The sequence below is a fragment of the Manis pentadactyla genome, chromosome 2, assembly GCF_030020395.1.
Source record: "Manis pentadactyla isolate mManPen7 chromosome 2, mManPen7.hap1, whole genome shotgun sequence".
NCBI lineage: Eukaryota > Metazoa > Chordata > Mammalia > Pholidota > Manidae > Manis > Manis pentadactyla.
In genome coordinates, this window is record NC_080020.1 from 511,332 (window position 1) to 654,685 (window position 143,354).

Genomic DNA, 143,354 nt, shown 5'->3' on the forward strand with positions numbered 1-143,354 from the left:
AGAACTTCCAACATCAACACTCTCTGGAAGAGTCATACCAGAAGAAGATCATCAAAAAACCTCAACAAAGATCCAGGCGATGCTGCAGTTGTAGCTGCATTCATCCCACCAGTTCCTGGACTTGCCATTGGAATGAAGAAGGAGATATCTAAACTGGCCTGTGCATACAGTAAAACAACAAATTTGACTGGATCTACACTGTTGGAACTCAACCAAGAATTAGGAGAAGTGCAAATTGTAGCACTCCAAAATCTTGTAACTACAGACTATCTACTGTTAAAAGAACATATGGGAGGTGAACAGTTCCCAGGAATGGGCTGTTTTAATTTGTCTGATTTCTCTCAGACTGTTCAAGTACAGTTGGACAATATCCATCATATCATAGACAAATTTTCACAAATGCCTAGGGTGCCTAACTGGTTTTCTTGGCCTCACTGGAGATGGCTGGTAATTATAGATCTGCTTTGGTTATGTAACTGTATTCCTATTATGTTAATGTGTGTGTGCAATTTAATTAGTAGTTTAAAACCTATACATGCTTAAATTACTCTACAAGAAGATATGTCAAAGAAATAATCAATCTTCCCATGTTTTCTTCCATCTGCTACCTCTATAGCTTTTCTTCTTCCTTCCTAATTACAACCCTTAAATAGAATTCGTGCCTCATATCAAATTTACCGAGTATCATAATTCCTCCAAGTGGTAAAGACACCTCAAGACAAATGCTGGGCATAGAAGCCACAGGGCATAAATCTGCAAAGAAGTAAAAAGCTAACCTTTTCAAACAATAAGGCTTCCCTCTCACTTACCAACTTTACATTTCCCTGTATGGCCCCGGAAGATGACTGGTTAGCCAGAGACGGGTAAGATTCCTCAAGGGAGGAACAACCTAAGACAGGCACAGTCGCAGGGGGGTCATCAGGTGAGAAATTGGGGATCAACAGAGGTGAGGCTTAGGACCTCACCCCCCCTGTTCTGAGAGAAATCTTCTGCATATGTGGATGTTTTATTGCCCTGGTCTAGCTTGGATTAACACATAGTCTACAGGCACACACCTGATCATCTACATTTGCTCTCTTACAACACGAAACTATGTTTTCTACCTTTATCTTGCATCTACCTACCACTTCAGCATTTTATTAAAAATAATAATAATAAAGAGAGAAATGTGGTATCCACATTTAAATCAAGTATAAAAATCAAACGAATATTCGTATTTGAACTGATTGTTTATAGTTCATAATGCATGAGCAAAACCGAAAGCTTCTGTGATGACTGCCCTTGTACTGTTCACCATGTAACTTATTCACTATGTAAGAATTTGTTCACCATGTAAGAACTTGTTCATTATGCTTCAGAAGATTGGAGACTGATGAAAATTAGGCTTGGGGTGGATTAATGATTGTGCATTGAGCACTGACTCCCCTATACAGAATTTTATTGTTGTTAACAACCATTTGATCAATAAATATATGAGAGATGCCCTCTCAAAAAAAAAAAAAAGAAATGTGCAAAAAATACAGGACATTTGCATGTTGATGTGGGAAATTTTAAATGCATGAGTACATTCAAATTTTTGAAATCAAGTTCAGACGTATATGTAGAACTTGAATAAAATCTCCATAAAACTGAAAAAAATAAATAATAATAATAATAATAATAATAAAGGGAGAAATGTGGGATCCACATATAAATCAAGTATAAAAATCAAACGAATATTCATATTTGACCTGATTGTTTATAGTTCATAATGCGTGATCAAAACCGAAAGTTTCTGTCATGACTGCCCTTGTACTATTCACCATGTAAGAACTTATTCACTATGTAAGAATTTGTTCACCATGTAAGAACTTGCTCATTATGCTTCAGAAGATTGGAGACTGACGAGAATTAGGCTTGGGGTGGATTAATGATTGTGCATTGAGCATTGACTCCCCTATACAGAATTCTATTGTTGTTAACAACCATTTGATCAATAAATATGAGAGATGCCCTCTCAAAAAAAAAAAGAAAAATGTTTCTAAGTCAACTGAGTGTGCTTGACTCTGAGAATGGGTCATTTTCCCAGGAGAATCCTATCCTCATGCAATGGGACTCTCCTACCCATCTGCCAGGTATGTGTGTAACTTACCCAGTTAAGCCCTAAAATAAGCCAGGCTAGGCTGAGGCTGGAACCTCTGGTCCATAAATAAATGCACTTTTATATGCAGTTAAGCTGAAAGTGTTTATTTAGTCTATCCAGCTTAATCTCTGTCAATCTGGGATGAAGCCTAGTCTGGGAAGTCGTTTGACTAAGGAAAATGACGGAATAGACACAGAGATGGGACAGAGCCCCGTCTGCCTCTCCGACAAGCCGAGCCCCCCGACCCCCCGAGCACCCTGTCCCAGTAACAGGCAGGCCTCGTGGAAGACCTGTCGGCTCTCTGAGATAAAGCTCCTGGGAAGGAGGCCTGGATTTGTTCGGCTTGCCGGGCCAGCCGTGGACGCGGTGCTGTTCTCTGAGAAGCAGAGCTGAGGCGCCGAGGAGAGATGACAAGGAACGATCGCTGGGGAAACGATCTTAAGCTCCCCGTTCAGGCTCAGCGTGAGTTGCCCGAGTACAAGGTGGCCGGCTGTACCTGGGCGCTTCCCTTAAGTGTGCTCCGAGGGAATGAAGAGTGGTCACTTAACAACAAAAATCCTATACTTCAATATGAATAAGAAGCAGAAAAGGCATGCAGACTTTTTATTTCATACCTCACCGATACGAAATACTTAACCGTGAGGAATCCTGCCACGCAAACCTTGGAAACGTGGTTTTCTACATGCCCCAGACCCTCCTCGTGGGCCCACTGGCTTCCTCCCAGTGTCCTGAAGCCACGACATCCCAGCGGCTGTTAGAGCATTCTGTGACCACACGCCACTAGCGACTATTTCATGCCATCATCTCCTGTGCTTTCCAAATCATCTGCGCTAGAGCCAGGACCTAACATGTGACATTCCCAGATACTCACAGATACAGATCCCTCAGGCCTGAGCTCAAATTTAGCCAATATCTGAAGTGCCCTCAACTCTTCAGACTGTTGAAGCTCCACTCACCCTCAGGGCTCCTCATATGACACGAGACCAGCCCCTGACCTTCCCTGACATCCAGGAGTGACAGCCCTCGATTACTAACTGCTGTGGGATGTTTTTCTAATCATGTCAAAACCGTGGTTCTCCTCAAGACCTGTACACTTTTTAAGAATGATGGTATTCTTTCTAAAACTGGCTGTGCGGAGCACCTTGCACAGTACAGAATTCCAAGGCTGCTCCCCCGTGCTGTTGACGGATGCATAGAATCACCCAGAATACAGCTTGGCCCCCACAGCCCTGCCTGCCGCTGGTCCCACATGAGGACAGGCGCCGATGATGACTCAGGACCGAGCTCCATGTCCTTTCTACCTGCTGCAGATTCTGAGCAGATTGCTTCAGATCTTCTTACCGACAGAGCTGGTGGACAGAATCTCCAACTTCAGAGGACATCTGTGACAGTGAAACCCCCCCCTAGTCCTAAGCAGGTTAGGAGCTAAGCTCCCTCAGCAAAGCTCTCGCCCTCAAAACCCCTAGGCAGCCTTGAACGCTTTGCAGAGACTTGAAGTTAATTCTAATGTCTAATCGAAATCTCTTTGGCTGCAACTCTAGTCTGTTCCCTGTATCATAATCCCAAGTGGAAACAGGGACTGGAACTTTCTTTGCTGAAAACCATGTCCACACCATATAACTGATTTTTTCAAGTCTGTTTACCAGCCTCTCTTCTTTACCAGTTAAGGATGTGGTGTTGGGTTTTATATCTGGCCCCCGTTTTAAAGTAAATGACCATCTACAGTGCTAATAATAAATAAGGCAAGTCCTTCAAATTTCCAAACATTCAGAAAGTACAGAGAAATTTTGTCACATTTGCTCTACATATTTTATTTAAAAAACTAAGGTACCATGGGTATAGCTGATCCCCCTTTGTACCATTGTCCTTCCAGAAAGGTGAGGACTACCCTGAAGCTAAGTGTGTATTCTTCCTGTCCAGCTTTTAATCACATATATGTAGACATCACAGACACACGTCACAGACATGTGTACACATACCCCATATACAATATGCACCATTTCAGCTTGTAGTTTATGTATCACTCTGGAATTTGCTTACATATAAGGGTGTGTTTCTAATATTTCTCCAAGTTGACAATGTAGATCTATTTCACTCACTGGTTTTTTGTTGTATGACAATGATATAATTTATTTACTTTTTCTTTTGATGGACATTGAAGTAGGGTCCCATTTTCCTCCATGACAAGCTGTATAGTGGATATACATGTACTGATCTAAGCAAGCACATACTTGAGAGCTTTTCAAGGATGTACTTGAAGTGGGACTGCTGTGTTATAGGCTATGTGCACCTGGAATTGTACCAGATAATAAAAATGCTCTCTAAAATGGCCTATGAAAGTCACACATCCACTGTATGTTTCTGAGAGTCTTTTGCCAACTTCATGCTCTTTGGATTTTAAAATTTTGCTGGTTGGATGGCTGTAAACTTGGTATCTCAACTCCTTACTTGTCATTTCCCTGATTGTTTATGAGGCTAAATGAATTTTCATACTTACTGAATAATCATATTTCCTCCTCTGTTGACTATTTGCGAGGTCTACCCATATGTCCATTTTGCAGGCCTTAAAAATATATACACTCTATTTTCTAATCTTTTGTCATTGGCAAATATTACAAACATCTTCTCCCAGTCTGGATAGTATTTTAACTTTAAGGGTCATATTTTATAGCATTAAAAAGCTATTTAATGTCATCAAATTCATCAGTCTTTTCTTGTGTATAGTTTTTACTTTTTCTGTCTTATTTTAAGTTCATAGAAGTTTCTTCCTACTGATGAGAAGTGAGAGCATTTATTGCACCTCAAAGCCAGGTGGTGTGAGCGAGAAGCCCCTGGGGGCTCCCAGGAGAGCACAGCCCTTGCGGGGTCAGCTTCGCCTTACAGCGAGACCCCCGGGGCAGAGGCCGAGGGTGGGTGGAGGGTCGCAGTGGGCCCGCTGGGAGACGCAGGAACTGGGGAGGTGGGGGTGCAGACAGACTCTAGGGGCTGCCCGATGGGGACTCAGGGCCTTGATGATGCTGGACAAGCTTGGCCTTCCTCTCTCCAAACCTGGCTGCTCAGCCCTCGCCCGTGCGCTGGCCGTTCCGGGGCCCCGGAGTCCTCAGCCTGCCGCCACGTTTGCAGTCAGCGCCCTCACATTTCTGCCTCCTTCTCTATCTGACTGGTCAGACTACAGCTTCGTCTCCCTATGCATTTACTCCATGACTACTTTCCACTTTGAGAACTTTAAATGCATTTGTTCTTTAACCCACCCGTGCTCTCACTTAATTTCCATCCATTTCTATTTTATAATTTCTTGTCATTTTGGGGTGGGAATTCCTTCGTCCCTTTGGGGCTCTGAAACATTAATTTTAACACCAGCGTCAGATTGCTCTGTTTATTCTCACAGCATCTTGAGAAAATCATGTTCCCCCTGTAGGTTCTGGGGCCATGCTTCCCACAGGAATCGTTCTGGTCCTTGTGTTTTGGGGTTCCAGGTCGCAGGCTTGTCTTGAAGGGCGCCCTTCTGTTGCCGTCCTCACCCCAACCTCCAGCTCTGCTTGCTCCCCCTCGTCTGGCAATTTTGTGGTTGCCTCCACCCAGCTGCCAACTCAGAGCCGAGTTTCACCCCTGCAACCCGGGGCTCCCACCCTCATCGTGTTGGAGAGACCCAAGGTCTCGTCACCTAGACACAGACGGTCCTGCAGAGGCCCTGGCGCAGCGCGGTCTGCCCACCCACGTCCCATTATCCCTCCTTTGGCTTGTCCCACACAGGGTGACTTTAATCCTGGACCCACCTCAGGGGAGCCCCAGCCGCCTCTGAGCCCAGAGCCGGCGGCCCTGCAGCACCAGCCCGTTTGCTGTGTGTTTCCTCTCTGCGAATAATCCGGGGAGGCTCTTGTCCACCTTGACAACGTGACCAACACCTTTTCAATTTTTATAGCTTATCAATAAATGTTATTTGGGCAAGTGTAGATAGAGTGGCTTGAAGCATGAATGAACAGCAATCTTGAGCTGACATGTTCTTTATTTGAACAGCCAAGAGGGGACTGGAGCAGGAATAGTGAGAATGGCCTCAGCTAGGCTTGATTCAGTAATAAATTCAGGCATTGAGATGCGAATCAAGAATAGGTGCTTCAATAAGACATACTGAGAATTCGTGGAATATCAACAAATTCTTGATTCTTGAGAAATTATTATTTGTACTTTATAAGTTATACTTCACAGGTTCAAAACCTTTGGATAAAATTACCTTTATGAGCCAAAGTAAACCATAGTTAATCATCACTAATAGATTTTCCTTTTATAATTAGTCTACAGCAGCTGGTCTGTTTTTAAGACTTCAACAAATTTACTTATTCATCCACTAACAAGAATTTGCTGAGCGGTGCTTACATGCCAGGCTTTATGTTATGAGAAAATGAGACAAGATAGAGTCCCTGCCTTCACAGAGCTTACAGATGCTAAATGAACACACAACCCCAGGGCCGGGCTTTAACCACTGCTGTGTAAGTGCCCCCGTGCCCCTCACCTACCCTTCACACATGTGGCGCCTTCCTTCCCATCAGGGTCTCATTGAAGATGCCATATCCTCTGAGAGTCCTCTCCCCACCTGCCATTATTCTCTGGGTCAGCTCAGAGCCCTGATTTAAGGTGCCATCACAATGTACTATTATTTTCTTTACTTGTTTTTAAAAGTCTTTCATCCTAACCAGACGGTCAGCTCCACAAAGACAGAGAGCCTGTCTATCTCATTCTACTGTCCTTGCTGTCTCTCTCCAGCCCCTAGCACAAGGCCTGGCTCAGAGTGGGAGCTCAGCCAGTATTTGCTGGATGAATGAATGAGTGCGTGAGTGAATCAATAAGAGAAGGAGCCCTAAGAAATGAGTAGGCTTGGCCAGGGGAAAGGAGGATGTGAGAGCGCTGTTGAGTGGACAGAGTGGGCAGCCTGCATCAGGTCCTTGGGGCCAGGAGAGGCACGTGTACCGCAGCAAGTGAAGGAGGCCCTGGGGGCTGGAGCCGCAGCACCCAAGGGGCTGGCAGGGATCGGCTCTCCTTGACTTTGCACACCAGACTGATTTAAAATTTTATTTGGAAGGTGGTTGGAGGCCTTTGGAGGGGTTTGAGCAGGGAAGTGACTTGCTCAGCTTTTCTTCTGAAACTGCTCTGTCCAATATGGCAGCCATTAGCCTCACATGCTATTTAAATTTAAAGTAAGTATAAACAAAATTCAGTCTTTCAGTCACACAGTCTACATTTCAAGTGCTCAAAAGCCCTGTGTGGCTAGTGGCCATCCTAACAGAGAGTACAAACCTAGAGCATTTCCATTGCTGCAGGAAGTTCCATTGTATTGCACTGCTGGAAAAACTGGCTGCTCTGCCATGCGGTGAGTGGGTCGGAGGGGACCGTTCCAGGGTGCTGTCAAACTTGAGTCAGTCCAATGGCAAGCTGGAGAACATTTTGCAGTGAAAAAAAAAATTATTTTAAACTATAGTTGAAAATGACCTGACTTCTGATAGGACAATTTAATAGCTCAGAAAGTACCAGTGCTAATATACTCATAAAATCAACCTGCTTCCACATATCTGGAGGAACTCTCAAAGCATTCAGAGGTACAGTTCTAAAATTTGCACTGTTTTCTAAAAACAAATGTATCTAAAGATTGGTCTGGAGATAATGAACAAAAATCTATTAGCAAATTTACTAATTAGGGTCATGCTTCTGGCCGCGGCCCCTCTCGGTTGCTCTCCAGCTGTGCCTTGGCCATCTGTGGATCAGAGCTCTCCTCTTAGGCATTATTACGCTCTCTTCACACCCCTTGCCAGGCCTCTGTGGGGTCCCATGCTTCCCCCTCCAGGGGCGGGCAAGGTCCTCGCTTCTCCAACCTCCTCTCCCACCACCTCCCACCTTGCTCGCAGCCCCCTCCGGTGTCCTTGAGGGCTGCAGCTCAGAATGTGAATGAACATTGTGAAATTCAGGTAGATTGACCCACATCCCTGCCTCTCTCCCTATGGGACCAAGCACCATACAGAAACTTACCAGTACACTGCTATTGCATCCTTAGGCTATTTCCCACCTCTTACCAAAAACCTCTAACTTTGCATAGAAGCAGTCCTTCTATTTTGCATTTTCGCTGATGGGGCCTTCTTCTAGTCCAGGTCTGCAAGACATTAGAGCAAGAGCCCCCACTAACTTCCAGGAATCCATCCCCGAGGAGCGTAGCCCAAGTTTAAAAATGAGCCTCTGGTTACAATTTACAGACTTAAGACAGCTAATCCAGGCAAAACCATCGCAGCATGTGCCTCTGTGGAACTTATGTACTTACCCAACGTGGAAAATGAAATAGGAAAGGAGGTCAGAAAATAAGTGATGGAGTTGGTTGGTTTACACCATAAAATTTAGGGAGAAAAGTAATCGGCTCGGCGTGATGGGGACCTGAACTTGTGCTCCTGGATCCACTAAGATTAGGGAATGGAGGTCCCCAGAGTTGGCTCTGGGGGTTAGCACAGTGCTTGTCAGAGTCAGTGAAAGCCATCCTTGTGTGTGGAGGATAAAGTGTTGAATCACCGATGCTGCCCGAGGTTCCTCAAGGAACTGACTGAGAACCGGCCCCACCACCCAGCACGGTCCTGGGAGGACTGGAGGCATCTCATTCATTCCCAGGGAGGGTGTTGGGAGGCAGGCATTGTCTAAATAGGACCTGGAGGATGAGAAAAAGTTGTCCAGGCAAAGGCCGTGGGTGTGACAGAAGGTGGAAGCCCAGGGCTAGTGGGGGGCCAGAAGGCCCCAGCGTGGAAACAGTGTCAAGGGCTGGACATGACAAAGGCAGTTCCTGTGACCAGACTGTGCTTGGGGTGGGGAGGGAGGGAGGTGGAGGAACTGTGGCCGGAGGGCTAAGTAAGGAACACATCTCATCTCAAAGGGCCAGGTGTTCAAAGCTTAGTACCTTGGACTTCACCCTAAGGACAATAGGGACCTGGGCCTGGGGCCAGCCTGTACCACTGCTGGTCCTCCTTCCAAGAAAGTACTTAAAAAAATTTTTTAAGTGGATAAAGAAATTGTTTAGAGATGTTCACTGCAGCACATTTAAAAAAACCGTTTTTGTCTGTGGACCTGAAGGTCAGAGAGTTCATTATACTCATTCATAGGTCGTAGTGACACTTGGCCATCCCTTGCCATCTGATTTTTCTCGCCCCCTCACTCCTCATCCATCCCTATCCCTTTCCCCTCCATTTGAAAGACACTCATTTATCTGTTTGATACATGGCCTTAAACATGCATGTCCTTGCGAAATACATCATGTTGTTCCATGTGTGTTTCTAATTTACCTGCGACATATTCTTTTATAAATCTCTTCCTAAGTCTTTTTTTTTCTTGGTAGAAGGCATCCATGTTGCTCTGTGTACATCTAGTTCATAGTGTGGTGCTGCTGCATAGTCCGTATGCGTGTACATGGAGCATTATTTATAAGTTTGCTGTCACCTAAATACTGCACACTAGGGGATGGTGCATCAGCAGCGTGGAATAACATGCCTGCATTAACGACAGTAGTTCTGGATGCCATAGTTAACGTGTTGGTGACAATGTTAAGGAAGAAAAGTGACAAAACTGTCTTTACACTGTGCAAAAAACCACATAAAAATACATTTTCATACAGCCGGAAAGGATCAAAGAAAAATGAAAACAGGAAGGCAACTGTGGTAAGCTTCTTCTGCAGCTGTTAGTGCGGACTGCAGGGGGCTGGGGACCCGCCTGCACCCTGCAGCCTGATCTTGGGGGCAGGAAGAGGTCCGAACAGTGCCCCAGGGTTGGCATCTGGGCGCCCCTCCTGGGCCGGAAGGGATTCCTCTCCTCCAGGCAGGCCCTGCAGTCAGCATCAGCGGCCTGTCTCCCCTCACGGAAACAGGAATGAAGGTAAAAATCGTTGAGAGGGCTGAGAGAGGTGCAGGGCTGCCGATTTAACTGGGTTCAAATCAAACAAGAAAAGGTGTGCCTTAAGAGTCATGCATATTATTCGTGCAACTGTGCAAAAAGAGAAGACACACGGGCTTTGCCCGCGCGCCGCCCTGGGGAAGGCCTGGCACAGGCGGACGCGCACTCTGTGAAGTATGAGATATCATGTTTTTAAAAAGTTATACCAACATCAATTTTTCAAAGGTTTATTTTTAAAAGTTTAAATCCCAAATTTCATGACCCTCAGTTTTTAAAGATCGCTTTTTCAATGTCTTAATTTCTAACTTATCACAAAGAATCTTCAAAATCAGCAAGTCAATACTTTGGGCGTCAGGCTCCGTGAGCACCAGGGCCGCGCGCCAGCTCGCGGTCGCCTCGGCCCGGTGCGAAACCTAAACGCGCAGCCCGAGCCGCGGGCGGGCTCCGGGAGCCACGGGAAGCTCGCGGCGCAGGCGGCCGCCGGGCCCCGCGCGCCCCCGCCCTGCGCGCCCCCGATCGTCCCCACCCCGCGCGCCCCCGATCGTCCCCGCCCCCTGCGCGCCCCCGCATGTCCCCGCCCCGCGGCCCGCGGCCCGCGTTGCGCTCCCGGGATGGGCCCCGCCCCCGGCCCCAGCCCTCCCCTCCCGGGTGAGGCTGCGCGCGGCTCCGGAGCGGCAGCCGCATGGCGGGCGGCGGGGGCGGCCGGGGCGTCGTGGCCGCGGCTGGAGCCCCGCAGCACGTGCTCCTGCTCCCAGGTAAGCGCGCCCGCCCGGCCCCGCGTCCGCGCCGGGAGCCGGAGGCCCAGGGGCCGCTGCCGCGGACGGGCCGGGGGAGACGCCGGGGGCGGCGGGGCGGGGCCTCCGGGCCCACGGGCGGGAGCTGGGGCCGCGGAGTGCGGGTCGTAAAGGTCCAGCCCGCCTGGAGGACCAGCCCCTGGCCGGTGGCATGGCGTCGGCAGTAAGGGAAATCCGTTGTTTGCCGTCTTTGATTCTGAGACCCAGTTCAGTCAACGCACTATAACTGCAGAAAGTAATACTGGCGGCGGGGTAGTTGCTCGGTCGTCTGGTTTTTGGGGCGGACGTCGGAAGTCGTCCCAGGACAGCCCGCTGAGAACACTGTGCGCGGCTGACTTTGGCCCCTTGTCAGGTGCGCCGCGCGCTCAGCGAGGGACGCACACCCTGTCCCTCCGCTGCTTCGCTCCCCCTCCCTCCAGACTCGTCCGATCTGATCTGTGCGTAGCGGTGGTTTGGCTTGTTGGTCGGTGTGTGTTTTCATTGCTGTGTGTTTATTGTGTGCATATCCACGGCGTTTACCTCCTCTGCTGTGCGCGGACGTTTGGATTGTTTCCAGGTTGTCGTTTGTGAATTACACTTCTAAGAACATTCTCCTCCAAGGCCCTGGGTGGGCAGAGGTACTTGTTTCTCTGGGGTGGACCCCCAGGAGCGGACGGCCGGTCCTAGTGGACCCCCAGGAGCGGACGGCCGGTCCTAGGCCCCTCGTGTGCTCAGCCCTAGATGCTGCACAGCTGTTTTCAAAGCTGGTTGTCCCGATTTGCACTCCCAGCAGCAGTGTGTGGGCGTCCCCATGGAAACGCACCCTCACTGGAGATGTGTGTGTAGTGAGACAGTTAATGCAAAGTTCAGAGCTTTAGCAGAGCCGTCAAAGGACTATCTGTATACATGCTTTACCCTAAATAACCCTCTTCTGGCTTTTGTCACATTCAGTGAGATTTTAAGGGCAGGAACTCTAATCATTCTTTCAGAACCTAGTGTATTATCATTATTCAGATACTCAGCTGGGGATAATTTTGGTGTCTTATTTTATTCTGTTTGATCAGTATTGACATTTTGATTCTTAAGCGTGTATCCTCATCGTATTAAACACAGAAACCTTTAGCAGAGTGAAATATTGATTGCATCCCTGAAAAGTGTGGGTAATGTGGCTCCTCCTGGGCTGTGGGAACTCCTCTCCGGTCCCTTTCAAAGCTACGATGTCCTGTGACCTTTGACCTGGTCCGGAGGCTGAGCCCCTGTTAGGACTGGAACTGTGGGCTGGCAGGCCTGCTGGTTCCTAAGGCAGGCGGAGCTTCCCGCCCTGTAATTCCTCTCTCGGGCCTTTAGTGCCACCTGCAGGTGAGCAGGGCACAAACAATGGGGGTTGATAGTTGCCGCGTGTACGGGGCTGCCCACACTTAAGGGCCTCCATCCCGTGGAGAGCTGGACCCCTGCCCCAGACTTTCCGATTCAGTAGGGGTGGATGGGGCCCGGGAATGTGCATCTCCAGCACATTCCCGGCGGTGCCCCCGTCCAGGGACCCCACTCGGAACCACGGCAGTGGGACGAACCCCTCGAAGGCGAGTGGGAGGCAGGAACGGCCCGCCGCAGGTCGTGCCGTCTGGTGGGCTGGGGAGCCCCCGTCAGCACAGAGTCCGAGGCCAGTCCTCGCAGGTGTGTGTGTGTCGTAAGCCATGCACTTAGGAGGAGACCTGCCTGTCTGGGTGGCACAGAGCTGGTGAAGCTGGGCCCTCGATACAGCAGGCAAGTATTGCGTAGGGTTTTTCTGAGGTGTTTTCTAAGGTAGAGGCAGTGTGTCCTCAGTGTGAGAAAGGCCCTGGGACCTAAAGAGTTTGCTCTGGGCACCAAAAAGTGAGCACATTCACCCACAGGCCTTCACACACGTGTCCGCGAAGTGGACGCAAAGCTACCAACCCTCCAGGACACTGGCTTCCAGAGTTTAATTCAAGTTACCTACCGAGTGGCCTGCATTGTGCACCTCCTGAAGGATATATTCAGATGGACTATTTCAGGTCTTGTTGCCTCTCATTTTCAAATATCTCGGAAAACTAAAGCTGGAAATGGGAAGGGGGACCGGGCAGTGGTCCGACTCGAGGACCAGGTTTTCAGGCTGCCGGCCGGCCTCGTGATTCGGGGGCACAAGGTCTTGTAGTGCGGGACCGTCTGAAGTGTCTCCCCGAGGTGGCCTGGAGTGCTGGCCGAATCGCAGTTTCAGTTACTGTAAGAGACTATTGACATCTCTACTTTTTGGAATATGGTAGAAGTTTCTGTCTCTCTTTGATGCCCTGAAAGTAAATGTTTAAGTCTTACTTTTCATATTTTTCTCTAGTCCAAGTGTTGTGTGCTTATCGGTTCTACTGGTGTGCAGGCCGGCTGGGAACAGGGCCGTCGCTGCCATGACGGATCCCGTTGCTTAGCCATCTCCGCGGAGGCTAGAACCTTGGGAAACCCTGATGTTGTTTGAGGAAGAAAAGGAAGGACAGGAATGATCCCCAGACCACTGGAGCTCATTTGGGCCCTCAGGCTGAAAACACCCCTCAGTCAGACCTCTGGTTAAAAAGCCCTCATTTCAAACTGGACTTAAGATTACATCTTCAGCTATAAAGTTTGGCAATAAATCTATTCCCTTTATTTCATGAGAATATGTGTTAAAGGTGTTTTAGGAAGAGTTGTATTTGTTATTTTCCCCATAGCCAGCCTTAGTAATGCCAGGTTTTGTGGGCAGGGTGCTTTTTGGGAGATAAGAATGCCAGGCCTTCTTATACCTTAGACATTAGACTTTCCCAAGAGAACAATAAAGCTTTTATGTGAGGTGCTGTAATTATCGCAAACAGTGTCAGATTTGTCTCTCCAAATGGAATGCAAAAATGGCATTGACAGCATTTATGAATGCAAGCTGCAGAACTGTGTTCTAATTAAAGGATCAAAAAATCAGATTTAAAAGGAAAAACTGATTATCTTATTCAATGATGGAGAAAATGTATAGTAATATTGTTTCTGATTGGAGTCTTGTAGCTTTGTAATAAGCCCACAAGAAACACCTCTTTGGAAAAAAGGTAAAAGTTTAAAGTATGGGGCAAAGGAAGAACTACATTACTTTACCTCAATGACTTTTCAATGACCCTGAAAAACAGTATATATGTGTGTGTGTGTGTGTGTGTGTGTGTGTGTGTATCTTTTTCCTCCTTTACCTAAGGGCACATGGTTAGTCTCAGAAGAATACGTGAGCAGGTTTTGTCTTTTGTCAACACTGCCTTGAGTGCGTGTTTATGTTTGGAAATACCCCCTGTGGGTCCAAAGCCTCCTTCCACACTGATGGGTTTGTTCACGTGGGAGGAAGTGGCACTTAGCCAGTGATAGGGAACCCGGCCTTCCAGGCACTGATCTTAGACAACCTCTGAATTATTAAGCTCAGCTTCTTGGAAGGTTTGTTGTTTATTCTCCTGCAGGAGGCCAGTTTGAATGGACCACGAGTCTGCCTTAGTGTGGAAATTACTATTTCTTTAATGTGGGGTCAGTGCATCCTAACTGTGTGTTACCAACCTGACTTCCACCCCTCCGGGGGTTCCCTAGTGGCACCCATACTCCTAGCAGGAGCCAGCATGTCGGGCAGGGGCAGGGGTGGGGGGCAGCGCGTGCAAGGACACGTGGAGCTGGGCTCTTGCAGCACCGGGAGGCCCAGGGTTCCTGCGTCTCAGTGAACTTCCTCTTCTCAAACGAACTTCCTCCCAACTGTGGAAAACGGGCTGCACGGTGTCCCCCTCAAACCTCCTGTGTCTGCTGGCAGACGCCGCCCGTCGCCTAGTTCTCACCTTTAACAGGACAGCCTGCTGACTGGCCCCCTTGTGATCACATGTACCCCCAGTGCTGGTTAGCTGCAGCAAGTGGGGAAGGCTGGTGGGTGACTTGTGGGGAGGGAGTGCTTTTCCGGAAGCAGAGGGCGAGAATGGACGGCTTGAAAGCCAGCCACTGCCAGGGCTCAGCGTGCGAGATGGGGCCAGGAGCCCAAGCCACGTGTCTCCTGGCCAGCCCAGCGTTCTGAGTTTCTCAGTTACTGGTCTCTGACAGGCATGCAGGTGTGGCCGAAGTTCACTGTGTGCACGACTGGATTTGGGCTGTAACTATGCCTCCATGACCCACAGCTTATGTCAGTTTTAGGGCGCCATCCCTGAGGGCCCGTGGCCTCTAGCTCTTACACCTGTGCAGTACACAGATGTACAGAATTGTATTTGACCCTCACAGTGACCTTGAAGAGTAATCTAGGCAAACTTCATTATCACCATTTTGCAAGACTCCGAGAAGTCACATAGTCTGTCCAGCACACAAAATAAATTAAGTGGCAAAGACTGTTGCTTCCCCAGGCCTCCAGGACCCTGCTTGTGCCAGAAGCCATCCTGCTGAATGGCCCCTCCTTGCAACTCCAGCCCCAGGCCCTCCCACTCCCACTGTGTTGTGCACAGTGCACTTGTGTTCCGACACTCCACTCAGCTGCAAACACTCCACTCTCCACCTTCAGGTGAGATAGACTTCAACAGGACAAAAATTGTTCCTGGACACAAAGAGGGATATTTTATAATGATGACAAGGTTAGTCTGTTAGAATGATACAACAATTATAAATATACATACATCAATGACAGAGCTCAACATACATGAACCAAAAACAGACAGAATTAAAGGGAGTAATGGACAATTGAACAATAAGAGTGGGTGATTTCAATAACCCATTTTCAATATGGATAAAACAACGAGGAAGAAGATTGTCAAGGGAGCAGAAGGCTTGGCCAGTCCTGTAAACCAGCTCGGCCTAGCGGCCACGTGCAACATATACTTACTTTTATCCCGCCGACAGTTTCTGCCTCCGGCTGGGCACAGACATCGCTGCCTGTGGTGTGGTGCCTGGTTAGTCGGCCACCTTCCTGTGTGTGGTCTGGGGTCTCATCCACTCCGGAACCTTTTTTACCGCCTTCCTATCTTCTTTTGGATTGAGAATTATTTTCATGAGTCTGTTCCTGCCCCTTTGTTCTCTTATTAGTGACAGCGCTCTTTGTTTATTTTTCACGGCCGCTTTGGGGTTTATTCCACAGGTTGATCCATCACGTCCACCCCAAGCAATCCACAACCCTCCCGGACAGCATAAAAACTGCGGTCTGCGCTCAGTCCTCCCCTCCTGGCCTCCGTGCTGTCGTTCCCTTTATTCAGGCATGTTGTAAACCCTGCACTAAAATGTTCTTTTTGTTTAGCCAATGGTCTTTAAAGAGATTTAAATAATAAAAAAACATCCTCGTTTATGTACCACGAAGTCCCCATTACCATCATATCTTCACCTAGTGTCCCAGTCCACCTGCCAGGACTGGCTTTAGCTCCTTGAGCTGAGGGTCCGCTGGTGATTGTTCCTTTCAGCCCTTGTATGTCTGAAAAAGTCTATATTTATCACATTCATATTTCAAAGGTATTTTCTTTGGATTCGTCAAGTTTTCTTTTAATAGTTGAAAGGTGTTCCTTCATTACCTCTGGCCCTCATTGTTTCTGACAAGAAATCCACTGCCATTTTTAGCTTCCATCTTCGATCTTCTATACTTCAGGTGTTTTTCTCTGACTGCTTTTAAGATTTTCTCTTTTTTTCCTAGTTTTGAGCTGTTGATTCTGGCGTAGAGTTTATTCCTGTTTCTTGTGCCCTGGCTTCGTGGAACTTCTTGGGTTTGTGGTCTTCATCAAATTTGAGGACATCCAGCTGCGCTTCCCCCAGGACGCTGTCGGTGCCCTACAGCCTCATTTCAGGAGCCGCAGCTTTGCACACTTTCCTAGGATGTGTGAATCATCCCCAGTTCATGGATACTCTCCGTTTATTTTTAATTCTTTTTTCTCTGTGTTTCTATTTTAGGTAATTTCTGCTGCTGTCCTCAAGCTCATTAATCTTCTGCCACTAATTTCATCTCATGTGTTTTTCCTCAATTTGGGTCTTTTAAAAAAGTCCTTACTTAACTTTTTGTGCATGAGAAATACCATTTTTAATACCCTTGTCTGCTCGTTCTAACATCTGTGTCTAATAGCAAAACCCACTCTCAGTAATTGGATTCCTTATTTTTCTCATTATTGGCCATATTTTTCTGCTTGTTTGAATGCCTAGTAATATTCGATTAGGTGCCAGACATTGTGAATTTCACCCTTTTGGCTGGCGAATATTTTGGTATTCCTACAAACAGTCTTGAGCCTCCTTCTGGGACACAGTGAAAGTGCCTGAAAGCAGTTTCATCCCTTTGGGTCTTGCTTTTAAAATGAGTGTGGCAGGATCAGAGCAGCATTTAGGCTGGGCTGGCAGCTCCCTCCCTCTGAGGAAGACCCTCCTGAATCCTGCCCTGTGCCCTCTGAACCATGAGCCTTCCCAGCCGCCTGGGAGCAGGCCTGGCTCCGGCTCTAAGTGAGCAGGGGTCTCTTTTCAGAGGGACTGCTCCTGCCCTCAGGTGGCTCCAGTGCTCGTGGAATACAAAGCCGTTCCCTCGGCAGATACAAGATTTCTTTCTTTGTAGCGCTCTGCTTTCAGTTTGCCGACCTGTGAGCTGTAGCCCTGGTGCCTCCAGACCTCTGGGCTCCGTCCCTTCAGCTCAGGGAGCCCACCGGGCCTCTCCCGGGCTCCACAGTCCTGTGCTCTGGGAGTTCACGGGGCTCAGCGCAACTGGTTCCCACCTCTCCCCGTCCTGCGTGCTCCATGTCCAGTGTCATGTAAATAGTTGTGTTGTGTATTTTGGGGTTTTATTTTGGTTGCTTTGGATGAGGGGGTAAATTGGTTTCCTGTTACTTCACTTGGTTGCAAGTGGGAATTTCAAAATCAGGGTGTTTTTTCTTTATGTATTTAATACCATGGGTATTTTAAGAAGAAAGTTGTATTTTAACCATTGGTGAGCAAGCCCGTCTCTAGTTTTGCTTGCTCTGTTTAAGTTTATGAAGCTCTGAAATGGTGGGGAGGGCGTGGGGGCCGCAGAAACCAAGTCCAGGGTGCACTGCCTTCCCTTCCCAGCTCCACCGCCCCCCTTGCCTTTTGCAGAGTCTCTGAATTAGCTCTGATGGTGTACGTGCAGTTGTCGGGGGGCTTCATGCTTTGACTTGCGTGATTCAAACTTCGGCAGTGAAATGTTGCAGAGGAAACATAATGAGGGATTCCCCTCACTGGATATTAAAGTGCCTTTTAGGGCTGCAGTCATTAAAATATTGAAGTAGGGTGCAACACAGACACAGATTGGTGGACCAAAATAGACTGTCCATGGCGGACTTTAAATGTCTGAACACAGCATAAAGGAATCTCTGTGATGACGGTCATTCAATAGGTGGTGTTGGCACAACTGGACAATTTCTGGAAAAATGTCTTGGGCGGATCTCCTCATTTCTTAGACCCGGGTGCATCCAGATAGGTTAGCGGTGCGAGCTAAAGACATGAGTAGAACATGTAGGCGATTCATGCAATTTGAGCAAGAGAGGTATGACATGGAAGGAGCAGCCATACAGACAATACTGACATGAGTGCACAAAGAATTTGTCTTCCACTCAGCAAAAAAAGCCCAGTAGATACAGAGTTGATGTCCTTCCTGAGCAAAGACACCTCACAGAGCAGTAGAAGGAAGGCGAATGCCTCCCTGAAGGTGGGCCAAGGACGTGGTCAGGTGGCCACATTTAGGGGCAAGAAAGATACACGTCCAGCAAACAAACAAACATTTATTTTAGGGATGTTCTACTTACGATAATCATAGCAGTAAAAAATAGTACAACTATCGGTTGTTATGTGTCTAAATATGTTCAGAACTTTCAACAGATTAGTTGATCTCATGTTCATGTTCTCATCATCCCTTTGTCAGGGTGACAACTGAGGACCCACAGGGCCTGTGCAGGTGGATGAATCCCAGTTATAACCCAGGCCATCTGACTACAGTCCTGCCCCGTAGCACATCCCACAAACTAAAACTACCTAAAATTCCACTGCAGCTTTCAGAGAAATTCGTGATTTGCTCAAGGTCACACAGTTTGCAAGCAGGAAAATTGAGTTAGCGAGTTTTAGAAAGAAAAATCATGTAAGCAGAGAAAAAGGGTGAAATAAAGAAGGCGAGCAATAAATGCCCTAATTTACAAACTCGTCATCTCTCCCCAGAACATTTAAAAGAGGCTTCAAAGAGGACGAGAAGTGGGCTCTTCTTTGCGAAGCTGCCTAACCCAGGTTCGGGTAAGCTGCCCTACCCCCTCCTTCTTCCCTGGGAGCTCTTAGCGGTACGGCGGCATCGCAGACATGCGCTGGCGACCTGACCGGTCCTCTCGGGGGGTTCACCACACGACATGTTCCTTTTCCTTGTTTTCATCCACAGAACCGTTCATGCATCAGAAATGCTGGCAAACAAAAGTAGCATTTTGACTTCTCTCTGAGAACAGATGAATTTTCTTTGGCTTTATTAGACCAGTCACCCAACATTAGTCTCCATTTATGTTTGTCCTGTGTCATAACGTAAAATAAACAGAGGAAAGAAGAACCCTTTTACTTGACATGCCAAGATTTTGCGTAGTTTTTATTTTTAGCTCCACATTTCTTATTTTATTCTGACCAAGAGGTAGTTTTTCCACTGCCAAAGGGTGTTTTTTTTTGGTGGAGAGCATTGCATAGTGGAGAGACACATAGTTTACTGGAAGTGATTTTATTTTAACTGTATATCCAGAGCATTTTGTTTCCTAATTTTTAGGCAAAAATATTAGAATACTATAAATATGTAGTAATATTGGCGATACCATTTACGAGGAACTGTTTTTCCATCAATTTGTTTTACAAGATTTATGTTATAAGGTTATTATTAATTTTATAAGGTGTTGAGTAGTTAGCAAATTTGACACTTGATGACGGACACATCCCCGTGGGTGGAACACAGGGCCAGAGGCAAGGGGGAGCCGATGCTTGGTGCCTCATTGATGGTTAGAAGCAACGAGGGAGACGACAGTGCCTGCATTTCTCCAGTTTTCTTTCCTCAAAATGGAATTGAGTGCACCTGGTCAGCTGTATTATTTAGAACTGTGAATGATGCATAAGACTGTGTTGGGGTGAGAATTACTGTTCAGAGAACTTTCAGGGAGCAGTAAAGGTTCTAAAGTATTCAACAAAAGTAAAGGTACAGACAAAGTCAGCCTCTTGTAAAATTTCCATTTTATCTAAATGTCCACAGACAACAAAGGAGCAAATGTTTTATTTGCTACATCGACTGGGGAAAAATACATGTTAACATTTGCTGAACACTTACTGTGGGCCAAATATACATTGTCTGAGGACCTTTATTTGTATTCTGTTTTTTTAATCCTTATAAAGGTTGGGAGGTAGGGTCAGTGTTATTCCCATTTTGCAGATACGGACACGGACATAGAAAAGCTTACTTAGCTTTTCCAAGAGCAAGCACCCAGTGCACAGCAGAGATAGGTTCCAACTCAGAGAGCTAGGCTGTTTAGGGAAAACCCACTCATCAGCGAGCCCTGGCCCTTCCCACTGAGAGCAGGCCTGTGGGGTCTGCGGGCTGCCCTGCCCAGGCCCTGCATGTGGGGAGCCCCATGGAGCCTGGTGCACCTGGCTGGACCACTAGGCTTGGGTAGTTCAAGAGCGGGTTTTCCCTCCTGATCTGATGGAGGATTCAGTGAGAGCTTTGTGCCAGTTAAGATAAGTGATTTGCACTTTTATTTATTGGTTTAAGTTCAGTGAGGATTGCAGAGCTGGAAAACAGGCATCTGTGTGTAATAGCTGTCAGTGTTCCTCAGAGGCAGTGTGTATAGAATATATCTGTGTATGTTTATGTTCAAATTAGGAACATTCCTCAGACCCATTGGATAGGCTTGATGTGTGTGTGTGTGTGTGTATGAGAAAACTAACAAATAAAAAACAGATTTGTCTTAACAGGAGAAGGAGCCATTTACTTGTTCAATATGTGCCTGCAGCAGTTGTTTGAAATAAAAGTTTTCAAGGAAAAGCACCACTCCTGGTTCATAAATCAGTCCGTCCAATCAGGTAAGTGACTGGGGTGTGTATTTTCATTAACTAAACACGTATTCTAGCCTCTTCATCCTTCACACATGGGGGACGGGTCTCTCTGCCTGGCTTGGAGTCTGGCCCGTGGTTCAGCCGCCTTGACATCAGAGCAGGTTTTAATCAGGAGAAAGGAAAGGACATTTGAGTGTTTAAATCAGTGCCTGTGTGCCTTAGGTAGCAGTAGATCTGAAACTGAGGCCTCTGTGCCCTGAACCCTGGCACGTCCTCTGTCAGGATCGAAGGGCCTCTGTCTGCACAGTGTCCATTGTGCTCGGTGGGGACTCTGCTCTGTTAGCCACGTCTAGGATGTTCCTTTGCAAATGGACACGATACAGATTCTAAAATGGGACAGAATGGAACAGACTTTTTCATGGTTTGTCACATGAATTACTGCTGCCCCCCGCAGCCCCCTAACACACACACCCCTCCCTGCCCAGGCCCAGAATCCCATTTCTGTAATGTTCCCCCAGTGTGGGGAAAGGCCCCCAAGTGCTGCTCGGATGGCGCTGGGAGGGGCTGGCCATCCTGGGGCAGCCAGGCCCACTCACTGCAGCTCGTCCCACTGTTCCTAGAGTGCTTCCTAGTTCTAAGCCCTCTGCTTCCTGCTGACCGTGTGGACGCCGCAGGGCTAGGGTGGAAGGGCCCCCTTGTCTTTCTTCCAAGGCAGTCCAGAAGAGGGGCTTACGGCTGGTGATAAATCTCACACACCTAAGCGATGAGATCTGAAGTGGTTTTCAGTTGCCAAAATGCGGCGTCCATCTGTGCACAGCCTGGTGGGTGGAAAGTGCACATTTGCTTTCCTTTCTGCTGCTCTACCTGCTCGATCGGTAAGAAGGAGCCTGCCAACTTCTGATGCGACCACTTGCCATTGGGTTTAGCCTGGAAAATACTGGGAGCCGGGGATTCGTCATCTCTCCTGCACTGAGTTGGAACCTGCTTTTCTCTTTTTAACAGACCTTATTTTTAAGAGTAGTTAATCTTTTCACAGCAAAGATACCTGCTTTTTTCATCATTGTCTTCTTTTTGAACTTCACCTTGAAGAAAGAGCTGTTTTTAAGAATGGGCAGCAGAATATTGCTTTCAGACCTAGAAACCCGTTCCTCGTTTCTGAATTTAACAGATGACTCATGTAAAATGAGCTTAGAGCTTTTGATGCTTTTTATTTCATAAATTTCTCTTCTACTTTTTAAAATATAATCAACTAATGTCAAAATATGAAATCACTTCCTTAATTCTTTCTTTATTTGCTATGAAATGGACTCATATAGGTAGTTAGGGTCAGAATTTCTTGGTTGCTCTGTTGGAGAACAGAAGTCGGCATGTGTGTCTCTGAAGCCAGATGACAACCATGCAGAAAAATGTCTCTGTTCCACATGACGGAGCCTCTTCTTGCTCCCTTCCCTGGAAGGAGTTGGGGTGCTGGGACGGAGCGCGGTGGGGGCGGGTGGGGTGCACGGCTTGCTCTCGACCCGCCTTTTCCCTTTGCAGCCTGGCAATGCTGTTGCTCCTCCTGCAGGGCTTCGTTTCTTATGTTCAATCCCGTTAGACTCCCACCCTTTTGCCTGTTCCTTCTGGGGTTGGGGGATGGCAGAAGGTCTGGGGTAGGTAGCGACCCCCTGAGCCTAGAGGCATTGGCAGTTCAGAGCTGTGATCCCGCAGACCCTGCAGACTGTAGAAGGGGCGGCATTTGGAGAGAGTAACACTGCTTCCCATGGCGTCGTCCTCAAAAGCACAGAAATCTACTGCAGGTTTCCAGATAGACTCATACAGGTCTGCTGATGTTTGCCTGGCTCACATTCTATCTGTATTACCTCCAACCCTTGCTTTTGGGGGCAGTGGGGAGGACCTCTGTTAAAAATTATTTCTAAAGAAAAATTAAAAGGAAAGTTAAAGGTCAGTATCAGCATCTTGGCTGCCCTGTCCACACAGGGATTTGAGGCTCCTTGGAGTAAAATTTCATGGACCACATTCTGCCTTTGAGAGAATCACATAGAATTTGGGTCTGTTGTAAGAGCTTCTGAATTTGGAGTTTCCCATAGTTTTCAATGAGCGGTTTCACTTTGGGATTAAGATGAAATGACTTAAATTGTCTTTCCAAGTACATTTAGTTCCCTTTGTTCTTGTTCTCATCTCCAGGAGGTCTTCTCCACTTTGTCACACCCATGGACCCTCTGTTTCTGCTTCTCCACTACCTTGTAAAGGCCGATAAAGAGGTGAGTCTCTCCATTCACCGTATTAACAGCAAGGAAACAGGGTAGAATGTTTTTGCTTTATCTCCCCTCGCTTCCTTTTCCTGACCCCTCCTGGGAAGTGTGTGACCCGCTGTGCTATGCACCTTGCTTTTTGGATGAAGCAATGAACATTTTACCACTAAGGACCTGTTAGTCTTAAAATATCTTACAGGTGCAAAGGAACTGGCCTCAGGCCTTAGGAGAAGAAAGAAGACTTGCACTCTCATTTTCTTCTCTGTGAGAAACTGTGAAATAGGTAACTAGCCATGCCTAACGAGGACAAGCTCGCTGGGGGACGGTCTGGTTACAACTTAAGGAATATCAGATAGACAGAATTTGCCTTTGTAATAAAAAGGCAGTGCTCCATAATAGTTTCAGGCAGACCTTCTGAAGCACTGTGGTCTCAGGGCCCCTCTACGTTCCTGAACATTATCAAGAATCCTGAGGAGTTTTTGTTTCTGTGAGTTTTGTGTATCAATATTTACTACATTAGGAATTAAAACTGAGAACTTTAAAAATAAATTTAATTTATATAAAAATAATAATACAAGGCCCCATACATGTTAACATGGTATGTTTTTAATGAAAACAGTAAAATTCAGAGAAGAACGTGGCACTGTTCTACATTTTTGCAAGCCTTTCTGATGTTGGCTTAGCAGGAGAGAGCTGGGTTCCCCTGTCTGGTTCTGGTTCCAGTCTGGTTCCGTATTCTGTTTTGACAGAGGTATCTGAGTCATGTGCAGCCTCACAGATGTGGAGTCAGAAAAGGGAGTCTATAAAAGCCTTTTCAGACAACTGTGGATATTCTTTGATACTACAAATGGCAACAGGGCTGATTCCTTAAAAGGCAGTTGCCATGTGCAACCTGGAGCCTGCAGTGAACATCCCACACTGTTGATAAAATCCGTTGGTCCATCTCGCACTGAGAATGGGTTTTTTTTTTTTACCAATGTGTGACTTTGTAATATTGTTTCACTGAATTATGCTGGTCTTCGGAATGTTGACGCATCTCATACACACACACACTCACCTTCATCGATGTCACCACTGTTACCATCAGAAAACTCTGACTATTGGGAATCGGCCACAGTGGCAGATATAGGTTTTCTACAATTCCAATTTTTAACTGAAAGTTAAAATTTTTATGGCGACAGGCAGTGACAGGTTCCCTTCACTGAGTTCTGCCTAATATCCACGTCTGGGTCACTGTGGCCCCCTGGCTGTGAGTGTAAAGGGAGTGATGACTTAAAGTGCCGGCTCCTGACGCGCTGAAAGAGGGACGCAGGCCAGACCCTTGCCTTTTACAAAGTCCGCTCTTCGGAGCTCACCATTAGGCACGTCCACTTCTCTGGCTCTAGTTAAGTTAAGAAAAAATAGACCTAAGTGGGAAGAAGAACGTTCTGAGCTTCTGTGTCCCATGCTCTGGCCCGCGGCCACCAGCCCCCTGCACCTGCCTGGGGAGCCCGCGGCCCTGTGCCCACCCTCTGATCGTCTCCCACCCGCTAGGGTCTGCCTGGTGGCCCTGCGGGAGGCGGCTCACCTGACAGCCTCCGTTGGGTTGTGCTTTAACTTTCTTCAGTCCTGGAGTGAGGCTGGAGGGATGCCTCCCTGGACTTGACCTGGGCTGACTCCAGGGGGGTGGTTGGGCCTCCCGGTCCCTTCCAGAGCCCTGCACCTGTGTCCCTGGCTGGCTCACCTAGTGGGTGGCAGGAGTCACACTGCATGGAATCCAGGGCTCTCGGCACATCCATCAGGCCGTTGCAGGTCAGGGCTGGAGCCTGTCCCCGGCTCGGGATTCCTTAGGTGCAATAAGTGGCTTGGAGCTCGGCCTAAATGTCCCACAAGGAGGCGCTCTGTCTTCTTGTCCCTAGCTGGTGAGCCTGACCCTGGGGCGCTGGCATTCTGACCGACTGGAGTTTTTTTCCAGGGGAAGTTTCAGCCCCTGCATCAGGTTGTGGTGGACGACGTGTTTCCAAACTGCACCTTGTTGCTCAAACTTCCTGAACTTGAAAAGTTACTTCGACACGTGACAGAGGACAAAGGTATAGTATGTGGCCTTTGAAATCGGGCCTCTGGCTGCAAAACCAGCTGGGCAGCTGCGACAGGGCCGCCCGCTGGCCATGGGGAGCTGTCACTCAGCTCGTTGCTGCCCTCCAGCACTGTCCTCTGTTGCATTGGGGTCTTTGGTCTTTAACATTCCAGCCAGTGAACTGTGGTGGCCTGGCACCTGCGGGGCCCAGGCGTGAGGTTTGGGCTTTTGCCTCAGTTCTTTGAAATAGTCTGTGACTAGGTAAGACTCTTAACTGCTCCCTGCCTCAGATTTCCCATTTGTAAAATTATGTAAAACTCACACCTTGCTGATTCAAGAAACATTACTGAGCACTCCTAAGAGGCATATGTTAAGCATTAGAGGCAGGCTGTAGGGTTAGTCTGAATTACATTTTGCCTTACTGTCATTAAAAAAGAAAGAAAAATTTGAAACCTAGGGGGTTTAGAAAACTGGTGTGTGTGTGTGTGTGTGTGTGTGTATAAAGGCTGATAATATATCTGCTTTAAAGTACATGAGCAGGTAAAGCAATTTTTTAAAATAAAAATTTTAAGGTACAGAAAAACTCAGGAAAAGCTATAGATATTTGTATGCAACCGCAGTGATCAACAAATACTAATATTAATACTTTGTTATGTTTGCTTCATATCTTTTTGGGGGAAGACTCCTTTAGGGCCATCTGGTAATCCAATTTCAGAATCTGATGGTTTACAAGGAAGATTAAACATATATTTGCTATATAGTTTAGAACAAATCGTTCAAACTTTTCAGCATCCTTGACCTGTAAGAGGAAGAGTGGAGAGTATGCCCCATATTCTGCCACACATTGGAATTTGTATTTCACAGAGTTGTTCTAAATCATACATAAAGCTTCCATTCCCTTAGCTCTATAGTGTTGAAATTTCGGAGTGACCAGCCTGTGAACATTACTTAAGTATTGCAGTTAATATTATCTAGTATCTACCATATATATAAAAATGCTACTGGAATTAAATGATGTACAGGTAACCAATGCTCAGAAAATACTGGATATATAGTGCTTGCTTAGTGCTAGTAAGTCTTCTGAATTAGAAATTTTTAATTCTTTGCTGATGTTTAAGTACTAGATACACTGCTAAGTGACCAGTACACATTTGTTTGATGGCCCATTGATAAATATATATTCCCAAAAAGGGAGACAGGCAGGGAGGCCTAGAGGGCTTTGCGGCTTAAGAACGGTCGGCTCCCGGCCACGCAGTGAGCTCTGTGTTCAGTGCCTCATGACCTTGTTTTATAACTGCCTTGGGCACTGCAGCTATTTGAGTTTGGTTGATTACCATTTGTAAGTTGGTGCTTGGTTCCATCCCGTATATTTTACTGCTAGGATTTTAAGCAAAGAGGACAGTCAAGGGGTGGGCAGGCGGCAGCTGTGATGAAGCAAAGATAAGAAAGCTGGTGGTGTTTAAACATCATCCTTTGCCCTGACACTGTGCAGATAGAGGGGCCCTGAAACACTCCAGTTCCCCAGGTAGCTGGGTCGACACCAGACTCCACGCGCTGCCTCCGAAGTCTGTGGCATTATGATCCCCGTGAGGTTTATGAGAACCTTCCCCCCTTGCCTCCTGCGGAACAAACCCAGCCAGGGGCACTTGTGTCCTGAATGGTGACAACAGAGACCTTAGATCACAGCCTGCTTTCCTGGTGAAGGAGACCACGTGTCTGTGTCTGTGAGCTCCAGGGCTCAGCGCAATTCTCGCCAGGGAAGCTGGCGTGCAGGAGAGACAGCAGAAAAGAGCTGACATCCGGGGTGACGCTGTGTCATGTTGCAAGCAAAAGCCGCACTACACTGGCCGGAGGGGCTATTGGGAAGTGCCAGGAAACTACCCTGGTTAAATGCCCCAAGTACAGTTGCCAAGCTTCTGTCCCCAGGGGGCAGGGAAAGAAAGAGGCCGCGTGAGTCGCTCTGTTACAGAAAAGTAGGAAGTAGATGTGAAAATGTGCCGAAGGCAGTTTGTTCAACAATCAGGGACGCTCAGGTTTGTGAACCAATCACCCAGCTGCTGGACATGTTACTTAATTCTGGGCTCACTATTATTCCATCTTTACTTTGTCAGCTTGCTCTGTCCAGATGTTTGAGACCAGTTTTACAGGCACCAGACACGAGAGAAAGAAACCTTTCCAGCATATGCACGTATTATCCAATTCCCTGCTCTTGCAAATATTTAGGACCTGAACGAGTGTGTTATGGTATTTTTCTTAATTGTGGATAATCTGCGGCCCTTGTGAATGTTTTAAACCTTGCTTATCTAAATTCATGCATTAAGAAGTAAACAGTAGTTTATGCATTTGGTCCTTGGTGGATTCTGGGATATTCACGTTGGATATTCTTAGTGATCCTCTTGTGCGGGGAATGCTTAATTAGAGAAAAATTTATGACTTCAAAACTTCCCGGGAAAAAACTCCAGGCCCAGCTGCTATCCTGGTGAATTCCACGAGACTTTAAGGAAGAAATAAATAATGTTCAAGGAAATAACAATACTCATTCAAACTTTTCCAGAAAGCAAATGAGGAAGGAGTAGTTCCCATCCCATTCTGTGATGCCAGAATTGTCCCAATACCAAAGTCACAATTGTTTAAAAAGAAAGCTAGGCCAATATGCCTTAGGATCATAGATTGAAAAATCCTTGACAAAATATTAGCAAATCAAATATATAAAATGGATAGAGGTGGGGCGGAAGATGGCGGCGTGAGTAGAGCAGCGGAAATCTCCTCCCAAAACAACATATATCTATGAAAATATAACAAAGACAACCCTTCCTAGAATAAAGACCAGAGGACACAGGACAATATCCAGACCACATCCACACCTGAGAGAACCCAGCGCCTCGCGAAGGGGGTGAGATACAAGCCCCGGCCCCGCGGGAGCCGAGCGCCCCTCCCCCCAGCTCCCAGCGGGAGAAGAGCAGGCAGAGCGGGAGGGAGACGGAGCCCAGGACTGCCGAACACCCAGCCCCAGCCATCCGGGCCAGAGTGCAGGGCCCTCGATACTGGGAAAACAGGGCAGCAAGAACGGTGAGCGGGCACTGGAGGCTGGGCGACAGAGGACATAAGAAAAGCGCGCGACCATTTTTTTTTTTTTTTTTTTTGCTTTTTTGCTGCTTTGTTTTGGCGAGCGCTGTTTGGAAGTCTTAAAGGGACAGGGACCCCAATATTAGGGAAACAGGGCAGAAACACCGGTGAGCAGAGGCCTGAGGCTGGCACCGGAGAATAAAGAAAAACGAACGACCACCTTTTTTTTTTTAAATAAAAATTTTTTTTTTTTTTAATTAAAAAAATTTTTTTTCTTGTTTTTTTTTGTGGTCGTTGTTTTGTTTTGGCGGGTGCTTTTTGGAAGTCTTAAAGGGGCAGAGTGGGCCACTTAATTCAGAGGTAGGGAATCCGGGACCTCTGGGCACCCTAACCCCTGGGCTGCAGGGAGCAGGGAGGCCCCTTACGGAGATAAATAGCCTCCCAGCCGCTCCTGCTCCAACGCGACTCCACCATTTTGGAGCAGCTGCCCGAGCCAGGCCACGCCCACAGCAACAGCGGAGATTAACTCCATAGCAGCCGGGCAGGAAGCAGGAACCCTGTCTGCGCGCAGCTGCGCAGCACAAGCCACTAGAGGCCGCTGTTCTCCCAGGAGAGGAGGGCCACAAACCAACAAGAAAGGAAGTCCTTCCAGCCGTCACTCGTCCCAGTTCTGCAGACTATTCCTATCACCATGAAAAGGCAAAGCTACAGGCAGACAAAGATCACAGAGACAACACCAGAGAAGGAGACAGACCTAACCAGTCTTCCTGACAAAGAATTCAAAATAAGAATCATAAACATGCTGACAGAGATGCAGAGAAATACGCAAGAAAAATGGGATGAAGTCCGGAAAGAGATCACAGATGCCAGAAAGGAGATCGCAGAAATGAAACAAACTCTGGAAGGGTTTATAAGCAGAATGGATAGAATGCAAGAGGCCATTGATGGAATTGAAATCGGAGAACAGGAACGCATGGAAGCTGACATAGAGAGAGACAAAAGGATCTCCAGGAATGAAACAATATTAAGAGAACTGTATGACCAATCTAAAAGGAGCAATATCCGTATTATAGGGGTCCCAGAAGAAGAAGAGAGAGGCAAAGAGATGGAAAGTATCTTAGAAGAAATAATTGCTGAAAACTTCCCCACACTGGGGGAGGAAGTAATCAAACAGACCACGGAAATACACAGAACCCCCAACAGAAAGGATCCAAGAAGGGCAACACCAAGACACATAATAATTAAAATGGCAAAGATCAAGGACAAGGAAAGAGTGTTAAAGGCAGCTAGAGAGAAAAAGGTCACCTATAAAGGAAAACCCATCAGGCTAACGTCAGATTTCTCAACAGAAACCCTACAGGCCAGAAGAGAATGGCATGATATATTTAATACAATGAAACAGAAGGGCCTTGAACCAAGGATACTGTATCCAGCACGACTATCATTCAAATATGACGGTGGGATTAAACAATTCCCAGACAAACAAAAGCTGAGGGAATTTGCTTTCCACAAACCACCTCTACAGAACATCTTACAGGGACTGCTCTAGATGGGAGCACTCCTAGAAGGAGCACAGCACAAAACACCCAACATATGAAGAATCGAGGAGGAGGAACAAGAAGGGAGAGAAGAAAAGAATCTCCAGACAGTGTATATAACAGCTCAATAAGCGAGCTAAGTTAGGCAGTAAGATACTAAAGAGGCTAACCTTGAACCTTTGGTAACCACGAATTTAAAGCCTGCAATGGCAATAAGTACATATCTTTCAGTAGTCACCCTAAATGTTAATGGGTTGAATGCACCAATCAAAAGACACAGAGTAACAGAATGGATAAAAAAGCAAGACCCATCTATATGCTCCTTACAAGAAACTCACCTCAAACCCAAAGACATGTACAGACTAACAGTCAAGGGATGGAAAAACATATTTCAAGCAAACAACAGTGAGAAGAAAGCAGGGGTTGCAGTACTAATATCAGACAAAATAGACTTCAAAACAAAGAAAGTAACAAGAGATAAAGAAGGACACTACATAATGATAAAGGGCTCAGTCAAACAAGAGGATATAACCATTCTAAATATATATGCACCCAACACAGGAGCACCAGCATATGTGAAACAAATACTAACAGAACTAAAGGGGGATATAGACTGCAATGCATTCATTCTAGGAGACTTCAATACACCACTCACCCCAAAGGATAGATCCACTGGGCAGAAAATAAGTAAGGACACGGAAGCACTGAACAACACAGTAGAGCAGATGGACCTAATAGACATCTATAGAACTCTACATCCAAAAGCAGCGGGATATACATTCTTCTCAAGTGCACATGGAACATTCTCCAGAATAGACCACATACTAGGCCACAAAAAGAGCCTCAGAAAATTCCAAAAGATTGAAATCCTACCAACCAACTTTTCAGACCACAAAGGCATAAAACTAGAAATAAACTGTACAAAGAAAGCAAAGAGGCTCACGAACACATGGAGGCTTAACAACATGCTCCTAAATAATCAATGGATCAATGACCAAATCAAAATGGAGATCCAGCAATATATGGAAACAAATGACAACAACAACACTAAGCCCCAACTTCTGTGGGACACAGCAAAAGCAGTCTTAAGAGGAAAGTATATAGCAATCCAAGCATATTTAAAAAAGGAAGAGCAATCCCAAATGAATGGTCTAATGTCACAATTATCGAAATTGGAAAAAGAAGAACAGATGAGGCCTAAGGTCAGCAGAAGGAGGGACATAATAAAGATCAGAGAAGAAATAAATAAAATTGAGAAGAATAAAACAATAGCAAAAATCAATGAAACCAAGAGCTGGTTCTTCGAGAAAATTAACAAAATAGATAAGCCTCTAGCCAGACTTATTAAGAAGAAAAGAGAGTCAACACAAATCAACAGTATCAGAAACGAGAAAGGAAAAATCACGACGGACCCCACGGAAATGCAAAGAATTATTGGAGAATACTATGAAAACCTATATGCTAACAAGCTGGGAAACCTAGGAGAAATGGACAACTTCCTAGAAAAATATAACCTTCCAAGATTGACCCAGGAAGAAACAGAAAATCTAAACAGACCAATTACCAGCAATGAAATTGAAGAGGTAATCAAAAAACTACCAAAGAACAAAACCCCCGGGCCAGATGGATTTACCTCGGAATTTTATCAGACATACAGGGAAGACATAATACCCATTCTCCTTAAAGTTTTCCAAGAAATAGAAGAGGAGGGGATACTCCCAAACTCATTCTATGAAGCTAACATCACCCTAATACCAAAACCAGGCAAAGACCCCACCAAAAAAGAAAACTACAGACCAATATCCCTGATGAACGTAGATGCAAAAATACTCAACAAAATATTAGCAAACCGAATTCAAAAATACATCAAGAGGATCATACACCATGACCAAGTGGGATTCATCCCAGGGATGCAAGGATGGTACAACATTCGAAAATCCATCAACATCATCCACCACATCAACAAAAAGAAGGACAAAAACCACATGATCATCTCCATAGATGCTGAAAAAGCATTTGACAAAGTTCAACATCCATTCATGTTAAAAACTCTCAGCAAAATGGGAATAGAGGGCAAGTACCTCAACATAATAAAGGCCATCTATGATAAACCCACAGCCAACATTATATTGAACAGCGAGAAGCTGAAAGCATTTCCTCTGAGATCGGGAACTAGACAGGGATGCCCACTCTCCCCACTGTTATTTAACATTGTACTGGAGGTCCTAGCCACGGCAATCAGACAAAATAAAGAAATACAAGGAATCCAGATTGGTAAAGAAGAAGTTAAACTGTCACTATTTGCAGATGACATGATACTGTACATAAAAAACCCTAAAGACTCCACCCCAAAACTACTAGAACTGATATCGGAATACAGCAAAGTTGCAGGATACAAAATCAACACACAGAAATCTGTGGCTTTCCTATATACTAACAATGAACCAACAGAGAGAGAAATCAGGAAAACAACTCCATTCACAATTGCATCAAAAAAAATAAAATACCTAGGAATAAACCTAACCAAAGAAGTGAAAGACTTATACTCTGAAAACTACAAGTCACTCTTAAGAGAAATTAAAGGGGACACTAACAGATGGAAACTCATCCCATGCTCGTGGCTAGGAAGAATTAATATCGTTAAAATGGCCATCCTGCCCAAAGCAATATACAGATTTGATGCAATCCCTATGAAACTACCAGCAACATTCTTCAATGAACTGGAACAAATAATTCAAAAATTCATATGGAAACACCAAAGACCCCGAATAGCCAAAGCAATCCTGAGAAAGAAGAATAAAGTAGGGGGGATCTCACTCCCCAACTTCAAGCTCTACTATAAAGCCATAGTAATCAAGACAATTTGGTACTGGCACAAGAGCAGAGCCACAGACCAATGGAACAGACTAGAGAATCCAGACATTAACCCAGACATATATGGTCAATTAATATTTGATAAAGGAGCCATGGACATACAATGGCGAAATGACAGTCTCTTCAACAGATGGTGCTGGCAAAACTGGACAGCTACATGTAGGAGAATGAAACTGGACCACTGTCTAACCCCATATACAAAAGTAAATTCAAAATGGATCAAAGACCTGAATGTAAGCCATGAAACCATTAAACTCTTGGAAGAAAACATAGGCGAAAACCTCTTAGACATAAACATGAGTGACCTCTTCTTGAACATATCTCCCCGGGCAAGGAAAACAACAGCAAAAATGAGTAAGTGGGACTATATTAAGCTGAAAAGCTTCTGTACAGCAAAAGACACCATCAATAGAACAAGAAGGATCCCTACAGTATGGGAGAATATATTTGAAAATGACACATCCGATAAAGGCTTGACGTCCAGAATATATAAGGAGCTCTCACGCCTCAACAAACAAAAAACAAATAACCCAATTAAAAAATGGGCAGAGGAACTGAACAGACAGTTCTCCAAAAAAGAAATACAGATGGCCAACAGACACATGAAAAGATGCTCCACATCGCTAATTATCAGAGAAATGCAAATTAAAACTACAATGAGGTATCACCTCACACCAGTAAGGATGGCTGCCATCCAAAAGACAAACAACAACAAATGTTGGCGAGGCTGTGGAGAAAGGGGAACCCTCCTACACTGCTGGTGGGAATGTAAGTTAGTTCAACCATTGTGGAAAGCAGTATGGAGGTACATCAAAATGCTCAAAACAGACTTACCATTTGACCCAGGAATTCCACTCCTAGGAATTTACCCTAAGAATGCAGCAATCAAGTTTGAGAAAGACAGATGCACCCCTATGTTTATTGCAGCACTATTTACAATAGCCAAGAATTGGAAGCAACCTAAATGTCCATCAATAGATGAATGGATAAAGAAGATGTGGTACATATACACAATGGAATACTACTCAGCTATAAGAAAAGGGAAAATCCAATCATTTGCAGCAACATGGATGGAGCTGGAGGGTATTATGCTCAGTGAAACAAGCCAAGCGGAGAAAGAGAAATACCAAATGATTTCACTTATCTGTGGAATATAAGAACAAAGGAAAAACTGAAGGAACAAAACAGCAGCAGAATCACAGAACTCAAGAATGGACTAACAGGTACCAAAGGGAAAGGGACTGGGGAGGATGGGTGGGTAGGGAGGGATAAGGGGGGGAGAAGTAGGGGGGTATTAAGATTAACATGCATGGGGGGGTAGGAGAAAAGGGAGGGCTGTACAACACAGAGAAGGCAAGTAGTGATTCTACAACATTTTGCTATGCTGATGGACAGTGACTGTAAAGGGGTTTATAGGGGAGACCTGGTATAGGGGAGAGCCTAGTAAACATAATATTCGTCATGTAAGTGTAGATTAGTGATAGCAAAAAAAAAAAAAAAAAAAAAAAGGGCAGTTCCTGTGTGGTAACCTCCAACGAGTTCTACACAAGGGTATAAAGGGCATATAAAAGTGTAGGCAAAGGGTCTGTTAGTGTTTATACAGAGGATCAAAGCCTAATTGGGCTACCCCGAAAATGAACTAAGATACGATATGAAAAAGAACTTCCAACATCTGCACCCTCTGGAAGACTCATGCCAGAAGATGATCATCAAAAAACCCCAACAAAGATCCACGCACTGCTACAGCTGTAGATGCACTCATCCCACCAGTTCCTGGACCTGCCATGGGAATGAGGAAGGAGATATCTAAGCTGGCCTGTGCATACAGTAAAACAACAAAATTGGACTGGATCTATACTGTTGGAACTCAACCAAGAATTTGGAGAAGTGCAAATTGTAGCGCTCCAAAGTCTTACAACTACAAACTATTTATTGTTAAAAGAACATATGGCATGTGAACAGTCCCCAGGAATGGGTTGTTTTAATTTGTCTGATTTCTCTCAGACTGTTCAAGTTCATTTGGACAATATCCACCATATCATAGATAAGTTTTCACAAATGCCTAAGGTGCCTAACTGGTTTTCTTGGTTTCACTGCAGATGGCTGGTAATCACAGATATGCTTTGGTTATGTAACTATACTCCTATTATGTTAATGTGTGTGTGCAATTCAAGTAGTAGCTTAAAACCTATACATGCTGAAGTTACTCTACAAGAAGATATATCAAAGAGATAATCAATCTTCCCATGTTTTCTTCCGCCTGCTACTTCTATAGCTTTTCTTCTTCCTTCCTAATTACAACCCTTAAATAGAATTCGTGCCTCATATCAAATTTACCGAGTATCATAATTCTTCCAAGTGGTAAAGATACCTCAAGACAAATGCTGGGCATAGAAGCCACAGGGCATAAATATGCAAAGAAGTAAAAAGCTAACTTTTTCAAACAATAAGGCTTCTCTCTCACTTACCAACTTCACATTTCCCTGTATGGCCCCGGAAGATGACTGGTTAGCCAGAGACGGGTAAGATTCCTCAAGGGAGGAACAACCTAAGACAGGCACAGTCGCAGGGGGGCCATCAGGTGAGAAATTGGGGATCAACAGAGGTGAGGCTTAGAACCTCACCCCCCCGTTCTGAGAGAAATCTTCTGCTTACGTGGATGTTTTATTGCCCTGGTCTAGCTTGGATTAACACATAGTCTACAGGCACACACCTGATCATCTACATGTGCTCTCTTACAACACTAAACTATGTTTTCTACCTTTATCTTGTATCTACCTACCACTTCAGCATTTTATTAAAAATAATAATAATAAAGAGAGAAATGTGGTATCCACATATAAATCAAGTATAAAAACCAAATGAGTATTCATATTTGAACTGACTGTTTATAGTTCATAATGCATGAGCAAAACCGAAAGTTTCTGTGATGACTGCCCTTGTACTGTTCACTATGTAACTTATTCATTATGTAAGAATTTGTTCTACATGTAAAAACTTGTTTGTTATGCCTCAGAAGATTGGAGACTGACAAAAATTAGGCTTGGGGTGGAATAATGATTGTGCATTGAGCATTGACTCCCCTATACAGAATTGTATTGTCGTTAACAACCATTTGATCAATAAATATGAGAGATGCCCTCACAAAAAAAAAAAAGAAAAAAAAAAAAAAAAAAAGGACAGACTTCCAATGGTAAAATAAATTAGTAACCGGGATGTAATGTATAGCATAAGGAATATAGTCAAGATATTGTAACAGCCTGGTAGGGTGATAGCTGGAACCTAGAATTATGTATATAAATGTTCTACCACTGTGTTGTACACTTGAAACTCATGTAATGTAATACTGTGTGTCAACTACCCTTCAATAAAAAATAATTATTAAAAAAAAAAAAAAAAAAAAAAAAAATGGATAATACATCATATCCAAGTGGGGTTTATCTCAGGAATGTGAAGTTGGTTGCACATAGATCAGTATTTTCTGATCTTATGTGCAACATTAGAAAATCAGTATTTTCAGCATAATTCACCAAATTTACACTGGCAAAAGAAAAACAGTATGGTCATTCTCAATAGATGCAGAAAAACATTTGACAAAATTCAGTCATAATACATTTTCTCAGCAAATTAGAAAATTGAAGGGAGCTTCCTTAGCCTGGTAAAGGGCATCTATAACAAACCTAAGCTAACATACACCTCAGTGTAAAAGATTGAATATACTTTTCTCCTAAGACTGAGCACATACTAGGGTATCTGCCCTGACCATCCTGTTCACCATTTTAATAGAGGTGCCAGGAGGTTCAGTGAGACAAGAAATAGATAAAAGGTTTACACATTGGAAAGTAAATAGAGAAACTGTCGTTATTCATAAGCAATATGATCATGTACAGAAAAAGCCCAAAAGGAACTACAAAAATAACCCACTAGAACTTAAAAAACAAGATCTCAGGATACAAGGTCAATATGCAAAAATCAACTGTATTTCTGCATACTAGCAGTGAGCAACTGGACAATGGACTATAAAAACCATACCATTTGTAATATCATCCAAGATGTGGAGTTTAGGGATACATGTAACACAAAATGTGCAAGACCTGTTCACTAAACATCACAAACATTAGTGAGAATAACTAAAGAGGAATTAACTAAATAGGCCATATTCTGAATCAGGAGACTCAATATTGTTAAGATGTCCATTCTCCTAGTTGATCTATAGATCTAGTGTAATGTTTTCTTGGAGGATGGGTAGGAACTGATGGGCTGATTATAGAATTTCTACAGAATACCTACAGTAGGCAAAACAGTTTTGAAAAAGAACAATGAAATTGGAAAACGTGCACAACCTGATTTCAAGACTTGCTATAAAGCTTGTGGTGTGGTATAATGAGAATTCATTCAGGAAGTGTGGTGTTGGTATAATGAGAATGTATAGATAAATGGAGCAGAACAAAGATTCCAGAAGTGGACCTACACTTAAACCATCAAATGATTTTTTTTTTCAATGGTGTCGAGATAATCCAGTAGAAGAAATGAGTTTTTTCAACAAATGACCTGGAGAAATTGGATATCTATGTAGAAAAGCATCTCTGACCCCCACCTCCCAGTTACACAGAAAAATTAACTCAAAATGGATCACTGACAGATGCAAAGATGAAAACTGTTGAACTTCCAAAAGAAAACATAGGAAAAAACTTTTATGACCTTGGAGACATATAAAGATTTCTTAGGATACAGAAATCTCTAACCACCAAAAATTTATAAATTACACTTCCTTAAAATTAATGTCTTCTTTTTTGAAAGAAACCAGTAGGAAAACAAAAGAAGATAAGCCACAGTTGGAAGAAAATGATTATGTGGCATAAATCTGATAAAAGTTATGTATCTCAAATATATATATAAAGAACTCTTAACACAATAATAATATGATATACAGCCCAGTAAAAAAATTGGCAAAAAGTTTGAACAGAGACTTCATAAAAGAAGATTTATGAATAGCCTATAGGCACATGAAAAGATGTTCAGTATCATTAATCACTCAGGAAATGTAAATTTAAACCACAAGGAAATATCATTAGTATCCACAGAGTGGCTAAAATAAAAAAGACAAAGTGGGGACCAGCTGAAACTCACCTACCTGGCTGGCGACAGTCTACCAGTGTTACCACTTGACAGTTTCTCATGAGGCAGAAATGCTATTTCTGGGCGTTTACCCAGGACCTGAAAATGTGTCCATGCAGAGACTTGTGCAAGAATGTCCGGCGCAGCAGCTCTTTCCAAGTAGCCCAAGCTGGAAACAACCTAGGTGTCCTTTAGCAGGTGAGTGGGTAAACAAGATGTGGGGTGCCCACACACGGGGTGCTCTGTCACACAGAGGAAGGACCTGCTGCCGTGCCAACAGAATATATAAATCTCAGAAATGATGTTGAGATAAAAAGATGGTCACAAGAAAGGACCTAGTGTACGATTCCATTTCTGGGAAGCTCTGGAATAAAGTCAGCACTATAATGATGCTGCTCAGTGGGGACCTGAAGTAGGGGGACGTGGGAGGATTGCAGAAGGCGCAAGGGACCTTTTGGGGGTGAGGGTCATGTGACTTATGTAAACATGTGTCCAGACTCCTCAAATTGTACACTTAAAATGAGTGTATTAATCATATGAACATTATTCTTAAATACAGATGATTTTTTAAATAATGAATCATACCTGATCCAGCGCAGAAGCTAAGCCTTCTCATTTCTGACGTGGTACCTCCGTCCTTCCCCCACCGCCCCCGGTGAGGTGACGTTGGAATCCAGTGATGCGACGTGGGACGGGGGCAGGGCGATCATGGCTCTGGGTGACCAGGACGGCCTGGGGGAAGGCGGACTAGGCGCCGAGCCTGAGGTCGGGGCGCCGGGCTTCCCGGTTGGGTTTTCTAGTCTTGTTGAAGCAGGATTAAGTCCCCGCAGGTGAAAGGTCCAGTTGGTCTTGGAGCTGGAAAAGAATCAGAGAAGTCGTCAGAGACACAGAAAAATGGAAAGAGGTTTTATAGAACCACGCAGGAGAGGTTCTCCCAGGAAGAGCAGGGTCGGGAGGGCGAGGCCCTGACCAGTCTTGGGAGATGGACGTCACAGCCCCAGCTTTGAAGTCAGCTGGAGTTGGAATGAGTGCCCAGGCCCTGCTTACCAGCTGCACGACTCTGGACAAAGTATTTAACTTTGCTCAAACCCAGTACTTTAAGTTGGGAACAAACAGTGGTTTTTACCTGAGAGTCGTGCTGAGCAGCAATGAGGAGATGCATTTAAAGACCCAACACAGGCCGTTGCTACATTCGTGTCTGAATCTACTGTCATTAACAAGATGACACTTCACTTTTCTCAACTAATATTAAGTATTTGCTGTGTGCCAGGTGCAGTGCGGTCGGATCTGTATCCATCACCTCACCTAATAGGTGACTTCCTGAGGCAACGTTGTGTGCTGGGTCTGCTGCTTCTGAAAGAGCATTGTTGGGGGAAGGAGGGGCTGCACAGGGCTCAGGGAGTGGGAGGGAGCAAGGAAAATGGGCAGAACATTCTTCCAGGAAACTTGGGGTTAGAGGCAAGAGACAAGGGACAAGCCCGGTCAAGGCGGGGTTTCCAGGACGGACCTGGGCATGAGCTTCTGTGGGGATTGTTTGTCTCAGGCAGTGGGCAGAGCTTCCAAGTCCCTTCAGCAGCGTGCATTTACTGAGTGATTGCAGGGTCCTGGCTCCAGGGTGGCAGACGGGGTGGCTCGGAGTCCTCAGCCTTCTGACGGTGCCGTCTGCAGCTGTCTTGCCTTCTCGTTACCCCAGTGACACCCCCTGAGGAGATGGGTGCGAAGGTCCAGCCCCACTCCATCCTGCCACCTGTTGCCCAGAACACTGACAACCACAGGCTGAAAGGGGAGGACATGCACGGGAGCTAAGGCCAGCCTGTCCCGTATAGACTGTTCAGTGGAACCCAAGCATCCAACAGACTGCAGAAAATGGTCCTGGATAAGCAGTTTCCATTTCCCACCACGATTACCAAGGAGATGAACACGGCACCCTGGGCCGCTGCAGCAGCCACATGCACTTGCATCTGGCCGTGGGGTTTCCCGTGGGAACAGAGAACTCCTGCGTGGAGGTGGGCAGAGGGGGGCAGTGGAGGTGCCACCTCCACAGACGTACAAAGAGCAGAAAACCCACAAATAAGGTGTAACTGAGGTGATATGGCGTGACGTCACAATGTATGGAACAGGTGGAACTGTCAGAAGAGGAGGTATAATTTATAAGAGGTGGAGCTTTCATCCCCAGGAAAAGGCAAACAGTCTATCAAAAATCCAGATTCCTCCAGAATAGCTAGGGTTGCATTACTGATACATCAGAAGAAAGATCTCCTCCCCTCATCCCACAGGGCGGTGCTAAGTAGTAACAAAAATACTGTGTTTCATGAATGTCTGCAATGAAATGTCTTCATAGGCGCCTGCGTTTAGTTTCAATTTTCTTTATTGGTATTTCCATTTTTATTTTAGAGGAAGTTTTTCATTGAAAACATGGAAGTGAGCTTAAAATTATTCAGAAAAATAAAGGTTGCTTGGCATGTTAATTTGCTGAGTTTTAACAATTACCTACCTCGTCTACAGTTGTGTTTGTATAATTCTTTTCCAGTTTTATTGAGAAATAATTGACGTACATCACTGTGTAAGCTGAGGGTGCACAGCCTGATGGTTTGATTCACACATATTGTGACATGATTACTACAGTGGGGTTAGTTAACATCTGTCATCTCATAGAGATACAATAAAGAGAAAAGAAAGATTTCTCCTTGAGTTGGGAACTGTTTGTATAATTTAGTGATTTTCTTAAATTCCCATTCATCTAATGGTTGGGTGAAACCTGAGACACCAAGTTCCATTTGGGAATTTTTTTTAACATGTCAAATATACTCTCAGGCTCTAAATGAGTTTTTCAAGAATATAAACTATTACGAAATATTTTTGAATTGTGTATGACAGAGCCTTATGAATCTTTTTTTTTGTTTGTTTAATCCACTGTGCTGAATCTTTTTTTCTTTTAACTTAATCCAGAAATAGACAAAAAGAAATACTACAAGTACAGCAAAGAGAAGACATTAAAGTGGCTGGAAAAAAAGGTAAAGTACCTCCCCAGACCTCGTGGCAGAAAAAGTTCAGGGCTTCTGAAAGATCTGCAGAGAAGGTGGTAAGCCTGGATCCGGAGACCATCGTGCATATCCAACTGGAAGGGACAAGCCATAAGATCCTGAGTCTGAGAAGAAACCTTCCACTGCCCATCTTCCTGATGTTAGGGTGCCTCCGGAGTTAGGGTGACGTTTCCCCGCTTCCCCGCCGTCCTCATCACGCAGTGAGAAGCTCTCGCTGTTTACTGGTGTAGATTTGAGTCTCCCCAGTGGGGTGGTGCCAGGCCCATGCGTGTTTGCTGCTGTCAGAGTCTCTGACACATCCCACCCTGTGGCTGTTCACATCCCGCCCTGTGGGGGACGGAAGCAGCCGGGGCTCAGGTGCAGAGGGCATGTGGCCCACTCTAGGCATCTGGGTGCTGAAGGGGCCTCTTCCAGGCAAGCCCCGTACCCTAATGATCTAAGCATTAGACTGGCCAGAACGTCTGGGGTGGTGTTTTTCAAATCAGTGTAGTATGTCGCCCCCAGTATTTCTCTTGGAATGGAAATGAATGGAATGGGATAGGGTAGGAGGGGAGAAGCAAGGATGCACTGGAACACAGCACCGAGTCAGCGCAGGCATCAGGCGCGGCTCCCTGAACCAGGTGTTCGTGTGTATGTTTGAGTATTGGGTCCCCGCGTGTTTCTTACTGTGGGTGTGGTAAAAAAAACACTTTGGAAGCTGCTGTCAGAATACTGTGTACTTTCACACTGATTAAGATTCCCAGTAAACCAGATCTGTTGATTGAAAGTGTGCAAGTTCAGTGGACGTCAGCATAGCGCTGATTCCTGACATTCTCTTCTGTCCTGTATGTGAAAAACACATTTGTCATGGCCTGTTTCTGGGCACATTGGGAGCCTGGGAGCATGAAAATGGGTCTTACACAGTTAACCTGTCTCCTGCTGCACGAAGCAGTGGAGAGACTATAGAAAGTGTCCCGAGTGGCAGTGTTTTCGCCTGCAGGAGTTTTCTGTGTGGGTGGAATGAGGGGAGGTGCTGGGCAGACTCTTGGCATTTGTTTTTGCTCCTAGCACATGATAATAACATGAATAGCAAAGGGAAATTTGTGTTTATTGTATTTCCTTTCTTAAATTCTCAGGAAGTGGGGAATGTATATTATTTATTTTCTTAAAAAATTATTACACATAAACTTTGCACTGGGTTCTGTTCTAAGGGCTTCACATATATTAACTCATTCAATCTTCTCAGTAACACTACGAGGTAAGCAGTATCTTTATCCCCATATCAGAGATAGCAGCACAGAGAAGTCAAGCAACTAGCCCATGGTCACAAAGCAGACCCTGCAGCCCGGCTGCAGCCAGTGGTCTCGCGTGGCCCGGGCCACAGGCAGTCCACGTGTGGGGGTCATCCTGAGATGCTGCTGTTACTGCTCCACCTTTCTCCAAATATGCAGCCATTGCTCATCTTCCATATCCCCTGAGGATGTTTCTCAGTCCTCAAATACTTCTTCTTGGACCTTAAGTGGACTGAGGCGCACCTGGAAAGTCACAGATTCTAAAGTTAGTTGAAAATACCCTGCCGTTCCCCTCTGTGACTTCGTAGGTCCGTCAGACAATGGCGGCATTAAAAGCCAGTAACGTGAGCGTCGGGGCCCGGGTGCGATCAGCTGCATTTCTTTTGCGTGACCAGGATTCCGGTGACAAGGAAGGTAAGTGAATCTTTGCATCAGAACTTATTTTTGTCTGGAGTAAGTTCCTCACGTATAATTGCCTGTTTTATAGTCTTACTGTCCCAGGAGCATCACACCCTCGCCAGAGTGTTCTCACAGGTCTGTGGCAGGTGCACATTTTATTTCAGAGCCACATCATTTCCACCGTAGGTCACATCTGTCACTGACTCATACTTGCCCCATCCACCTAGCAAGTACTTGCTCTGCACCCACAGGGATCAGCACCCTCGCCCCTTGGGCTGCCCTTGCTGGGGGTGCACCAGGCTCCAGACTGAGTTATGAGTGTACACACGTTACCTGCCTGCGCCTCCCCGTGCGTCCTGTTTACAGCGACCATCTTGGGGCTGTGTCGGTCACGGGCTGGTGGCCGGAGCCGCGCCTGATGCTAGGCCCTCAGCCTGAGCCTCCCAGGGTGGCTGCCCTGGGTGCAGGACCCCGTTGAGCTGCACGGCTTGCCTCTTACCTGCCAGATGTGCGTGTCCTCCCATAGGTCTTAAGGTTGTGATTTCAGGTGATGATTCACTTGGCAGTTTCTCTCATTTAGGTCATTAAAGTCCATTCTGCTGGCTCCCGCCAATCTGGTAGGGGTGGACAGCCCTTGCCATATGGAGTTACTAGCACCAGTACCTCTGATTGGCTTTAACAAAAGAAGAGAAAGAATTGGATCAAATGGATGGATGCGTAGGTGGGTGGGTGGATGGATGAATAAGACCATAGATTGTTTTTTTTAGTAGGAAAAGTGTTATTTACATAGATCTTCTCATTTTAAAAATACAAAACTGGGATCTCAGAGAAGTAGATGACTTGTCCTTGGTCTCCTGCTCTGAGGCCAGTGTGTGCACCGATCTGTAAATAGGGCCTGGGCTTGGCCGCAGTGCCATGTAGGGCCCACCCATAAAGGAATCGTATCCCTCCCACCTCCTTTCTTAGTTCTCTAGCTGCTACGCTACCAGGGGGAGCAAATAATGATATGCTGGCTTCCTGGAGTGGTTTTCTGGGTCTCTGCCTGACTCCTCGTGTCCTTACTCACCCAGAACCACAGAACCACGAGCGTGTTCTAATATGGGCCTTGTGATGCCTTCAGCTCCACAGTGGCAGGGAGAGACCTCTCAGTGGAGGCTTTCTGAGCTCACGCGGCCCAGGTCACTTTCTGATACTGAGGCAGGTTGTCACCTTGAAGGCAGAAGAGAAAGGACGGAGGACACAGATGGGTGGGCACCCCAGTCACAAGCCTAGGGTGCTGCCTTTCGTAGCTCATATCCGATGGGATTATCCTGTCTATTAAGTGTGACTATCCCCTAGTATTCCACATAAAATACTGAATCAAACAGGCTTTCAAATGGATTTTGTCGTATGTAACTGTATTTAATTGGCACCAGAGCTTTAGTACAGCACTGAGGATCCAGATGCTTTAGAATGAATGATTCTACAGCCCACTGAGTTTAGTTTTCTTTATTTTTAAGGCATTTTATTAGTTTGGAAGTATACATAATGTTCAGGACTGTTATAAAGCACATATTTAATAGGTATATATAATTTCTCAAGTGAGCATACCCATTATTATTCAATAATTAGATTTACTATATATCGAAACAGGTTAGTCTTTTCAAAAGATATGAATAGTTCATATTGTTGCAGTTTGTGTTTGAACTTAATTTATATTCAAGGGCCTCAACTAAGAAAACAGCCCTGAATTTGTGTTTTAACTGTCATTTAGTGGGCACCCTCTGTGCTGCGCTTACATTATCCCATCATGACTTTGATGTCATCTGTCTCATATCTCATCCGTCATATCACCCCAGTCCCGTCATATCACCCCACTCCCGGACAGACGGATACCAGCATCCCCAATTTACAAATGAAACTCAGCAAGAGCTCACGTGAGTTTCCAAGGCCAGAGAGAGGCGGAATCTGAACTCTGGTCGATCTGACTGTAAAACTGCCATAGTTGTTACTAACTTTCTCCTTCTCACTTTCCATTCTGTTTCAGAGGATTATATTCGTTATGCTCATGGTCTGATATCTGATTACATCCCTAAAGAATTAAGTGATGACTTATCTAAATACTTACAGTAAGTCTTCATCCTCTGTCACAATTAAGAAATGCCTTTGTGCTTCCTGACTTCTTTATGGCTTACCACATCACGGCTTCTGATAAGAGATTATTCTTGAGTTATGTCAGAGACTTTAGGTTTTGGAGGTGATTTTTTGGTTGATTGGAATGAATTGATTTGGTGGATCCTGATTGCAGGACCTCAGAGGTGTTAGGATTGGAATTATGGGTTGGTATGATTTTAGAGGGTAACTGTATTAAAATTTTATCCCCAGTTAGACTCGACTAATTAGCTCTTTGTGATCATTTTAACAAATAAAGGTGGAAAGGAAAGAGTAGATGACTGTAGAATATTTTTGAAGGTTACATTTAGGGTTTTGTGCCATTTTCACTGTCCTTGGGTGTTCCCTGAGTACCTTTGTTATGCTTGGAACTCAAGGAGGGTGAGACATCATCTGTGCCTTTGAGGGTGGCAGAAGGGTTCAGGAATGACTTGATTTGTGTGCCATCCTTCATAAAGGTCTTTAATGCAATATAAAGACTGTGCCTTAGGCTGAAAAAAAGTGTTTTTTTCCTAGATTTTAGCAACTGTGGCTAAGATTTTACATGTTTTGATTTAATAGCTTCTCCTGATCCTTACAATAGCTGTCTTCCCTGATACATGAAGGTAAAATGACTTTTTTAATAGAGTTGCTGTTTTTAACAAATTGTCCTACTTTAAAAAACATTTTAATAAGAGGAAACTGGTTTCTCTAGTAGTTAAAATGTGTTGAAAGCCTGCTCAAGTTGATAACCATGTCCTTCTGTTTAATACGTCCCTGGATTTCTTAGTACCTTCTTATTATTTTGTTAGAGACTGTATGTCTTTGTACTCCAGTATTTTTTTTTTTAGATTCTTTTCTTTCCACTGAAATTTTTAATTAAAATTTAAAGTTTAAGTGTTAAGTTTTGGCTAAAGATTTAGGGAGAAAGATATATTAGTTAAACTTTTCTTTAATGGAAGAAAACAAAGTTTGTAGGACTCTTTGTCAACAGAATAGTTTTCGCTTTTGAATGTGCTAAGATTCCTCAGTCACAAAGAAAAAGCATAACTGCAAAACCCAAATTTATAGAGGCCAAAGAAAAGCAATTCCATTTCAACAAACGAGTTCTGACTTTGATTTTTAGCTCAACAATTCCAGTACAAGGAATTAGGTAATGAAACAAAGATTTATTCATTTAGAGAAATTTCCTTCTTCACCCTGAGGTGGTTACACAGTGAAACATGTGGAGGCGGAGCTGTCAGGTGGCAGTGGGACTCTAAGTCTTACGTGGGCCTGGTCTTTCTGTTTGCTTGACCCTGATGCTTATTTCTCACCCCTTAGGCTTCCAGAACCTTCCCCTTCATTGCCAATCCCTCCGTCAAAGGTAAGGAGCTGTGTGACTCAGGTATCTTTGGGGGACTTGGAAAAACTTTACACTTTTTCCATGTAAGTTTAGTGTGTTCTAGTACATTGTGAGGCATTCTAGGTCCTCCATGCACGGAGTGAGGTCACATGGAAGAGAGATTGTAATGGGCTCTCTGTCGATATTTATTTCTGTAGATTTTACCTGAATGATAAACCAAGGAAGAGTTGGCTTTAGCCAGATACCTGTGTAGAAACATTACAGATATGTAATTAAAATTAAATCTCCCTGAGTTACAAATCCTGTAATTAATGTAATTGATCACCAGGAATACTGTATGTGCAATTAAAACTCATTTTGCCAAATCTAACAGTCTCTGGTACAGAGGTGTACAGAGCATGTTTTTGCACAGAATCCTCCGAGCACAGATGACCACCCTTTTTTCTGTACGTGAGCCGATAGGCACGACCTGTGTGCCACCTGTCGGAGGGAAACCTCTCCCCTTCCACGTGCTCCCAAAGCCCCGCCCTCGGTGCACGGTGCTGGGAATGGCAGCGCGTGTGTCTCCCAGACGCGGAGGGCAGGGAAGCCGGTCATGAGCCACACCTGGCCCTGCCGCCCAGAGACGGGCAGGTAGCTTGTCAGTGAGGCCACCGCCCTGCCCGCAGAACAGGGGACACCCTGGGGTGCGAAGCCACTTGCCCTTTGCCCTGCTGCCAAGGTGGCCGAAGGGCGCAGGAGTCCCGGACCAGGTCTTGTTTTGGAGGTGACGGCTCCAAAAACATTCATTACTGTGACTGGTAGAAAAAGACGGAACATCAGAAGTGTGTTGGCGCAGTTGTGGGTCCTTCTCAGCAGATCGTGGGGGGACTGGTGCCAGGCAGAGGTCGGCTGCGTGGACCCGAGGTCATCCCGGGTCAGACCCGCGTCCCTTCCAGCCGGTAGTTACGGGAGTGCTGGAGACAGAGACTTAACTGTTTTGTTACAAGTGGATAGACACATTTATTTATTTCCCTCCAAAACTAGGCCTATTTCTTTCTCCCAAATATCTGCCTTCCTTAGATCATCCATGAATGGATCTAAATCTGTTAATGAGGAGTTTAGCCTTTGATACCATCTGGGGTAATGCATTTCATAAGCTGCTTCTTCACTTACACAATTTTCTGTTTTCCTAATTTCCAAAATGTAAGTCGATTGTGATTTCATCATTTATGATTTAGATCAGTGGTCAGCAACTTACTCTGTGAAGGCCAGAGAGTAAATATTTTAGCCTGCGTGGAGCAGGTGGCCTCTGCTGAGCTCCTGAACTCTCCTGTCGTAGCACAGAGACAGCCACAGGCCCCTGATAAACGAGCCAGCACCCACGGCGTTCCAGGAAAGCGCCATTCATAAAAACAGGCGCCCGCTGGACGCGGCCCAGCCCGTCCTCCAGCCCTGATGTGGTGGCCCTCGGCACCTCCCCTGACTGTTCCGCCGCCTCCTGGGGCGCCCGCAGCGCTAGGCCTTCCTGTGGCTCTGGTGCACCTGCTGCAGACTGCGCCCGGTGACTTACCGTGGTTCAAATAAGCGTAGGACAGTGTCTTCTGCCAGCTCCCTTGTCTGTTGCCCAGGAGTTGATTGATTTTTACAGTAACATAGTTGACTGTCTTCAGGAAATACATTCCAGTGGTCCTCGTGTTGTGATGGATGGCACGGAGCCTGTGGCCCTCAGTGTGACCTGAGTTGTTTTCTTACTATCATATGTTCGCCTCTGTCTAAACTGAGCTCCCAGCCCTCATGCCTTCCATCTTTGGCACTTATCCGTCAGGTAGCGAAGCTGAATGCAGTCAGTGGGTCTGTAGATACTCCTGAGTTCCGTCTTACGAATGCTCTGTGGGAATGAGGCGGCGCTGGCGCTGGTCCCCAGGGTGCCCTGCTCCCGGCTCCTCCCCTCCCAGAGCTGCAGTGTGGGCTCGCCCTCCCATGGTCTGCCTCAGCCATTTGCTTTCTCCTGAAACATTCCCCAGGCCCAAGCAAGCATAACAGTTGTGGTTTTTTCAACACACAACAGGGCTGGGAAAAACACACAGCTAGTTACGTGCAGGGGCTGCACAATCATTTTCTTCTTTATAAGCGTGTGTAACTGGTGTCTTGTTTGATAGGGAGCCATTCAAACACCTGAACAGGTCAATCACTTTATTAAATGTTTTGCTTATAAGGAAGAAACTTTCATCTTAAGCTCTTGCCGTGAGCATTTTTTATTTGACTTACCAGTAAAAAGCGAGTATACCCACGTGTTGATGATGACTTCTGTATTAGAACATTTTGCCACAGAGAAGCAAACATCCTTATAATTTTAAACTTTCTGAGGTCTGAAACTACCATAGCCTTCACCATTCCTACCTGTGAGTCAACTCTCCTGGTTGAAAATACTTCCTAGTAAAAATGTGCATCACCAGACACCCTTTACTGTCTTAATTTAAGTGAAAACATGCTTTCGTAAGAGAATCGCTGGCATGCATGCTTTCCCTGGCTCACTGGGACCTCATGCGTGGTGAGCTCATCCTGTGCTTTGGAAGGCGCTTTTGCTAGAGGTCGCCATTTGGCCTCAAAATACATCTCGGAATATCACATGATGGGGTATATTCCCAGGATGCCCCTGCTTTTCACGGTAAAGATTCCCAGACACGTGGCTCTGTCCCCTGTGTACATGTGCTGTGGCGCCTTCTAGCACCAACTCTGCAGTTGTGGGGTGTGAAGAGGGAAGCGGGGACCAGGTCTGCATTTCCCGGGGTTTCCTGGGGTAGGTCCGCTTTGGGTCTTGTCGATCTGATGTCTCTGTGGGGAGCTTGAGGGCCTGTAAAGATCCGAGTTTTGGTCACTGTGTTAAACGTCCAGACGCACCTGCCCCACGGTGTGCCTTTTCCATAGTAGCTGTGTCAACATTAGGGCACCAGACTGGCTCTTGGCAAGACTTTCACTTCGTTGGTGCAAAATGCTTCTGTGAAAGGTGAAAATAGGAAGCCAGGGTGGTGGGTTACACTGGGCCTCACTCCCCCGCCCCCTACTGAGTGGCCTTAAGCTACTCATTTAACCACCAGCTGCATGCTTTGCAAGGTTGGTCTCATGCGGATAAGCGAGATAATTGAATTGAAAGGAGGTTAAGAATGTGAAGACCCTCAAAGATGGTGATGCTAGAATGATGCTGTCCCAGTCCCCTAAATGGACATAATACCAGCTCAGGAAGTGAATGGAGAGGGGTCCTGGCTGGACAGCGGCCCCCTTAAAGGCAGTTCTTGCCTTTGACTTCTGTGCCCTCACTCACCCCGAGATTCTTCTCAGAAGAGAAGGAAGCCAGCAGTCACCTAGTTCCTCCGTCCCGACAGAGGGGCTGGGGCATGGACTTGCCAGCCAGAGCCCCTCAGAGCCCATCACCCAGGCTGGTGCCAGAGGGATGCATGGCTTAGTTCCCTAGGTAATTGGCAAAATGTGAAGGAGCTCGTGAAAAGTAAGCCCTTTGCAGGGCCTGCTGCTACCACGGCCTGGATGTGGGTCTGAATCGCGTGTGTTGTTCTTCTCATTGATGCTAAGTGCCAAGGTGATGTTTCACACCACTTCACTGCTCTGACATTGCAGAAAGTAAAGCTGTCAGGTGGGCCCGTAGAAGCAAAAGAAGATTACACTAAGTTTAACACGGATCTGAAGACTGAGAAGGTATGTGTGACCAGGTGTTAGGGGCGCATGCTCCTGAATCTGGTGCAGACGCTGCATGAGGACGTCCAGGAATGGCTGCAGCTCAGCCGTGTGATTCTGCAGTTTAACCACCAAGAGTTATCACCTTGCCTTTCTGTGGCTTCCTAAGTGATTCAAAATTGTGCATGACAATGAAAATGTAGAGCAAGGAAACTTTTTGTGAACCAAAGAAAGGCAATATCCTTGGCAAGAGTGTGATGGTGTGGGCTGGAGGGAGGGAGCCTGCACATGGAAATTTTGGTGAACCCCACTGCTTCCCCAAAATTATGTTGATGACAAAAATCATTAATGACCCTGCTATTCAGCAGTCACCCCAGGCAAATACTTCTGTGACATTTCTCACTAAATTTTATCTTATATATGCATTGTCAATACATACACAGCTTTTAAAATTGGCATTGTAATATATATACAGGTGGGAGTTTTGCCCTTTTCATTTAGCACTATTCTCTGAAAATGTTCACGTATCAATAAGCATTCTTTGAAAAATTATTAATGGTTTCATGATACTCAATTGTGTGTTATTTTATTTTACCATATGGAATATAATTTATTTAATCATTCCCCTAAGGACACATAGGTTATTTCTGCCTTTTTTTATTTTTTGTTTTAACAAAGTGATAAATATTTTTATTTATAGTCTGTATTTCTGATTATTTCATTAGACACAATTTAGAACAAAGAGTCAGGGCTTAGAAACCACAAGCTCTTCCCATGATTATTGAGATATATATATATGAAATGCTTTCTAAAAGTATAGAAATTCATACTTCCAGTCACTGTTGCTGATGTATATTCTCCTTACATTCTTGACATTATTTTTATTCTTGAAAACTTTTGCCTAACTAGACCTCATTTCTTTAGCTACAGAAGTTGTTTTTCCAAATGCTTATCACCCATTTGCATTTTTGCAAATTGTCAGTTCACACCTCTTGCCTGTTTTTATATTGGGGTGGTTTTCTTGTTGATTTGTAAGAGCTCATTTTAGATTAAGGTTATGAACACTTTCACATAGGGGGTTCACATACTTTTGTAATTTGTTTTTAGGCCTTTTCACTTGGTTTTTTAAGTTTTAAGTTCTTTGAGGATTAAATATAAGAACTGCCTTTATGATCTTTATGATTTTTATGATGCTTAGAAAAACTTTACCTATCCCCAAGTAAGTTAACTTCCAGTTAGATTTTTAACAACACGTAACTCCCAAGAGTTTAATGTTTTTTATAAATGTCATCATGACCCTGTGTGCCTGTTTATCTGAGCTCGGGTTGCCAGGAGATGGTCCAACCTGAGATGTGCTAACTAACTGGTTATGTCGACGCTTGCTGTAAGCCGGGATTCCCGTGTTCTCTCGCAGAGGCATCTGCACCCGCCTTTCTCACTGCCACTTGCTATCTACCGCCCACCGGGCAGCAGCAAGATAAGGGGCTGGGCCAGGGTGTCGGTTAAATGCAGGGGGTGACTTGCCTCAAAGAGACAGTTGTCGCCATCCAGGCAGAAAAAGTAAGCCTGTGAGTGACACGATGTGAGAATCAAGACCTGGGCATCTTTTCTTTGCCCTTGAGGGACATTCCATTTCTTGGATGCAGCAGTTTTGTCTCCTGCCTCTTTTAACATATTTTGTCTCTTAGGTCTGAATTCTGAATAGAAATCAGAACTTTTAAAAATAATCACTCCCTTATGAAGCCCATTAGCAGCAAATGCTTACTTGCTTTAATGAACTTTGGGACAGACACAGTCTTGCTTGATCTGCATCCATGATTTTAAGTGTTGCACTCATAACAAATTTTCTCTTCTTTTCCTTGACAGAAAAATAGCAAAATGACAGCAGCTCAGAAGGCTTTGGCCAAAGTTGACAAGAGGGGCATGAGAAGTATTGATTCTTTTTTTGGTGCAAAAAATAAAAAAATTGGAAAGATGTGAAATTTTGAAAATGAAATCTAGAAAACTTATTTGCCTTCTATGTGTACCTTTCTCATCCTTCCTCCACAGCACTGGACTTCCTGACCCTGCAGGAACCCTGCCGGGTCGGGGGTGGAACAGGGCAATTTTCAGATTCACTTGAGTATTTCTAGCATTTGTTTTTTGTTCCTGAACAAACCATGGGTAAGTAACTTTGTGACTTCATGGCTTGTGGCCTCTGGAATCTTGTTTGACATAATGAAAGATAACCAAGTGCCTACAATTAACCTCAGCCTCACAACTTCCTCAGTAAACTGACATGACAATATTAGAGTGTGTGCCTATTGTGCTGCTTGGCCACACGGTGGCTACAAAAATACAGTTTTTTAATACACTAAGAGAAATCAGAGGAAACTATCAGATGAGCTGCCACTTTTTAAAAACCTGTGGTTTCTGGTAAATCTTTTAAAGCTATTTAGAAAATAGAGAAAAACATAAAACAAGAATTATGATCTCCCAACTTTTCAATACCCAAAGATATTATGGTGCATTTTCTTATGAAGATAATTTTTTAAAGGATCTAGAGTAGTAACTTTATGACCTTTTTCTTGACAATATTATTTTGCAAGTGTTTTCCTAGGCAACTGAAGTATTCTTTATGCTTTTATGACAATGACTTTTAATTGTTTGGATATTTGGCTATTTAATGACCATGACACTTCACTTCAAACCTTCCAGTGGCCGCTCTAAGGATGGAGCCCCGCAGCCTGCGCCCCTGCCGTTGCAGACCCCCGGGTGTCCCCACATGCTCTGGTCCCCTGGTCTGTAGACCCGGAATGTTCTGCCAGCCCCTCCCTAGTGGCCGGAGCCCGGGACCCCGAGCGCCACCTTCCCTGTCTGCCCTGGGAAAGCCTCCAGAGGCTCCCCACCTTCCAGGCCAGGGCAGATGACTGCGCCTGGGTCTGGCATGGAGACGTGTCCACGTCCGTGGCTGTAGGGTGACTGTCTGTCCCCAGTCCTTCAGGAGGACAGAGGCACTTCACCTCAGCGTCTGGGCACGGCTGCCACCACCGGCCTCAGACCCAGGTTGACTGCTGATCAGTGTCTGGGGACTTGGCGGGCAAGCACTCCTTACACGCTGTGAGCAGAGGGGCCCACCGCACCTGAACTGTTTGTGCACAACTTGTAGTTTAACAGCTTGCCGTCTGGGGCTCTGGGAACTTAGGGTATTCTAGGCAGAGGCTGCCGCCATGACCAGAACCCAGTAAACACCGCAGGCCCGAGTCCAGTGTCGCACAGCGCCGCTGCTGGGGTGCATGCTGGGCGCCTGTGCAGGGACAGCGTGTAAGGAAGCCTGCGCGTGATTTCTCCAGACCCCACTTGCATCTTTTCCCCTATGATTCTGTATGGCTGCAATAAATCCTAGCTGTGAATACGATACGCCAACCCCCCTGAGTCCTGACGGCAAGCATCCAAACATGGGAGTGGACCCAGGACCTGGCCAGGATTTGACATTTAACAAGTGGCTTAGTACCTGTTTTTTGAAATGAAAATGAAAATGGCCTCAGAAGGCTAGAGCTAAATCTACCCTGTGAAAATTCTCAAGAGATTAAGAAACATTATAACTTATCGATTATAGCCCAATGACCCAAATAAAAAATGTACAGATTTCCAAAAAAAATGATTCAGGAAATTCAACACAGTCAAACCCATGAGGATGTTTTTGTCACACAGATGAGCTTTCTGTGTCTGGATGTGGGGTCCTGGGAGTGATGGGGTGGGCCAGCCTTCTCTGTGCCACACATGGCTTCCCGGGCCTTACCGTCCTGTCACTCCCACCGCGTGCTCACAGCGTCCACCGGTTCAGCCACTGAGAGTGACGCTCGGCCCAGGAGCAGTGATGCATCTCAGCTTTGCTGCACCCATGCGGTCATCTGCAAACATAAAATAGTGGTGCGGGGCCTCAGCCCTAGAGGATTCAGCCCCAGTCAGAGCCGGTGTGAGGTGTCTGGGCACCTGGACTGCAGTGCACAGCCCCACTGCCCTGTGCTCCCCCTACCCCCCAACCGCCCCCACCAATGATCATATTTCACAGGGTCCAGGCTTCCCCTTGAGGCCAGTTGTTTCTTATTTTTGAAAGACTTCTTAAAATTTCTGTGCTCTGGTTTCCTGCAGCCAGTAGGCAGGCACACTGGTAAGAGGAACAAATAACACCTTTTATCTCAAAAGCACAAGAAGGCAGGAGTGGCTAGGCCAGCAGGTAGGAGAACTCAAAACAGTAAAGGTCGGGGCGGGCGCAGGATGGGTCGCTCTTAAGAACACCCTGAGTGTGGAACAAAGCATCTGTCCACGAGAATGTGGTCCTGAGCAACGACCGGAGACCACAGCCACCCCCCTCTTCACTTTGCATAGGAGAGGAAGGTGGCTAATTTGGTCTTCGATATTTGGTAAGAGTACATTATCCCTGAGGAGGATGCATGTGCTCCAGCAAATGTACACCCTCCATGTGCCACCTTGTGACCTCTCTCTGGGGAAGACAGCGGACCGGCCATTAGCTGGCAGCTTTCCTTAGAGGCACCCAGCGTGGCTGCCGAGGAACTCAGGGGCAGTGGGCAACCAGGTAAGGTGATCCAGATCTCGAGAGCCAGGCAGAGGGGTGTGGCTTTAAATGGGTGGAAATGGAGTCTCTCCAGCAGAACAGGAGAGCCATAAAAGGGGGGTACCAGGATTGCCTGCTATAGACTGGACAGCCCCTTGGAGAGGTGGGTCTGAGCAGGAACGGCCGGGATTTGGGCAGGTGTGACCTGAGGAGAGGCTCGGGGGACCAAGGGAATTAGCAGAGCAGGCACCTCCTGTGTGCCCCCCGCCCCGCTCAGAATGGGACCCCAGGAGGCGCAGTCTTGGCTCAGAGGGGCTCTTTGGGATATAATCTCACTTTTCTCTGCCTGGTGCTGTGGCCTCACGGTGGCAGTGGACGTTCCAAGATAAGCCATGCTTGGAACCTCTGCCCCAGGGAGACCACACAGGCTGCCTGGCGATCTATCCAGGTCCCTCCTGTCAGGCAGGCCCGGGCAGGGCAGAGGTGAAGCCCGGAGACCTCAGTTTCCAAAAAAGCCCTTCAAGCCAGCTTTCCATTGTCCAGGCCCCCCCAGAGCCAGCGAGCCACTAAATGGGCACCAATCACTTTGCTGTGCATTTATCTTCCCGTGAATGCTTTCAACAGCGTTTTCATTTCCAAAGAATAAAGACTTGTAAAAAAGGGTGCGTAGGAGTTACGGTTGCAGGAAACTGGCTCCCAATTCTCTCTGCTGAGAGGTTTATAAGGCCACGAAAGTTCATAAGGTAAAGAGAATTTCAAAGGAAATATATTTTTTAGAAAATGAATTTTTGACCTTTTTTTTTCGTTTAAACATGAGGGCTAAATGCATTGATTTTGTTAGGGAACAATGAAAAATGGTCAAAATGCAGTATGCTATTTTTTAAAATGTGAACAAAAGCACCAGTGGGTTTTTATTTCTTTTGTCTTGTTTTTAAGAAATGATCCGGGGTAAAAGACGCCTTTGGAGCTTCAGAGATAATTTGGTCTATTTTTTAAATGGATTTGCCTGAAATTATTCTATGAAGGTCTTAGTAAAGGATCCCCTGTGGTTCAGGGTGTGGTTGTGGAGGCCCCACAGAGCGGTGGCAGGTGGTCACCTCAGCACGGGATTTGCTCACAAGGGCTCCAGTTACATGGGCTGCATTCCAGATTATAGTATATGATGAGCATAGGATGCATGGTCTTTCAGTAGCTGTCATGGAGATGAAAAGGAAGGCCAGGGAGCAGAGGGCCGGGGGGACGGGAAGCGTTACCACGGCCTGTGCATTTCAGGCAGGACAGGCCTGCACACCTATGAAAACTGCTCTGAAACATGAGGCTTCTGGGCCAGGATTTCAGTTCTGGCTTTGCTACCCCGAGTAAGTTATCTGACTTCTTAGAACCTCATTTTCCATGACTAAAATGGAGCTAATAAAACGCCTGCTCCCAGGAATAGTAATGCACACAGAGCTCCTAGCACAGAGCCTTGCAAACAGTCATTGAAATTCGAAAGGTTAAATCTATGTACTTTTGTGGTTTGAAGACAAAGGTGGAAATCTGTGATTCTCCGAAGTTGTGGGAAACAAAAAAAATAAAATGTCCACTTTCAGCAAAACCAAGAGGGAGTTAAAACCACAAACAACAAAATGGAAGGGCTGCAAAAAAGGGGGGGAGCCTAGAGGAGGAGGAAGAGGAGAGTCCATGACTGCAGAAGTCAGAATGAGTCAGTGAACTACACTTTGTAAAAGGGGAGAGAGGAGGTGAGGAGCAGCATCTAAGGGCCATGCCTCCTACAGAGGGAACAGTGCAGAAGTAAGGGCAGCGAGAACTCTCCTGGACCCAATTCAGCTGTGAAAAGTCAGAGGTGACGGGGTTAAAAACAAAAATCACACACTGGCAGGGGATGTCCTATTGGCAAATGACAAAAGAAGAGATGCTTTTTGCAAAGCCCTGTAGCAGCCTGTCTGTACTGACCACAGAGGATACATCTGAAATCCATGCATGAAACTGATTCATAAAGAAAATTCACACTAGGCTGAGATGTGGCTCTGCAAATATTTGGTCCAGGAAAACTCACCTGCCTTAAAGGTGAGACATCAGAAGGAACCCACCTAAGTCATTTCAGAAGTTCAAAAAATAAAACAAGAAAAAGATCAGAAAAAGTAAATGGCAGGTAAAATGTTGCCAAAGAGCAGATGAAAGTAATAAAAAGTACTTTACTACCAATGTAAGACATGAAATGAAGCAGTTACCCCTACCATGCCTGGGCACAATGCACAGTTACAGGACTCCATGGGCAGTGAAAGCAAGACAGGAGATGACATTTGAACTGGTGAGATCCAGGGAGAAAAAAGCAAATCATCACAGAAAAAAGGATGAGTTGGAAGGGAACATAGACCATAATAAGCACAGTAAGGACCTTAGAGAATCGAATGAGAAACCAAGAAAAATGAAATGGATATGGGCATAGGAAAAATGTATTAAACAAGACAGAGAAAGTGAACATAACTATACAAAAGCCTGGTAATAATTGTACCATTTTTTAAAACTTTCAAAAATGCTGTTGCAGAACTACAAATCAAAACATTACCAAGTAGTCTCAAGGAACTCATTAAGGGGGCACTGCAACATGACAAAGTGGGATTATTAAATGTAAAGATGGTTCCATTTTGGGAAGTCGATTTATATGAATTCACCATATTAATGATCAAAGAAAAATATGAATTTCTCTTTATATGCTTAAAAGATGATTAGTAAAATTCAACTTCCATCATTCATCTAAAAAAACTCGATGAAATAGGAACAGATGTGTACTTCCCTAACATAAACCAAATTGAAAGTCAGCATTTGTTTAAAGGAGAAATAACAACAGCATGCTACTAAAGTTAGGAATAAGACAGATGTTATGAACAGAAAAGAGAAATTAGACATACATAAAGTCTTTAAAAGAAGTAAAATTATCATTTGTATACTTGGATAACCCAAGAGAATCATCCGAAAAAGATTATGGAAATAAGAATTCAGAAAAGTGGCTTAGTATAAAACCAATATGTAGTTTTCAAAAGCTTTCATATACTTAAACAACCGGTTAGAAGACATAGCAGAAGAAAAGATCATTTTTACACAATAATAACAAAAAAGCTAAATTGACTCAGAATACACCTAAGAAATATTCCAGATCAATATGAAAAAAATCTCTAAATTGATCCTGAAAGACACAAGTGCAGTCTTTAAAAAACACAAAGTCATGCCATATTCTTGGGTAAAAGATGTATCATAAAGATATTGGCTCTTCCTATTTAAATCTCCCTACTTGTAATTCTGATTAATACACTACCAGGATATTTTTGTAACTCAAAAAGTTGACTTTAAAGTTCATATGAGAAAATAAATTAGGAAGAATATTCACAAGAACTTTTTAAAACAAGAATAATAAAGCATAGACTAGCCATATCACATACTAAAATATATTCTAAAGTTACAAAACTTAAGAGTGTGGTATTGAAGAGCAGACAGATAAAGAATCAGAGTACAAATACCACAGCTAGATCCAAATGCATACTAAAATTTAATATATGATAAAAGTAACATTTTACATCAGAAGCAAAAAACTTGATTCATTCAATAAATTATTTTAAGACAAGTAGCAATTTAGACAAAATAAAGGCAGGTGCATGCATCAGGATAAATTCCAAATGAATCAAAGGTTAAATGTAAAAGATTTAGGAGACCCCACCTACAGCAGCTACAAATGCAAAGCACAGAGGCTTACACCTGTGTGCTCGGCCCACTGGTTCTGACAGTGGAGACAGGCACAGCAGCTGGGAAGAAGGAAACAGCTCTTTCCTCCCCCCAGGCACCAGCTCCGCTCCCCTGCGACCCCTGACATCGCTCCAGGTGCTGAGTAGCTCAAGAGAGTAGAACTTCTGGGCACTAGAGGGCGCCACTTACAAATATGAAAAGTCAAAGGAACCTGGTTCAAACAAAAATCCCACAAACACCAGAAAGATGGCCAAGTGAAACTGAACTCATCAATCTTCCTGAAAGAGAGTTCAAAATAAGAATCATAAACATGCTCATGGAGGTTCAGAAAAATATTCAAGAACTCAGGGACGAATTTAGGACAGAGATTCAGTCATTAAGAAATTCCATATCTGAAATGAAACATACAATGGAGGGATTTAAAAGCAGATTAGATGTAGTAGAAGAGACGGTAAATGGAATAGAAATTAGAGACCAGGAATACAAAGAAGCTGAGGCACAGAGAGAAAAGAGGATCTCTAGGAGAGAACTGTGTGACCCATCCAAATGGAACAATATTCACATTATAGAGGAACCAGAAGAAGAAGAGGGAGAAAAAGGGACAAAGTGTCTTTGAGGAGGTAATTGCTGAAAACTTTCCACATCTGGGGGAGGAAATAGTCTCTCAGGCCATAGAGGTGCACAGATCTCCCAACACAAGGGACCCAAGGAAGACAACACCAAGACATATAAATAATTAAAATGGCTAAGATCAAGGATAAGCACAGACTTTTAAAAGCAGCAGGTAGAGGGAGGAAAAAGATCACATACAAAGGAAAAACTCATCAGGCTATCATCAGACTTTTCAACAGAAACCTTACAGGCCAGAAAGGAGTGGTATGATGTATTTAATGCAATGAAGCAGAAGGGCCTTGAACCAAGGATACTCTACCCAGCAAGATTATCATTTAAATTTGAAGGAGGGATTAAACAATTTCCAGATAAGCAAAAGCTGAGTGTATTTTCAAACCATCTCTACAGTGTATTTTTGAGGGACTGCTGTAAATGGAAGTGTTCCTAAGGCTAAATAGCTGTCACCAGAGAAAATAAAACCACAGTAAAGAAAGTAGAACAATTAATTACTAAGCATATGCAAAATCAAATCAACTACCCCCAAAGTCAGTCAAGGGATAGACAAAGAGTACAAAACATGATACCTAATATATAAAGAACAGAGGAGGAAGAAAAGAGGGGAAAACAAGAACCTTTAGATTGTGTTTGTAATAGCATATTGAGTTAAATTAGACTGTTAGAGAGTAAGGGAATTACCCTTGAACCTTTGGTAACCACGAATCTAAAGCCTGCAATGGCAATAAGTACATACCTACTGATAATCACCCTAAATGTAAATGGTCTGAATGCACCAATCAAAAGATATAAAGTCACTGAATGGATAAAAAAACAAGACCTGTCTATATGCTGCATACAAGAAACTCACTTCAAACCCAAAGACATATACAGACTAAAAGTGAAGGGATGGAAAAAAGATATTTCATGCAACTAATAGGGAGAAAAAAGCAGGAGTTGCAGTACTTGTACCAGACAAAATAGACTTCAAAACAAAGAAAGTAACAAGAGACAAAGAAGGACATTATATAATGATAAAGGGGTCAGTCCAACAACAGGATATAACCATTATAAATACCTGTGCACCCAACACAGAAGCACCTACATATGTGAAACAAATACTACCCGAATTAAAAGGGGAAATAGAATGCAATGCATTCATTTTAGGAGATTTCAACTCACCACTCGCTCCAAAGGACAGATCAACCAGACAGAAAATAAGTAAGGAGACAGAGACACTGAACAACACATTAGAACAGATGGACCTAATAGACTCGACAGAATAGTCCACCCAAAAGCAGCAGGATACACATTCTCCTCAAGTGCACATGGAACATTTTCAAGAACAGATCATATACTAGGCCACAAAAAGAGCCTCAGTAAATTCAAAAAAGATTGAAATTGTGCCAACCAGCTTCTCAGACCACAAAGGTATGAAACTAGAAATAAATTACGCAAAGAAAATGAAAAGCCCACAAACACATGGAGGCTTAACAACATGCTCCTAAATAATAAATGGATCAATAACCAAATGAAAACAGAGACCAAGCAATATATGGAGACAAATGACAACAATAATTCAACACCGCAAAATCTGTGGGATGCAGCAAAGGCTGTGCTAAGAGGGAATATATTGCAGTACAGGCCTACCTCAGGAAAGAAGAACAATCCAAAATGAACAGTCTAAACTTACAATTAATGAAACTAGAAAAAGAAGAACAAATGAGGCCCAAAGTTGGCAGAAGGAGGGACATGATAAAGAGCAGAGAAGAAATAAATAAAATTGAGAAGAATAAAACAATAGAAAGAATTAATGAAACAAAGAGCTGGTTCTTAGAGAAAATAAACAAAATAGATAAACCGCTAGCCAGACTTATCAAGAAAAAAAGAGAGTCTACACACATAAACAAAATCAGAAATGAGAAAGGAAAAATCATGACGGACACCTCAGAAATACAAAGAATTAGTAGAGAATACAATGAAAAATTATATGGTAACAAACTGGATAACCTAGAAGAAATGGACAACTTTCTAGAAAAATACAACCTTCCAAGACTGACCAAGGAAGAAACAGAAAATCTGAACAGACCAATTACAAGCAATGAAATTGAATTGGTAATCAAAAAACTACCTAAGAGGATCACGGGAAGATGGCGGCGTGAGTAGTTTAGTGGAAATCTCCTCCCCAAAACATATATATTTATGAAAATACAATAAATACAACTATTCCTAAAAGAGACACCAGTGGATGCAGTACAACAGCCAGGATACATCTACATCTGCGAGAACTCAGCATCACACCAAGGGGGTCCAGCCATGGCCAGGCGGGACCTGAACACTCCCCTACCCCAAAACCCAGCGGGAAGAAAGGAGTTGGAACGGGGAGGGAGTAAAAGCCCAGGACTGCTAAACAACCAGCTCTAGAAATCTGCACCCGGAACGCAGACATAAGGTGCACGGGGTGCTGGATATTAGAGAAACGGAAAAGCAAAACCTGTGGTAGGTCCCTGCAACCGGCGCCCCTGAGACAAAAGAAAAGCGAGTGCTTTCTGAAAGTCTTAAAGAGACAGGGACCCCATAGCTGGATGAAGTTGTCCCAGCAGCTGGGAATACCGGGGAAACTTAGGCGCCCTAAACGGAGGCAGTGCAGCTCTGAAGACCCTCACAGGGCTAGGCAGCCTGCCAGTCATTCCTCCAACTGGTGCGGACCCCGACACACAGGCCCAGTAGTAGGAGAGTGGGAGCGTGCACCAGGGGCGGAAGCGCTGGAAGGAACTGAGAGCAGATCTGTGCACTGCAGGAGAGGCTTGGGCTAGCTTGCAGCGGTGCGACCGAACAGCCCTGGCACAGCTCACGCGCACCGGTGGCAGTGAAGCCAGACCCAGTAGAAGCCTGCACAGAAAAGCCCCGCGCACACCGGCAGCGGAGCCAGAGGGAACAGGCGCGCTCCCAGGAGCCGACCAGAATCCCAGCCCAATGCACAGCCGCCCGGGCCAGACCCAAAGGCCGCTGATGCCACACAGCTGCCCGACAGGGTCGCCGCTAGCACAGAGGAGCGCACCTGGCGTGCCTGCCACTCCCTGCAGGGCTCCGCCCTGCTCTGACAGACACCCCGCCCACAGCAGCTTAGGAGATTAACCCGGTGGCTGCTCCAGGAGTGCAGGTAGCCGTCACAGGCAGCGGAGAAGGGCAAGGCATCCAGCAAGCAGGAAAGGACTTTCTTCTCCCAGCTGACACACCCACAACCTGCCTAGAGCCACTGCAATCACCAAGAAAAGGCAAAAAAAATCTGGTCCAGTCCAAGAGAGTTACACCTGAGAAAGGATCTGCAGAGGCAGACCTAACCAGTCTCCCTGAAAAAGAATTCAAAATAAAAATCATAAACATGCTGACAGAGCTGCAGAGAAATATGCAAGAGCTAAGGGATGAAGTCTGGAGGGAGATTACAGAAGTGAAACAAACTCTGGAAGGGTTTATAAGCAGAATGGATAGGATGCAAGAGGCCATTGATGGAATTGAAACCAGAGAACAGGAACGCATAGAAGCTGACATAGAGAGAGACAAAAGGATCTCCAGGAATGAAACAATATTAAGAGAACTGTGTGACCAATCCAAAAGGAACAATATCCGCATTATAGGGGTAACAGAGGAACAAGAGAGAGAAAAAGGGATAGAAAGTGTCTTTGAAGAAATAATTGCTGAGAACTTCCCCAAACTGGGGGAGGAAATAGTTGCTCAGACTACGGAGGCACACAGAACTCCCGAGAGACGGGATCCAAAGAGGTCAACACCAAGACACATAATAATTAAAATGGCAAAGATCAAGGACAGGGACAGAGTATTAAAGGCAGCGGGAGAGAGTGAAAAGGTCACCTACAAAGGAAAACCCATCAGGCTATCATCAGACTTCTCAACAGAAACCCTACAGGCCAGAAGAGAATGGCATGATATATTTAATGCAATGAAACAGAAGGGCCTTGAACCAAGGATACTGTATCCAGCACGATTATCATTTAAATATGAAGGAGGGATTAAACAATTCCCAGACAAGCAAAAGTTGAGGGAATTTGCCTCCCACAAACCACCTCTACAGGGTATCTTACAGGGACTGCTCTAGATGGGAGCACTCCTAATAAGAGCACAGAACAAACACCCAACATATGAAGAATGGAGGAGGAGGAAAAAGAAGGGAAAGAAATAATCATCAGACTGTGTTTTAACAGCTCAATAAGCGAGTGAGGTCAGACAGTAAGGTAGTAAACAAGCTAACCTTGAACCTTTGGTAACCATGAATCTAAAGCCTGCAATGGCAATAAGTACATATATTTCAATAATCACCCTAAATGTAAATGGACTGAATACACCAATCAAAAGACACAGAGTAATAGAATGGATAAAAAAGCAAGACCCATGTATATGCTGCTTACAAGACTCACCTCAAACCCAAAGACATGCACAGATTAAAAGTCAAGGGTTGGAGAAAGATATTTCATGCAAACAACAGAGAGAAAAAAGCAGGTGTTGCAATACTAGTATCAGACAAAATAGACTTCAAAATAAAGAAAGTAACAAGAGATAAAGAAGGACATTACATAATGATAAAGGGCTCAGTCCAACAAGAGGATATAACCATTATAAACATATATGCACCCAATACAGGAGCACCAATATATGTGAAACAAATACTAACAGAATTAAGGAGGAAATAGAATGCAATACATTCATTTTGGAAGACTTTAACACACCACTCACCCCCAAAGGACAGATCCACCAGACAGAAAATAGGTAAGGACACAGAGGCACTGAACAACATGCTAGAACAGATGGACCTAATAGACATCTATAGAACTCTACATACAAAAGCAACAGGATACACATTCTTCTCAAGTGCACATGGAACATTCTCCAGAATAGACCACATACTAGGCCACAAAAAGAACCTCAGTAAATTCCAAAAGATTGAAATCCTACCAGCCAACTTTTCAGAACACAAAGGTATAAAACTAGAAATCAATTCTACAAAGAAAGCAAAAAGGCTCACAAACACATGGAGGCTTAACAACACACTCCTAAATAATCAATGGATCAATGAACAAATTAAAATGGAGATCCAGCAATATATGGAAACAAATGACAACAACAACACTAAGCCCCAACTTCTGTGGGATGCAGAAAAAGCAGTCTTAAGAGGAAAGTATATAGCAATCCAGGCATATTTAAAGAAGGAAGAACAATCCCAAATGAATAGTCTAATGTCACAATTATTGAAACTGGAAAAAGAAGAACAAATGAGGCCTAAGGTCAGCAGACAGAGAGACATAATAAAGATCAGAAAAGAAATAAATAAAATTGAGAAGAATAAAACAATAGAAAAAATCAATGAAACCAAGAGCTGGTTCTTCAAGAAAATAAACAAAATAGATAAGCCTCTAGCCAGACTTATTAAGAGAAAAAGAGAGTCAACACACATCAACAGAATTAGAAATGAGAAAGGAAAAATCACGACGGACCCCACAGAAATACAGAGAATTATTAGAGACTACTATGAAAACCTATATGCTAACAAGCTGGGAAACCTAGGAGAAATGGACAACTTCCTAGAAAAATACAACCTTCCAAGACTGACCCAGAAAGAAACAGAATATCTAAACAGACCAATTACCAGCAACGAAATTGAATCGGTAACCAAAAAACTACCCAAGAAAAAAAAACCCAGGCCAGATGGATTTATCTCGGAATTTTATCAGACATACAGAGAAGACATAACACCCATTCTCCTTAAAGTTTTCAAAAAAATAGAAGAGGAGGGGATACTCCCAAACTCATTCTATGAAGCCAACATCACCCTAATACCAAAACCAGGCAAAGACCCCACCAAAAAAGAAAACTACAGACCAATATCCCTGATGAAGGTAGATGCAAAAATACTCAACAAAATATTAGCAAACCGAATTCAAAAATACATCAAGAGGATCATACACCATGACCAAGTGGGATTCATCCCAGGGATGCAAGGATGGTACAACATTCGAAAATCCATCAACATCATCCACCACATCAACAAAAAGAAGGACAAAAACCACATGATCATCTCCATAGATGCTGAAAAAGCATTTGACAAAATTCAACATCCATTCATGATAAAAACTCTCAACAAAATGGGCATAGAGGGCAAGTACCTCAACATAATAAAGGCCATATATCATAAACCCACAGCCAACATTATACTGAACAGTGAGAAGCTGAAAGCTTTTCCTCTGAGATCAGGAACTAGACAGGGATGCCCACTCTCCCCACTGTTATTTAACATAGTACTGGAGGTCCTAGCCACAGCAATCAGACAAAACAAAGAAATACAAGGAATCCAGATTGGTAAAGAAGAAGTCAAATTGTCACTATTTGCAGATGACATGATATTGTGCATAAAAAACCCTAAAGACTCCACTGCAAAACTACTAGAACTAATATCAGAATTCAGCAAAGTTGCAGGATACAAAATTAACACACAGAAATCTGTAGCTTTCCTATACACTAACAATGAACTAATAGAAAGAGAAATCAGGAAAACAATTCCATTCACAATAGCATCAAAAAGAATAAAATACCTAGGAACAAGCCTAACCAAGGAAGTGAAAGACCTATACCCTGAAAACTACAAGACACTCCTAAGAGAAATTAAAGAGGTCACTAACAAATGGAAACTCATCCCATGGTCCTGGTTAGGAAGAATTAATATTGTCAAAATGGCCATCCTGCCCAAAACAATATACAGATTCAATGCAATCCCTATCAAATTACCAACAGCATTCTTCAATGAACTGGAACAAATAGTTCAAAAATTCATATGGAACCGTCAAAGATCCCAAATAGCTAATGCAATCCTGAGAAGGAAGAATAAAGTGGGGGGGATCTCACTCCCCAACTTCAAGCTGTACTACAAGGCCACAGTAATCAAGACAATGTGGTACTGGCACAAGAACAGAGCCACAGACCAGTGGAACAGAATAGAGACTCCAGACATTAACCCAAACATATATGGCCAATTAATATTTGATAAAGGAGCCATGGACATACAATGGGGAAATGACAGCCTCTTCAACAGGTGGTGCTGGCAAAACTGGACAGCTACATGTAAGAGAATGAAACTGGATCACTGTCTAACCCCACACACAAAAGTAAACTCCAAATGGATCAAAGACCTGAATGTAAGTCATGAAACCATAAAACTCTTAGAAAAAAACATAGGCAAAAATCTCATGGACATAAACATGAGTGACTTCTTCATGAACATATCTCCCCGGGCAAGGGAAACAAAGGCAAAAATGAACAAGTGGGACTATATCAAGCTGAAAAGCTTCTGTACAGCAAAGGACACCATCAATAGAACAAAAGGGTACCCTGCAGTATGGGAGAATATATTCATAAATGGCAGATCCGATAAAGGATTGACATCCAAAATATATAAAGAGCTCACACACCTCAACAAACAAAAAGCAAATAATCCAATTAAAGAATGGGCAGAGGAGCTGAATAGACAGCTCTCTAAAGAAGAAATCCAGATGGCCAACAGGCACATGAAAAGATGCTCCACATCACTAATCATCAGAGAAATGCAAATTAAAACCACAATGAGATATCACCTCACACCAGTAAGGATCACCATCATTGAAAAGACAAACAACAACAAACGTTGGTGAGGTTGTGGAGAAAGGGGAACCCTCCTACACTGCTGGTGGGAATGTAAATTAGTTCAACCATTGTGGAAAGCAGTATGGAGGTTCCTCAGAATGCTCAAAATAGAAATACCATTTGACCCAGGAATTCCACTCTGAGGAATTTGCCCTAAGAATGCAGCACTCCAGTTTGAAAAAGAATGCACCCCTATGTTTATCGCTGCACTGTTTACAATAGCCAAGATATGGAAGCAACCTAAATGTCCATCAGTAGATGAATGGATAAAGAAGAGGTGGTACATATACACAATGGAATATTATGCAACCATAAGAAAAAAAATAGATCCTACCATTCGCAACAACATGGATGGAGCTGGAGGGTATTATGCTCAATGAAATAAGCCAAGTGGAGAAGGACAAGTACCAAATGGTTTCACTCATATGTGGAGCATAAGAACAAAGGAAAACTGAAGGAACAAAACAGCAGCAGAATCACAGAACCCAAGAATGGACTAATAGTTACCAAAGGGAAAGGGACTGGGGAGGATGGGTGGGAAGGGATAAGGGGAGTGGAAAAAGAAAGGGGGCATTACAATTAGCATGTATAGTGTAGGGGGACACGGGGAGCACTGTGCAACACAGAGAAGACAAGTAGTGATTTTACTACAGCATCTTACTACACAGATGGACAGTGACTGTGAAGGGGTATGTGGGGGGGACTTGGTGAAGGGGGGAACTTAGTAAACACAATGTTCTTTCTGTAATTGTAGATTAATGATACCAAAATTTTAAAAAACCATCTAAGAACAAAACTCCTGGACCACATGGTTTCACTGCAGAATTTTATCAAACATTTAGTAAAGACCTAATACCCATCCTCCTTAAAGTTTTCCAGAAAGTAGAAGAGGAGGGAACACTCCCAAACTCATTCTATGTGGCCAGCATCACTCTCATACCAAAACCATGCAGAGGCACCACAAAAAAAGAAAATTACAGACCAGTATCCCTGATGAACATAGATGCAAAAATTCTCAACAAAATATTAGCAAACCGCACTCAAAAATACATCAAAAAGATCATCCATCATGATCAAGCAGGATTCATTCCAGGGATGCAAGGGTGGTACAACATTTGAAAATCCATCCGCATCACTTCCCCACCCCAAACCATCTGGGGCTGTGACTCATTTCCATGGGTAACTGGTTCAGTCTGAAAATGTTTTCTCAAAGGTATGAAGGATGCCACCTGTGTTTTCTCTGTTGTCTTCCCACTGTCTCATTTCATTCCTTCTAATACGGTAAAGGGCATGGTTTTCAGGGCCCATGCTGTCCAAGATCAGGTGTAAAGAAGCTTTATGTTTCTGTTGAAATGATGAATGGAGACCTTTCCTGCAGTGTTGCATGCCTGTGGATCTCTGCATTCTCATTGGCGGACAATTTGCTTTGCTTTTCTTAAATGCTTCATTATTATGGTGATACATAAAAATCGGTTTTTACTTTTTACTTTTACACACATACACCATTTTTTGGAAGAGCTGGGCCAAAACCAATGTCGATTCATCAATTATAATCACTTTGAAAAAGTAACAATCACACAATAATTATACTATTTTCAAATAAATGGGCCAAAGAGAAGAAAAAAGCCAACCCAATTCCTCTTCAGTCAGAGGTATTTGTTTAGCTTCTATCATAAGGTAAGGTGAGGGCCTAAAAGCTCTTGAATGGTTTTCTGAACACTTTCCTGAATCTCTCTTTTTAGTTGTTCTTGATTTAAAAATCTCTGACTTCCAACTGGCTTTCCCGTCTTCTTCTTTCCAGGCTGTCCCCGCCCTTGGTCGCTGGTGACCGGTCTCTGTGGCGAGAGATCTGCCTGGCATGGTGGGTGTCCAGGCTGCCCTGCCCACAGATGAGGCTCCCGTGACTTTGTGAAGTCCCTGAGCGACCCTTTCTTGGGCGACTGGTGATGTCAGTCTTTTTGTGCTTTTCACCAGTATTTTCTATTCTTTTTAATTAAGGTCTTTATCAAAAAGGTTACCTTACTGCTATTCCTCATGTCTGGGATGCAAGCCTATTATTCTAATATATTCAAGTAAACGTGTTTCATAGACATAAAAAAAGTAAAAACTAATTTTTCCATAAGCAGAAATCTGATTTTTTTCTAGCTTAAGACAAAGCTAATAATCTAACAAGTTTTGAATCCCCTTAAATGTTCTTCCACCCGTGGGTAAGTTACAGTCGCGATCAGAGGGTGCTGTGCACGACTGTGTGGAGTACTCACTGGCAAATTAGAGAGGTTTTGTCTCCTGAAACCTCTGGTCAGTGGGGCTTGTGGACTTGCCAAATGGCACTCATTTAACTGAGAGAACATGGAGATTGCTCTGCACACCCGCCTACTTATTTTGTCACATGCTTAGTTCAAACAACACTTTTTCTGAGAGATATAGTCTTGCCCTTTTCCTCTTTTCTAATTGGCACAGCCTTAGTGTAGGCCAAGGCAGCTGCATGTAGGGGAAATTCGGGGATGCAGAAACCTGACAGCCGTGCACCACGGTCAGCTCTGAGCTCTTTCCTCTGTGACAGGATGGAGCACGGCCAGGACTGGTGACACTCTGCTTTGCTAATTTAAACCCAGTTTTGTGCACATGGAGTGATTAATCTCACTGCTCCAAACTAATCATTTGTTTAAACAGCTGGATATTTTAGGGGAAAGATTTACTTTTAACTTTCGTGTAGGTCTCTCCCAGTTAGTTCACTCATTATATGCTTCTTGCGCAGGGCCATTTATAAAGGGTGCCAAGCAAGTCTGTGTCTTTCTGCCCACTATTGAAATGTTAGAGAGTGCAGAACCCAGGGGCCAGCACTGAGCCCAGAGCAGGACAGGCCTCCCCCTGACGCCCAGCTCTGGCACCTGCCTCTGCCCTGTCTCCCCATCTGTAAGCCGTGGACCGGACAAGCACCCACATCCTACAGGACGGGAGCACTAGACTGGGGCTTGGCGTGCCCCAGCGATGGCAGCTGGAATGCTGGTCTCCTCAGACAGACTGACGGCAGTGCCCAGCACCCAGCACCAGAAGCTGCTCCGTGGCACAGCAAGCTGCCTGCCCCTCTTCCCAAGCCAGCTGTCGCCCCGCGACGGGAGCCCAGCAAGTGAGAACTCTGAGGCTGTGCCTTTGGAAACTGGGAAACAGATGTGCAGCACAGCGTCCACCTGCTCGAACGCACAGTGTAATCGGCTTTCCAAGGCTGCCTTCCGAGGGACGAGGAACGGCTTGTCGGCGTGTCATCATCACATTGTTAAGTGGAACAGCCACAGGGTCTGTGAACTCCCATTACGCGGTTAATTATTCCTGGATTTTCCTTCACTCTTGAAACATATTCTATTTATTTAACTGTCCCCCGGCAGACTGGCTGCCTTTGTCCTCATGACACGGCCAGTGGTGTAAAACCGCGTCAGCTGTCAGGTTGCTCCATGTGGAGCATAATTGCCTGATTTCCATCTGAAAGTACAGCCCTGACATCACAACGACAGGGGGACACGGGGCAGGGGGCATAGGTTGTGCTTAATCCGTGCCCCAAACGGGCTCCCTCCAGAGGGGCCGGGCCTGGGTGTATAGCCACAGACGAAGCGTTCCATGGGAACAAGAAAAAAAGAGAGAGAAACAAAGAATAAGGAAAAAGCAACCGAAAGACCAGCATCAGCGGGAGTCCGGTGGGGCCAGATGGCGCTCTGTGGGAATCACGCTCCCCGCTCTCCCGTCACCCCGATGGGCAGGCAGCAGGCCGGCTACCAGGGGGGAGAAGTGATCTCATCCCCAGCCGGGCACATGGCTCGCCGTCTTTCTCTCACACACAACTCGAGCTGAAGGAAAGTTGGAAAGGAAGAAAGGGTGGAAAAGAAAGGCTGAGGGACTTTGGCTGCTTGAAAAACAAGCCGGTTGTGGTCCAGAGGAGGGGAGACGCGACAGCCCCTGGCCAGGCCCTGGCAGGTGGGCAGCGGCTCAGAGGCTCCAGGAGAAAGCCAGGTGGCAGGAGGGAGGGAGGCAGAGGAGACCTCCTGGCCTGTTCCTGCCCCCTCCGCCCACATCCATGAACTCTCAGAGGGCTGCTTGGCATTCAGGAGGTTGGGAGGGGGCAGGGCGGGCTGTAGACGCAGAGGGATTCGGCTCTGGGCTTCAGTGGGAAGGATGGTGGACAGTGTTTCTGAGTTCTTACTACTGAAAATGTCAGGCTGTCTCCATGGGCTGGAGGCCAGTGATCCTTGGCCCACTGGGCCAGGTCGGAAGTGGGCCAGCCGTCTGCATGGATCCCAGTCTGCTGGGCCCATCGGCTAGGCCCTGGTCTGGAGGGGGCTGGGGGCTGGAGCCAGACCTACCAGGTGGGCGGTGTGGGCGGGCTCCTCTCCTGGAAGGTTCTGAGGCGGGTCGGGGCTCAGCCTGGAGACTTTCTGCCCTCCCTGCAGGGCACAGCATTCACTGCTCAGATGCCGCAGTCTGGTATCGGGAGTGACAGGCAGATGCGGCTGCCGGATATCAGGGAGCCCCAGCTGTTGCATGCTGCAGACTCGTGTAGGCCAGGCGTCCTGTGAGCTAATCTGCTCTCTGAGCGGATGTTCCCACACCCCAGCTTGGCCTGGAGGCTCCTGAGGGCTCCAACCCAGAGACGGGCTGCAGAGAAAGTGAAGGTTCCTGTGGCCAGGATTCTCAGCTGGCCCTGGTTGGCTGGCTCACTACACACGTGTGGGCAATGCATTGTTACTGACGCTGTATAAAGAGCTCTGCCCAGTGCTCTGGGTGGCACGGTGGTATGGCTGCAGGGCTGCAGGAGAGCAGAGAGACTGGAGTGGTGGCAGTGCTGAGGACAGAGACTGAGACGGCTCTTCGGGCAGAGAGGCCCGGGGGTCAGAGACCGGCTTGCTGCCTGCAGACTCGCTCTGAGTGAACAGGATTCTAGTGACTGACCTGCCACCGTGGAAATAAAGTTGGGTATGACCCTTTCACCCCAAGAACATTCCATTGTCATTCCCTCAGTATCTTGCGAATGGGTTTCAGCCCCGGGCAAGTTCACTATGGATTCAGTGTGACCAAAGAAACTGACTGCAAAATGTTCTTTGGGGTGAAAGGGTTTATTATCCGGCTTGTTCTCCTGGCTGTAGGTTGAGCACTAGCATCTCTGCCTCCACCCAGAGCCCTGGGCGAAGCTCTCTATGTAGCCCAATAATAGCTCATTGCCTACAGGTGTGGAAGCAGTAGCCTAGCAACAGGCCAGTTACATCATCAGGTGGTTTAAGTTCAGTGAGGATCCCGGCCATAGGAACCCCAACTTCCCACACTCGGTCTCACTGAATCCATAGTGAATTTGCCCAGGGCTGAAACCCACTGGTAAGACACGTGCCTCCCAGAAAGCCTGCCCCTTTATGGGGGCCAGGGGCTCAGGGAGCAGTCTCAGCCTGACTCAAACTTCCCCAGGCACCTGAAGTTCGTCTCCACTAGGCTTTACTCCAAAGAGGAGGTAGTAGGCTCCAGGGGGACCCCAAATGTGGGGTGTAGGCATTCATTTACAGCTGGAAACGATTATTCCAATCACAGTAAACATCGAACAAAATCCTCTCCATTGCCAACCAGGGCTCGGCCCCTGCTCCACAGCTCTGGCCAAGCACTGAACCGCGTGCCCCGGGGCCCAGGAACCGGCACAAGCTGCCTGCTGGAAGCCAGGACCGCTCTCCTTCCAAAGCAGAACAAAAAGCTAGCGTCTCGGGAAATGCTGCCGCCTAACAGTGTGAGGGGTCCTGGGCTGGCTTCTTGCTCACAGCTGAGCTAAGTGGTCTGAAGGCGGGCATACAGGGAGAACAGCAAGAGCTGCGAGTGGGCCATCTTTCCTTGCCCCTAGGTTAGCAGGGAGACCATTTCATGGGAGCATTTTAAAATTAAAAATCACCTGCATTTGAAGAGGGCTCAGCGTCAGCAACTCTTCTATGTGCTTGTGTACATTTCATGCAAACCTCATCACACCCGATGAAGCAGGTCCCCATTTTACAGAAGAGACACTGAGGCACACAGAGGTTAAGCAACGCTCCCAAACTGGCACAGCTGGTAAATGGCAGAGCCCAGATCCTGACCTGGTCACGCCTGGCTCCAGGGTCCACAGTGCCAGGAAATCCAGCTCCCCTGGTGTAGTAGCACCGACCAGCACGTGTCCTGCTTAGCTGACCATCAGCACCGGCCGTGTGATCGTGGGCTAGTGAATCTCCCTGAGTTTGTTTCCTCATCTGTCGAGTAGAAACTGCAGGGGCTGTCTTATTACCGCTCATTGCCAGGAGAAGATGTGTCACATGCATGCGAGACCAGTGCCTGGCATATGGCTGATGGTCAATAATGTTAGTCATCATTTCTGTGCTCTCGTATTTCACTGAATCCTCACCAAAAACAAAAACAAAAACAAAAAAACTAACAGCAACAACACGTAAGCCAGGTGGGGCAGCTGTCACTCACCCCGTTTTACAGCTGGAGACGTCGTGACATCAAGACCTCAAGCAGCGGGGCCTGGACAAGAACCCAGATCCCTGGACACCACGCCCTGTGCCCAGTCTGATCCTGGTTTGCATGGCCCTGCTGAGCCGCTGACCACACCTACCCGTCTGCACACAGACGCAGCTGCCATCTACGAGGACGGAGCGTGGGATTCAGCTCCCGTCACTTGCCCCCTCTGCTGCCTGTGGGATTGGGGGAGACAAGTAAGGTCCTAGCAGGGATGAGCGTATGTGTGTCCTTCCGGTTTTCTTAGCTACCTGGGTTAAGAAAAGCTTACTTTCCCGCCATCGCCAATGCAGGAGCACAGTCCGCACCCAGATGGCTTCCCTGCCTCCCCTCTCACCCACCCCAAGCCTCTGGGAACATTCCCGGCGCACTCCGTGGCAGAGGCCCCCCCACACCTGCGGCCAGAGGCAGCATGGAGACAGACGGCAGCTGGCCGAGGGACCTGGGCATCTGGCTGCACTCTGCCCTGCCTCCCACTCTTTCCTAACTCCGCCTTTCCTGTGATTTTCACATTTTCCCCCCATTTTGCCTCCAGAAAGTCTCTGGGGAATGCAGCTTTTGTTCTATTGCTTCACATAATTCCCAGGGCTGGGAATGAAAATTATTTCCTTTCACAGCCCTTGGCTGAGTGCCTTCCATGTCCTGCTGTGTTATGGGGTGATTTATGAACTGCGGGGTCTGGGTCTCTTTCCCCTGCTCCCCCCACCCCTCCCTCCCACCATCATTGAAAACAAGACATTGCCCACAAATAGCTCAGGGTGTCTTCCGAGTGGGCCCCTGGGGCTGTTGCTTGGAGGCAGGTTTCAGTGGAACCATAGTGATGAGAACATGAAAAACATTCACTCCTGTCGCAAGAAAACAGAAAAGGCCCACAGCCTGACATCACCTGTGAGAACAGACAAGACCCCAAGTCTCAAAGTGCAGGGGCTGGCTTTGCACTGAAGGGGTAAAAGCACATTGTCCAAACCTGTCAGGACTGTGTTTCGTTTCTAGACTTTTATTCTCAAAGGGACAATGAGGAAGAGACATAGCTTTAAAAGGTTTTGAACTGAGAAATGACAAGAAGGCACTTTTCTTTGTGGCCATAAAACTGAGTAGGGGGAAAACTAAGGTGAGGGGTTCATTTTACCCCAGTTACAACAGAGCACAGAAACCAGAAGGCAGAGTGTCAGCGGGAAAGGGGTGCATCTTTGTCTGGGCTGAAGACCATCGTCCAGCAGCCGCCTCCATGGAGTCCAGTCCTGCCCCCGGAATCCCTTCAGGTGTTGATTCATCAGAAGCTGAAACAGAACAATGGGGTGAACCAATTGGTCCAGCCTCAGACGGGCCTCTGCGGTCAGGGGCCTCCTGTCTAGCCAGGCCCCAGGAAGCACGGTGTGGGCACCTCCTCTGCCTGCTGCAGAACACCTTCAGAGCCAAGGACGGAAAGGCCCAGACAGCACGCAGACCTCCACCTTGCGGCCATGTCATTTCTTTCGTCCCACACTGCGTCATCTTGTCGGTCACATACCAAATCTTTACTCTGCATAGTTCACATAATAGCACCAAGACCGCGACCCTCTGGGCCCGTCACACAGGCCGATGCTCACACCCAGCAAGGCCACTGTCCTTTAACCCCTCTGGACCTCATTTACCCTCATCGGAAAAGTGGGTAAATAAGGACTGCTCCTAAACCTGGCCCTGGTGATAACTACATTAGAGGATTTACGTAAAGTTATTAACATACTCATAAAGCAGAGCACAGACTCAAAGATGTCAATTCTCATGTCTAAGTAGAAGGCCAGGGAGAAAGCCCTGGAAAGAACCACCTCTGGGTCTGATGAGGATTTAGCTCATCATGCGTAAGTTGGGACTAATCTGGCAAGGAACCGAGGCTCGTAAACCCTCAAATGTGGCATTTTTATAGGGTATGGGCAAACTAGAGTTGGGTGAGTGGAGAGATCGTTAGCTCCATGTTCGTTTCAGCCCCAGAGCACATCTTCCCCCACCTTCCCCCGCAAAAGACAGAATCACGCTGGGCAACATTTAATGTTTTTTGGAAATTGTTAATTATTCAGATATGGGTTTTCTGTTTTGTCTTTTGCTAACTCTCCACCGGTGTCTATTATTCCACAGGCTCTTGATCCATTGCAGTTTGAATCACAGTGTTCATGGCAGTGCTGTTTTTCTTTGAGATGAAAGCACTATTATAATTTTAAAAGGAATTGCATTTTTCAAAAACACAAACAAGCAGGATAATTGATAAGGACAGTGTGTTTGGAAAGTTTGAGATCAGTTTTGCTTTTGCGTCACTGCAAACGATTACCGATAGAAATGCAATTGTTTCTATTGAGAAGGTGAAGCCATCTGCTCCTGGACTATTGCTGCACGTCAGCACTAAGAGCCACACAGAACGCTTGTCACACAACACCCTCTGTGCCTCCGTTTCTCCACATGCACAAGGATCGCTGAACGATTCGTCTGTCTCCCCCTCGACGCACACCTGCGACCCGGCCCCCCGCTGGCTCACCCGCGCCGTCCAGCCGCACTGCAGGCCTGCCCGGGACCTCATCCTCGGAGGCGCTCAGGCTCCGGACCAGAAAGTAAGTGGTCATTTTCCCTTTACCCTTCACTTCGATTTCACCTCTTTCGATTATTTCAAACCCTTGGTTTTCCAGGGCTCTGCACAGGGAGAAACACACACCACACAGCAAAGGTCACAGGTTTGCAACTCGAGAGTGGGCAGCAACGGGAAGGGTGACCGGGAGGCCCGGGGCCAGGGCACACATGGGGGGACCCAGGGCACATGTGGGGGAGGCCAGGACACACAATGGGGGGGCACCCAGGGCACACACGGGGGGACCCAGGGCACATATGGGGGAAGGAGGGGACTAGGGCACACAATGGGGGGGCGCCCAGGGCACACACGGGGGGACCCAGGGCACATATGGGGGAGGGGGTGCTTCCGAGACCCCTCTCCATAGAGGGGAGGCAGGAAGCTCAGACTTCTGAGCAGGTGCTAAGGCAGTGGGATGCACAGGGGACCCACCAAAACCCTGGGACCCCATCACCACGCTCCCCTCCAGCACTCCATTCCTGGCACAGCCCTCACACTGCCGCCACCCCCTCCTGGGCGCTATGTACAGCATCCCGTGCTTCTGAGCAGGAGGCTCCCTGGATACCGGCACCTGCTTCCCACCTTCCCCAAGTACGTGTTCATCCTAACTACTTACTCTATGACTTCTGGCTGCCAACCCAAGGGGAAGACCTCAGGAGGACCATGAAAACCCACAGAACTGTGCCGACGAGCAACGCTTCAAATTCACAGCCCTCAACCTTCTCTTGTCCGTGGCCAGTTCCGAGGGAACGTCAGACCTTCGCCATGCGCCCCAAGTCCCACACTGGCACCTGCTGTCCTCACTGGAGCTGCTGAGCGTGCCTCGCGCTTTGTAACCTGATTCATCTACCAAACTGCACCCATTAGAAGTGAGACGCTGCAGATTCTCGCCCCACTGACCCCACTCCCTCCTGTCCCCAGCCCCAGAGGATGAGGTGTCTGGTTCAAGGGCACCCATCCATGCGCCCTCCCCATGTCCTCGAGGCCCGGCCCCCTCAGCCACCTCTCCCCGATCTTCGCTGCCCTCTGCAGCCTCCATCAGCCTCCTGGTGGCTAAGGTCGCTTCCATCCTAAATAGAAGCAAAAAACTTCCCACGTGATCATCTTGTGCCTTAATCCCACACAAAAGCTCCCTTCCTTTTATCGTCAATGCATAACCCAGAGCCCACCCCAAGTCCTAGCACGACCACTTCCAATAACGTCCCCAAACCTCTGGCGAACATTTCCCAGGCCTTGCTACCATACTCGACATTTTTGTTCAGTTCCTCCTGCCTAAAAATACTCACAAGGGTGCTTCTCACCCTGACCGCCCCCGGCTCCCCTCTGTCTCCTGTGACTCCAGCACCGGCCTCACTTCCTCTGTCCACCACTGACACGTTACTTCTTTGCACTGCCCTCCCCCGTGATCTTATCACCTCTCGTGGCTTCATTACCACCAGTATGTCACTTACTCCAAGTCTGGACCCCCAGCCAACAACCTGATGCCAGATTCCATCCACCCATTTAATGGCACCTCCACCTACATGTTCCACAGTCCCTCAAATTCAACACTGCCAAACCTGAGCACATGGTCTGCCCCTGGGGACAGCATGCTTCCTATGCATCCCTTCTCAGGTGGACAGACTCAGGCCCTGGTCGCCCAGAGTGGAGACTGGGAGGCACTCGAGGGCCCTCCCTCCTCATTTTCTCCATTTCCAGTGATTACCAAGCTTTGCTGATTTTACTTTTCCCTCAAATCCCACCACCAATGTCCCGGTTCAAACTGAACTCCATGGGGGTGCTGTCTGTCCCATTTCCTGGTGCTCAGATCTGTCCTTCCATGGCCTGAGCAAAGTTGTGTCCGATGGGACCCTGACCTGGCCATTGTCTCGGGTCTCACATGCTTTAGGGCCCTTCCTCGCCTCCCTTGTACACCCTTGCCCTTCCGCAGGGCGCACACCACTCCCTCCACGCTCTGCTGCTATTTTCCACGCCGACTGGACTGTCTGTAGTGGGGCACTGACCCTGCATCTATGCGTCTGCTGCCTGGTTCTCGCTCCCAGCCCAGCCCCGGCTGAGCCCTGCTGGGAGCGCCTCACTCAGGACACAGCCCAGGCATGTCCTCCTCTGAGAGCATCTCTGTGCTGCATGCCCAGCCCTGCACGGGTCCCCAGAGCACCTGCTAGCCTTCTGCAGACCTGAGCATGCAGAGTGGGGCTCTGCGAAGCTCCCAGCCTGACCCCCTGGCTGTGTGCAGGTTCCTTTCCTTCCCAACCTTGTGACCCGAGGCAAGTTATTAACCCTTTTGTGGGACTTTTTCTTACCTGTAGATGAGGGTAGTAACAGCACATCTTCCTAGAGCTGTTGCAAGAGTAAATGAACCGGCATATTCAAAAGACTTTAGAAAGACTTACAAGTTCCCAAGAAACCATCAGTATTTTTATGCATCTTATCCTGCTTTGAAAAAGTAATTATTTGAATATTTTGTCCTTCTTCCACTAAACTTCTTTCATAAAAAACCAGGTAGTAAGTTTTTTGGGCTTTGCAGGCCATAGGGGCTCCTCTGCCGTTGTACCATGATGGCCGCCCTAGGCCAGGAGTAAATTAAAAAGCTTGGCTGTGTTCCAATAAAACTTTACTTACAAAAATGAGCAGCAGACTGGATTTGGCCTGTGGCTATAATTTGCCAATCCCTGCATTGGACCATATGCTCCTTGAGAGCAAATCTATCTTTGTATTGTCTGGTACAACATCTTCTGTAAATCGGTGTGGCATGGGAGAAAAAACACAGGTTTCCTCTACTCCCCCAGCACATGGCTGCTAGACTCTGGGTGTCCTGGGAGGAGGGCAGGACAAAGGCAGACGTGGATGAGGGGACAGCTACCTGTAGGTGGCGGGACTGAGGTGCACTTCGTTGGGCAGCCCGTGACTTTCCATTCTGGAAGCTGTGTTCACAGTGTCTCCAAACAGGCAGTACCGCGGCATCTTGTCCCCAACCACACCTGCTAAGACTGGTCCTGTGTGGATCCCCACTCTGATCTATAGAGAGAGAATCTCACTGAAAAGGGACCATTGCATACTCCTGCTTTTATTTTTAAACTAAGGTACAATTTACCTAAAACAAAAAGACACATCTTACGTGTTTAGCTCCATGAGTCTTGACAGGAGCATATATCCCTGCAGCCACAATCCAGAGTGAAACACAGATGTGTTCCATTACCTAGAAAAATCGCCTTTGCCCTTCCAGCTAAGTAGCATCCCTCCCTGCAAAGGTAACTGCTTTCTTATTTCTTCTACCAAAGACCCATCTGCCTGTTCTAGAACTTCACATTGATGCCCTCAAGCACTCTATTCTGTTTGGTATCAGGCTGCATTTATCCAAATTAATATTTTTGAGATTTCATCCATACTGTTACATGTATGAGTCACCCATTCTTTTATTGTGAATTCTTTTCTATTGTGAGAATATACCACAATTTATCCAGCCTTTACTTCATGAACACGTGGGCTATTTCCAGTTTGAGATGTTCTGAAGTTTCTTACACAGATCTTTTTGTAGACAAATATATTCATTTTTTCCTAGGTAAGACTAGAAGTGGAATTTCTAGATCACAAAGTAGATGTATATTTAATGTTACACACACACACACACACAGGCATGCAAAACTTTGCCCAACAGTTTTCTAAAGTCTTTGTATCATTTTACATTCCCATCAACAATGTGACACTTCCATTACTACACATTCCACAACATTTGATGTTCCAGTTGGTGGGAAATGATAGCTCATTTTGGTTTAAATGTGCGTTTCCCTGAGGCTAATGATTTTCATGCATGTATCTTCTTATGTGAGAAGTCTGCTCAAGCTTTCTGTTAATGTAAAAAATGGGGTTATCTTTTATTGTTAATATATAGGAGTTCTCTCTCTATATATATATACATATAGAGAGAGAGATGTAATATATATGTATTACAAAGATTTTTCCCATTCCGTGGATTTGTGTATTCATTTTCTTTAATAAGTAGAAATGTTGAGTGCACCTGATGAGGGCCGAGAGCTCCTCAGCGGGGTCTCCCAGGCCCCCTGTGCCTCCTCCCTCCCGTGGGCCGTGCCCTGCCTGGGGAGGTCCCTCCATCCCGGGACTGGGTCTCTCCCAGCCTTCTGATGAATAACCCAGCGCACTCTGTGATGGCCTGCGGGAAGGCCTGGTAGGCGCATACAGGCTCTGCCCAGAATTTATCAAAGACAGGACCTTGGGGGATTAGAAACTTCCGTTCCAGTCTCTGTGTGGCCACTGAAAGTTCCCTGAAATTTAGGCTGAGTTCTTGCCCTGGCCGCCGGTGGATCCCTTCTGGGGCTGCTCTGCTGGAGACGAATATAATTCGGGACATCTCCCTTGAAAAAAGGCTTGTCACCTTCTGGAATTTAGTTCATTTCTATTTCTTTGCTGATTTCTGTCTTTAGACCACCAGTATGGGAACAGAAGTCTCCCAACCAGTCTCAGTCACCTTCTCATGCTAGATTTTCTTCTCCCTGAACTAAGATTACAAATCCCTCTAGGAAAGGGGGCCTGTCCAACACCCAGTAATACTGCCACATGCACAGCAGGACCTCAGTAAATGTATTTTAAAGGCTGTGTGAATGAGACACTAATGAAAGGGCGCTCATTGTAAAGCTGTTGACATGGCAGCAAAATGCTCTTGAGAGGGAAGGTTTCAAGTCCTTTCCTTGGACAAACCCTCGTGATGTGCTGGTCTGGTGGGTATTTAATGATGTTCCCGTATTCCTCTTCTTATCTTAGCTTTGACTTGAGAACATCTTTTCCTGTTTTCTTCTTGGTAAACCCACCATGAGAGCTTCCAGGAGCCCATTGTTTAATCCCACTCTCACTGGTGTAGCATCTCCGTAGCTACGCCTCTCTCTCTCTCTCTCTCTCTCTCTTTCACATGCACACACCACGTACATGCTCTTCTTACACAGCAGCATGTCTTCAATTATTTTTCTTCAGGGGTTTCATTAGAGTCCTTCAACTGAAACACTGACCTGCCATCCGACCTTCTCTCACACCCTCCTTATCTCCCATCTTGATCTCTTATTTATTATCCTGGGGGTTTTATTCAGCAGATGTGTCTGTGTGATTACAGCTGCCGAGAACTATGGACGCACTGTTCTTGCTGCTTCCCAACGCCAGCTTTCGCCCAGAAGGCGGTGGGAACGCAGTAACAGGCCCGGTGGCATATCTCAGCTCACCTCATTGCAGGGCGGTGGGTGGGGGGCATTTTCAGAATCCCCGGCACAGGGGTTTTAATTTGGAAAAATCATATTCCACTGATAATTGTCTGTATTTACTTTTAGCTGGCTGTTTAATCTATTCTGAAGGTCTGACTGCCGGGAGCAGGGAAGCGTCTGAGTTCAAAGAGCAGAGACCCCACACAAAGCTGTCTCAGGGCGGGGAGGGTCTGCAGAGGGCAGAAGGATGCCCACTTTTCCTCCCCAAATGGCCCATTTCCCCCGTGTGAACGTGCCTCCGTCCGTGGAGGGCAGCTCCCCGGGGGGAAGATGAGCGGGCGACCACGGTGGGCCCGCGGTAGGAGGGACGCGCTCCCAAGCATCTCACTGCCCCGTGGAGTTTGGGCCTCAGCTCCAACCCTGTCAGAAGGCAGGGTGGAGACACAGTCTCCCTTATTAGGGGAAAACCTGGCTTTTCCATAAACCTGAACCACTCGTTGAAATACTTGACTAAAAGTGCAGGAATTATAAGCCAGCTGGCTTTCAAGAGGGCTTGAGCCCAGCCAGGCCCCGGGGGGGGGTGTGCTCAGTCCTGCCCTGCGTTCTGCACAAAGGCTTTTAGGGAATCACATGGAAGTCCTGGGCTTCGGAGCTTCTGCTGAGATTCGGGAGAGGCTGGGAGAGCGGCGTCCTTACTAGCGTCTGTGTCACACAGGGACACCGCAAGGGAGGGGGAGAGCAGGGGGAAGCCGCCCACTCTGGTCCCCGCACCACGCCCGGCCTCCGTCTGAGCGGCCAGGATGCAGAATCCTGCTTTTCTGGAGAGACGGTCAGGAGGAGGCAGGGGACCCAGGGGCTGTCTACCTGGATGGGCTCCCCGGTGACAGGATTCATCACCTCTCTCGCAGACGTCCTCATCCCCAAGGCGAAGTTGGCCACTCTCTGAGCGTGGTTTCCGACGGGCACCGGGACGCCCCCCACCACCATGTAGGCGTCTCCTATGGTCTCCACCTGCAGGGGAGGGGGGTGTTCAGAGGGTTTCCTTGGTGCCCTAAAGATGTCACTAATTGACATGCACTGACGGTTTCCACATATGCTGGGAGGGCAGTGTTCAAGCTGGTGGCGATTACTGGGAGTTAGAAAAGCAGGATGGAAGTGAGGTGAGAACTGCCCAGGAAACAACCCCAAGAGGCCGAAAGGCTCCCCGCTGTCGGTGGACACAAGCCCCAGAGGAGAAGGTGCTCCGTGTTGTCACATGACACTACGGAATAGACACACATATCTATATATTTTTAGGTTAGATTGCCTGCTGAATTTAAGGAGTAGGAGAACTATTCCCTGAGGAAACCGTGTGCCATCAAAGGCATCTAAGCTCTGGGTGTTGTAAAAGGATTCCCAGCAGTCTGAAATTCCTAAAGCGGCCCCAATTCCCTTAGCTCTTCCCCCTCACCCCATCCCCACCCACGCCAGACCGGCGGAGACGGAGGCAAAGGAAGACCTGTGGCCGAGTTCCTGCCTGTGGAGCACGTGGGGACAGCCACCCACCCGTGGCGCCCTCCCCGCCCCGCACCACCCACCCCACGGCCCCCTCCACACCCCACAGGATGCAAGCGCCTTACTTTGTAGACCTCGTGGACGCTGGTTAACCTGTCAAACCTGGAGTACATTGAGTTCAGCATATTCACTATTTGGATCGGTTCGCAGGCAGCACAGATGTTGGTGAACGTCACCACGTCACTGAAAAGGATGGTGCAGGTCTTGAATTCTCCTGCAACACAGACTGGGCGTCAGGGTGGCCGAGAGTATAGGATGATCATCCTGTGATTCTGAATTCAAGTGCCCTTTGGCACCAAATCTGACTGTGCCTTGGGGGAGAGGAGCCAGGCGCCATTCCCCATCCCCCCCGCAGACATTTCCTGAGTGCCGGCGGTGAGCTGGTCATGGCGTGGGCAGGATCATAAAGCACGGGACAGAGCCCCTGGAGGGGGGCCGAGGCACAGCTTGAATTGTGGGAGACCCGGGGCCAGGGCCGATAGAGACCGGTCACCGTGAAGCAGTGCCTCCCATCTCTGCACAGTGGGGAGGCCGCCACATGCTCAGCATGTCCTCCTGACCCTTCTGGCTGCTCTGCTCCGGCCCCACTCGTGGTGATTTCCATATGGCAGCCAGACGATCAGTTTAATTCAGATCCCCAATTCCTCTGCCTCAGACCGTCCATGGCTCCCACCGCACTTAGAATAAACCACAAAATCCTTACCGTGGCCGATAAGGGCCCCCTTGTCTCTGCGCCTCTCAGACCTCACGTCTCCCCGCACCCCCTCTGACCACCGTCCTTCCAGCCACACTCTCCCTGGGGCTCCTCCAGCATGTTAAGGGCCTCCTCCTCCTGAGGGCCTCTGCACCTGCCGCTTCCCCTGCCTGACTCCCCCTTCTCTCAAATACCCACGGGGCTCTCACCCCTCAACACAGCACCTCAGTGAGAACGTCCTGACGCCTCCCTCTAGCATGCGGTCCCCGGACCTGTCCTCGCCTGAGGGCCGCTCCCGCCCCCCGAGGCTCACATGGCGCAAATGTCACGTAGGATTGTTCGTCTGCTTGTGACCCATCTCCCCCACTGGAACAGAAGCTCTGTGAGGTGAGAGGCTGCCTGTGCCGCATCTGAAGCGGGCCTGGCACACAGTAGATGCTCAGCAAGCCTTTGCAGGAAGACTGCTCAAACCCGGGTGCCTCTGGCCACGATCTTCCCTTCGTGCAGCTTGACTGCCCGTCACCTTCTGCCCACCATTCTCTCCCCGTATTCTCCCTACCTTTCTGATCTCCTCATTTAATATATTTCACTGGCTTTTCTTTCTTTTTAAATAATACATGCTCCCTAAGCTTCAGCCCTCTCCTCTTCTCACCCCTACGGGATCTTATCCATCATTCTTAGACCCCGTGATTAACCAACGACCCTGGAATGCCTCCCAGATCAGCAGCTCGCCTAGAGGGCTCCACGGAGCCGTCCCCACAGTTCCCAACTGCCTGTCGGCCAGGCGATGTGGGGACCCCACAGGCACTCCAAACTCAGCAGCTCTGAAGCTGACCTTACCACCCTCCCCTCAAACCTGCTGTCTGGTTCTGCCTTAAGAGGGGGGTCATGTCTTCCCACACCAGCAACCTCGCAGTCCTCGCTGACGCTTACCTCTGCCTCCCCCCTCTTAACAGTCATGAAACCCCGCTGATTGCACCTCATGCCTCCCGAACTCAGGCCTTAACCGTAACTCTACGGTGTTTTGAGGGGCGTCTGCCTCCCTCTTAGGCATCCACCCTGCTGCAGCCAAAATCTTATTTATAAAACTAATCATGGCACTTGCATTATAAGAAACAAGGAACTTCAGTGAATTCCCACATCTGTAATAAAAGGCAACTTCTTTTCCATGATAATAGTCAGCACTGATCACCCCATCCCATCTGCCCGCCCAGCTGCAGGCACCACTGTGCTATGTACCCCATGTTCTGGGACGACACCTCAAAGTGTTCACCTCGCGTTGCCTGCCTCTGCTCTGCTAGACCATTTTCCTGAAATGCCTGTTCCTTCCTTTTTTTTCTGGAATACAGACTCAAAGCCTGGCTCAAATGCTGTACATTTTACATGAGCCTTCACAGCCCCACCCTGCCCCCAGCCCTTTCTCTCCTGACACCTCTTTATTGTAAATTTCCCTATCATCTGTGTTTCTTATGCAGGGGAAAAAAATGTGGATTTTGGAGCTAGACGGACTTCTGATTGGTTTTCTGCCCTTTTACTCATAAACTGGCACAAACATAAATTCACTCAGCTGTTCTGGATAATAACACCTCCCTCACAGAAATGGTCAGAACATTAAACGAAACAGCATATGTGACATGTCTAACACAGATCCCAGCACAATAATCGCCCTACTGGGATGTGGGCTTCCTCTCCTCTGTCCACCCCGCCCGTTATTTTATCCTGTTTATATCTGTCAGACGCACAAGACTGTGAACCCCTTGGGTACCCGGGACCCGGGACAGCACGGTGCCTCTACATTCACAGTGCACATCTGGTGGCTAAATGTCCCACCACGACAAACAGAGAATGAGCTCACAGCCAACAAGCCGCCCTCCCTCCAGAAATGGCTGTTGCTCTCCCTGCATGGTCCGTAGGGCACCCCATGATTCAGCTAACGTGTGGGTGTGTTGGTCCCACTTACGGTGAAGAAACCTGATCACTGTAAGAGCTGAGCAGAGGCCAGTCTCAGGACACAGCTCTCCACCCTTAGAGAACATAATGTATGTGGAAATGGCTGACAGGCATTTCTATTTAATCCGTATTTCTTTCTGGTATTTTTTGTTTCTCTCAATGAAGAGAGAAGACTGAAGAGATGCAGCATAAGTAATCAGCCCAAGACCATGTGGCTAACAAGCGATGGCGCCAGAATTCAAACCCAGCCCCTCCTGGTTTCAGAGTCGAGCCCCTGACCTCTTGGTCCCCGGGAGGAGGGCCCCACCTGCAGCGACCTTTTCTCCTTCCTTCAGCTGGTTGGCCACGTGCTCAGGCAGCATGGCATAAAGCAGGGTCTCCGTCTTCTTCTTTTCAGCGGCCAGGTGCCTGGAGAGGACCCGCAGCTCCTCCTTTTTCTGCTCCAGCTGTGTGGACAGCTCCATCTCGGCCAGCCGCTGCTGGTTCAGGAGGATGAGGTCCCTGGTGGTGTCGTGAGGGGCGATGTCGGACAGATGCATCCCGTGCTCCTCCAGCTCGCACAGGCTGCGGAGCTTCGGGGAGCACATGTACACCATGCACCGCGTGGGCGCCATCCAGATCATCTGGCCTTCCCGTCGGGGAGAGAAGTCGACATTGGGGCGCGTCAGCAGCAGATCGCCAAGCTCTCGTGCCCACTGCCCGGCCCCCCTCCTTCCACTTGGCCAGACTTCCTGAGACTTATCTGTGCTGCCATCTCCCCCTCTCTCCACGGCAGCTTTTCTTGCTTCCAGGCAGCCCCCCACTCAACACACGTCTGCCAGCTCCCTCCGTGCCAGCCCTTCTGCCGTTTGATGGCATTCAGCAGACCCTCCTCCCTGACGCTGCTTTCTCTCTGAGATTTCCCCCACTTCTTCCCATTTTTCCTATAGTTTTGTCTGCTCGTTTTCCTTAAATGTTCTCCTTAAATGTCAGTGTTCCCCAGGGACCTGTCGTGGTGGTCTCCCCTTCCGCAGTCCATGGTGGCATCCCCACCATGCAGGCGGTGAATCTGAATTGCCAGAGAAACTTGGCTGCCTGGACCCAGGTGCATGTTTCTTTAAAAGTAGGTATGTCTGTTATCCTACCATAAAAGCAGCACTCATTCATTGCAAAAAAATGAAAAAGTGGAAGAAAATAATAAAATGACCCTTAATCACACCCCACAATTACCAAGAAATGTGGTTACCGGGCATCTTCACTCTGTAACCTGGACTTTCCCCTTCAGGTTTATAATAGATATAATCTTCCATAGCATTAAGTGTAGATATGCATTGTATGTTTTACTGGCTACATTGATTATGTTATATCTTATTAAAGCAATAAGCTAGCATTGATTATATCATGTGTTTTTTGTCATTTTTATGAACAATGTTGCAATGGCCAAGCTCCAGGTAAGTCATTGTGTATAAATGTGACTATTTTGTTAAAGAATATAATCTCAGAAGTGGAATTACTCAGACCCTCCATGTCTGCAGCCTGAATCCTCATCTGCCAGTGTCACCCGCCACCACCCCTTCTACGACTCACCCGGGTTCCCAGAACACAGCGTTTTCCTCTATGGTGCCTCTGCCCGTGTTTACACCTGGAATACTGAACTGTCCGTCTAACAGATGTGTGCCCCTTACACTCTACGCAAAAACTAACTTTCAGTTTCTTGGGGAAATCGGAAAACCACCTCTTCCCTTTCTGATCAGCTTCCCAAATGGTTGAGCAATGGGACAGGGCACGTCACTACCTTGGAGTTTGATCGTGGGCTGGCTTTTCCAAGCTTTAGGCATCATTTCTCTTCGTGCCTTCAGGACAAACTGGCTGTTGATAAATTTGCAGATGCTGTATATGTCGAAGGTGACTTGGGGATGAATGATGGAGAAATACTCGTCTAATCGGATCTTCTGGGTTTGAAGTCCTGGGATATACTTCTGGATATTCACTCCAGCTTGCTTGATCCTTAGCTATCCACAGAGGACAGGCATAAGACTGGGGCCTAGGGAGCAATCTGCCCATAAACTTTCCCGTGGAAATACTATCCTGGCCTTGCTGGGTGACTCACTGCGGGGGGAGAGGGAGGGACCGGCAATGGAATAAACACTGTGGAAGAATTATGTTATAAACCAAAGCTGTGGCTCACCTCCGAAGGAGAAAAGATAGGACGGGTGTGCCGAGAGCACATCTCTCTGCATAATCAATACATTTGACAAGACAAGAAACAGGTCAGACTTCTCACTTGGGCTAACTAGCTCCTCTCCAGCTCTGAGACTGCCTGCTCTCTCTGCCCCTGGCCCTCCTCCCACTCTTGAGAATTAATCAGCAAAGAAACCAGAAAATGCACCAGGCCTGGGTGAAGGAGTCCACCATGGAGGCAAGGAGGCCTTACCACCATCTCCAGGGATCACACAGAAGGAAGGACAGAATGAGTTTCCTCTACCCAGTGTTCAAAGCCAGCACAGGCTGTCCAGGACTTAACTTTGCAGCCATGTGGACTCTGCTAAGCTATAGAAAACAACCTAACTTTACAGAATAAGTATCATTAAGCTCCCTGTTAGGTTAGTCCCAAAACTGAAAAAGTAGATCAGAATTTTAAATATTACTGTAGCAATAACAATATGCTCCTGGCATTGTAGAAAAGCCAAGGTGCACCGCTTTCAAATGCTCTAGTTGTTTCTTGCAGGGCTGTTTGATTTCTCAGGTCAGTTCATGGCAAGCAGAGAGGACCTTATATGAGAAATGATGCTGCTTAATCTGTACCCAGCAGTCAACTGGTCAGCATTGATTCAGCTTGTCTCTGCGTTCAAGTAAACATCAAGAGAAAATCACAAGGGCTGAAGGCATTTTAACTGATTTTCCAGCCAAATTGTCCTTTCAGCGAATTCATAATCAATGCAGTTGACATGTATTTTATCCAAGGAAATGATAATGATCAGATGGCACCTGCTGTGGGCCCCCTGCCAGCTCATCCGAGTGGGCACAGGCCTCTGCCCACCTTCAAGGGGCAGAGGGTGGAGCGTGGTGGGAGTGAGACAGCACAGGCCAGTGAGTGGTCTCTTTTAGAATTCCACCCTGATGTCCCTGTTGGCATCTTTTGTCTCTGGGCGTAGGGAATTTTAGGGTCACTCCCTTTTTTGCTAATGGCAGACTTTCTCATGCGCTCCCTCACTCAAAGTCCATGGTCCGGAGCCTTCCACACCTGCCAAGATCCTGCACTCTGTTTATGGAGGCTGCCACAATGGAAAGGAAGCGGTGCCAGGCAAAACCCTAGCCTCGCAGACCCTGCGGACTCCTCAGGGACCTGAAAGTCCCTGCCAGCCCTTAAGGACTATAGAATGGGGCCTCCCCCAAGCCGGTCCCCAGTCCAGGCTACAGAGGGAAAGAGCCTCTTACAGATTCATCAAACACAATGTGGAAAGGAACTGCACTACAGAAGGTCTTCTCATCAATCCAGAGCCGCTCGGGATAAATCGGCGTGAAGGTGTTCACAAGATGCCCTGGATGTAGAAAAAGAGGGTCAAGTTCACAGGCAACTCACGCCCTCAACCTGGCACAGAGGGGAGCTCGGGGCGGTACCTTAAATGCTTCCCAGGCAAAGTGCCATCCCTGCCCCCCTATCCTGGGCTCCTCCGCATCTCCAGACGGCCACAGCAATTTTTCTTTCAAATTAAAACAAACAGAAAACTCACCTCCAGGTTGAGAAGCCCCCTACCCACACCCCACCCTGCCAAGTTTCTGCCCACCACTGAAAAGTTTCTGGGCCAATTGAGTGGGTCTCACCACAGAAACAGCCAGCATTGAGATGGTGACAGCCAGACAATGAGCCAGCGAGCCGAGCGTGTGTGCCCAGCCCGGCGTCAGCGATGTTTGTCAGGGAGCCTTTTAGACTGACAGTTTGGGGTGGCACATGAAAATTCAACTAACAGCCCTATTTGGTGGTGGGTAGAGATTCAAAACAGCTGTTTTGATATGAAAATCCCTTAGACAAAGGGTGTTAGTTGCAGGTTTGATGGCCTGGTGGCTCCAGCGGCTCAGTGCGGCCCTGGAGCTCTGCGACTTCCTCCCAGGCTCTGTCGTCTGGCCCCTCCCTGGTGGCAAGGCCACCAGCGTGCTCTCCCAGGGGGCCGGAGCTCTTGTTCTGACTCAGTGTGCCGACCTGCAGCCCGGCCCAGGGCCCGCAGGGCCACTAGCAGGAGCCTGCTGCCTGCCTTTCCGGTGGGAGACAGAGGACCTTGTCCACGGTCATCCAGCTCCTCAGGGACAGAGCCTGAAATCTGCTCTCTTGGCTGCTGGTCCAGTGTCCTCTGCACTACTGGGCACGAGCGTTATTCACAGACTTCTGGCTGGAAATGCACCTGGGCCGGAAGGCCTGAGGCGCTGTGGAGAATCCATTGGTCTTGGTAAGTGGCTGTACCCATCCCCTTTTTCTTGAACGCATTTGCCAAGTGGACCGGTACTGACCCTCTCCAGGGGTGTTCCCTGATTACAGGGGAGGCCCAGCATGAATAAAAGGGGCAAAGCAGGCAAGGGAGAGAATGATATTTCTAAGTCAAAAACCACGCCTGCCAATCCAGCTGTGCAGAAATCATGACACCATAGCCACCAAAGCCTTTGCCCCCTGGGTGTGCACCTCGCAGCTGCTCTGCTCTGAGAACCGAGGTCGGGGGAACAGCCCACTCACCTTCCCCAAACCTGACCGCACTTCTCACAGCTTCCCAGTGGGATTTCCTCGCAGGACCAGCAGAGACACTCCAGTACCTCTCCTTCATCCTAAGGAAGGCTGCCTCCAGGGCCTGCAGAGGCAGGGAGAGAGGCCTGTGTCTGGTCATTGGCGGGAGATGCTCAAGCCAGAGGACCAGTAAGGCCTTCGCAAGATCCCCTTTAGCGAGACTGGTAAGCCCCCAGGTTTTCATCCAGTTTCTCTGCCAGAGGCAGCAAGAACTTTTTACAAAATCTCGGTGTTGGGGGGTGCTGTCAGGAAGGTCATGCATGAACATCTCCTTTTCCCGTGGCTGGAGGCTCTGCAGTGAATCACCTGAGGGGGCTTTGAATGCCCTAAGACATGAACATCGCGCCCTCCAGGAATCACAGACTCAGCTGGTATTTGTACACACTACGTGGACACAGAGAGCCACGCACCCAACAGATGTGGTGGCTCTGCAGGCTGCAGTTGAGGCAGCCAGCCACGGGATCTTAAGCTGACTGCAGAGCCCTGATGGGCACCAGCTGCAGGGGTGGAGTCTCAGGACTTGAAAAGTCCGTAGATTTTAGGATTGCAAAATAAGGCACCAGATCCAAATTTCAGGCATAATGATATTTTTATAGGTAAAAATGTTCCAGGCCATGGTCCATCCCAGAAAAACATCCTCCCAATGTTTATCTAAGTTATCTTAGCCCAGAGGTTCTCATGGGAGAGATTTGTCCCCTACCCTTGCCCTAGGGACCTTTGGCAATGCCTGGAGACATTTTTTATTGCCAAGAATGGGGGCAGGTGCTGTTAGCATATCACAGGTAGACCAGGGGTGTTAACTAAATATGCACTGGACAGCCCATTGTAACAAAGAATTTTTTGGTGCAAAATGTCAATAGAGCTGAAACTGAGAAACCCTCCTTAGGTAACCATAAGGTCCATTTGATTCTGCTCTTTGCACAGATTGTGCTAGTTTATTCCAAGAGCGGCAGCCTCGTGGTCTCTGGATGTCCTGTCTTGGAGCCTGTCTGGCTGTGCCCCTCTCACCTGTCTGCGGGGCTTCTGCACAATCAGAAACACAACGTGCTCCTTCTTCCCCGTCCTCTCCTCCTCCTGATTCATGCCAAGGACATCCATGGTCACATCAATGTCAAAGAAGTCTCTGGCCACAGCCTCAAGGATGCCTGCAGCAGAAGGACATGTGAGTGTCTCGGTGAGAGTGACCCAGGCAGCTGTGTGAGCAGAAGTCATAAAACCATCTTGGGACAATATCGGGTGAACGTTCCAGGGCTCACCCAGCCCAGCCCTGCGTCAAACAGGCAGATGAATCCAGTTTAGAAACAAAGTGAGCCTCAGGTAGAGGCTTAAGCTGCACATGGCTGGAGTCCAAATACATCCCCGCGCTCCTGCTTTTAGTTCATTATCTGTTTGTTTATTCACTTCAGGAACATATTTAACTCACTAAACGAAAAAGAGAACAAACTCTGGAGATAATGTGAGTGAAATCCAGTTGTAAAAACATGAAGGATTGTGTATTAAAAAGTTTCCTTTGGGGATCTGTCCCGGGGTCACACGGTAAACTTGGCAATAGCCTGCATGAAGGTGTTTGTCACAGCACTGTTTACAATAGCAAAAGAGAACCAAAAATCCAGCAGTGGGCTAGTTAATTACTAAGCAATGTCGTCCAGCCACTGAGCATGACTTTAAAGATTGTGAAAACATGGAAGGATGTTTTTTCTACAATGCTGAATACAAAACAAGTTAATACAAAATAATATTTGCAGAGTTATCACAACTATGTAGAAACTCACATAATTTAAAATGTTGAAATAAAAATGGAACATCTCCCTTTGTTTGGCACTATGGAAAATTACCGTAAGGCTCAAAGACTTTGGGAGTGACGGTCGAGATGGCAAAGAGTCAGACCCCAGAAGAGCGGGGCTGGCTGCTGGCCGTGGTGGGGAATCCACGGGGCATCGGCGGGGCATCGACCTCGCTCTGAGGCCTTGCAGCTCTGGCAACGCCCTTCCCGTACCTGGCACGATGTGGCACAGACCCCTCCGGTCAGAGTAGTAGTGCAGGAGCGTTTTCCCATCTGCTCCTCTCTCCACACGGAACGACGGTGCGTTCATCTCCTAATGAAAAGACACAGCAGGTTTTTCCCATGAGTTGTTCAGTCATGCTTATGAGGCTCGGTGAAGCCACAGAGCTTACCCACCACACCACACAGAATTCCATCTCCCACTCTCTCCCAAGACATAAAAATAAAATCTACCATGGTTTTGACCCCTATATGTCGGGAATTTTGTGTTATACCTAATCCCTTAACACAGCAAATGTGACTTCCCCAGGATCACACAGCCAGTATGTCAGAGCTGGTCCGCAGCCTGATAGGCCCATCAGACCCCAGCGCCAGGGCTCTTTCCATCCCCTTTGTTCTTGAGTAGTTCACACGGTAGCATCAGGATAGACCTGCTCCTCCCGTTTAACACCTACAAGGTGCACCCTCTTGGGGCATGTCAGCAAACCTAACCCCACTCTATCCCCATGGCAATCCTTCAGCAGAGGCTGTGAGCACTAAACTTAGAAATGGTAGAGAAAGAGCATGATAAACTCTAAAGGGCCCTAAAAATAAACTATTCGGTGCAGCATAATACATTCTCATTATGAGATGCGTAAAAGCCACTTTGCCTTTTCAGAAAAAACATTTTCTTCTCTAAAAAGGAAAAGGGAGTTAGGCATTTGAATTTCCAGTGATCTCTACAAACAAGAAAGCCAAGGAATGACCTCTGGAAGGACGCATCCCAATAGGGAAATTAGTCTCCTGACCCCTCAGGCAGCGCCCCCCCGGGTCAATCAGGGTCGGGTGGTTTCCGATTCCGACCCTGCCAGTCTTTCCTTCTGGTACGTGAATAAATGAAGCTGGCTGCACAAGCTATTTATCAGCTCTTCCCAGGCCAGGGAGCCTGAGGAGAGGTTTTGCAAATCCACGGGGCCCTTATTGCCCCCCACCTTTGATCCTGTTGTAATCAATCTTCTAGATTCAATTCCAAACCCGCAGGAGCTGCTCTCAGAACAGGCCATCCCCCCACAAAGCCCACCTTTCCAGCCTGCCCTGCTTGGATGCTGCCAGGCAGCTTATAGATGTAGCCAACAGGTGCCCCTTTCCCATTCCTGTCCCCAGGGAACCCCTGACACCTGGTACCAAGGGGTCCACAGGTGCCCGCACCTGCACCCTCTCGGCAGAGGCAGGACGTGGCCCAGAACTGCTATGGGCACTTGCTTCCTCTCAGAGCCATCAAGACGAGGCTCAGACAGCCTTACCTGATAAGAGAGTGCCAGGTAGCTGTGGAGGGCATCTAGGTTTTCGATAAACTCTGTGAGATTTCCTCCCAGGGTCCGTAACATCCTGTCGTAACCAGACATCTTGCAGAATTTAAAGAAGTGCTGTCCAAAGAGCTTCAGGAGGGCCTCCATAGAGACACCTGTGGGACGCAAAGCACACCCCCAGATCAGAGCCCCTACAGAGTGATTGTTCTCACCTGGACAGTCATTTATTTCCAAGGAGCTCCAGTCCTGGCAGTGTGGTGGGTCATCGAACTTCCCTCTAAGGCTTCACTGTTTCATAGCAGAATGCCAGCATCAGCGTCTACATCGTGGGGCCACCGGGAGGGGCCCAGTGCAGCCCTGGCACCTGGAAGGTGCTCATGAAACACGAGACCCCCTAACCCTACCCAGTCTCTTCTGCAGCCCAGAAGTGGACGGGAAGCTGTTAAATGGTTGAATCCGGCTCCCAGAACAAGGTTTACTCTGGGCGGGGCAATCTCCCTGCCATCTCTAGGTATCTGTAAATACGACAGCCTTATTAAAGCAGGATGAAAAGTGTCTTGCCTATGGGCTTCAGCCCCAGGCAAGTTCGCTGTGGATTCAATGTGACCAGAGAAATTGACAGCAAAACATTCCTGGGATGAAAGGGTTATACCCAACTTTATTTCCATGGTGGCAGGTCAGTCACTAGAATCCAATTCACTCAGAGCGTGTCTGCAGGCAGCAAGCTGGTCTCTGCCTCTGGGCGCCTCTGCCTGCACAGCCATCCTCTGGGTCTCTGTCCTTGGTGCTGCCACCAGTCCAGCCTCTGCTCTGCTCTCCTGCAGCCTTGCAGCCCTGCCACCGTGTCGCCCAGAGCACTGGGAAGAGCTCTTTATACAGAGTCAACAGCCACGTATTGCCCACAGGTGTGCAGTGAGCTGGTCAACCAGGGCCAGGTGAGAATTCTGGCCACAGGAACTCTCATTTTATCCACAAAAAGCCACCTCAGAAATAATTGATCCTGCAACTAAAAACCAATACCAACAAACTTACATCATTCTGGTTTCCCCCAAAGATGGTACCAAATGCCTGCGATGACTTCCCCTTTCTGCCTCTCTCATCCTCTTGGCATCCTGACTCCCCTAGGGTGTGGTTTTCACACTGCATCCCCCACAGAGATTTCCCTGCGTGGATAAAGTGAAGGTTCCTGTGACCAGGATTCTCACCTGGCCCTGGTTGGCTCGTTCACTACACGTGTGGGCAGTCTATGTGAAGAGCTCCACCCAGTGCTCTGGGCAACACGGTGGCAGGGCTGCAAGGCTGCAGGAGAGCAGAGCAGAGGCTGGACTGGTGGCAGTGCTGAGGACAGAGGCCCAGAGGATGGCTGTGCAGGCAGAGGTGCCCAGAAGCAGAGACCAGCTTGCTGCCTGCAGACACGCTCTGAGTGGACGGGATTCAAGTGACTGACCTGCACCTTGGAAATAATGTTGGGTATAATCCTTTCACCCCAAGAATGTTCTACTGTCATTTCTTTGGTCACACTGAATCCATAGTGAACTTGCCCAGGGCTGAAACCCATTGGCAAGACAGCCTGAATATCCCTGGTCCCACTGAATTATTCTCCTAAGTGCCACATTTTTCTTCTCTTCCAAACTGTGTGATCGTTCTGAAGGGCAGGGACCTCGTTCTATGTGTTTCCTGTGCTAGAGACAAACTTGGTGCTCCGTGGGTGCCTGGGGGTGGGCCCCAGACCCCCGCCCCAGCCACGCTCAAGTTGGACAGACAGTGTGCGAAGGACGCTTCCTGGAGAGGCAGAAGTGTTTGCAAGGATATGTTATAGCTCCTTAAACACGCGGTGAGCAGTTATTAGACTCACTACCAACACCTTGAAAGACAAACAGTCTTCCTATCACGTCCCCTTTACAGGTGAGCCCGTCAAAGCTGACTTATCTTTGTGAATTGACCCAAGTCACTCAGGGTGGCAGAGGCTCTCTCCCTAAATTCTGCACTTTCTGTGCCACCTCCCACAGCCTCTGGAGCAGCAGTCAGAGAAACAAGGGTCTCCCGCAAGGTGGCGCTGCTTACAGGTTTTCACCATGGACAAAGGAGACAGGCACCCATCGATGCTGTTGGCCTGCATCTGCGTAAGAGAGCATTCTTGGGTTTACAATGGTGTGGTGACTCACAGTAGATCCTGGGGCTGCAGGAAGGCCTGGCATGCCCAGGTTTTCCGGAGACCCACAGGGTTCACCATCCCCAGAATTCTTGGCTGGATCCTTGAGGGGCCCAACGATGCCCTGGAATTGGCCGGGTCTGCAGTTCGCACAAAGGCGTTCCAGGTCTCTTGAGCTGTCTACCACCAATGCCTACCGGGGTGGCAGGCGAACCGAGTCAGGCCGGATTCTCTCCAGCCTCTGCTTGCTTCCTGAGATGGTCCGAGCAGCAGATTCCCTATGGTTCATTGTCCACAGCCGTATCGTTGGGCAGCTAATTGTTCTGTAATCTGAGCAGGATGGAGTTCCCACTGAGGTGGGGTGATCTTGGCAAAGATGAGTACATATAGCCCCAAAGTGAATTATCCAGGTCTTTTGAATCAAGACAAAGCTTGGAGTGGTAGGAGGCGAGATCTAACAGCCTGTGTCTCTGGCCTCTGTAGGCCCTCTGGGGTCCTTCCCTAGCTGGACACCAGCAGGCTTGTCTGTAGCAGCAATCAAGAGCCACCTGCTCACCTCCAAAGGGAACTGAAATAAATCCCACTCCAGTCCTTTCCAGGGCCTGTGAGTCCTGGGAGGTGAAGAGAACATGAACAGGCCGCTCCTTCCCCGCCTCCCTCTACCCCTCCTTTCCTGCCAAGTCTGGCTTGTTTGAGCAGAAGAAACACAGCTGTGCCTGTGCGCCCCAGTCTCCTGTGACCTGCTGGGGGAGCAGAGATCCCAGAGCCGCCCTTCTTGCAGGCAGCCCTCTCAGGAGGACTGGGTCGTCGCAGGCCGAGCAGCTAGGGTGACGTGACCAGGTCAGCCTTGCACAGAAAGCCTGCCTGCTTGGCTTTTCTTCTAAGTCTGTAAGCCCACAAAGATCCATGACATGGCCGGTTGCAGAGCCTGGCCGTTCGGTCCTGGGTGCCCAGCTCCGTCAGTGGGAGCAGCAGGCAGGATCAGAGACTCACTGGCGCTTCAGCGCAGATCCCAGGGTCGGGTGTGGTGGTTTCCATCCGGCTGGGTTTGGAGTGCTTCTAGGGTTCTGGGCTGAGAACGCTTGGCTCCAGAGGACAAAGTCACTTTGTAAAATCTGCATCTGCGTCATGTCATTCCCCGGCCTCAGTGAGCCGGGACTCCGTGAGTCTGGGTCACAGAGGGTCTGAGTTACGTAGCCAAAGGCAAGGAAATGCAGAAGGGAAATGAGCACAAGGTTTACTGAGATTGCAAAGGAGAATCTATAGCATGCTCAGTGTTCTATCCTTCATGTAGCAATGATTGGAAATATGCACCTATCTGCTTATTTGTGCAAAATTAAGCCCCAGAGGGATAAACCAAGGACTGCTGGGGCTGGTCACATACAAAGCCTTGGTGGGAGTGGGGGGGAGGTGAGGGAACAGCAGAGCCGAGGCCCTGGCACCTCTCCGAGCTGACTTTCTGGACAGCTCTGGTTTGGGGAATCATGTTAACGACTCATATACTTAAAATTTTTTAAATAAGATCAATAAGGAGAGGGAAAACACTAAGAATATATACAGAAACAGAGCAACAGAACATTTCAACAGAACAATTTTGAGTGACCGAAGTATCTGGGAAAAAGTTAGCCCAGTGAAATGTGAGCATAGCAGTTAGACTGCTTTGTCCTCAGACTATAGACAAAACAAGAACACCTTTAACAACCATTTGAGCATGGTTGGTAGACTCACTCCCGCAGTGGTGCTGGTTGGCAATTCTGAAATGACTTTCTGGACATTTGAGGATTAAGCATACAGGCCGGTATGTTGTGGATAACGGCAACCAGGTTGCTCAGAGTGTGAGGATGAATTACAGTTACGGAACAGGGAAGAGCAGAAGGAAGCCTGGGGTGAAGACCGGGAAATCTACCATAAAGGGCCACGAACTGCATCAGGGTTTAGATGGCGAGCTGACAGGGAGACACACTGGAGAGTGAAGTGCATGCTCGCGTGTGTTTGGGCTCCCCTGGAGAAATGGCAGATTTTAGGGCTGAAGCAGGGAAAGGATAAGAGGAACCCGGAACACCTTGTCATGCCAGAAAGCGGAGCGAGCCCAGACTGATGGCGACGCGGCTAAAGGACACGAGGACCAGTTTGGAGGGGCTCCTGCTGGTTGACCTTGGAGAATTTGAGCATCAGGGTAACTAATGAAAGTGAAGGGTATAGCCAATTAGAAAAATAAGAATCAAGAGTTCACACTGATTTAAGTATATAAATGCCAGAGCGAAGTAGAAATCCAGTGAATAGACGTTAAGCAGTGGAGGAAAGGCACGCTTAGGAAACCACTGCTTGACCACCCTCAAGATGATCACTCCAGGCAAGAGTCACCAAGGAACAGTGACAGTGGGAAAGGAGGGACCTGGGACGCCCCTGGGTCCGTACCTAGGCTGGGAGTATCTTCTCACAAGACGCTAACCACAAAGAGACAGACAGTGACCTCACGGCGGAGAGACCCGGCAGGTTCCACCTTATCCGAGCGTCCAGTCACCGCCCACCACGGGGCAAACAGCAGGACATGCCCGAGAAGTGCTGACCTTCCTGCCGAGAGAGCAGAGCCTAAATCAGACGGTGAGGAAGGACCAGGTGATCCTGAGCTGAGGGGCATTCGACAAATAGCTTTCCAAATGCCTGACCAGAACCTTCCAAGGAAATCGGCATCACAGAACACAAGGACCCAGGGGCTATTCCGGATGGTGAAGCCCAGATGCAACAAGCGGCCTGACCAAGGGCTTCCTTTTGTTCTGAAAGACGCCGCGGAGACAACTGGAAAATCCTCGCTAAAGGTCAGGCAGTCGCAATATCTCAACATTCATCTCCCACGTTGGGTAGTCGTGCTGTAGAGAACGTTTAGGGATGAAGAGACATCATATCTGCAACACACTAACAATTCAGGGGGAAAATTACAGATACAGAGAGAAGGATAGAGCTAACGTGGGAAGGTGCTGACACTTGGGGACTGTGGGTGAGGAGTACAGGGGGAGTCTTTGTAACTATTCTCACAAACCTTCTGTGAGTTTGCAATTCTGTTACAGTAAGAAGTTTTCACTGATCGTCCCGAAAAGAATTCAGGAAATCTAGTCCAGTAAGACCTCAAAGACCACATCCATCCACAGCCACGAGGCACAGCTGGACCCCGAGACCCTGGCACACTACGGATTTTGCTGGGTATAAACAGGGCATCACGATTATGTTTTAAAATGTCTTTATCCTGTTAGAGACTCATACTGAAATATTTACTGGTGAATTTATGGGAAACCTGAGATTTGCTTTAGGACATTCCAGCAAAAACAAAACCAGAAGAAGGGTGGTGGTGAAATAAGACTGGCAAAACAGCAAGGCTCACTGGAGCTGGGTGAGGGGCATGCGGGCTTCAGGGCACAGGTCTACCTCTACGCATATGTAAAAGACTCTGTTAAAAAGTGTTTTTGTTTTTTTAAATAGATGACATCTCTGTCATCTCCTTCTCAGACCAAGGCCTGCAGGCTGCCCAGCCCAGGGCACACCAGGGCCTTGCGTTCGTGGATGTAAAGCAGAACAAGACGGTGCCTGTGTGGCTCAAAAGGCATACCCAAATTGTGATCACATATACTAACAGGTTAAAAATTGACGTCTAAGAAAATGAAACATAAAATCTCTTTGGCAGCTGTGGTAGAGAAGGAGCCTGCGTGGGTCACCGGCCAAGTCTGGACACAGGTCTCCAGGCCCCGGCCCCCAAGGCACCAGGGCACTGTGAGAGCAACATGCTGGGGTCAGACCCTGGCCTGAAGGCCTGGGTCCACGAGTTGTTTGACAGACCAAGCTCCACACACACCTCCCGGGCACCTGCGTCAGAGAGCCCCTGCACAGGCTGGACCAGGCAGGGTGGGGTTCGCAGGAGCCCACCATTCTAGAAACCCTCCCAGGAGCCTCTTTGGAAGGGGCAATGGTGCAACTGCTGGGAGGCAGGCCTCCCAGCCCAGGGTCACCTGGAGACAGGTTGCACACCGGCTTAGCAGGCACCTGGGAGACGTGGCTTCTCTTAGAGCCGGGCTCCGAGAGCTGACGGAGCAGACGGGTGTCTCTCTCCAGCGCCTATGCCCTGTCTCAGGCACAGCTCAGCTGGGCTACTGGAGGTGCAGGGGGGCAAATGACAGGGGAGCAACACATGTGTGCTTGGTAGGGATGACCCCTCGGTGCCCCAGACTCCCCCCAGCTCGTTGTCACCACCACACCTCGGCCGCCCCGCCGGCCCCTGCTCAGCTCTGTGAGTCTGAGTCCAGCCAGTGCAGCAGAGGAGCGAGGCAGCAGGTGGCCCTGGCTGCAGAGCACCTGCTGCTCACACACGCTCCACTCCCCAGGCCTCAGTGGCCCCCCACTCCCGGCTTCTCAGAGACTTGGGGCTTCTCCCAGAGGCAGACTCCCAAAGGTTTCCTGCATCCAGCAGATGAGCCGGAGCGTGAGACACACAGGTGCCGGGGAGCTGTGAAAATCCGGACCCTGCCTTCTCTGCTACCAGCTCCACCTGCATGGGAACCGTTTATTTTAATCAGAGAATTTCTCTGAAATTAAAAGGAAGGAGGAATAAGCTCAAGGCCTCACCCCACACGGGCACGTTGCACATCCCTGCTGCAGTCCAGAGAAGCCCCGTCTCTGCAGGCTTGGTCACTGTGCACCTGAGGCCAGGTTTTCCCTTAGCTTCTGAGGACTGCAGGCCGATTGCCAGGCCTCAGAGACACACTGAAAACGCCCATTCAGGCATGTGTTACATGGCCATGAGCCCAGTGTCAGTGACTCACGACACATTCAAACAGGTGTCTTTAAACCAAAACACACACAACAAGCCCATGCATTTATCTGCTCAGGAAAATGCTGTGATCGGACGCTCTCGGGAACTTACTTCCGAAGATGCCCCAGGAGCAATGGTCAGGGTTTGCTGATGCCCACAGAGACCTTAGAACAGGACTGTCATGAACAATGAGGATCCACTTGCAGTCCTTTCCGACTTACCCAGGATCCGGCAGGCCGCCTGGATGAGTGACATGGTGATGACATCATCGTACACTGTGTAGGTCAGGAAGCCTTCCTGCACCTGTGCAGAAGCTCTGCAAGGTAAACGGGGGCAGTGAAACGGCAGCAGCTGGAGCTTTGCCTCGAGAATATATGCCCGACTGCGAGATCGAACGGCGCAAGACCCCCCGACCGTGAAGCAGTGGTGGGTTCGTGAGCGCCTCCAGGAGGTCTTCCTGAGATCCCAGCTCCTCCTTCTCAAGCACTCACAGGAGGCTATGGTTTTTGGTTTTCCCCAGCTGATCTTAAGGTCGTCGCTCTCACCCCCAGACCTTGGGCATTGTGACTGATTTTTGCCTTTGAGCCCCAACCAGTAGCTCTGTGACAAGCGCAGGTGCAGAACCTGACACAGGGCAGTTCAGGGTCGTGAACCTCATCCCTGAAGCAGACAGAACCTCACTGTCTTGCAAGGTGGCCGTCTGAGCCCCTGGTGGATGCTAGTCTTGCAGCAGCCACACCTGGTGAGGAGGCTTCACGGGTAGTCAGAGGGCCTGCTGCTTCTGGGAACCCTTAAGCCGTGGTCAGCAAGTCAGGCAGTTCAGGGCAAGGAGGCTGAGCAGGGATTGCTTCCCTGAGATGAGGACCAAAAGGCAAGGAAAAGCCTTCTGGACAGAGACATGGGCTTGGGGGCAGCACAGACAGTGCCTGGAGAGCCGAGGAGAGAACAGAACATCCGAGTTTACCCCAGAGCACATCCCAGAATCCTGGAACAGGAGAGCTCTGAGATCTCCTAATCCAGTTTCCTGTCCAATGAATCTGGCCTTCCGGCTCCTTCTCGAGCACGTCAGTGACGAGGGGCTGGCTCCCCTGCGAGGACGCGCCCTCCATGCACCCACTGCTCCCTTCGATAGAAAGCTCTCTTAGGCTGAACCGAAACCTGTTTCTGGACCCTGATAATACCTTTTGTTTATTGAGCACCTGCCTTTGGCCAAAGAGATGCCTTATTTCTGATTGTCCCCTTTAGTGTTGAGGACACCGATGCTCAGAGACAGCCTGCCGACGTCACTCAGGGGACAGGGAAGGTCCTGGGCATCCTAGTGCCAGTGAGTGAGGTCTCCCCACTGTGACCTCACTCACTGGCACTCATTCTGCCCTCTGGGGAAACGCAGACTGGGTGGGTCCTGCCTCTAGACACCAAGACTCCAACATGTGGCGATCCTTACTCATTCCTAAATCTCAATTTTTTTCTGTGCAAGCGTCCCTTTATCCATCTGGGCTTTGCCTTACTCACTAAGGCAGGGCACTAATGCCCTTTCTGACAGAAGGACTGAGGATGAAAAAGGAGAACTGGGGTGAAAGGGCTTGGAGAGCGTGCATAGCTACGCACATGTGCAAGAGGAGAATCATGAAAACCCGAGGGGGCGCCGTGTGGCGGGTGGTGACTGAGCTGGGATCAGGGACTCTGGTTCCAAGCCTGCCCGCTGCCACAAATCACTCCCCCTCTTTGCACCTCAATTTCCTCCTCTGAGAAATAAGGGAGATGGTGAGGTCAACGTTCCTCAAACTTTTTTTTAAATGCATGTTCCTCCCTGCCCACACATTCCCCAGGGATTGTCAGACAGCCCTGGGGGCCCCCAGAGTTGGCCAACGCCAGACTAGAAGCTCTCTGGATTTCCCTGTGCCTGTGAGGTTTCCGGTTTGGGTCCACGTCCGTATAGCAGTCTCCAGGCACCGCAGCACAGCTGTACAGAAAGGCTGGGAGTTGGGCCTGGCAGACAAGGGGCGCTGTTAGCCATCACCACCCCCTCAAGTGGGGCGCTCCCCAGCACACTGGCATCACTTCCCACCCCACTCCAGGGACTGTGAACCTTTGTGAAAATTCGTGCCCTGCTTCCAAGCCTATGAGCAAAATAGAAACTTGATGAGTAAGACCCAAATTTAAACTTGGCACATTGTCCTAATTTGTTCTGAAGGCCTCAAAAGGGATTATATCACCCCAGGACCCTTGGAAACCTAACATATTCTGTGGCTCACCTCAGTTCTCAGGTGGGACCACACATTCATCCCTGTCTGGGCCTGGCATCCTCTTCCTTCCTGTGGGTTGAGCTGATAATAATTTAGTGTCAAATATTTATTTGGTTTGTATATATATGTTGCATGTTTCTGGGATGCCAGACATGCCTAGACTGTTAGGATTGCACGGGCGCTGTGGGCCTTGTCTACTGATCTCCACGATCTTGCATAGAACCCTTCCCAGAGCGAAAGCACACTTGCATACATAGTGTTATGCAAGATTAAAGAAAATAAATAAGCCAATTGATCTATGTAATGAGACGGCAAAACTCTGATAAGAAGAAGAGGAGAAAATTGGCCATCAAAAAACATTTTTAAGAGATGAGGGGTTGCAAAAGCAATGTGGGAAATGAAGAATTCAATGCTACCACTCACACAGGGAGTGCATTTCATGTAATGTGAGAAGGCCGACCGCAGAGGTGCTCACGTACACACATATTCAACAGGTCTGACGAATCAGCTTTAAAGTGGAATAGTCAGCCATTAAATGTATGTCAGTTAGTCCCCCCAACTAGTGATTCCCAAAACGTCTGGGCAGGAAACCAGAGCCGGGCTGCCTGTTCCAGGACAATTTGGAAAGCAAAATAAACATGCAGAAGAATGGGCCCTGGAGATGGTGCCTGGTAATCTGTATTTTTTTAACCACCTTTCTCAGATGACTCTCCAGATTGGGAAACCCCTGCTCAGAAGCACTGTCTAGGATGCAGTCTGGGGAGGCAGCCGATTACGAGTTAGAGCTCTTAGGTTGCTCGACGTTACTAAACATGCAATGGTTCTAAGAGTCCAGAGTGAGCCACAAGGTCCACAGGAAAAACAATCAGCACTTTGTAGCAAGTCCCAGACCAAGAAAACGGGCTTGATTCTAAGCTGTGGGGATGGTTCCTTCAAGAGCTGCCTTCTGGCAGGCAGGGAACTGATGGGACCAGCGTGTGTGACTGTGGCCTGCATGCAGCTGGGGGGAGGAGCCTGTCCTGGCGCCATGGCCATCCGGTACTCAGAGGGGCGTCAGCCTGCTGTTCTTGAGGCAGCACTGCAGTCCTGCGTGACCCCCGTACCCCCAGCCATTCCTCCAGCCACTGGGCAGTTCCCGCAACAGGCCATGCCGGGTTCTCCCTCCTGACCGGCCACTCTGACCCACACTCAGATTCCGGGGCCCCTCCTCTGAGCTCCTGAGTCCCACACACGCCTGTCTCTGCACTGGCTGCCCCTGGAACCTTCAGTGTCCCCGCCCATGGGCCTCCTAGACGACAGCTCCCAAGAGCAGGCAAACGTCATTTGGTTCCCTATCTTCGGTGCCTGGCACTGCAGTTGCCACACAATAGGAACCCGTTATTTATAAGAGATTTAGGAAATGTGGGCGACCTAATGCAGCAGAGGCCTGCACGCCCGCTATACCGGGGCCAGGACCCAGGGGACTCACCCCAGCTCTGCCCGCCCGGGCTGGCTGGCTTGGAGCAAACCTCACTGCGCCTCCACTGCCCCACGGTCACAGTGACAGCGCTGGGTACTCGGGTGTTCCATGAGGATTTGATGTCCACCCGCCCTGCCCTGCCCTCTGCCCTCCCCAGCCAACCCATGGTGCCATTCCCTGAGAGACACCCCGTCGCTTCAGCCAGCAGTTCTCAAGCTGTGTTCCAGGGAACCCCTGGGGGTAAGATGCTTTCAGGGCCCGTGAGGTCAAAACCATTTTCACAATAAAATTAGGACTATTTGCCTTTTGTACTGAGCTCATACAGCATTTCTTGGTGCTCTACACAGAAGCAGAGTGGGCACCTCAAGGAAGGGCACGTCTGTGGGCATTTCCATGAGCTGAATTAGCTGTGCCCCCACGGAACCTCATCTCTCCTTGAAGGGAGTCCCTGACAGGCAAACAATGGTTCCTCAGCCGTGGATATTTGGCACATGTTTTCGTAAAAAAAGAACAAAGTTAGCCTGTCACTTCTAGGAAAGCAACTGGCAGAATTTGGTGCCAGTGATAAAACTTGAGGTTTCACGTGGAAATTGGAATTTTGGAAAACTTGCATCTGCCTTTGTGAGCTCTTAGCTTCTCAGTTCTCAGAGGCTTTGATGGGGTGATATTGGCAAAAGCGGGCGGGATGTTTATAATGCATCATGTCAGTATTCATAAGATTTGCACGACTCAGCTCCTATTTCCCAAACGACTACTACCCCACAGCACAAAGTGATGGTAAGAGATTTCTTTCAAAGTGGAACACAGGCCGAGGGATTTTCAAGTCAGAGTATGAAGGTCACTGGTGTTCCACACTCAGCACTGTAACTGATCTTGGAGAAAAACCACAGGTGGAGATTTTCTGAGGTTTGAAAGAATCTCTGCAATTATCTGAAAACAGTATGAAAGTCCCTCCTCCTTCTGTACTTTCTTCATATTTCACAAACAAAAAAAAAACACAGATTACAACAAAGAGCAGAAGGTGAAATCCAGCTATCTTCTAGTAAGACAAGCATTAAAGAGGTTTGCAAAAAATGTGAAACAATGTCACTCTTCTCGCTAATTTCTTTTATTAAATAGCGTTCCTCATAAACACGTGTTATTTATGCTGGCATATAATATTATTTTTAGATGTATTAATAGATAACCATTTTTTAAATTTCTGTTTTAATTTCCAGTACAGTAAATACCAAGAGACAAAAGCTCTTTGGGGTCTTCAATGAGTTTTAAAAGTAAAAATGCTTCCTAAGACCAAAATGAGAAGTTCTAATGGAGCCCAGAGTGGATGGGACTTGCTTTGGGACCTCTGACCGGGCTCCTCCAGTTCGGGGCCGCCACCAGCCCAGGGTGGGGACAGAGTCCCCCGTATGCCCTGGTGGAAATCTCCAGCGCCCCTGGGAAGGACTGCAGGCCACCCAGCCCCGAGAGCCACCTTCCCCAGTAGACTCAAAATCATCCAGATCTGAATGTGCCCCCCCAACGGCAGCTGACTGGGGACCACCTTGTCCCAGAGAACTTACCCTAAAACGGTGTGGGAAGGTGGGGGTAAGGGGGTGAGACATGCAGAGGGAGATGGGGGACAGGCATTCCCCTGGGAACTTGGTACCAGGAAAACAGCAAGAAACTGCTGAGAAAGCTATAGATGTGCAGAAAGAAATTTGTCCAAGCGATCGGTCAAAATAAAACACAGGAAGAACAGTTCTCAGCTAGCCATGCTAGGAATATCCATTCTGTTCCCTTTGTGGAAAATTATCTTAGTGAATCCTTGTCATATGAATGGGCAAAAGCCAAAGATGCAGGGAAGATATTACAAAAGTGTGTCAGCAGTTAATCCATGACAGTAATAATGGACTTATGGTGCCTTTCGGACTCTTGATGTTTATATTATCTATCGGCTTTTCAAGTGTTTTTCTTATTCTAAGGAAGTACTCACTTTTGTAGCTAAATTTTTATTTGTAACTTTAGATTCTTTTTCAAAGGAGGCTCTTTAAGTTACTTAAGCTACAGGCCTCCTAATACCTGCAAAACTGATCTTCCATTTATCCCCATTAAACAAAAATATTTCTCATTTTACTTTCAATGGCCTTGATTAGAAAAACAATTTCTGTTTTTTATATATAATAATGTCATAATATTAAGTATATTTTTTTAATGTGCTAATAAGTTCTTGAATATTCTGATATGACCTTTTGGGGAATAAGTCTCTCTGTTGAGAAATCCCAAAGTTACTCCCCAGGGTGCTTCTAGGTCCGACATCTGTGGTGGCACATAAGTCAACAAATACGCTCCTGGCCAGGGATGGAGGAGGAACAGGGACATGGCATTCCTCAACAAAAGCTTAAAAACAGAAGCTCTCTGCCTTCAGCTACATTTGAACTAGAGGCAGCTTAGGGGACAGGGAGGGAGACAGAGGGAGGGGGCGCTCCTCTCTGAGGAAGGGGTAAGAGGTTTGGTGAGTCAGGGGTAAGCAGGAAGCCTAGCAGGAGCGGACGGGAGGGAGCCCTCCTCACTGCTTCTGCTCGGATACTTCTCAGTGTACCTGAAGGTGCTTTCCAAGATGTCAGAATGGTAGGACCATTTTTTATATAGTAAGAGCAGAAATCCCAAGAATGTACAGGCAGGGATCCTAGAACATACTAGGTCATAGCTCGTGGGGGTTCTGATAAATCCCACGGACCCTCCTCCCAGAGCACATGTGCAGACACAGGCACACGTTTCCACAAAGGTGCTCAGACCCTCTCGAGCCCTCCGCCAGCCTCCGCTTGGGAGCCCCGGGCCCCATCCACCTCCCGCCAAGTGACGGGTTTGCGCTTGGTGGTCACCCACCTGCCACTCACTCACTCGTCTTCTGTCCGTACATTTACACACTATCCGGGCACTCCCCTGCCTCTGCACATTTGTTCGCATGGTAGAGAGAGTATGCCAATCATGACATCTCCACCCAGAGCCTCTTCTTAGGTCCTCTACCCCTGGAGGCCCATTCAGACTCCTCAAACGTTAGCCCACATGGTCAGTCGTGCACAGTCCCAGACTAGGAGCCAGATGCTCCACCTGTGTTAGCCCCTCCGTCCTCACAAGTGGGTGAGATGAGTATTGTTATTAGCTCTGTTTGGAAGTGAGGACACCAGGCTCAGAGACCTCGGTACCACCACAGTCAGATTTCACCTCCTTTCCACCTTCCACATACCTGTATATTTTGATCTTTAGCAACTTCTCCACTTTCATCTCCTACCAGATTCACTCACTCATGATACTCCAGTCACACTGAATTTTCTTCTGGGCCTCGAATTACTAAACTCAGTCCCACCTCAGGACCCATACACTTGCTGTTGGTATAGAACACATACTTCCCCAACCCCTTCCTGCCTTTTAGCTCAAATGCCACCTTTGCAGAGAAGCCTTTTCTGACCACCTCAAGGAAGCTGGCATTTTCTCTCTCCAGTCACTCTCAAGTACCCTATATTTCTACAGCACTTAGCACAACCTGTAAGATTTATGTTTAATTCTTTATTTACTTGTTGTCTGACCCACCCTCGCAACACACACACATACACCTTCAACATCAGAATACAAGTTCCCAGGGAACCCAGCCATCGTCTCTTCCCTCCACCACTATCCTCTGCGTGGGAATTCTGTTCAGCACATAGCAGAAACTAAATAAATACATGTTAAATAAATAAGACTGCCTGGGTCAATAATAAATGATCCAGGCAAATGTGGAGGTTCATCTGACACCAGGGGCCTTACTCCTACCAATCTATCAGTTGCTTCTCATTGTTAAGTCTTGATAAAGGTTTTAGCCAGGAGGTTATAAAAGAGTGGTTCCTAATTAAAAATCTGGAAGTCCAGCTTATATTAGAGGAAATAAACAATGCAGCAAAGGAGGAGAAACATCTGTTTCTGATTATGTCATGTAAAATCAAATTTATGTCCTAAAGTCTGGAGACATATCTCATTTTATCTAATTGTTTCTTCTTAAAATTTATGTAGGACTGAGGGGCGGAAGATGGCGGCGTGAGTAGAGCAGCGGAAATCTCCTCCCAAAACCACATATATCTATGAAAATAGAACAAAGACAACCCTTCCTAGAATAAAGACCAGAGGACACAGGACAATATCCAGACCACATCCACACCCGAGAGAACCCAGCGCCTCGCGAAGGGGGTAAGATACAAGCCCCGGCCCCGCGGGAGCCGAGCGCCCCTCCCCCCAGCTCCCGGCGGGAGAAGAGCAGGCAGAGCGGGAGGGAGACGGAGCCCAGGGCTGCCGAACACCCAGCCCCCGCCATCCGGGCCAGAGTGCAGGGCCCTCGATACTGGGAAAACAGGGCAGCAAGAACAGTGAGCGGGCACTGGAGGCTGGGCGACTGAGGGCATAAGAAAAGCGCGCGACCATTTTTTTTTTTTTTTGCTTTTTTGCTGTTTTGTTTTGGCGAGCGCTTTTTGGAAGTCTTAAAGGGCTAGGGACCCCAATACTAGGGAAACAGGGCAGAAACACCGGTGAGCAGAGGCCTGAGGCTGGCACCGGAGAATAAAGAAAAACGAACGACCACCATTTTTTTTTTAATTAAAAACTTTTTATTTTTTTTTTAATTTAAAAATTTTTTTGTTTTTTTTTTTTTTGGTGGGCGTTGTTTTGTTTTGGTGGGTGCTTTTTGGAAGTCTTAAAGGGGCAGGGTGGGACACTTAGTCCAGAGGTAGGGAATCCGGGATCTCTGGGCACCCTAACCCCTGGGCTGCAGGGAGCAGGGAGGCCCCTTACGGAGATAAATAGCCTCCCAGCCGCTCCCCCTCCAACGGGACTCCACCATTTTGGAGCAGCTGCCCGAGCCAGGCCACGCCCACAGCAACAGCGGAGATTAACTCCATAGCAGCCGGGCAGGAAGCAGGAACCCTGTCTGCGCGCAGCTGCGCAGCACAAGCCACTAGAGGCCGCTGTTCTCCCAGGAGAGGAGGGCCACAAACCAACAAGGAGGGAAGTCCTTCCAGCCGTCACTCGTCCCAGTTCTGCAGACTATTCCTATCACCATGAAAAGGCAAAGCTACAGGCAGACAAAGATCACAGAGACAACACCAGAGAAGGAGACAGACCTAACCAGTCTTCCTGAAAAAGAATTCAAAATAAGAATCATAAACATGCTGACAGAGATGCAGAGAAATACGCAAGAGAAATGGGATGAAGTCCGGAAGGAGATCACAGATGCCAGAAAGGAGATCGCAGAAATGAAACAAACTCTGGAAGGGTTTATAAGCAGAATGGATAGGATGCAAGAGGCCATTGATGGAATTGAAATCAGAGAACAGGAACGCATAGAAGCTGACATAGAGAGAGACAAAAGGATCTCCAGGAATGAAACAATATTAAGAGAACTGTGTGACCAATCCAAAAGGAACAATATCCGTATTATAGGGGTCCCAGAAGAAGAAGAGAGAGGCAAAGAGATGGAAAGTATCTTAGAAGAAATAATTGCTGAAAACTTCCCCACACTGGGGGAGGAAGTAATCAAACAGACCACGGAAATACACAGAACCCCCAACAGAAAGGATCCAAGAAGGACAACACCAAGACACATAATAATTAAAATGGCAAAGATCAAGGACAAGGAAAGAGTGTTAAAGGCAGCTAGAGAGAAAAAGGTCAACTATAAAGGGAAACCCATCAGGCTAACGTCAGATTTCTCAACAGAAACCCTACAGGCCAGAAGAGAATGGCATGATATATTTAATACAATGAAACAGAAGGGCCTTGAACCAAGGATACTGTATCCAGCACGACTATCATTCAAATATGATGGTGGGATTAAACAATTCCCAGACAAACAAAAGCTGAGGGAATTTGCTTCCCACAAACCACCTCTACATGGCATCTTACAGGGACTGCTCTAGATGGGAGCACTCCTAGAAAGAGCACAGCACAAAACACCCAACATATGAAGAATCGAGGAGGAGGAACAAGAAGGGAGAGAAGAAAAGAATCTCCAGACAGTGTATATAACAGCTCAATAAGCGAGCTGAGTTAGGCAGTAAGATACTAAAGAGGCTAACCTTGAACCTTTGGTAACCACGAATTTAAAGCCTGCAATGGCAATAAGTACATATCTTTCAATAGTCACCCTAAATGTTAATGGGTTGAATGCACCAATCAAAAGACACAGAGTAACAGAATGGATAAAAAAGCAAGACCCATCTATATGCTCCTTACAAGAAACTCACCTCAAACCCAAAGACATGTACAGACTAACAGTCAAGGGATGGAAAAACATATTTCAAGCAAACAACAGTGAGAAGAAAGCAGGGGTTGCAGTACTAATATCAGACAAAATAGACTTCAAAACAAAGAAAGTAACAAGAGATAAAGAAGGACACTACATAATGATAAAGGGCTCAGTCAAACAAGAGGATATTACCATTCTAAATATATATGCACCCAACACAGGAGCACCAGCATATGTGAAACAAATACTAACAGAACTAAAGGGGGATATGGACTGCAATGCATTCATTCTAGGAGACTTCAACACACCACTCACCCCAAAGGATAGATCCACTGGGCAGAAAATAAGTAAGGACACGGAAGCACTGAACAACACAGTAGAGCAGATGGACCTAATAGACATCTATACAACTCTACATCCAAAAGCAGCGGGATATACATTCTTCTCAAGTGCACATGGAACATTCTCCAGAATAGACCACATACTAGGCCACAAAAAGAGCCTCAGAAAATTCCAAAAGATTGAAATCCTACCAACTAACTTTTCAGACCACAAAGGCATAAAACTAGAAATAAACTGTACAAAGAAAGCAAAGAGGCTCACAAACACATGGAGGCTTAACAACACGCTCCTAAATAATCAATGGATCAATGACCAAATCAAAATGGAGATCCAGCAATATATGGAAACAAATGACAACAACAACACCAAGCCCCAACTTCTGTGGAACACAGCAAAAGCAGTCTTAAGAGGAAACTATATAGCAATCCAAGCATATTTAAAAAAGGAAGAGCAATCCCAAATGTATGGTCTAATGTCACAATTATCGAAATTGGAAAAAGAAGAACAGATGAGGCCTAAGGTCAGCAGAAGGAGGGACATAATAAAGATCAGAGAAGAAATAAATAAAATTGAGAAGAATAAAACAATAGCAAAAATCAATGAAACCAAGAGCTGGTTCTTCGAGAAAATAAACAAAATAGATAAGCCTCTAGCCAGACTTATTAAGAAGAAAAGAGAGTCAACACAAATCAACAGTATCAGAAACAAGAAAGGAAAAATCACGACGGACCCAACGGAAATGCAAAGAATTATTGGAGAATACTATGAAAACCTATATGCTAACAAGCTGGGAAACCTAGGAGAAATGGACAACTTCCTAGAAAAATACAACCTTCCAAGATTGACCCAGGAAGAAACAGAAAATCTAAATAGACCAATTACCAGCAACGAAATTGAAGCAGTAATCAAAACACTACCAAAGAACAAAACCCCCGGGCCAGATGGATTTACCTCGGAATTTTATCAGACATACAGGGAAGACATAATACCCATTCTCCTTAAAGTTTTCCAAAAAATAGAGGAGGAGGGGATACTCCCACACTCATTCTATGAAGCTAACATCACCCTAATACCAAAACCAGGCAAAGACCCCACCAAAAAAGAAAACTACAGACCAATATCCCTGATGAACGTAGATGCAAAAATACTCAACAAAATATTAGCAAACCAAATTCAAAAATACATCAAAAGGATCATACACCATGACCAAGTGGGATTCATCCCAGGGATGCAAGGATGGTACAACATTCGAAAGTCCATCAACATCATCCACCACATCAACAAAAAGAAAGACAAAAACCACACAATCATCTCCATAGATGCTGAAAAAGCATTTGACAAAGTTCAACATCCATTCATGATAAAAACTCTCAGCAAAATGGGAATAGAGGGCAAGTACCTCAACATAATAAAGGCCATCTATGATAAACCCACAGCCAACATTATATTGAACAGAGAGAAGCTGAAAGCATTTCCTCTGAGATCGGGAACTAGACAGGGATGCCCACTCTCTCCACTGTTATTTAACATAGTACTGGAGGTCCTAGCCATGGCAATCAGACAAAACAAAGAAATACAAGGAATCCAGATTGGTAAAGAAGAAGTTAAACTGTCACTATTTGCAGATGACATGATATTGTACATAAAAAACCCTAAAGACTCCACCCCAAAACTACTAGAACTGATATCGGAATACAGCAAAGTTGCAGGATACAAAATCAACACACAGAAATCTGTGGCTTTCCTATACACTAACAATGAACCAACAGAAAGAGAAATCAGGAAAACAACTCCATTCACAATTGCATCAAAAAAAAATAAAATACCTAGGAATAAACCTAACCAAAGAAGTGAAAGACTTATACTCTGAAAACTACAAGTCACTCTTAAGAGAAATTAAAGGGGACACTAACAGATGGAAACTCATCCCATGCTCGTGGCTAGGAAGAATTAATATCGTCAAAATGGCCATCCTGCCCAAAGCAATATACAGATTTGATGCAATCCCTATGAAACTACCAGCAACATTCTTCAATGAACTGGAACAAATAATTCAAAAATTCATATGGAAACACCAAAGACCCCGAATAGCCAAAGCAATCCTGAGAAAGAAGAATAAAGTAGGGGGGATCTCACTCCCCAACTTCAAGCTCTATTATAAAGCCATAGTAATCAAGACAATTTGGTACTGGCACAAGAGCAGAGCCACAGACCAATGGAACAGACTAGAGAATCCAGACATTAACCCAGACATATATGGTCAATTAATATTTGATAAAGGAGCCATGGACATACAATGGCGAAATGACAGTCTCTTCAACAGGTGGTGCTGGCAAAACTGGACAGCTACATGTAGGAGAATGAAACTGGACCATTGTCTAACCCCAAATACAAAAGTAAACTCAAAATGGATCAAGGACCTGAAAGTAAGCCATGAAACCATTAAACTCTTGGAAGAAAACATAGGCAAAAATCTCTTAGACATAAACATGAGTGACCTCTTCTTGAACATATCTCCCCGGGCAAGGAAAACAACAGCAAAAATCAATAAGTGGGACTATATTAAGCTGAAAAGCTTCTGTACAGCAAAAGACACCATCAATAGAACAAGAAGGATCCCTACAGTATGGGAGAATATATTTGAAAATGACACATCCGATAAAGGCTTGACGTCCAGAATATATAAGGAGCTCACACGCCTCAACAAACAAAAAACAAATAACCCAATCAAAAAATGGGCAGAGGAACTGAACAGACAGTTCTCCAAAAAAGAAATACAGATGGCCAACAGACACATGAAAAGATGCTCCACATCGCTAATTATCAGAGAAATGCAAATTAAAACTACAATGAGGTATCACCTCACACCAGTAAGGATGGCTGCCATCCAAAAGACAAACAACAACAAATGTTGGCGAGGCTGTGGAGAAAGGGGAACCCTCCTACACTGCTGGTGGGAATGTAAGTTAGTTCAACCATTGTGGAAAGCAGTATGGAGGTACATCAAAATGCTCAAAACAGACTTACCATTTGACCCAGGAATTCCACTCCTAGGAATTTACCCTAAGAACGCAGCAATCAAGTTTGAGAAAGACAGATGCACCCCTATGTTTATCGCAGCACTATTTACAATAGCCAAGAATTGGAAGCAACCTAAATGTCCATCGATAGATGAATGGATAAAGAAGATGTGGTACATATACACAATGGAATACTACTCAGCCATAAGAAAAGGGCAAATCCAATCATTTGCAGCAACATGGATGGAGCTGGAGGGTATTATGCTCAGCGAAAGAAGCCAAGCGGAGAAAGAGAAATACCAAATGATTTCACTTATCTGTGGAATATAAGAACAAAGGAAAAACTGAAGGAACAAAACAGCACCAGAATCACAGAACTCAAGAATGGACTAACAGGTACCAAAGGGAAAGGGACTGGGGAGGATGGGTGGGTAGGGAGGGATAAGGGGGGGAGAAGTAGGGGGGTATTAAGATTAACATGCATGGGGGGGTAGGAGAAAAGGGAGGGCTGTACAGCACAGAGAAGGCAAGTAGTGATTCTACAACATTTTGCTATGCTGATGGACAGTGACTGTAAAGGGGTTTATAGGGGAGACCTGGTATAGGGGAGAGCCTAGTAAACATAATATTCGTCATGTAAGTGTAGATTAGTGATACCAAAAAAAAGAAAGGGCAGTTCCTGTGTGGTAACCTCCAACGAGTTCTACACAATGATATAAAGGGCATATAAAAGTGTAGGCAAAGGGTCTGTTTGTGTTTATACAGAGGATCAAAGCCTAATTTGGCTACCCCGAAAATGAACTAAGATACGATATGAAAAAGAACTTCCAACATCAGCACTCTCTGGAAGACTCATGCCAGAAGATGATCATCAAAAAACCCCAACAAAGATCCATGCACTGCTACAGCTGTAGATGCACTCATCCCACCAGCTCCTGGACTTGCCATGGGAATGAGGAAGGAGATATCTAAGCTGGCCTGTGCATACGGTAAAACAACAAATTTGACTGGATCTATACTGTTGGAACTCAACCAAGAATTAGGAGAAGTGCAAATTGTGGCGCTCCAAAATCTTACAACTACAGACTATTTACTGTTAAAAGAACATATGGGATGTGAACAGTCCCCAGTAATGGGTTTTTTTAATTTGTCGGATTTCTCTCAGACTGTTCAAGTTCAGTTGGACAATATCCACCATATCATAGATAAGTTTTCACAAATGCCTAAGGTGCCTAACTGGTTTTCTTGGTTTCACTGGAGATGGCTGGTAATTACAGATATGCTTTGGTTATGTAACTATACTCCTATTATGTTAATGTGTGTGCGCAATTTAAGTAGTAGCTTAAAACCTTTACATGCTGAAGTTATTCTACAAGAAGATATGTCAAAGAAATAATCAATCTTCCCATGTTTTCTTCCGCCTGCTACTTCTATAGCTTTTCTTCTTCCTTCCTAATTACAACCCTTAAATAGAATTCGTGCCTCATATCAAATTTACCGAGTATCATAATTCTTCCAAGTGCTAAAGATACCTCAAGACAAATGCTGGGCATAGAAGCCACAGGGCATAAATATGCAAAGAAGTAAAAAGCTAACCTTTTCAAACAGTAAGTCTTGTCTCTCACTTACCAACTTTACATTTCCCTGTATGGCCCCGGAAGATGACTGGTTAGCCAGAGACGGGTAAGATTCCTCAAGGGAGGAACAACCTAAGACAGGCACAGTCGCAGGGGGACCATCAGGTGAGAAAATGGGGATCAACAGAGGTGAGGCTTAGAACCTCACCCCCCCCGTTCTCAGAGAAATCTTCTGCATACGTGGATGTTTTATTGCCCTTGTCTAGCTTGGATTAACACATAGTCGACAGGCACACACCTGATCATCTACATTTGCCCTCTTACAACACTAAACTATGTTTTCTACCTTTATGTTGTATCTACCTACCACTTCAGCATTTTATTAAAAATAATAATAATAAAGAGAGAAATGTGGTATCCACATATAAATCAAGTATAAAAACCAAATGAGTATTCATATTTGAACTGACTGTTTAGAGTCCATAATGCATGAGCAAAACCGAAAGTTTCTGTGATGACTGCCCTTGTACTGTTCACTATGTAACTTATTCATTATGTAAGAATTTGTTCTACATGTAAGAACTTGTTTGTTATGCCCCAGAAGATTGGAGACTGACGAAAATTAGGCTTGGGGTGTATTAATGATTGTGCATTGAGCATTGACTCCCCTATACAGAATTTTATTGTCGTTAACAACCATTTGATCAATAAATATGAGAGATGCCCTCACAAAAAAAAAATAATAATAAATAAATAAGTAAAAATAAATAAATAAATAAATAAATAAAAAAGGACAGACTTCCAATGGTAAAATAAATAAGTAACCGGGATGTAATGTATAGCATAAGGAATATAGTCAAGATATTGTAACAGCTTGGTAGGGTGATAGCTGGAACCTAGAATTATGTATATAAATGTTTTATCACTGTGTTGTACACTTGAAACTAATGTAATGTAATACTGTGCGTCAACTACCCTTCAATAAAAAATAATTATTTAAAAAAAAAAAAATTTATGTAGGAAATGGATGGGTTTTTCTTTTTCAGCTAAAATTCTATTTTAAAAGCACCAGGGAACTTGTTATTTAAATGTAACCTGAAGCAAATAAATACCCTATACAGCAAATAATCTTGCCTTAATTTGAGTTTTCTGCACTATAGCTTTTTTGTTGTTTAACGAGTTGTGATATGATGCAATTTTCATTGCTGGCTGAATTGTTAGATAGGCTTTGCTTTGGTTTAAACATGCATTTCCAATGTAATCACAAGGTGTCTAGTGCTGAATATGTGGGTACATCCTTTGAGGCCCAATTAAGCAGAGAGCTGGTGCTGTGCGATTCAAGAGATAAAACGTAGTCACACCAACTGTGGATATGGCGTTGCTGGGTTCTCTGTTCCCAGACGTATTTTTCTGACTCCCTTACGCTCTTTGGCACCCTGCAGTCAAATGTCCTTGTCACCTGGGGGTGCTTGCAGATTCCAGGGCCTCCTGTTCGCTGGGGGATGCTATGAGAACTGCCCTTCTAGGGCAGGAAGAGAAAAGCTACCTTCCGTTTGGTTGTACCAAGGATACAAAAAGGAAAAAGCCTCTTTCACCTGCACACAGAAAGCTGTATTCCTCTTGGGTTTGCAAAGGTAGGTTGAGTATCTCAGCTGATCCGGGTTCTGGCAGCCAGTCATACCACAGCTGCTCCACAGTGCAGGGGAGGCAAGAGGCCTCCTTTGCACAATATTTCTCAGCTGCCTGTCATAAAACATGTTTTACCTCCACCTGTGTCTGCCTGTGGCAGCCATTTCTGCTTATTTCCAGTTACTTCCAGAACCCTGACCTGCGCCAAGCAGTCCAGTTTAGCAGCTGAACTGAGGCTAAAATCCTGACCCCACCGCCAGAAATTCAGATGGCACAAGCATCATGAGTCAAAAATCAGTCCCCAAAAGTCAAGTCTTCCCTCCCTCTCACTGGAGTTTGCGGGGTTCCTCCGGGCTGGGCTGCCCAATGGCTCACAGCAGGTGTTGGCAAGACCAGTCTGCAGAGAGGAACAGGGGCAATGCCCTACACCAAGGGATGCAAATTTTAGGAAGCCGGGTCTCCTCCAGGTGAAAAGGACGCCTTGAGGAACAAGACAGAAGCCTCGGTTATCTGATCAGCAGCGAAGTGTCCCCGTGAATGGGACCTGACCTTGATGTCGCACCTGCATACTGGAGGGGGAAGGACACTCCGAGTGGCTACTGTGTCCTTGGGTGGATCTCCCCGTCGATCCTGTCCTCAGCCCAGGAGACAGGCGCGTTATTCCCCTATTACCACTTTACCACTGGGGGGGACAGCTGCGGGGTGAAGCTGCCTGCTGGGAAGCAGACGGTCCCAGGCAGCAGAGCCTGGCCTCGCATCCAGTCCAGTGGGATGTGCGACTCACAGCCCCTCCACTGCTCCCAACCTGCTGGAGGACCGGAGTCCTACAGACAAGCCAACAGTGAGCATCGGCTCAGTAACAGCTTACATTCGCTGGCCGCCCGCCGCCAGCCAGGCATTTATCCTAAGTGGCCTGTTTGCAGTGTCTCCCGTCGCCCTTGCATCCACCCCCGGGAGGTCAGCTGCTTCAACGGTGATTTTACGCAGGAACACCCACATCACAATGGCTAAGGAACTTCCCGGGGTCCCAAGGCTGCAGGTGGTGCAGCTCCAGGGTCCCTGCTGAAACAGCCGCACGTTCCCAGGGACCGGCAGCCACCGCCAACAGCTTAGGGCACAAATGTTCTATTTCCCAAGCTGGTGCCCAGCCCACCTGAAAAGCCCACCCCACGGCCTGGCTGCACTTGCCACGTCTCCTCCCCTCGTCCTGGCGAGCCGCATCCTGGTCGGGGCAGCTGACACTCTGGCACGCGACCTGCTCCTGTCCAGTTTGCTGCAGAGCAAACGATCCCAGTTTCCCATGTAGGTCCTATGCCCCAGGTGTATATGTTACGTTTTGATAGATTAGAAACCATACAGGCAAACGGCTTCTTCAAATCTTTAATCCTCAGTACCAAGCGCTACAGGAGCTCGCGCTTAAAGAGGTGCCCCCTCTTTTTCCACCCAGAGGCTCCCCGCTCCCTGGCAGCGCCACCTGCTGGAAAGAGGAGCCTGCGCAGCCTTAGGCCTGGGCTCGTGTCCCGGTCCTGTTCCTTAACAGTGTGGCCACCAGCAGCTCCTCTCGGGGACACAGTTTCCTCCGCGGGGAAATGGGTGCTGCCTGCCTTCAATCTCTTCGTGGGCTTTAGTAAGACCAGTGCGGGCCTGGCCCACAGGGCGTGAGATGAGGCCGTTCCTTCCTCTCCTTAGGAGTGGATGGAGCCTTTTCAGTATAATAGCCATTTGAAGCGTGGTCTTCAAATGTTTCTCCCCTACAGCAGCCTTGGCGGGGAGAAGGGCACTGAAGGGACAGACGCTGCGCCCCGGCCCTGTTGCCCACTTGCTGTGCAGCCTTGGACCGGACGCTGAACCTCTCGGAACCTCGGTTTTCTCAACGGTGCAATGAGAAGATCCGGGCTAGATCATCTCTCAAGCACTCCCCTGTGCGAGCTCTGTCTGCTATGACCAGTTAGCGTGCCTCCTTGGGGTATCTGGAAATGAGCGACTTTGCCTCTGTCAGGCCAGAGCTCCCGGTTCCATTCACCAGACTTGTTGCTCTCTCAGTGAATCACCCCAGAGGGTCTATGGAAACGGCCTGGGGCTGCCTTTCCGGAAGCAGGGGGCGGCTAGCGTTGGCTACCGTGACACTGGACAGAGCAGGGGCCCCGGGTTGTGGGGCTGGCCTGGCTCGCCCAGTCTAGCCTCATGCTCCCTAGTTCCCTGCATGCTCGGCTCTAAGGATTTTATTTGCAAAATGGGAATAGGAGGGGGTGAGGGGAAGTTTGCACTAAGCGACCCCAATTGTTTTTACATTACAAAAGCGATGAAAAAGGAAACTTAGGGTATAAGAGAAAAGCCACTCAGCAGGTCATCTTCCCAATTCAATCACGATTTATCATGAGTTTGGTCTTCTCACTTTTCATTTGTGTGATTCACCCAGAGGCTGTGTAAGTTTCTGTCTGGTTTCTTTGTTTTTGTTTTGTTTTTTTACTTAATGACTATTGTAAAATTGTATAGGTTGCTTCATGAGCTTTGAGATCACGTATAATGATGAATAATTCTTTTGCTGTTCCACTTGTCTGTTGGCTTGCTTTTGAACATTAAAAACAGTTTTTTACTTTTTTCCTTTTGAAATATACGGCTACCTTACATCTCTTTGCACGCACACGCATATGCATGTGTGTGTGTGTGTGTGTGTGTGTGTGTGTGTGTGTGTGTGTGTGTGTGTACTGTAGGTCTGTTTGTTTCTAAGGGAATAGATTCTCAAGAATGGAATTACTACTTTAAAGAATGTCACCATTTTCATAGCTTTTGGTACATCTAGTCAAGTTGCTTTCCCAAGGGACTGCATCAATTTACAACGCCATCAGCAATTACTCATTTTGCACCGTCTTACCCAGAACTGGTTATTGCCATTTAAATTTTTTGGATATTTAATGGGCAAAGCAGTGCCAAATTGTTTTAATTTGCACACATTGATCAATTGAGGAAGCCAATCACATTCCATCTCTTTCTTCTTCCCTCTTCCCAGAACCAGGAGATTCCTAAGACCCTCCCAGCCCAATCCTCTGACATTTTAAGGCTGCAAGCCTCCAAGAAAGCAGAGGGATAGCCCAAGATTGAAGGACTCAGACAGGACTCTACATGGAGATGCCGACGCAGGGGTCAGGGCTTACCGGGGGGAGGCGGCAAGGAGAACCTGCAACAGTGAGCTAAGGAAACTCCAAGGAGCGACTGGCCAGACCCAGAGGCGGCCTCCCCCCTCCGTGGAGTCTCGGAGGATCCGTTTATGTGCAGTGCAAACAATGCAGCTGCTTCTCCTCTGCCATTACAAGGAGCAACTAAAAGGTAGAGTCATGTTCGCATCATTCACATGGGAACCCTGTCCCAAGGCCGGTTGCGGGAGTCGAGGAGGATGCCTTCCCTGAGGACACTCTGGTGCAGCAGGCTTGTTCCGTATCTAGTGGGCAGGTCTAAGGTACTTGAACTGACGTCCCTAGTAACAACCAACTGTCTTGATGCAAAGGTCAGGGAAAACCCGCGACCCGCAAGACCAGGAGGCAGCGCGTGGCACCGGGCCTCCTCCCCGCCCCCCTCTCTCCTGTGCTCACCTCAGTCTTTCCCATGTCTCTTCGCCAAACTCCTCCTTCACAAGAGACTCCAGACAGGTGTTGATGAATCCGTACTGGAACACAGGACCAGAGGGGACGTGTGAGGAAGGGAGCCCGGCATCCCCTCCAGGATCCCGGAGGGGCCTCTGCAGGGAGGGGGCTGCCCCATGGCCCTGGGGACGGGAGCTGCGCCTTCCCGGGTTCACAGCCCTGCTCACTCCCAGCTCACACAGAAAACACAAGAGCTTAGTTTGAAATCGGGGTAGAATTAGAAGAGGTTCATTGTGGTTATTTCCCAAATAAGGAATTGCTTGGTGAGAACAGTTCAAAACCACGGGGTGGGGGGCAGGAGACAAGGTGAGGGGCGTGGGGAGGAAAGGCCCTTGCCGCCTGCCGTGTCCGAAAGGCAGGGAAAGGACCTGTTCTTTTCTTTATGAAAATGCACCAGGGGTGTGTGTGCCCTTGAGGAAGACACAGAAAGTGGAGGAAACATGGGGAGGGCAAAGAGGACAGCGAGGACACAGGGATGAGAAGGATTCACTCGCGGACCTGTGACCGTCCTTCCTTCCTTCCTCGGGTTAAAAATAAAAATAAGTGAAAGGGAATGTCTCTGCTTGGAAGGCCCGTCCGGCCCGCTCTCCACAGCTCGGGGTGCCTAAGCTCGGGGCCTTGGCGGTTCATATGGTTGGAAGCCCCCGGGGAGCTGGGTTTTGGAAAGGTATCTTCATAAAGGGAAGAACCCAGCTGGTAATCAGGCTGGAGGTTTGCAAGTCTGGCCCTGTGCATGTGGGGGTTTCTTAGGGGAAAGAGGCCAGTGCAGCCGGGAAACGGGGGCTCTGAACCCCAGCAGCTCTTCCCTTGGCACAGAACGGATGGACTCCCTGGGGGGCCTCCAGGTTCCCGCCGTCAGGAAGCCGTCTCCACCTGCTCCATCTTTCCCTGCTCTACTGCCCCCACAGGTGTGGCCCTTTACAGCCCCCTGGCCTGGCCTCCCAACACTCTTGACAACTGTCTTAATTTGTGTTTCCGTTATTGCGCACACCTGCCGCGGGCCCGTCCTGAACACAGGAGGCAGGCCTCCAACGGCACAAGCCTCAGCTGCAGGCGGCCTGTGTCTAGAGCCCTTCCTACCCTCGGCCAGGCACTGCCCGGGGCCCAGAAGCAACCCTCAGCCCTCCATCCTCATCCCCACAGGACTGCTTTAAAATATCACATGCACACACACATGTCTCAGCTAGCTGGCTGGCATATGTGCACACCCAATGCCCCCTGACACACACACACATGTATGTGTATGTATTACGTATATATAATTTTTACATATAATTTTTCCCCTCTCCTTTGCTAATTACAAGCTCCTCAGGGTCAGGAAGTAGGTGGAACTTACCGATACTTGACTAAAGTGCCAAAATGGTACCTAGCACATAGTAGGTACTTAATAAACACTGAATAAACAAGTACTGGACTGAACCCTCAAGCTTGAACTCATGAAAATCTTTAAATACCTCCAGGCACTTAAAATCAACCCAGTGTTAACAAACGTAGCAGCTGCCTACCCTGGCAGTCCCTGCAAAGGAGGTGAGCATTGCACGCCCCGCCAAAGCTCCTAGTGCGTGACCGAGGAAGCCCAGGCTGGGAACCCAGTGGCCACTGCCGGGGGCACCACGTGGGGTGACATGTTGCCCATGCTGGGTGAATCTAGCATCAGTGAGACACCTAATCTGGAAATAGTAGGGCTAATTCTTCTAGAATTACAATTTTGGGGGGTGGAGAGTAACAGTTCTGGGGTCCACCTGCATGGCTTGACTGCTGACCACCCCCCATCTTACCAGCCGTGACCCTGGCCCTGCACCAAATCTCCCAACTTCAGTTGATTCATCTGGAAAATGGGGACGAGAATGGCCCCCTTCTCGTTGTAATAGGGTTGTAATAGGAGTAAATATGGTAACAGGTATAATGTCAGCCATTTCAGACGATACGAATTTTGAGCAGTGAGTGCTCGACAAAGGGGAGGCGAGGGGAGGTCAGGACAGGGGCTGGGGCCGGGCCATACCATGTCACCCAGCAGCCGTCTCCTGGCTCGGCGGTCCAGCAGGGCACCAGCTCTAGAGCCGCCTTGTTGCTGCTCGTCTTGTAGCAGCTCGGGCAGCCCCCAGGGAAATCAGGAGCCGCTCAGGGGCCTTCAGCCGGGAGCTAACTGTCAGCCCTGGGTCACAGGGGGAGAAAAAAGTAAGGCTGCTTCTCCAGGGAGTCGTCTTCCCTGAGGGGTGCAGCCTGAAACCTGAACTTCTCTCCCAGATGGCCACCGCTCTGCCCGGCCTGAGCTCGCAGGCCCTCAGAGCCCTGGGCAGCCGCCCCTGTGCTGGGACACAGCCTGGGGGGGTGCCCAGCCCACCTGCATGCCTCACCCTCACTTCCCATCTGATCTCCCCACAAACTCAGAAGCTCCTTCGTCCCCGTCCCGCCTGGTCACCCCTCAGAGCAGCCAGTGGCCGGTTCTCCAGGAAGCCTTCTCTCCCAGTTCGGCTTAAGTGGGAGGCCGACTCCTGAAATCCAGGCAGCTTTGGCTGAGTTCCCATCGTCTCCTTAGACTGATGGCTGTCATCCCCTACCTGTGTGATGAGCCCTCGGGGGGTGCAGAGGGTGCCAGGATCATGCCAGGTGATGAGCGTGTGGGCTGAGCTCCCAGGGGGCCAGTCTCAGGGCCCGTGGCCCCGGGGCACCCTAGAAGCCCAGGCTGGGACTTGGAGAGGCCCCCAGGCTCCTGCAGGAAGGCTGTGCTGCAGATGGGACGGCCTGCTGAGAGGTCTTTCTCACTCTCTGGCCAACCTTCCTTGGGTGTGGTCCAAGCATGGCCCACCTGGCCCAGAATGTGACCCCAAACGGTCTCTGTGAAACCTCCTCTTGCCTCAAACCTCCCCTGCCCTCCCTCCCATGACCCCACCTCAGGCTCCGGCAGCCTGCTTCCTGAGGACTGTGATCAGAGGACAGAACCCCCCCAACACCAAGCAGGTCCAATGAGTGTGGCCTACAGCACTTCCCGGACACGCGAGCTTCGCTGTAAGTGCAGGAGTGAAAAACAAACATGATGAAATCAAGGGGAGAGGAGAGGTAAGCCCCCCAGGCTGCACGGAGGCACAGGACAGCCTCTCGGGTGTGACTCATGGTCAGGGCAGCAGCTCACGGACCTGACGATGCCAGAGGCCGAGGCGCCGCCTGTGGTGCCCTCCTGAAAGTGCAAAGCATTTTATCTTTCCATCCTCAACACCCAACACAGAGAGTGAGACCCCAGACGGTGTTGAAAGCCTCTCCCTTCTCGCCAGGTCCCTCTCCCTTCCCACCCTCCCTTCCTCTTGCTGCCCTGGGAAGCGCCCGCGCCCCTCCGCCCGCCTCCACCCATCAAGGCCTTTGGCTTCCGTGTCTGTTAAGCCCTCCGGTCTTGCTTGCACTGCCCCCTGCATGGAGAGCCCTGATCCTAGGAAAGACTGGGGCGTCCTTAAGCCCTCACCTCTCCCTTTCTGAAATCTGACGTGGAAGGACCGTGCGGTCAGGAGGAGACGAAGGCTCAGGGATGGGGGATGGCCCTAATTACGCTGCCCAAGCCTGAGCCCCCGGTCGGCTGGCGGCCTCTCTCTCCTCTGCCAAGCGGGCTCACTCTACTGTCTTTTCTGTGCCCCCAGCCTCCAGCCCTGATTGTGCAAACACGCCAGCACTCTCACACTTCACAATAAGTAAAAGGTTAAAAAAAAAGTCTCCATTTTCTCTCTCATGTAGCAGATGGCCAGTCTCAGGAACTTGGTGAAAATTAGGCTTTCTGATTTTCTAATAAGTTTTGGCCTCTCACACAAAAAGCACAAGCTCATTTTGATTCTGGTGTTAAGCACCATATGGTAAATCATTCGCGGGCCGTGGCAGCTTCGTCCTCAGGGTGACAAGGAAGGGGCGATCTTGCCTAGAACAACAAGACTGAGCGTGTGCGGACACAGTGAATTCCTCCGTGAATACCGCTCTGTAATAATGTGTATGGCAGCAGAGCAATTATCTCTCCTTTAAGGTATGTGTTAATTTTCAGGGCCAGTTTTCCTAATCACAACTGCCACCCCAAGGACTACTTTTTGTAAATAAGACACAGGCAGTGTGTGCATGAAGAAAAACATGCATGGATTTTGAAACGGTCTGGAAAATTGGCTGACATTTTCTCTGTTTTCCAACTGCATAGACAGCTGAGTGAGGGACTTTCGTGGCGTGGGAATTCCCGTCTCTCTTCCATGGCGTGAGGGGCCTTCCTGCCCTGCTGGGCCTGCTGCTCTCCGTGACAGGTTTCACTGCTCCCTCATTGGCCTCGCGGCTCTGTGACCTGGGACAAGCGCCTGCACCTGCGGACCTCACGCCCTGATCAAAGGGTCGTACGTCTACATCGCCACGGAAGGTTCGCCCGAGCCCCGGTCAGCGGGCCCACCGCCCCCAGGGCTCTTCTGGTCACTGTCTCTATAGATGAGTTTTGCTCTTGACCTTCACAGTCACTAAATCATACAGTATGTTCTGCTTTCTGTCTGGCTTCTTAACATTTAGTCCATGCTTGGTGCATTGAAGAGTTCAAAGTTCATTCCCCAGATTAGACCTGGGTTTGTAAACTCAGCCTCATTTGACACAGGTAATGCGATCCTGAAGACCCCTCTCATCTTCTGTGGTGCATGAAAAACACAAACCTCTCATTTTTCATAGGACAAGGGGGGTGCGGGAGGCACCACAGGAGGGCTTCTAGAGTGCACGTCTCTAGGGTGAGGAGGGAAACAGGCAGGAGAGTGCACGGACAGCGTGTCTGGGAAGACAATTCTCTGATAAATATAACCATGCCCTGTTTGGTGTGTGTTTATTTTTGTATTTCTGGGAATGTAGCTGCCTCAGTTTGGTACACACAGAGGCACAAACTGAGATGAGCCAGCACTCGGCTGGGACTGCTAAGAGAGACCAGGACACAGGAGATGAGCTGGGACGTGGTGCATCAGAGAGACAGAAACAAACTTCAGCATCAGCGCCCGGCAGAGCGCGCCCTCCGAGGGGCAGGCCGTGCGCGGGACAGCGAGGCAGCCCCTGGGCACCCAGCGAGGCAGGAAGGTGAGTCTGACGCTCCACACCAGCGGTGGTACAGGGCTGGCCTAGATTTTCTTCCTTAGTGGGACTAATACCCCACGAAAGATGGCTTGAGGTAGACGTGACTCGGCCACCGGTAAGCGGTGGCATAAGAGCCACATTTCTTTCAGGCATATTTTCATATCTGGAGCTTCAGCATGTGGGAAAAACAGGGTCACCTGTGAGTAAGAATCTTCAGGAAAACTTTTACAGAAGATAGAAACAATAATGGGAAAAAGAAAGAAAAAAAGAGGAAAGGAAAATATTTTCTCCCTATGATAAGAACTCCAAGGACATACTCTTTTGACAGCTCGCCTGTGCGGGGCGGGGCGGCGGCGTGAGCAACGGTCCCCAGGCTGCACGCAGCCCCACGGGGCTTCCTGCTGGCACCCGGAGGTCCGTCCCTGCTGAGCACCTGCCTCCTGCGTCCCCTATGCCGCCCTCTGCCGCTGGTAACCACAGACCTGATCTGTTTCTCTGTATTTGGGCTTGTTTTCAGACTCCACATATAAGGGAGACCACACAGTACTTGTCTCTCTCTCTCTGACTAATTTCACTGAGCATTATGCCCTCAAGGTCCATCCCTGTTGTCACAAAGAGTAGGATTTCCTCATGTTCTATAACTGAAGAATATCTCATTATTATTCCGCTTATATACCACAGTCTCGTTATCCATTCATCCATCAGTGCACACTTAAGTTGTTCCCACGTCTTGGCTATTATAAATAATGCTGCTGTGAACATGGGGGTGTAGATTTCTCTGAGTGTTTTAATTTCCTTTGGATATATTCCCAGAAGTGGAACTGCTAGGTCACATGGTATTTCTATTTTCAATTTTTTGAGGAAGCTCCACACCTCTGTCCACAGTGGCTGACCCATTCACACTGTGGACGAGGACGCCCTTTCCCCCACGTCCTCACCAGCACCTGTCTTTTCTTCTCTTCTGGATGGTGGCCCTTCTGACTGGTGTGAGGCAACCTCGCATTGTGGTTTTGATTTGCATTCCCTGAGGATTAGCGACGTGGAGCATCTTTTAATGTACTTGTTGTCCTTTTCATTTATCTTCTTGTAGAGACAGATGTCTGTTCAGGTCGTTTGCTCATTTTTTTAAATGGCTTATTTGGTTTTTTGTTATTGAGTTGTGTGAGTTTTTCGCATGTTTGGTGTATTGACCCCTTATTAGATACATGGTTTGCAAAATGTTTTCCCATTCTGTAGATTACCTTTCCATTTCGCTGGTGTCCTTTCCTGTGCAGAAGCTTGTAATTTTGACGTGTCCCACTTGTTCAGTTTTGACTTTGTTGCTTGTACCTTGGTGTCATATCCATGAAGTCATTACCAAAACCCACATCAAGGAGTCCTTCCCTGTGTTTTCTTTTAGGAGTTTCATGGTTTCAGGTCTTATATTTAAGTCATTAATCCATTTTGAGTTACTTCCTGTGAGTGGTATGAGACATGGCTCTAGTTTCATTCTTTTATATGTAAATACCCATTTACTGAAAAGACAGTCTTTTCTCTACTGGGTAATCTTGGCTCCCTTGTCAAATATTAGTTGACTAGGTCTATTTGGGTTTATTTCTCAGCTCTCAGTTCTGTTTCATTGGTCTACTCAGCTGTGTTTATGCCAGTGCCATACTGTTTTGATGATTATAGCTTTGTAGTATGGTTTGGAATCAAGAGGTATAATGCCCCCTGCTTTATTCTTCTTTCTCAGGATTTCTTTGGCTATTTGAGGTCTTTTGTAGATCTATATAAATTTTAGGAGTGTTTTTCTACTTCTGTAAAAAAAGCCATTGAAATCTTGATAAAAATTGTGTTGAATCTGTAATGGCTTTTGGTAGTTCTGACATTTTTAACACCATTAATTCTTCTAACAGATGAACACAGGATACTTTTCTATTTACTTGTGTCTTCTTTAGTTTCTTTCATCAGTGTCTCACAGTTTTCAGAGCAGAGATTTTTCACCTCCTTAGCTAAATTTATTCCTAGGTATTTTACTGTTTTTGAGGCTATTGTAAATGGGGTCAATTTATTTTTTCTTTTTCAGAAAATTCATTGTTAGTGTATAGGAACAGTACTGATTTTTGTATGCTAAGTTTGTATCCTGCAACTTTACTTAATTTGTTGATAAGATCTAAACATTTTTTGGTTGAATCTTTAGGATTTTCTATATATAAATTCATGTCATCTGCAAATAGAGACAATTTTACTTCTTACTTTTCTGATTTTTTATGTATTTTTTCTTTTATTTCTTTTTCTTGCCTGATTGCTCTAGCTAGGGCTTCTAGTACTATGTTGAATATGAGCAGTGAGTGTGGGCACCCTTGTCTTATTCTTGATCTTAGAGGGAAAGCTTTCAACCTTTCACCATTGGGTTAGTTGTGGGCTTGTCACATGTGGCCTTTATTATGTTGAGATATGTTCCTTCTATGCCTAATTTTTAAAGTTTTATCATCAATGTTGAAGTTTGTCAAATGCTTTTCCTGATCTATTGAGATGGTCATAGGATTCTCTTCTTTCATTCAAAGAATATGATATATCACAGTGCTTGATGATTCATCACATTGATTGATTTGCAGATGTTGAACAATCCTTGCATCCCAAGGATAAATGATACTTGATTGTATGATCTTTTTAATGTGCTGATAAATTCAGTTTGCTAGTATTTTATTCAGAATATTTGCATCTGTATTCATCAAGAATATTGGTCTATAGTTTTCTTTCCTGGTGATGTACTTTTCTGGTTTTGTTATCAGGATAATGTGGCGGAGCTCCACTGGCCCTTCTGCCTCTTCTAAGCTTCCCTATGACATGCAGGTAAGTGACACTGCCTACCTAAGCTGGAGCCTGCTGTAGGCACCACCAGGTGGCTTCTGGGGGTGTGTGTGAGGCAAGAACAGAAGAAACTATGAGCCCTAAAACTCAGAGAAGGAAACCTCTTCTGCTGCTACCTGTCCTGCCCTCTGGGCCCATGTCTGAACTCTGGGCAATGCACCAGCCTTGAGCAATCAAGAACAGACTCTTCGTGTTCTTGGACACCCTGAGGTATGGGAAGCTGGGACCAAGAAGCCCAGGCTGTGTGCTGGCCCCAGGAACCGTCAAACCTCCTCCCTGTGGTGCATCCCGTGGTATATAGCCTCACGGGCTGGCTTCAGCCTAGAGGGCCCCTGGCGCTAAGTGCTTGAAGCCTGGAAATGTGTTTGTGCCCAAGTGGGGGCAAGGAAGACTCTAGTAGAAGAGAGGGCCCACTGCTAACAGGTCTGCCCTGATGCACACTGGAACCAAGATAATGTAGGCCATCCAGCCACCTGTCCATCCCCTCCCTCCCCTGGCCATTTGCACTTCCCCTACCCTACTGGGTATCTGCTGACGTGCCAGACAGTTATACCAGAGAGGACACACTGGGGAATACACTAAAGAGGAGTCAAGGCGGATGTCTGTTAGCTGAGGGGCCGAGAGGATGGGGGCACCTGTCCCTGAGACAGCCCAGCTGGGTTTGGGCTGGCGCTGCTCATTCATCCATCAAGGTCACTCTGGAGCAGGCCTCCCATCTTGGCCCCTATGTTCTAGAAAACCAGCAGAGGCACGGGGAGGTCAAGTGTTTCACCCAAAGTTTCAGAGCAAAGTAGAGATAGGTAGCAGGCAGAGATGGAAAATAAAAGTTCTGTGTCTTGCCTGCAGGTGGGCACTGCGGCAGGTAGGTGAGGGGAGGAGAATTAGGGAGCAGCAGATGGGGAGGCCACCCTCCTTGCCACCCACCTTGCAGGCCCCCTCCTGCCTGCAGTTGGGCTTTCCTAGGGTCTGGGTGTAAATCTCTGCTCTGAAGCCCCCATATTGGTGCGCCAGCACCCTAACTCGATTACACAAACACCTGAATGCATGATTCTAATTACTGCAATTTGTCTGTCCGGTCTCCTGACCTTTGCCTCCGTGCCTTTGACATGTTTTGATTCTGAAGGGGTGTGGGTTTTGTTTCACCAACAGGTGACCATGTGCTTACTATCCTTTGACCTTCAGGATCAGGGCCTCCATCTGGGCAGGAAACATCCACAGGGCCTGTTGGCATTTAGATGTCACTGCCAGTGCCCCCTGCGCTCCCCTGCCCCAACCTCCCTGCAGTGTCCTGGCCTGAAAGAGCTGCAAAGCAGCCTGCAGGGATTCACGGGGTCACCGCCAGGCATGCAGGTCAGCGCAAGTCGATGCTTTGGGCTGCAGAACTTACACCAAGCAACCTCCTCCACAGCCACACAGGAAAGTGGCAAGCCAGGGGCCAGGGCTGTACAGCCACCGGAGGGCGTCCAGCAAGTTCTGCACACCCTCATGTCTGAGGCCCTCCCTGAGGAAGCAGCCTGAAGCGAGGGTGACGGGCTAATATTGAGAAACTCAGGAACATTTCCAGCTGAGCTAAATGGAAGGTGAGCAGAGGAAGAAGGCTTTCCTGGAGCCCAGGCCTTTTGCACCAAAATTGTTACTGAGTAAAGAAATGAATAGACAAAGTAACCATGCTCTCATATTGGTTAAAGCATCAGAGCCTGCCGATGATTACTGAATGAATTAGAGCTGGAGCAGTATTATCCCCCTGTCACTCTCACATGCATTTCGGTGTCCCTCCAGCCCTGAAATGCCCACGGCTTGCCCGCTTCCCACAGTTACCCCTTTGCTCCTTACGCACGCTGAGTGACAACGTATCCTTGGACTAGGATTCTACAGGTCTGTGGAACACTTTAAAGACTCATTGTTACTCATGTAGGGGTAAAACTTTACTGCATATTACATTAGAAATTACAGAAACTAAAGCTTATTGCAGCCACTCGCCCACTGTATACACCGTATAAACGCGACCAAGGCCTACCACGACTAAGGGAGAGGCTCACGTGAAGTGTTCCAGTTTTTTACTGAAAAGCCTCTGCTGGCTCCTAAGATAAACATTCAACGTGAAATTCTCCACAACAGATCTAACTTATATGCAATATAAACAGGTGCTGACTTTTTTAAAGTATGTATTAAATAGAATTCTAATCATATTGCCTGAAAAGAAAACTCACTGAAACTTGATGCCAAGGATCTCAAAATTTTGCTGGTACTATTAGCTGTCAAAGGACTTCCTCTCCAAGGACATGGACTTAATTACCAAAGGCTGTCCTGTCCAGGCCACTCAGGGGGGAGGGAGAGGGGGAGAAATAGCATGAACGTCATCTCTGCACAGCAGCATCTAAGGGCAAAGGAGGCCACATCAACGACTCTCATTCTCAGACTTGGGGGGCTGCAGTCGTTTTCCATCATCTCTGGGGCAGACCAAGTGCTAGGCCTAGAGGGCCAGTCTCTGAACCTACTGGAGAAGCCCCAGCAACCAGAAGCATGCCCCTAGTTATTGCTCGGATAACTGCTACCTTCAGCCAACCTAGGAAGTTTGAAGTTGCAGTGAACTGCTGGTAGTCGTCTTATGCAGAAACGGCTGGTAAATCTTCTTTCTGCGGAGTTCAAGAATGCCAGGGCCAGATGCTGCTGCTCACATCTGTGGGATGGCCTAGTACACGTGACATAGATTCTCCTACAGGTCATCACTCCCACAGAACACCAACACTGAAGGATGTTAATAGGTCTGAAGGAAAAATAAAAATGAAGTGTTCCTTGGTTGGGTACATTTGGAAAGTGCTGACTTAAATAGAGTAAAACAAATTTCTTGACTGCAAGACATCTCAGGGCTTTTCATAGGTTGAGGAGCGCTGGGACCCTCCAAGATGCCTTCAGTGTGTCTTTGCTTAGCTCCACCTCAAGCACTTTTGATGCCAAGGTGCATTTTAGTTTACAAATGACAGAAATGAAACTTTGAAAGTCTAACAATCAATATTGAGTGAACTCTGGGATAAAAACACCACCCTGGGGTCCCCTCAAAGATTATGAAGGGTCGAGGAAAGATAAATGCAGTAACTACAGAGGTCATTTTTATTTACTGGTTTCAGTCCAAGGTGCTCCCCAAAAGGTCCCTAGCAAGCCTGCCCAAACACCTGGAACCCAACTCCAAGGATAAAGGACTCTCAGTCAGCCTCTTTTAAAAAGCAATTGCAAGGAGTGCTTGCTCTGGCACTACATACACTAAAATTGGAATGACACAGAGATTAGCGTAGCTCCTGCATAAGGGATGACACCCAACTTTGTGACAAATTCCATAATTTTTATACATAAGTTATATTTCATAATGCTAAAATTTATAAAAAAGAAAACAGAATACTTTCTCCCACTATAAAGAAAACCAGTTGCAGTGATTGTGCATTACAACTGGGTCTCTCTCAGAATTATCTGTGTGAGATAATGTTCTCCTTCATGCCAACTGTTTGAACCATAAATTAATATGCCCTTAATCCCTAAGGTCTAGATAAGTTTGAAGCTAGAAACAAGGTAAAATCTGATCACCAGGTGTGCCACCACAGTGGAATTCCCATACTAAGGAAATCTCCCCAGTATGGAATTTCAAGGCTGCACAAGGATAATTCATGTTTCTTTTTAGATAAATTTTTTTTAATGAGCACTTGTCACAGGACATGTAAATTCCATGCAGACATTTAAATTCCACATAATTTTTGAAAATACACTTGTGGAACTGACTAACCACATACCTGGAAAATGCCCCCTTTGAAAGAAATGGGTGAGAATGAGTATAATTGCTACTGCCTAAAATGCATAAACCTATTGTCCATATCTGTTCACTTTTTCATTACAGAGGTAGCCAACTTCACAGAGAAGGTAAGCCTAACAATAAATGTACATTACATCTTATTTTACACATCACAGTTCAAAGAAAAATGTAGGTCGATATATCATTTATGAGATAGGATCTTTTACATACCTATACAAATGTAAAGTTTGATGCAAAAAATTAACTTTCAAATTCAGTTTGTCTGCATTTGTTCTACAACTGAGTTCACATGCATACATACACACACACGCCTCTTTGATCTGAAATCTCCAATTTATGAAAACCAAAACATCGTTTCTTTCACTTGATTTTATAATTCTCTCAGGGAAATGGGTAGAGTGCTACATTTAGAGTGACCAAGTAGTCTCTTAAGATATAATATGATTTGAATTTAAATCAGTAGATGGTAAAAATTAAGGACATCTGTAAACAGAAATGTTTATTATTGACACCACACAAGTTCACATGTATCTAATTCACTACTATTAATGGTGTTTCATCTTGACCTGTGCTTTAAATCTGACTAGGCATGTCTTGCTTGTATGAATTATTGACTAGTTCAGGTGTTATTATTATTTAAAAATGCAGCTCATTATTTAGATTTTCCCTAACCACTTACCACTTGCTGATCAGATTCAAAACACTGAGGACTCTTGCTTTCTTTAGATTACAAGTGCAAAATAAAATACAGAAATTGAGTATAAAAGAAAACTCTAAAAGATAAATGAGTGTTTTCTTACCCAAGAATGAGAGATGAACAAACCATGGGCACTGGGCAGTCTATCCAGATGACCTTTGAGGAAAAAGATGTTTCTAGATCAGAAATAGCCCTTGTAGCAACACAAGGCAAGTCAATAATCATGTAACTGCACATCTAAAATAAAGATAAGAGAACTCTTTTCAACAACCAAGATTTTCCAGGTTAAAACTGACTTTTCCCTCAGTGCTAGGATTCCCATAGCAATGTTATAAGGTGGAGAAATTGGGATTGCCCATGAGGACCACCCGACTGGATAACTGGTCTGTTCAAGGCAGGAAGAATCAATTAAATCGACTGATTTTTACTGAATTGACTTTTACTGTCTCAAGTTTTATTTATCTCAAGACCTCAGCAGACACCATCTCAGGATTTCCCAGGCAGAGCCCAGATCCTGTTTAATCACCAATTTCAGAGACCTAAAATCATCCCAAACACAAGCCAGCCTTAGGTGTCTGGATCGTGGAATTTTTTTGGACAGTCTGTGTAAAGTCTCTTGAAAAACAAAAATATACAAAACATGAAGCAGAAGAGAAAAGGACAGTTTCATGTCCCATGAGCAATAAAAGCTAAAAAAAAACAAGGCTCCAAACATCCTCTCTGTTCTGTTAACATTTTTCTTATCTGTAAAAGCCAAACATACAGTCTTTACCAGATAATTCCACAGTTGATCTATGATAAACTGCTATTTGGTAAAAGGCAGGGTAAAGAGACCTTCATTCCTAGTTTATCTCCAGTGAACTTTCATTCGTGGGACTTCAGAACAAGGCCATATATGGGAACGAGGTCACAGTAACTTGGTGTGTTCTGATGCAGTTCATAAAACAAATTCCCAAACATGTGTTTTTCAGCCAAGCTTCTGGCTATAGTGAGCTTAGTATATGCAACAAAAGGGATGTCCCAAACAGTGACATGGGCAAAAATACTAAGTATTAGAACATTTCTAGTATATTTTCATTCTGAAAATGTGTTAATATAAAATTTTTAAGAATGCCACATAATTAGGTTTCCCTCACAGGAGTTGCAAACACTTAGATTCAGAAATCAGAGTCACTTAAACCAAAGTTTCTTTCTAAAAAACTGAATAAGAATGTCATGACTCAGTCACCTTGGCCTGGAGCATCCTTGGCTGTCTGCCTCCCTCCCTTAGCCCCATGAGCACACCTGCATTCAGGGGTGTGCACCCTCCAGGTGACTTCCTTTTTTACAGGAAAACACCAGAAGAAACAGATTGACCAAACGCCATTTGTTCTCCAAGCCAGTGGTCCTCATGCTCAACCCAGCACAGCTATATGCAAACTGCAAAACACACGTGAGAAAGGCAAAGAATAGATAAAGAAAAACATGATTCTGCTTCAACTAGTTACTGAAATGAGAAATCCTTTCTAGTCCAAAAGAACTTAATGATGCTCTTCGTGGAGGAATGGAGAGGATTAGCCTGCCATAAACTGGTTGCATGGGTATCTGTGTGGATTTTTCTGGGTGGGAATTAGGAAAAAAGCATCCTTCCACCTCCCTCCTGCTTCGGCGCCCCTGCAGGAAGTGGAGCTGAGTTTTAGAACACATGCCTCCCAGGGCTCTGGAACCACCTTCAGTCTAATTCAGCAGAAGCTTCCAGAACACTGTGGCAAGGAGCTGCTCCTGACCTGCATTCTGCACAAGAGGGGGAAACCCGCCTACAGAACCAGGATGCCTCTGAGCCCCGAACAGAGAGGGTCTGCCTCTTTGAAAACTTGGGCCCAGGATGCACGGGTGGGTTTGTTTCCTGCACTGCACAGAGTTCTAGCAGCTGCTGGGACAGATGCCCCAGGGGCCATGTGCAGGAGGGGAGGCCAGGGAGGGAGCCCCCCACTCCCGGTCCTGCTGCTGAGCACCAGCCAGGCTGCGCTGCCTGCTCCCCTGCCCGTGCAGGGAAAGCCGCTCCACACGCCCCTGCAGCAGGTCCTCGGGGAGGCCACGTGTGTTTGGCACTAAGTGGCCAGCAGCAGACAGCATGCTCCTGGGCTTGACTTTGTCACGAGTTCGTTTCTACGTCTACCAAGCACCTCGCGCCGCCGGGAAGCAGACACCTCCTCAGGGACTCAGCCTGAGCCGAGCCAAATGGTCAGGGTCCTGTGCGCTCCCAGGGCCGCTCCCGAAGCAGCCACTGGCCTTTGGGGTTCTCGGTCTCGACGTAGTCCTCCCCCAGAGATGCCGGGGGCTCCAGGGCAAAGAGCTCTGTGTTCCATTCCACGTCTTCCCCCGAGGAGTTGAAGAGGATCTGTGGGGTGCTCCCCAGGCTGGCAGGGAGGAGTGAGAGAGAGGGCTTTACATTCAGCATAGCAGGCGGGGACCCTTTGGCTGTGAAGGGTGAGGTCCCTGGAGCGTGGCCTGGGTCCGCCAGAGCACAACAGCATTTACTGCTCCGAGTGCGCACAGGGACCAGGGGCCAGAGATGGGGTCCGGTGTTGGGACAGCAGGATCTGGAGGGAGAAAGGCCAAGAGCTGGTGGAAGATGAGGCCAGCCACCCAGAAGCTGTCCATCCGGCCGCCCAGCACCTTGCCGAGGCAGGGCATCTAATCAGGTTGGGACTGGGTCCCTCCTGGTGCTCGGCCCTCCGCAATCCCAGACTCCCCTTAATTCTCTGCGGTACGCAGTGTGCCCGGGACTTGGAGAAACAGTGAAGAGGGTGGCAGCCAGCATGGGGGCTAAGAGGGAAAGGGGGGCAGTTCCAGGGCTGAGGGCACATTTCGGATGATAAGCAGCGAGCCAGGTAGGCTCTGTGCAGAGACTGTTCACAATGTTTCTAAGATCTCCCTGCTAAAAATTACACACGAATAATTTTGGCAGGTCGGACAGGGGGCTCAAGGCCCCATAAGAACCACGCAGCCTGGGGAACATGCAAACACCCTGCTTATGCCTTGGCCCAAGCACTTACTCTCTTTTGCAGGGTTTGGGCTTAAATTTCAAGGTGCTGAACGCCCCTTGCACAGCTTTGGGCAGGTAGATGGGGTGCCTCTCAAGTCTCCTCTGGGCGCCGACGGTCCTGCGCTCCGCACTGCTCTGAGGGTGCACATGCGCGGCGATGTCCTCGGAGTGCCGGCGCGGCGCCCGCAGGATCCAGTTGGAGTGCAAGCCGTGCTCCCGGGGGCTGGTGGCCACTGGAAGGGAGAAGCAGGCCGGGGGGAGGACTCGCCACGGGGAGGGCAGAAGGCCGGGCGGGGCGATCCCGGCTGGGAGCCCACAGGTGCCCAGGACGGACAGAGCGCGCAGCGGGCGGCCTGGCTCTGCAGCAAGGGCCCAGGGCCACGGGAAATCACGGGCACAGCACAAATGAGGACTTGGAGCTACACGCACCGGCCTGGGGGGAGGAGGGGGACCACGCACTGCAAACTGCGAAGTGAAAAGCCCAGAACTGCAAAGTGATCCTGGCTTTGTTTTAAAAGATCACGTGCATCCGTGTGTGTGTTTTGAACCGTGTTGAGAGGACAGATCGAAGCGCTGACGATCACCATGTCTGGGTTCAGGTGCTCAAGTTTTTTCCTTTACTTTCCTCCTAATGTTTGGTGGGTTGTTCAGTTCACTCAAGTTTCAATGAACTTATGTTACTGTTGTGTTCAGAGAAAAAACATAAATTCACTCTCATTAAAAAACAACTGTGACGATGGCACTTAGGTCCTCAGGGGACTTTGCTGTGCCCTCACCGAGGCCCTGGGTTCAGGCCGAGAGGGTCGGACGGTGCTGGGGCTGCACCCCACCTCAGTTCAGCGAGCGGACCAGGGAGGTTTGTGTCAAATGCGGGGCTCGCAGCGGGGACGGCACAATAGCGGCCCAAGGAAGAGAATGCGTGGAGCGCCGGGCCGGCTTGCAGAGGCGAGTTTCCCGTGGGTCAGGGTGTGGGGCCCCGTAGGGCCCGCCAGTAAGTCCAGCCGCCCCCAGCTGCCCACCCACCCCTGGCACGTGCTCACCGTCGAAGTCCACATCGTGTTTGTCCACGTCCAGGTCCGCAATGACGGCGTCGAGGACGGCGATGGCCTCCGCCGCGTCTGCGCTCAGAGGCGAGGGTCCCTTGGGGGTTGCTCTCTGCTGGAGGGACGGGAAGAGAGAGAGGCGCTGGGGTCGGCCTCTGGGTGCCCCACACGGGGGTGCCGCTCCCCAGAAGGACCCAGGGCTCCTGAAACTGAATGTGTGTGAGGTCGGGCCCAGGGGTAGTCCTGAAGCCCGTGAGAGGCTGGCAGGTTCTGCAGACCCGCAGCACCACCGGTCGGTGGATCTCCCACTGCCTCGGGGTGGGAGGGACAAGGGTGGTGAGCAGCCGTCACTGACCCCAGGCCAACCTCGTCTGTCTTTGGCCTGGTCCCACGCCCGTAAACACCCAGGTGGGCACCACGATGAGACACTCGCAGCAGGACAGAGGACACGGTATGACGGAAACGCCCACAAGTGTTGTTATACCTAATGTGGCTCAGTGTGGACCCAAGTCATGGAATAACCTGCTGTGAAATTAGGGTGCAGTGTGAAAAGCATGGGGAATAATAAAATATAGAGTAAAAAACATCTAATGAGTGCCCAGCTAGGCTGGGCTCTGCCCGGACGTCTCCTTCACCAGCTCAGGCATTGCCACTGCTTTCACAACAGCCCACAGATGCCACGGACATCACAGCCCACAAAACAGCCACAGACACCATGGACACGGGCACCACGGCCCACGGATGCCACAGAAGGTCAGCACGTGGTGGCATCAATGGGGAATTCACAATAAAGGCACCGAGTCACCACATGAACGAATGAACAGCTCTCCGAGGAATTCAGGAACTGGGAGCTCCTGGAGGAAAACAGGACAGTATGTGGTAAGCTGGGCTTTTCTGCCCGTGGGTGAAGGCCTTTTATTTTATGTGGACCTTTGGAAAGCAGGGTGGTATTAAAATAAATATGGTTAAGTTACAGACTGTATGTTGGGAAATAACAGGATGACACCCCTATGTATGTATAGGATTTGGGTGACATGTAGGCATTTTGTACTACTAAAAACATTTCTAAATGCAGGGCTGTCTCCCTTTGATACGTGTAAGGATCTTTCTTAAAGGAAATACTGAAGTCAACATACACCTGAACCCTTTCTGTTAAAAGTGAAAACTATACCCCGTAGCTTTCCCTCCCCCTTCAAAGAGCCCCTGAGGTGAGGGGGGTGAGTAGAAGCTCCAGGCACAATGACGGGGGGGGGGGGCGGGGTTCTGGCAGCGAGGAAGCAGGGCAGAGGGTCGACTGATGTAACAGAGCAGAAGGCCTGCCCGAGCCCCTCTGGTCGGTGCGACAGCTGACAAAAGGGACAATTTGACGCTGAGGAACTGGGAACTCTCCGACATGGCAACACTAGGCACACCAAGGTTTGGGAGTGAATGTGGGACCAGAAAACCACAGGGCTGGTGGGAAGGCTGTGAGCACAGCAGGCCAGGCCCCCAGGCATGGCCTTCCAGGCAGATGACCCCTGCAGACGCCCCAAGGCCCACCTCTGGACATTCCTATCCTCTGTGCTTTTTCCTGTTGGCCCTGCCTCGATGGCCCATCTGGCTGCCTCCTGTTCATCCATCTAGACCGGCTGAGACAGTGCCGTCTCCAGGAGGGCCACCATCTCCTGGGCTGTTTCCGTGCCCTGAGCACCTCGCTGTCCTCAGGACTCTGGGAGTGGGTGCAGCAAACCTCATCTGATTGCAGCGGGAGGGGAGCAGTCCGCAGGCTACTCTGCAGCCTGACACCAACAGGAAGGTGGGGGCTCATTCCCGTCCTGATGAGGGAGGGCGTTTTCCACGTAGGAATTTATCTCCTGCTTTAGGAAAGCTGAAAGCGGAGGAAGACCTGTCCCTGCCCAGCAGCCACACGCCCCCCACCACCTGCCTCCAGGGCAGCCTCCACCCTCCCAAACTCTTGCCCTTCCTAATGAGCTTCTGTTGCAAACAATCCTGCTCGAATTCCCTCCTCATGCCTTCCCTTCCTCTGCAGACTTGCCTGCGTTTGCCCTGATTTGCTTGTCCTGAATCGCCATTCCCCTGCTATTCCCAAATAAACTCATTTTGCTAGTAAAATAGCTACTTTATTTTTAAGGTGGCCAGTACCTAACCTAATTCTACTATGACACATATCATTTTAAAGATTTTTGGGGAATGTGGAAGAGACAGAAACAACAACTGGAGAAGCCACACAACCTGGACAGAGCCCCAGCAGTAGCATGATTGTTGGTTAATAGGAGGGCCAGGGCCACAGGTTTCAGCATTTCAAACTCATTTCCACATGGAGGACAGGTCTCTAAGTTGCTATGGCAACTGCCATCAGTGTTTGACTTAATGTGAGGGTCTCAGTATGTAGGACAGCAGTCAAATTTCAATTTCACATAAACAATAAATAATTTTTTTGTATATATAGCAGATATTGCATGGACTTAATTATACTCAAAAATACCCATCATTTATCTGAAACTCAAATTTAAATAGGCATCTCTTATTTTACCTGGCAACCCAAATATACACATATGCAAATATATAGGAAAAAATGGTTAAAAATATATATACCTTAACACTTCAGCGATTATCTCTGGATGGTAGGATTCTAAGTTATTTTTTCATATTTCTTATACTTCTCTGTGTTTCATAAATTTCATCTAATGAACAAATATAACTCTATCATCAGAAAAAAGTGTGTTTTTGATGATGACCTCTGATCCATTATGAATTGGGATGTTTTAATTATTAGGATATGATCTCATTTAAATATACTCAAACGTATTCTACTGTTAAAAACAAAAGACAATTTTCCACTCACTGAAGAGCAGAGACTATTACTTTTCCAGATCTCCCACCAAACTTTGTAAATTTCCTCACATTATTGGTTAATTGAACATCTACTGTGTGGAGCCATGCTAGAGGTTGTAGATTAAAAAATTAATAAGACATGGTGTCCACACTCAGTGACCTCATGGTCAGTAGAAGAAATAGCAATGATAGACAATAGTGTGCTGGGTGCTGAGTTGTGAGTAATGGGTGCTGGTGCTGAGTGATGGGTGTTGAGTACTGAGTGCTGGGTGTTGGATGCTGAGTACTGAGTGCTGGACTCTGAGTACTGGGTGCTGATGCTGAGTGCATAGGCAGGAGGGAAATCCACTGTGTTAGACCACAGATGTGAGAAATGGCTTTCTGGGGAAGTGCTTTCTCTGTTGTCTTAAAAGATAAGAAGTTAGCCAGGTGAACAGTGTGTGGCAGAGAGGAAAAGGAAAACCAAGTATTGTTTCTAGGCTGAGCACACAGCATATGCCTGGAAGATAGATTGGGGAATGTAATCACCCATTCTGTAGTCTGTAGTCTGACCTAAAGGGGCCATAGGTACTACGTGCTCGCCTATCAATCATGATTATGTCATGTGTCATCTTGCGGCGAGTTCTGCTGAGCATGATGGAATATTCTCTGCAGCTCGGAGTGAATTATTACTGCCTTTCAACTCTGCAAACCAGATATAGGCCACATGATAGAGACCCCCCAGTAACTGATGCTTGGAGGAAATCTGCATTTTAGTATCAGTGGGTTTGCAGAACATCTCCCCAGAAGACCTGAAAAATAATTCCCAGGGTGAAAAAGATCCAGAGCGTGTTTCTCATCCCATATGCAATTTGTATGCGAGTGACTTGGGATCTTTGTAGATGAATTGGATGCAGATCCTCCTGCCATCAGGAGAAAGAATCTATTTGCTGTCGAATGGTCTTATTTCATGAACCAGCACTGGATGTCCTCAACAGAAAACTGAGGCTGAAAGCTGACTATTGTCAGAATAAAACTACTTTAAATGAAAATCAGTCACTCAGGCAGGTGTTCTCCAGAATTCCATTGGTTCTTTTTACAGCATTCTTGTAGCAGGTGCATTTCTTTAGTCGGGATAGGGGGGCATGGGACACAGGGGAGGGCTGTACTTTGGCAGCTGGTCCATCCAGGCAGACACGTCAGGAATCCAAGCTGCTCAGAACTAGATGATCCCCAGGAGAACTAATGAAGTTTCTTCTGACTGTGGTGGGTGACCAGTGACCCTGGCCTTGGAAAATATCCAGCCTAAACCACCTGGAGATTGTCACACGGGGCACTGCAGCCAACCCAGACTGTGCCCCAGGGCAGCCCCCGAGTCTGTGGTTGGCTGCCCCAAGGCTCTTCTCTGGGGCCCATCCGGGACAGGGTCAACTTATGTGGCCCGGTTCTCATAAGGGATGCTTATCATTCACCTACTTGTCTGGCCTTAAGAGTGTGGGCATCTGCCGTCATGAGGACCCCAAATGCTGATACTCTGGTCAGTGTCAGAGCATAATCTCAAATTTTCCTCTTGGCTTCATATCAAAACCCAAACTCATCAGCCATACAAAGGAAGGAAGTTTTGACACATACTAACAAGGGTGAACCTTGAAAACATTGTTTAGTGAAAGAAGCCATTCACAGAAGGGCATACACCGTGTGATTCCATTTATCTGAGGTTCCTAAAATCTGCAAATTCATAGAGACAGAAGTAGAATAAAGGTTACCAGGATAGAGATGGGGATTTTAATGGAGACAGACTTTCTGTCTGGGATGAGGAATAAGTTCTGGAAATGGACAGCAGTGGGCTATACAAGATTATCAATGTGCTTAATGCCAGTGTATTGTACATTTAAAATGGTCAAAATGATAAGTTCAAAAATTCTTAAGTATTTTACTTAAAAAGACTTTTTTATTTTAAGAAATAAAGAAATAATTGTCAAACCTTTTATAAAAACATTCTCCTGGATGCCAAATGAAGTGTTTTTGGAACCTCTGTGACCTCTTATTTGTCTTCTAAGATACTACTAGTATGCTTCCATAAAGACTTCTAAACATATATTAATTAGGGCTTTATAGTCCTTAGGATGAATTCCTACAAGTTTATATAAATGATCATTTGGAAAATTTCCCGGAAGTCTATTATTTTCTGACAATTAGCAATATGAAAGGTGTCAGTCACACATTTTTCTTTAAAGGAAATCTCTATAAAATCATTCAAAGAAAAGCTCTTAATTTTTTAAGAATGTACTACCTGTGATACACTTCATTACCTGTAATCTGGGGACACTAAAAAGCCCCCATTTAAGGAGCTATGAGGTGCTGTGTTGAACATGACAATCACTGTTAGGTTTTTTCTGCCACCAAAGGAAATAAAAGCAAACCAAGCTGAAATGGGTGATGGAAATGTTCTGATATTAGATGGAAAATGTTAAACAAAATGAAAAGACACATAATAACTTGGAGAAAATATTTTTCACATATGGTGGATGATGTGCTGACATCCTTAGTGTAAGGAGAGCCCATGTAAGTGAGTCTTTATCAGAGCAAATTTGTAAAGACATGAAAGGGCAATCCATTCAACTAGAAGTTTACTCTAATAAACTCTGAATACACTAAAAAACGCTCAATTATATACTTGAAAGGGTGACTTTAACGGTATGTGAATTAAAGCTGTTGTTTTTTTTAAGCCAAGCTGAGAGAAGTGATGTTTATGAGAAGTGGATAAAGAGAAGTGAAATAGCCCAAAGCCCCCCACCCGCACCCCCACCCCCAGCAGCCTGCAGAAATTAACCAGGGAATTTGGTGGGGGAAGAAACACCCAGGCCCAGGCGGGTGGCCCAGACAAGACCCCAAAGCGACTGCAGAGGGAGCTCTTTGCGTTCCAGGAGGCTGGCTCCAGCAGAAAAAAAAAATCGCATTGACACAACAGGTCAGCTTGTCAAGTTTTCACAGGCTGTTCCTGGGGTGAGTCAGATTTTGATAAGGTATTTAGAAGGGTGGCAGCCCATCTGTGCCTCTGGCAACTTCGTTCTCCGCCGGGTGTACAAGGAACGGGCAGAAGTTGGGTGTCTGTGTCCCCAGCTGGGTGAGGCCAAGCCCTAGGGATTCGAGAGCGGGTCAATCAGTCATTCAAGGTGAGTGCAGCTTGTGCGGCCTGCAGGGCACTCTGGGGAGACAGCCAGGACGTGGGACAGACGGACCTGCTCGGAACCCCGTCGAGGCCAGCCATCAGGACAACGATGGATGGGAATTCAAGACAAAACAGCCTCAAAACCGAGGCATTAAAGAAAACGAGGAAAAAGTGCAGGAACGAACGACTGCCCGCATTGGGGACCCCACCTGGCCCCGGCCACTGGGCCTCCGCTGCTCTTCCGTGAGCGGGCGTCTCCCACCTTCCCTCCTGGCATCACTGGCAGGTCCCAAGGAAGATGACCACACAAACCCTAAACGTGTGAACGATGACATAAATGCGTCGTCTCTTCCACGAAGTCCTGCTGGGTCTGCCCGGCAGAGCTGTCAGGCCACCTCCTCTAGTCACGGACTCTCCGTGGGGCTGTGCCAGGGTCCCCAGAATACACGACAGCGCACGGGCCCCCCGGGAACCTGCGGGGCGGCGTCGCCAGCACTCACCTGCGGGTCCCGGGCGGCAGCTCCCGCGGAGGGGCTGCAGGGCGAGGGGCTGCCGCGGGGGCCCCGGAGCGGCTTCCTCCACGCGCGCAGCGCCCCCAGGTCCGGCCGGCAGCCCAGGCCCAGGGCCATGCCGCCCGCTGCTCCCCGCACCACCGCGGGCGCCCGGGCGCCTCCGGCCTCCGCCAAGCTCGGCTCGGTCTGTGACCCTCCGGCTGCCGCGCCACCCGATCCGCTGCGAGCAGAGGCGCCAACGCCCAGCCGCCCGGACCCGGCGCCCTCGCGGCGACACCCACATCCAGGGACCGAGCCGCCCGCGCCACCGCTGTCCCTGCGGCCCCGCGCGGTGCCCACGGGTGCGGCCCCCTGGCTGACGCAAGCCTCCCCCTGGGCAGGCGGCCGGGTCCCCGAGCCCGGCCCCACGGTGAAGTCTTACTCGGCAAGGACGCACCCGGCCAGACGCTGCGCAGCTCCGGGTAGACGCAGCCCCCGAGCTGGGCCAGGGGAGCCGGGCCGTGGACGGG

General features: G+C 47.4%; 3 protein-coding genes, 1 long non-coding RNA gene and 1 other non-coding gene across 9 annotated transcripts in view; 2 read left to right on the forward strand and 3 right to left on the reverse strand.

Moving 5' to 3' along the window:
* The first annotated feature begins 10,642 nt into the window (after positions 1–10,642).
* On the forward strand, positions 10,643–51,594 carry RNASEH2B (ribonuclease H2 subunit B). The gene is made up of 11 exons (XM_036904839.2): positions 10,643–10,788; positions 18,967–19,038; positions 20,740–20,847; positions 23,005–23,081; positions 25,027–25,141; positions 40,674–40,738; positions 42,348–42,453; positions 44,465–44,546; positions 45,892–45,934; positions 49,529–49,606; positions 51,452–51,594. Exons 1-11 carry the CDS (start codon positions 10,716–10,718, stop codon positions 51,563–51,565), a joined length of 933 nt encoding a protein of 310 aa, XP_036760734.2. The 5' UTR covers positions 10,643–10,715; the 3' UTR covers positions 51,566–51,594.
* Positions 37,821–73,035, reverse strand: LOC118922281 (uncharacterized). Of its 2 annotated transcripts, none has more exons than XR_005028682.2 (4): positions 72,651–73,035; positions 70,535–70,826; positions 53,367–53,478; positions 37,821–38,579 (listed from the first exon to the last, which is right to left on the reverse strand). It is a non-coding gene; the product is annotated as an uncharacterized LOC118922281 (long non-coding RNA). The 2 variants fall into 2 exon arrangements; XR_005028683.2 differs by lacking the exon at positions 37,821–38,579 and adding an exon at positions 48,777–48,893.
* A 647-nt stretch (positions 73,036–73,682) lies between these two features.
* On the reverse strand, positions 73,683–121,395 carry LOC118922238 (guanylate cyclase soluble subunit beta-2-like). The gene is made up of 15 exons (XM_057489154.1): positions 121,366–121,395; positions 119,810–119,955; positions 99,915–100,009; positions 92,735–92,895; positions 91,446–91,545; positions 90,458–90,594; positions 89,402–89,513; positions 88,114–88,217; positions 86,471–86,687; positions 85,004–85,324; positions 82,118–82,266; positions 81,363–81,509; positions 78,155–78,309; positions 75,205–75,356; positions 73,683–73,975 (listed from the first exon to the last, which is right to left on the reverse strand). Exons 1-15 carry the CDS (start codon positions 121,393–121,395, stop codon positions 73,830–73,832), a joined length of 2,172 nt encoding a protein of 723 aa, XP_057345137.1. The 3' UTR covers positions 73,683–73,829.
* A 9,619-nt stretch (positions 121,396–131,014) lies between these two features.
* LOC118922360 (U6 spliceosomal RNA) lies at positions 131,015–131,119 on the forward strand. The gene has a single exon (XR_005028743.2). It is a non-coding gene; the product is annotated as a U6 spliceosomal RNA (small nuclear RNA).
* A 2,999-nt stretch (positions 131,120–134,118) lies between these two features.
* The window catches only part of C2H13orf42 (chromosome 2 C13orf42 homolog), a 9,899-nt gene continuing 663 nt past the window's right edge, over positions 134,119–143,354 (reverse strand). Inside the window, exons 1-4 of one of the 4 annotated variants that reach the window (XM_057489189.1) lie at positions 143,267–143,354; positions 136,345–136,459; positions 135,315–135,537; positions 134,119–134,858 (exon numbers count right to left, since the gene is read on the reverse strand). The exon at positions 143,267–143,354 is cut by the window's right edge and continues 663 nt beyond it. In XM_057489189.1, the coding sequence (XP_057345172.1) occupies positions 134,501–134,858; positions 135,315–135,537; positions 136,345–136,459; positions 143,267–143,354 (784 nt within the window). In that variant the 3' untranslated portion in view covers positions 134,119–134,500. Of the gene's footprint in view, positions 134,859–135,314; positions 135,538–136,344; positions 136,463–142,833; positions 142,985–143,266 lie in introns of those variants that run through there. The other 3 variants (XM_057489187.1, XM_036904843.2, XM_036904842.2) reach the window with 3 other exon arrangements.

Coding starts and splice junctions, on each gene's coding strand:
- RNASEH2B (XM_036904839.2), top strand. CDS start 10,716: ATGGCGGGCGGCGGGGGCGGCCGGGGCGTCGTGGCCGCGGCTGGAGCC. Junction 20,848..23,004: donor AAATCAGTCCGTCCAATCAG/GTAAGTGACTGG, acceptor TCTCATCTCCAG/GAGGTCTTCTCCACTTTGTC. Junction 44,547..45,891: donor GACTTATCTAAATACTTACA/GTAAGTCTTCAT, acceptor CTCACCCCTTAG/GCTTCCAGAACCTTCCCCTT.
- LOC118922238 (XM_057489154.1), bottom strand. CDS start 121,395: ATGCTCACCTCCTTTGCAGGGACTGCCAGG. Junction 85,325..86,470: donor GCCCACGATCAAACTCCAAG/GTAGTGACGTGC, acceptor CCCGACGGGAAG/GCCAGATGATCTGGATGGCG. Junction 81,510..82,117: donor GCGTCCACGAGGTCTACAAA/GTAAGGCGCTTG, acceptor CCTCCCCTGCAG/GTGGAGACCATAGGAGACGC.